Here is a 137,333-nt window from a genome sequence, read left to right on the forward strand (position 1 = left end):
GCAATGAGAAAATCTAAAGAAACTCACCACTGCGATCGTCTACCTTCACCATTGATCTGATCTCTGCGTCTGTAAGTTGCACACCCAACTCCTTAGCGATGTTCTTTATATCCGAAATCGATATCTTCCCCTGTTTTCACCACACACACTAGTTGTTACTAAATTATAAAACTAAAATTCAATGTTTAATTTGTATTAAAAGTTGCATTTTTATCAATATCAATGATGTTGAAAGCTTTTGTAAGGTCTCTCTCACAAATTTTGTCAGTCATCATGTACACAAATTCAGCAAAATCAATTGCACCACTCCCATCTATGTCCACTTTTGCTATCATTTCATTAATTTGCTGAAATGTTTACAAAAATCTTGAAATTCAATGTTTAAGAAAAAAAAATCAGGACATCAATTCTTCACATGACACGAACACGACCCTAATACACGGCACAAATATAATCAAGTTTTGGTTTTAAATTGTTTTCTTAACAAAGTTTTTATTACTACCAAAAATGAATTTATCTATCTACCTGAAGAGGTAGGTCCCAGCAGAGCCCAGTTGGACCCGCAAGACTCACCTTGAAGAGGGACGTCTGCGCAGAAACCAACTGGATCCGCAGGACCAACTATGCTCAGAGACGTGACGTCCTTACGCGCAGTACGCAAGCTGTTCCCGCAGGAAATGCCTCCCAATGGTGAAGGACTCTGCCTGTTCCCGCAGCTGCGGATACAAGCCATCAGGGAAGGCCACCCGCGCAGCAAGGCTACACGCACAAGGCACTTAGCTCTCAATCACTCAGTGTCACCCGAAGGAATGAGCAAAGGACAATCCCGCACAAAGGCGGGAGGGGGAATACTCCCGCCCAACTAAGCCAGTCCGTACGATACGGGAAGATCTTCTGTACTGTACCTGACGAGGTATGGGCAAAAGATCTGACTAAAGATACGACAGCTTATTGACAACAGTATGGCGAGCAGCATGCTCTTGTACTGTATGTCACTATTAGCCGCTGCCTACTCACCAACTCCTGTCATACCACGTGCATAGCCGGCAGTTGGTGGAAAAGGAATAGTACACAGCAGGCCTGGTCACTATCAGCCGCTGCCTACCCACCAACTACCAGCAGGGCACGTGCGTAGGCCACTGTTGGTAGAACAGGAATACTATTCAGCCGGCCACACCTCCTTGGAAACCTACCTTCGGCTATAAATACCCCAAATGGTATGACCATCTCATCTTATCATATCTTATCACATTATCATCATATATACCTGATATCTGTTCTAGCAATCTCTTAATATACATTTATATTTAAAGAGCAATCTAGTCTGATTCTCACGCCGGAGGGTGGTCACAAGAAGGAACCCCCCCTTCTCAGTGACAAGCTCACGGTGCCTGTTTTGCAGGTTATCAGAAGAACCATCTTTTCTGGGTCTAACCCCTCGTGGGAAACATCTATCTAACCCCCAGGTTACCCGTAATCTGCCCGGGGTCCGGTTAGTGTTTCTTCATTGACGCCATCCGTGCATAAAGCTAGAACTTCATTTCTTTTCAGTTTTTTCAAACTTCTGGAAAGATGCGGTAAAAATGGCACTCACAGCCGGCGGTGACGTCATCACAGCTGGAACAGTCGGCTCAAAGGAGTGAGCAACTGAACCAGCGGAAGCAGGCGCAGGCGCCTGGGTCGTCGCCTCAGGTAGGCTGACCAAGCCTACCATCATGGGCGGAGGGGTACACCCCTGCGCTCCACCCTGGAATGCGTCAACATCCACGCCTGCACAAAGAAGAAAAGTGTTAATGATATTAAGCTATGAAGTTAAAGAAAGGAAGTTTGTACTTACGGGTTTTCTTGAGCCTAAAGGTACGGACAGGCGGGGACGAACCCGATGGAGCCGGCCTCTTTGCGCCGCTCACCGTCGTCATCCGGGGCTCTCCGGAGGTGACAGTCGCAGCCTCCGGAGCGGTGGTCTTATCACCACCGGGATTCCCCGCCATCTCTTCGCTCTCGGTCTCCGAATCAGACCGAGGCACCGGATCGGCAGTGGAGGCCACCTTCTCCTTCCCCTTCACGCCGGCAGCCTTCTTCTTCCGCACCAACGGAGGACCATCTGCGGATTCCTCATCAGAACATACGATTAGAGGAATTCCAGCAGAGGTTTCAACATTGAGGGGTCGAGGGTTGAATAGCGCCTTACCTGGCCGCCTGGCGCTAAGGATCTCATGGCCTTGCGGATAGACCTCCACGAACCGATCCGCCGTTTGTTCTAGGATGGGCAACTCGTTCTCGTCTAGAGCGCGAGTACCCATCCGAGCGGGACCGTCAGCCTCCCGCGGGTACATGAGCGACTGCAAGTCGTTCCCCTCTGAAATAAACAGGAAAGAAGTTAGAAGAAATTCAAAATCAACAAAAAGAAACAGAGCATACCGTAAGGAACAGAGTTCGAACCGTATTCAAGGACGATTGGGATCTTTTGCGCATCCGCATCCTTCCACACCCGGCTCATCCCCAGCATCACCATCCCGGACTCCGCAAACCGGTAAACCGGAGATTGGACTCGGGATATCTTCGAGAACCATTCCGCCTCCTGGTAGTTGGAGGCGTGAAGGCTGGGAAGTGCTTGCCCATTCTTGAATTTAATGGCAAGGGGGATGGCGCGAGCGGAGATGTAGAAGAACTCCCGCTTCCACGAGCGTAGACTGCGCTCGGTTGCGCAAATCTTCAAACCCTTAATCCGAGTTATCAACGTATACCACCCCTGGATGCACCTCCAAGTGTAAAAGGTCATCAGGCGGTCAACATAGGGCTCAATGCCCAGAATCCGGCACACCCACTCGAAGTGCCGAATCTTGGCAATTGCCATCGGGTGCACCTCAGTCAGGTGCACACCGTGCCTCTCCAAGACACGGTACACAAACTTTGTCAATGGGAACCTAAGATTCCCATAAACAAAGAATGCAGCATATACCCCGATCTTGCCTCTGGGGGCATCGTACACCGTCTGATGGGGTTCAGGAAACTCAGGCTCGAGAGACTCGAGCATGAACTTCCTGACGACGTACTGATACAGATCGACAGGCAGAGCACACTGGCACTCGCCAGCAGTACTCTTGTCATCGGCTGTAGATTCGAGATCACGAGACGACATCTTGCAAAAGAAAGAAGAAAACGATTTCAAGAGAATGCTCGACTGAAAGATGAGTATTCGCCGGAAATCGTTCTGAAGATGAAGAGAAGAGTGAAAGTGTGAATTACAAAGAACCCTCTCCCCATTTATATACTAATCGCAATTAATGCGATGCATTTAATGCGGAAGAGAGAGAAATCGAAGGTGCATTGAAACTATGACACGTGGCAAAGAGCAAGCTGGCAACAGCTGTTGAAAGGACACATACCATTAATTTCGCGGCCACGCGCCCGAAAAATAGCGCCAACGCGCCTGAAAAGGCGTCTGGAATGACCATGTACTGTCACGTCACCATAACTTCCTACACGTCCTGACACAGTCAGAAGAAACCGTCGCACGACGTTTCAGAGGTTTGGACTGTTCTTATCCTTTCACCAACTCTTCGAATTTCAAAAAAATTCAAAAAGATTCAAAAGTAAGCGGGAAAATACCCCTTACCTTGGCAACCAAGTAACCGTAAGACGGATGCGGGTACAGTGTTAAGGCAAAACCCTTCACATACCTAGCACCCGCAAGGAATTGAAGCCAAGAATACCTTGGCAACCAAGTAACCGTAAGACGGATGCGGGTACAGTGTTAAGGCAAAACCCTTCACATACCTAGCACCCGCAGGGAATTGAAGCCAAGAATACCTCGGCAACCAAGTAACTATAAGACGGGTGCGGGTACAGTGTTAAGGCAAAACCCTTCACATACCTAGCACCCGCAGGGAATTGACGCCAGGAATACCTTGGAAGTAAAGTAACCGTAAGACGAGCACGGGTACAGTGTCAAGGCAAAACCCTTCACATACCTAGTGCTCTGCAGGGAATTGAAACCAAGAAGGATCTTCTGGGCAATGCTTGCGGAAACGGAAATAACATCCCCGCATAGCAGGAACGTCGAGAACTACATTGTTTGAAGCTCCAGGATGGAATTGGTGGTTTTAACATAATTGATCACTATGTTTAAAACTACCAAAACCTCATGGAGAATCCACACAAGTGGGACTCAACGCTCCTGACTTGCGAGGAGGTTACAGACCTACCCGCATCATACCCAAAGATCAAGTAGGAAAGTCGGGAATTTCTGCAAGTGACAAGGACTTCCGCGGGAAGAATCCCCATGGAAAACCTTAAAAAACCCTTTTCAAAACCCTTTGCTTAACTCCAAAAGTTCACCTCACTTTATTAAACACTCATGAGAAGAACATTGGACTGGGGGGACTTGAAGAGGTAGGTCCCAGCAGAGCCCAGTTGGACCCGCAAGACTCACCTTGAAGAGGGACGTCTGCGCAGAAACCAACTGGATCCGCAGGACCAACCATGCTCAGAGACGTGACGTCCTTACGCGCAGTACGCAAGCTGTTCCCGCAGGAAATGCCTCCCAATGGTGAAGGACTCTGCCTGTTCCCGCAGCTGCGGATACAAGCCATCAGGGAAGGCCACCCGCGCAGCAAGGCTACACGCACAAGGCACTTAGCTCTCAATCACTCAGTGTCACCCGAAGGAATGAGCAAAGGACAATCCCGCACAAAGGCGGGAGGGGGAATACTCCCGCCCAACTAAGCCAGTCCGTACGATACGGGAAGATCTTCTGTACTGTACCTGACGAGGTATGGGCAAAAGATCTGACTAAAGATACGACAGCTTATTGACAACAGTATGGCGAGCAGCATGCTCTTGTACTGTATGTCACTATTAGCCGCTGCCTACTCACCAACTCCTGTCATACCACGTGCATAGCCGGCAGTTGGTGGAAAAGGAATAGTACACAGCAGGCCTGGTCACTATCAGCCGCTGCCTACCCACCAACTACCAGCAGGGCACGTGCGTAGGCCACTGTTGGTAGAACAGGAATACTATTCAGCCGGCCACACCTCCTTGGAAACCTACCTTCGGCTATAAATACCCCAAATGGTATGACCATCTCATCTTATCATATCTTATCACATTATCATCATATATACCTGATATATGTTTTAGCAATCTCTTAATATACATTTATATTTAAAGAGCAATCTAGTCTGATTCTCACGCCGGAGGGTGGTCACAAGGAGGAACCCCCCCCTTCTCAGTGACAAGCTCACGGTGTCTGTTTTGCAGGTTATCAGAAGAACCATCTTTTCTGGGTCTAACCCCTCGTGGGAAACATCTATCTAATTCCCAGGTTACCCGTAATCTGCCCGGGGTCCGGTTAGTGTTTCTTCACTACCTATTCTAATAAAGTAAAATAATTGTGACACGTGTCAGTTTGTGGTTAATTCTCACAATATTTTTCCCTCCAAAACTAATATATGGCATATATAAATAATTATACACTTTCCTTTTACACTCCATTTATATTATATTTAATTAAATTATTTACTTTTCTTTAAACTCTATTTGTATTATATCTATACACTTTTATACAAATAAATATTTACATATTATACTAATGTACATTATTAGAACATATTTCAAAACATACTTGATGAAATCCAAATATCTACAACAAACCATATTTATTAAATATTGAAAAGAATATAATTTTAAATATTATCATTAACATATTATATTATGTGTATTGTTGAAGAATGAAAATTTAAAAAAAAACACTAATATGCTTATAATTTACAAAGTAATTTTTTAATAATTAAATATAAATATATGCTTAAAAGTTGTTCCAGTTTTTAAAAGTAAATCCATTTATCTATTGGTTTTTTTGTACATTGTCGTTAAATTTATAAATTAAAAATATATTTGATTGTTACGGGTTAAATGTTGATAAATAGATCGTTTAGTACAAATTAACAACATTTGGCTCAAATGTGTTACGTGTAAAAAATGGTTAATCTGAATATTTTTAAAATTTTGAGAACGCAAATAGATTTATCGTCAAACTTGTTACGGGTTCAAAGTTTTGACTTAAAAATGTAAAACAAATGAAAGTTAAAATTTTAAATGTGATTGAGTTTCGAATTTATTTTTAGTGACATTTTGGGAAACAGTCAAAATATTCGGGATTTTACACATTGAATATTTTTCACATAACTATTAAAATTTAAGAAAAATTGACAATAAGTTCTGACATGTCACCTCCAGACCTATCAATACTTCTAACTTTGATCAAATTAGAAACGTTTTTGTCAGCATTAACTTTTTCTTGAATAGTGATTATAATGTTGTATGTGAAGCATGTCGTACAAAATTATGCTCAAGTAAAACAAAACATTCACAAAATTGAACGAGTTAACCTGTTTTTTTTTTTTGTCAATTGAAAAGGCCGAGAAGTCTCTCAAAATTATCAAAATCTTTTTAATGGTGTAGCTCAAAACTATTATCATATGAGAAGTATTCTCCGAAATTGGTTCATAACCAAATTTCTTTCAATTATACATACATGATACTAAGAATAAATTTTCAATATACGGAGTATTCTTTTGTATGTTTTTGCACGTGCATTATTTTTTTTATTAAGTTCATTTATTTTTTTGAAAAAATAATTTTATGATATAAATAAAATCAATTTATGTAAAATGATACAAGCATAGATGTAATACATTTTTCTATATACATTATGTATTAATTTATTTGTAAATTATTTAAATCATCACGTGTGTTACACGGGCTCTAAAGCTAGTTGATTTATATTCAAAGTTTTTATTTTTCATTTCCAAAGTTTTTGCACACATATTTTGGTTAAAGTAAAAAATATGAACTTTGAAAATAAAGTAATGCACTTTTACGAAGACATTCTATTTTTAAAATTATATAAGATAATTGTAACATATATTAATATGAAAAAAAAAACAGACTAATTTATCTTGGATTTGTATATGAGTTAAATGGGTTGTGTTCAGGTTGACATGAATTTATTTATGTCTAAGTAAAAGTTGAAATTTTTGACACGAATGATAACATGGGTCGTGTTTGGGTTCAATAATTCAACTTACAACTCATCAACATGTCAACCTGACACGATTGACACCCTAAAAAGGCTAAAACACCTACAAATCAATGGCAGATGAATGTTACCGCTTTTGTGATTTCAAACCCGAGGGACCAGAAATGAAACAGAATCAAGAAATGGTTATATGCATAATGTCATATCCTAAGATTCCCTGGCATGATTAAATAATGTTCATACCTCATTGCATCACTCAATTCCTTATCATCAATGATGCCTAGATTAGTGAACATATAAATAATTATAGGTCATGTTATTTATACACCCATTCTAGAAACTCACACACCTTTTATACGATCGTATATACGATCGTATGGAATAAAAAAAACAAAAAAAGTACATATGCAGGCGCAGTGTACGGAGTTTGACTCCCATACGATCGTATGGAAACAAAAGAAAAACAAAAATTGAATGACTTAACCGTGCATGTTAAAACCAAATGTGATATACATGGATAAGAATTTGACGTTTCTATATGTTGGTCATATTTTGGTACTATATTTTAGACTTATGTTTTTAATGTTATGGTGTTAAGACTTGTATTATCTTTTGGGATATTTCTTTTTAATGTATTAGGGATGTTTGTTTGAAGTTTAGTTATGATGTTATTTGGTATTTTCTTTTGCTTCTTTGTATCTTATTATTTTATTTATTTATCATATCAAGAAAGCTACACCAAGAATGTTGCGTATGAATTGGTATAGTATTCATCTAGCAAATTGGGTTTATGCTACATATTTTTTCCTCTAAATATACGGGTCCCGAGCCAAACGAACAGGACAAACAACTAGTTATACATTATAAAACTTTATGTTGATATGCCGTACTGAATTTGCAAATATAATATATATGTTTGTAACAAATATATAAAACTTTTTTAAAAAGTTGCAAATCGTATAATACCCATACAATCGTATGTGTTCCAAGAGTGTGTGAATAAGCCAAAGGATGTATGAATAACCAAAGTCATCATAAATACCAAACATGTTACCTTTCAAAGTTAGAACCGAAACCTATTATTTTAGCTAAACCACATAAACCATTTATGTAATTAACTTTAAAGAAGAAGGTTAATGTAATTACTCTATGATGTAGAGTAATACATAATTACTCTACTTGTAAATATAATTACTCTACTTGATTTTCACGTTTAGCACGTTAATTTTATTTGAATTTGATCCAAACCCAACTCTAAATATAAAAAAAGTAAAGTAATAGTTATTGAAATAATTAGAAAAGGTCACATAACTATAGAAAATAAATGAATAAATAATAGAACCAATAATTTTAATCGAACTAATATGCAGATTTAAAAAAGAGAAACTAAGAGCCATTTAGTAATATTTAAATAAATTAAAGTAAATTTAAATAGTTTTTTACTATAAAGCATGTATAAATATATATATCTATCATAAATGAATGTCGAAAACCATGCCTACCCATGTCTATTTAATTTGATTTACTTCAGTAGTAGTTTGGTATGTCTTTGTTGTAAAAATATTCAGGTGTTACAAAGCTACAATGGTATGTGTTAATTTGTATAACGAGTCATGCTATATCATGCTATATTTACTCCACCTGCATCTGATTTCACAATATCAAATGACTGTTCTAAAAACATCCAGACGGTCATTTTGACCAAGAAAGTCAAACTATGAAAATTATTGGTCAGGATGGTCGTCCGCCTAATATCCAAACGGCCGTTCTAATCATAGACGGTCAAACTTTAATTTTTTTTGTTTGAACAGGCGTCTAACCTTTTTTCAAAAGGCCATTCTGACCATACCATAGATATTTTTTTTTACAAACGGCCATTCAACTTCTACCCCAAATGGCGGGTTAAAACGGTGTTGGATTAAATATCATGCGTTTACGTTGTTGTGTGTATAGCTGAGCCCTTAGCTTAGAAGTTTAAAACATCTATATGTTCTTCTCCTATATATCAGGGGCTTAGTCAGCATATGAAGAAAGAGATGAAACGTGTTTTTGACCTATTTGATGCTGATGGCAATGATATTATTAATAGTATTATGAACCCATGAATATATACATTTCAGGTACTAATAATTATGGGTCATGTTATTCATACACCTATTCTAGAAACTCACACATCCTTTATACGATCGTATAGGACCTATACGATCCAATTTGTAACATACTTCGAGGCTAACACTTACCTTTTTTGCATGAATTCTGTTAAATTTTACACAATGACATTTTAACCTTTTTTTTGCTTACACAAATAGTCCTTATACTTCGCTTTTATATCATTTCTCAGTCAGTGTCATTTCGTGATGGTAGTGACAATCGTTACAGAATCCGAAGAGAAAATCCGAAAAATAAAGTCAAAGCATTCTCATCAACACATGTTCGGTCCGTTGGTTTACTTATTTTTAACTAAAAACAAATTTAAATGATTATTTCTTTTATGTTGTAACTAAAGCTCTATTATTATTAATAATTTATTAAATTAAATATTAAGTTCAACAGTTAAAAAACTTATATAGTTAAACTAGAACTTGACTCCTCACTTTGAAGAGATTTATCATCTAACTCCTTAATACCATTAGACTGAAAACTCTTTAGTCCATCTTAATAATAAATAGGTAACAAACTTTAGCATGCATATTTGTTTTTTCATATTCAAACGTACGATTACGGTCTGAAAGAAAATGGAATCCCCTACTACCTTTCAAGAGTCGACTAAATGATAGATTCGACACCCGTTTTCATAGTAGGTTTTTCTTTGCATTGCAAAAGCTACATATAGAAATTTTAGGTTACATTTTACACCTAGAGCTAGTAGCAAAGATTATTGACTTAAAAAACCAAGAAAGCCAAGGATTACATAGTTGTCATTACTTATGACTACATTTGGATTATACATGCACACACCATATGATTCAAAGGAAAGGGTCCTAGTATCCATATGAAGTTGTCTTCATTATTCTCACGAACTCCTCCATATTTACCTCTCCATCATCTAATCAATATATATATTCATAATTAGTAAATTAAGGTAATACTACAATCTAATTTTGCTCTTTTATTCAAAAGATAACATTAAACGAGGCGATGCATGTTATATTTTATAACAAGAAACAAAACAAAACATTTATATAGAAAACGGAAATTGTCAAACGAACAGCTGAAAATAGCTTTTATAATCTCAAGCAGAGGTGTTGCTCGTTGGCTCGCTCAAAGTAATTGTCTTTTAAGAATCCCAATATTCACCAATGGGATTGGTGGTCCATTGACAAAGACAAAGTTTTTAAACACCAAGGTGTTGGGAGGTCTCTGACTTCAAGTCTCCCAGAAGACGTAAATTAGCCGTAAAAAAATCCCAACTTTAATTAGAAAAAATATCCAACACTTTCTTTTAATGTACCCACATACAAAAAAAAAAGATTATGATTAACCCGAGTTTTATCCTAGACTAGACGAATACGAACTCAAGTTTTAGCCTGTTAAAACAAGCCGAGTTAAGCTTGTTTGTTGCTCAACCCTGAGCTCACCTGACCCTGCCCGACTCGTTAATTAAGTACTCCTAGGTAAAAGCATATCCCAATACAATTTACTACCTCATAACTATAGTACCGGCCTAGCCTGGCCCGACCCGACTTGTGGGTACATGATTTGTTGATATATCCGTTTACTTAACCTGATATGGTGATACCCGACATAATTTTCTCTTTATTTCCTACCAGCCCGGTTTTTTTAAGTCTATACGGTATATAATATACCCGATTTATTTTAAGTGGCTACAATATATAATATGCCCGATAATTTACCCGAACCGGCGGGTGTACCCATTACCTGACAGGTAATTATCGGTTGATACCCGACGAGTTTTGGCAAGGGTATGGGTCTATGGGACAAACTTTTTTTGACCGTGGGTTGGGATTACAGTTTACCTAAACTAGTTCTAAACCCAGCACATTGCCATATCTAAGTATTGCTTTCAACCCGTTTTGACAAAAAATAACAAAACTTACAATCACGATCAGCTTCCTCCACCATTGATTCGATCTCTTCCTCTGTAAATCGCACACCTAACTCCTTAACCATGTTCTTCATGTCTTTAATTGATATCTTCCCTGTTTTCACCACCAAAAAATACATACATTGGCTTCAAATTCTATAAAAAAAATATAGACTCAATTTGTACAAAATGTTACATTTTTATCATGATCTAGGATGTTGAAGGCTTTCGTAAGCTCTCTTCTATTATTCCTCTCACATATTTTATCAGTCATCATGTACACAAATTCATCAAAATCAATTGCACCACTCCCATCTCGGTCTACTTCCGCTATCATTTCGTTAATTTGCTGGAACGTTTACAAAAAAATTGAAATCAAATCTTTAAGCAACAAAACAACATTGCAAATCAACAGTGGATGAATGTTACCTCCTTCGTCATTTCAAACCCGAGGGCCCTAAAATAAAACCGTGTCAAGAAATCGATTATACACATTAATATCATAAGATTTCTTGGTATCATTAAATGATATCATACTTCATACTAGAGATTGCCAAAAAAAACCGTTCCAAACCCGTTTCTAGCCCGACCCAAACCGGCAATTCGTATACCAGTTTGCACTTTGGGGACTCAAAACGGAAAAAGACCCGACCCAATTTGAAAAAAAAAACAGGTTCGTTTTGCCCCGACCCTCTTTTTAGCCCAAAGCCATTTATAACCCGGACCGAATCGATTTGATAGGTTCGATCATTTTTCCTCCTAAACTGGTTTATAACCCAAACCAGTTTTGACCAGTCGTTGACTAAACCGGTCGAGTTTATAACCAAACCGGTTTGGGCCCATTAACCGATTTGTACACCTCTACTTCATACCTCATTGCATTACTCAATTCCCTAGCATCAATGGTACCTAAATTTGTAAACAAAATAACAATTATTATTATTCACTGAAATTGCATATGTATTAATATTAATGGGTTCATGATAATAATATTACTATACCATTGCCATCAGCATCAAATAAGTCAAAAGCTTCTTTCATCTCCTGCCTAGTTTGCTGAGTAAATCCATGGTGACGTCCACTAGGGTTTTGTTTCTTTGTTTCTCCATAAAACCCCTAATAAATTAATAACACAAATTTAAACATGAAAGAAGATTCACGTGAAACCGATCAGAAACTGAAAAACTGAAGAGAAACAAAAACCAACGGTTTGGTTTGATGTTTTTGTAAAAACTTTCATGTGATAAAAAACCGAACCAAATTTATAGATTTTCATTTTTTATTTTAAAGTAATTTCTAAGAATTTAATAAATATATAATTCAAATAATTTAGACCAAGAATATAATAATTAATTAGTTATTAATAAAAAAATAGTTTAGGCGTAATTCATTATTTTGGACCAAACTGTTTAACAGCCCAAAATTTTCAAGCTCAAACAATAAACCGTAAAACTAAAACCGAATCAAACACTGAAAAAAAAAAGAAAAAAACGTGTCGTTTTCCAAAATTCAAAAACCGAAGTTTTCGTTTCTGGTTCGTTTTGGCCCAAACCCGACCCAAAGCCAAACCGTGCACACCCCTACATGAAATTCAAAACTATATTCGTTGATTTTTTTCGCTAAATCATTTCAATACCAATTTATTAAGAAAACCCCCAAATTTTATCTGGAAAATTAACACAACCGAACCGTGCACGCCCGAAAATACAGATTTTTCATGCAATTTTATACGAAATTATGAACATGAACACATACTTACCATTATAGATGAATCTTGAGGTTGAAAACAGGTTTTAGTTTCTCCGCCTTGACTTTGTTATCAAGAACAATATGGAAGATGTAGGATTAAAGTAAAGAATAATACTGGTCGTTAACTTTACATGCAGACAGGATACAAACGTCAAACATATATTATTACTACTTTTGGTAAGGTTCATTAATATTATTTATTTAAAGAAAAAAACTAAATACATAGACTGCATTTACTTGCATTATTAAAGTAAAGAAAATATGTTGTGTGGGACCAAAACCATATATATAGTGTATATATGAAAGCTGAGTCATGTTGAAAGTGGCTGGGAAGTGGGACGTGTGACTGTGAAGTTTGAAGTGTTTACTATTTAGTACTTCACTAGCAAAAAAAACCAGCCGCGTTGCGGAATTGTAGACACGCGAATTTGACTGGTATCAATTGAGCTCGTTACAACATCAACGCTAAATTCAAAAAAAATTAGTTTAGCTAAACCACATAAACCATTTATGTTTGTGAGTTGAACTGTTTGTATCGTGTGCACATATAGTTGTACATTTTATAAATAGTCAAGTTTGTGAGTGAGATGAAGTTTGCAAATTAGTATATATATAATATATCGTGTGTTAAATTATATATATTCTTAGATTAAAAATATTTTTAATGATGGGTTTAAACCTTAACTGTTTAATACGGAACACATTTAGTTAATAGCTGGTTGCTATTATTAAGCCAAAAGTCCTTCGGTAAATATGGTCTTAGATATTGTAATGTTTTGGATGTATTGTTGTAATAATATAGCTCGTTCATAAGTTAACCAGTTAATCAAGTGTTAACCAGCCGAGCTTTACGGTGGCACTTAACCAATGTAAATATGTAATCACATACGTTTTTGTGTTTTCAAAGGTTAAAAACTAAACATATATGTTTTGAGTATTGGATATTGTCGATCTCCGGTGAAGTAATGCTCTCATATGTCTTCACCCTTAGTTACTCTCTCATCGAGATTCAAGTAGAAAGTGATAAAGTGATATAGTTAAGGAGTAGGCTTTCATTTAAGCATTAACATTTAGTATTTGTCTACAAATGATTTTGCTATTTTTATTTGAAACTCAAAGATTTAGCTAAAACATCATTATAAAACTTATCAGGGGTCAAAAATTAATTCCTAAAATAACAAATGACTAAAGTTGGCATAACTCATACGGCCAAAAGTTTATTCACAAAATATGACAAAGGACTAAACTTGAAAATCAAAATAGTGTATTATACAATTGCTACAGTACCACATCATTGTCCTTTTATAGATAGTATAATTTGGGCCATCTGGAATATTATTGTTTTCGTTTATACTTTACTAGTTTATATACCCGTGTGATAAACGGGTTAAAAAAAATAAAATTTTAAACATATTTTTGAAATTTTTAAAAATTAAATTAACATGTAACCAAGTAATTTAAATATAAAGATGAAAAAAAAAGTATAAAAATTTATTACAATATATTACAATTTTCTATATACTTGTTTGTATACAATTTTTAATCTATTACAATTTGTAAAATATTAATCAAGTTTTAAGTTTGTTTTTATTTAATTACATGATTTTTTTTTGTTTCAGTTGGGTTTGCAATATAAATATTTATTTTAAATTTGACAAGTATTTTTCAAGTGGGGTTTTGAAATATGTCAAACAAATTCAAAAGATTTGTAGTTAAATTTCCAAACAAAAACGTTTTAAATGTGACCTGCAACTAACGAAGGTAGAATTTTGTTAGGCGCGGACTATTAGAAACAAATATGTTAAAAGATTGAGCCATCGTTCCATGACATTAGTTGGACTGTTATTTGCCAACAATAAATAGTTACAATTATTTTAATCAATTTCCTTTATAAGATGATGTAAATTAACCATGCATGACTGAAAACCAATTACAATAATCGCATAACATATTCTATAAAAATTTAGTTAAATTTATAATATAATGGAAATTTAGAACACACAAGTAAACGCTTTGTTAGTTACTTTAACTACAAAACTTTTTGGTTTGTTAGACATATTTCTTAACCCCACATAGCACATAATTGTCAAATTTAATATAAAAATTCATATTGCAAACCCAACGAATTCATTCATACCTTACTTTTACTCAAAATTATTATAAATGGAGAAGTATTTCATAAACTATCTCAGTTGCTACCAACTTTATCACTTAGAGCATTCTCATCTTATCCCTTAATCCTTTAAAATGTTAGTATAAATTATAGGATAGAGAAAGAACATATAGTGATTTTTTATAAATTGTGGATTGAAATTTTACCTCTATTTATTTTTTCAATATTTTTTAAATCGGTTTAAAAAGGTATTGTTTAATTGAACATGAAAGATAAATATAGTGTTTTTTGTAATAATTTAAAATAAATTTTATGAGTCATTAATATTTGCATATTACATGATAACTAACTTTTACATTTTGTAGCAAAATTTTAAAACATCAGTCCAACATCAAGCCTTTAATAACCATCCAATTGCTTATATAAAAAATAAAGTTTATAGTTGAACACGACACTGTCAATTTACCCATCATATGATAACTAAACATTCAACAAACATAAGTAAAATTTCAAAAAATTCATAATCCAAAATATTACCTAACAAAAAAATATTGTGCTGTTAAACAATACCTGCTAATAAACAACACTTTTAGTAAATCATACAAATGCCAACTTAAAAGACAACTTAAATAGATACTACAAATAATATTTATAAAACCTACTCCATCTTGCGGAACAACACCAATATATTTTCTAAGGCTTTCGAGTGTCACCTTCCGTTATCCTAACCGTCTATCCTTACCTGTTACAATAAAGTGTTTGCAATCATATCTATAAAATACCAATTATTCATTTGCCCAAATTAAGAATCAAGTCAGAAATTAAAAGAGAAAAGTTATCGTGCCAGATTGGATCAAAGAATTCTAAAGATTAAGCTAAGGAATGTTAATTTCCCTGCGTGTAATTTGACAAGAATTAGGTTTTACTTATTAAACATGAGTATGAACTCAAAACTATATGCCTAAATGATCAACAAATATGATATTACAGTTTGTGTAGAATAGAAAGCTCACCAATGCCCCTTGTTATAACAATAGCCACACTTTTGGCAGCTGGCACAACAAAAGATATCCCATCAACTCATAAGGAATGTTTCTTTCCATCAGATTACTGAACCTGAGCAAAAAAAATTACAATTGATTTGGTTAATGGTCACAGTTGTAATTTAACCAGCTTGATAAAAGAAAAGTTCACCTAAAATCAGCATTTATAAATTCAATGCTGCCACCACCACTAAATAAAAGAACATGAAAACATGCCTCGTTCATTCATTTATGTTTGTTCAGGAATACAAAGCATTAAGAAATTGGTATACCAGTTTGAAAATTTCTATCGAAACACAAAAGATTAACCCAAATCCGTAACTTTTTTCACAACCCACATCAAGAAATTCAATAAAATTATAACTAAACGATCTTTTAAATCTCACATATACGAATTTGTAGAATTTGGTGATATCTTCGACAAACTCGACTTCCGCCAGCTAGTTGTTGACATCTCCAACATCAATATCAACAACGTTTTTCTGTAACATACACAGTTGAAAAGGTAACATGTTTCTTAATTAAAAAAATCAAACTTCATTCTCATTTTTAAGTCATAATAGCACCTGCAATTAGGTTGCCTTGTTTAGTCCTTTTAATCTGATAGCTCGTGTTCAGTTAAGCAAAGTGGATTTCCAAAAGTAGTTGGAAGCTTGTCAAGGTACCTAATTATTTAATTCCATTTCAAATTTGAATATAAGAAAATTGGTATATATATGTGTAGCATACGCCTATAAACAAACCGATCTTTCAATAAACAGGTCAAAAATAATAATACAAATTGATCCATTACATGTAAATGGGTAAAAAATTACCTCTTTTAAACTTTATGAACAACAACTGATGCTTATCTTTATAAGCTTTGTCTACCTACATGTGCGGATCATTTGATTTGAAGATCCTAAAGGGTCACACTTTAGGCAGGCAAGTATAGACATTGTTGTTGCACCATCCTCTTCCCCTCAAAAATAATAATACAAAGTATGCAAAAATAAAATCATTGCATCTAAAACCATTTGAATTTTTAAGAGTCATAATTAATCAATACAAAATACAAAATAATATATATAATAAGAATTGAACCTCAACATGTACTAACCAGTTATTGATTCTTGCACCGGATCCTATGCTCCAATGGTATGCAGGCAGTCTCCAATTCAAACAAACTGCAAGAAATCATGATTTTTACACAAAACATGTCAAAATAATCACCCAATAACATGTTCAGACATTATATTTTCCAAAAACGAAAGGAGAATGTGAATTTTAGTTAACATACCATCTTTAAAAACATGTTTGTGAGATCAAATAGACGACTGATTTCAATTCTGCCCTAATTAAGAAAACCCAATCAAATAGGTCAAATTTGAAATAGATATAATTGGGGATTTCATGATAAACATACAGGTTATATCTATTGTGGATAACGGAAGAGAATGGGGATTGGATAATAACTGGCCAGCGCTGATGAAGGTTTAAAGTACTGATGTTTTCAGCGAAAGATCTAGAAGGGGTAGAATTAGGGTTTTCTTGGATGTTGCTCACTAGTGAGAAGAAAGGTTTGAATTTTGAATTTTCTGAGTAGTCCTGGATATAAATAAACCCGCCTGTTAATTGATAGAAACATCCATATTGCTTCTATGGATGACAAGCTCTTAATGGCTGACACATTGATGGGATGACAAGTGGCTTAAAAGTCCTTCTTTTATTATGCAGAGACTAGGGTACAGGTCCGCATAACACGCGAGTCGAATAGCTTGTCACTAAATATAATCAACTTAAACATCAATTTAAACAAACATAATATTTCTTTAACTATTAAAACTTGATAGATTTATATTGTCACTTAACACATCACCATACCAACCAAAAAGTAATAGATTTACGTTGTCTTAATATTAAAACTTCCAAATTACAGGAAGTTAATTTGAACATAACAAACATAATAAATTTAAACAACAAATTCAAACAACACAATACTTCTTCAAACTTTCAGACCAAAACGTTAACCATTTACATTGTCTAGATCTTAAAAGTTACAATAGTTAATGTATAACGAACAACCAAAAAACATCAACAAAACACATAAACATCTACTTTCATATTAAACCACCATCAACTTCTTCAAACATTATATCAAAAGAAACTCATTTTGTTTCATCACCTGAAAAATACAATAAAACAATTAATAGCATCCAAATTAAATATACCATGATAACATATTTAATAATGAGTAACATTTGAACATTAATAAAGTTGTTTTTATTAAAATTTTGTTTTTATTAAAACAAAATAACATACAACAACAAACAAAGTAAAATGACGACATAAATATCTTTAACTTAAACCATTAAACCAAAAAGATATATCAATAAAAACCTTTTTTGACCGTCATTTTATACCTAACAAATTTTATACTCTTCTAAAACACCTGTTTTAAACTGTTTTCAAAATAGTTACAAAATATAAAAAAATTGGAATTAGTCAACTTTAAAAAATTATGAAATTTTGTTTGATTTTTGACCAATCTTGCAACAAACTTTTAAATGATCACTGACATTAATATTTTATTAAAGTTATAAAACTTGAAAACATTTTACAATAAATGAATTTTCAAATAACTTTGGAAAGATTAAAAAATTTTATGTTGACTTTGAAAATAATTAAAGGTGAAAAAATATGATGCAAAATCAATGAAAACAAAATATAAACGTATAGGAAATAAATTATCAAATATTTTTAATATTCTTTGAAAACATTATGAAGACTTAGACTATCAAATTGTTTGGATGTTATAATTAGAAGATTTATATTATGTTTAAAAAAGTTTTAGTTAAAATGGATAAAAATATAATACGTGTTTATTATATATTATTGAGAAATTTAGTGACATTAATATTTTGTGAACACAAATTCTAAAAAAAATATTGAACATACATAACCAAATTTAAAACGGTGAATATAAAAAAAACTTATGTTTCGGGTGTGGAATCTCGTAATCAATTGAATCTACTATAAATAATAACAATAAGAAATTAATATGTGATTAATTTAATTTTTGAAATAGAAAGTGACATTAATATTTTATGAAAAGTTGTCATTTTTAATAATATTTACTAAATCACATGTGCCAAATAATATTTATAAATGATGATAAAACGGTTATTTAATTTATGATATATTAAGTATTAATTATTAGAAATTATGTCAATTTAAATATTGTGTTCTAAAATAACGTGGTTATTATTTTTGTATTAGTTAATAATTATATTCACGTAAATTAAAGTAAGATTAAATTACAATTATGGTAAGTATTTTTAGTTTGACAATCAGTTTTTTGAATATTAAAATGATAACTTATTCTAGTTAATGCCAAATCACAAAAATTAAAATCAAATCGGTTTTAGTTTTACTAATATGACTAATTAATTTAGAAATAATTACAAAAATGAAAATTAAATCGTTTAATTTGAAAACTTCAAAAAGTTATGGAAAGATTTTGAAATGAGATTAAAATTATGAAGAGTATTAAAACCTTTAAAAATTTGTTGAAAGATTGATCAATTTCCGAATTTAAAAAGAGTTTAAATATGTTAATTAAAAAGGAGTTTAAATTTTATAGTTTTAAGTTTGAATTTGGTATTCTATGTAAAGATAGAAATAATTTGAAATATCTTGATTCATGGGTACACTAATATTAATAAATTATGAAAAGTTATCATGTTTAATAATATTCACTAAATCATATGTGACGAATAATATTTATAAATGATGATAAAACGGTTATTTAATTTATGATATGTTAAGTATTGATTATTAGAAATTATGTCAATTTGAATATTGTGTTCTAAAATAACACGGTTATTATTTTAGTATTAATTAATAATTAATATTCATGTAAATTAAAGTAAGATTACATTACAATTATGGCAAGAATTTTTAGTTTGACAATTAGTTTTTTGAATATTAAAATGATAACTAATTCTAGTTAATGCCAAATCACAAATATTAAAATCAAATATGTTCTAATTTTACTAATATGACTAATTAATTTAGAAATAACTACAAATATGAAAATCAAATCGGTTACTTTGAAAACCTAAAAAAATTATGGAAAGATTTTGAAATGAGTTCAAAATTATGGAGAGTATTACAACCTTTAAAAGTTTGTTGAAAGATTGGTCAATTTCCGAATTTAAAAGAAGTTTAAATATCTTGTAATTAAAATCATGAAAACTTTATAACTTATTTATTGGGTTTTCCATATATAACGTAATTGGTTATATATAGAAAATATAATGTATATTACAATATAATAACATAATAATGTTTTAAGTCAAATATATTGAAATATAAAAATGGTAAGGTGTAAATGTTATTATTTCTGTCAAAATAAGATGTAACAACTAATTAGAAAAGCTAACGAATCAATAATAACAAAATTACTAAAACTATAATAATTATTATAAATTATAGAGATTATCATTAATAAATAGATAAATATAAGATACAAAAATAAAATTTTCTTTAATACATAGGTTCTGATTAAAATATATTAAATGGACAAAACCAACAACTATATATGATTGATTATATAAAAATCAAATAAATTACATGAATTGTGAAAAATAAATAAATACATGAATAATAACAAAAAGTATAGATCAATATTAAACAAAAAATAAGATATCTTATCAACAAATCTTCAACCGATGAAATTAGCTATATCAACTCGGGAACATAACCTGAAATGAGAAAATTAAATATTAATATTCGTTTTACAAATAATAAATTTAATCGTGGTAATGTTACATGTTATGAAAAATTTACTTAGTAATTTATGAAATTCAACTTTAATTTAAATTTGAAAATTTATAAATTTTAAATTGTATCGTTTTAGAAATAATAAATTTTAGTGATGGTAATTTTAGAAATTATGAATATTTGTTTAATCACCCATTTAAAAAGTTCAACTTAAAGTTAAAATCAACTTTAATGTTTGACCAGTCAATATAAAAATGTTTGACCAACTTAAACCGTTTGACCAGCAATTAAATAAAAAAAATAACTTTAATTTAAATTTGGAAATTTAAACTTTTTAATCAAATAGTTTTAGAAAATAATAAATTGTAATGATGGTAAGTTTAGAAGTTATGGAATATTGACCAACCATTTACAAATTTCAACTTTAACTTAAATTCGGAATTTAAAATTCGAAATTGTAATCGTTTTAGAAATAAAAAAAATTAGTCGCGGTAATGCTACATGTTATGGAATGTTAAACCACTAACTTACAATTTATTATTGGCCTTACCGGAAAAAGAATTAAAATAAATATAAAACCTAAAGAGATTATTACAAAATCATATAACATTTATTACAAAATCATATAAAATTAAAATAAATATAAAACCATATCGGGAAACATTATCGGAAAAAGATATTACCTTGCCGGAAAATCAAATAACATTGTTGACCATTAGAGTATAATATATAACCTTACCGGACAGTGGCGGATCCATAAATTTTTTTTACAGGGGTCGGAAAATTTTTTGGTCACCACTTGGTAATATATATAAAAAAGATAGTCTCGGTTTGGTTATACGGGTCGGGTCAAATTGGTATATAATTGTTTTGGCCGGGTTCAACCGTTCCGGTGGGTCTTATAAAAAAACATATAATATAATTTTAGGCTGGATAGTTATACCAATCAATATTTGTTTTAAGGTTTTAAATACAGTAATAAGTTAAAAAAAATAAATAGAAAAGGTGATAAGTGAAACTAAATAAAATGTAAACCATGAAGAACTAAAAGAATTTATAAGCTCGGATAATAAATCGAACAAACCAGATATTAAATCATAGTCACAGATTTCTTATATGTTTTCTTTTTATGTTACAAGAAAAATATAGCCTAAAAAACACTTTCAATTAAAATTAATCGAAGTCTTTTTTTTCTTAGCTTTCTAAACTGGGCCAGAAGCCCACCATATAAAATTTAAAAAGCCCAGGTACAAAAAGAATAGGGCATATGGGCACCGCAAGCAGAACTGCAGAAGTGTATCTTCTCTATTATTCAAACACCACCAACAGCAAGAAGTGGTGAACGGCTGCCGAACCGGCCGGATAAACGTTTCCTGGTCATGCTGCTACCTTCTTTCTTTCATTTTTTTCATCACCCATCGGATTTTGAAAGTCCACAGGGGTCGGTGTTAAAATTTTACGGGGTCGGTCAGAATTTTAACACTAAAAAAGCAATAATTTTTTTTTTCACAGGGGACGGCCGACCCCTGTACCATACAAGTAGGTCCGCCCCTGTTACCGTAAAACGATTAATCCCGATCTACATTACCGGAATATAGAAGATGGTGGATGGTGGAGTTAGTAAGCCGAGAGAGAGATATTAAAATGATTTTGGTGGAAAATATTAAGGTTTAAATAAGTTTTTTGGTGTTTGGTCAACATGACACAAGGCACAATATTAGAGCTCCTGAAAATGGTAATTTGGTGACTGGATTGCACATCTGGACAGCCTAGTTGATTGTCATGTGTCCACATTGTATTTCTTTAATAGTATTTAAAGATACGTAATGTTTAATGTTATAAAATAGTTTATACTTTATACGCATTGATGCACCAAGTTTAGATGCATTGTTATAACTAGTTTAAATGAAAAGGAACGACATAACATTAAATCAGTGTTTTATAATATAGCAATGCTGCTGTATTGAAATCAAAGATAATAATTTTTTTAATAAGTTTACATTTTTTCTTAAAATCAGATCAAATTAAAAACCCGGCAATTCATTTCAGTTATTTGTAATTCATATTATTTACAACCTTTTTCAAGGTTCCAATTTTAGTCACTAAAATAGTGTGTTCAAGTTCAACAAACCATTTCGTAAGTTGAGAACTGCAACAAAGTATTATACATTTGAACGTAGTGCACAAAGAAAAATCATAATTAATAGACGAAAGAAACCGAAGTGGTTGTACATCCGTTTTCTTATCACATTCAAAGCAGCAAAAACAAATAAGTCATGCAGTTCTCATGTACTCAACTTGTTATTGGTTTTATATACTAGCACACTTATAGATCACAATCACCATAAGAACTACATTGAAAAACTATATGAATACAGTAAACTGCCACAATTTTTTAAAAATATTTGCAACTGCAATCATGTTATATGTTAGATCCACCTCCAAACGTGATAGGTACTAACACATCTCGAATAGAACATACATTTGAACATGTCCCATGTCATAGCTCTTAGGAAACGTGACAGAGAACGCACAAATGTTGAAGAGATAGACCAAGAAAAATTACAAGTACAAGTAAAGGCTAACCGTAGAGTATATTGGGTTGATGCAAACACTGAATTGCGCAGTCCATATATCAATCTATTGAGGCCTAATGATCCGCGCCATCGCAATAACATAAATCCAAACACATATCATAAAAATCAAACCAATCTACATAACATCAATCTGTCATTTACCAACATATATAAAATAGATTTTACATACCATATGATAAAATATAAATAGCCTAAAATCCATATGAAGTTCTCTTCATCATCCTCATGAACTCATCTGCACTAACTTCTCCATCACCTAAACAATACAAACAATACATCAAACAAGATATAAACATGACATGCAATGCAACATCATTTACATAAATGAAAAATTAAACTATTTCAAAACCTCATATTTGGTTTTTTAAAAATAACTAAAATAGAATAAGGCATCATGCAACAAACAAAAGGAGAACGTCTCATATCTGGTTTTTGAAAAAATATTAACAACCAACTAAAAATGCAGGTTGAGTTGTCTAACTACACATGTATCCTTGTGACATTTTCACATTCAAACAACTTTCAACATTGACAAAAAGTTGCACGTAATAAGTAAACAAAAGGAAAAATATAAACAGCTAACCAAATACTCATGTAGGCTGATGCATCACCATGGTCCATAGATAGCCAAGTCTAATTAGTAACCTATAATTCTTTGATTAAAGCATATATTATATAGAGAAACTCAGAATTAAACAACATGGAAAAATAGCTGACACTTAAACGAATATATTGTGTGCACCCCAAAAAGCAGTATAAAAGCCCTATTTCAACAACCAAAAGGTAACGAAATAACAAAGAACATGAAAGGCGATTGCAAAACAATAATGAATGTACGCAAGGGAAAAACAGACCGGTGAAGAATATGATACTTTCAATTTTGAGCGAATCCACCAACGTAAGTTAGAGAGCTGGCAAAGACAAAAGTAGAAATCAACTAATGATAAGAACAAACAAAAAAAAGCAGAGATCTCGATGTTTAGTGTGACAACACGTATTCATTAACAACCTTTATGTTATTATTGTGTAGTAAGTTGGATATTTTGTATAGTTTTTGTAATTTGGATAATTAAATTACTCAAACTACATACATTACCGGAATTACAAAAACTACATACATTACATCAATTACTAACACAAAAGTTACCTAATTACTACACATTAAGTTTATACATTACATGAAACTACGTTTGTTGCTCTTTAATAGCCATATCTATAACAATATTAAAAATATAGCTAAAATAACATATTATACTAATATTTGCGGCAATTAACATTATATATTTATGTTATATTACTTTTTTGGTTGTTGTTTTTCAAGAAAAAGTATTTGATCCTGTTTCGATTTGAATAATGAGGATCATGAATTAAAGAACAACTAGATTATAATCTTTTTAATATCTGTATTTAATTTAAAGATATTTACATTATCTTTTATAAAAGAAAATTATGTGTATATTTGAAATACATAAATATAATATTAACACGTATTATCCATATATAATAAATTTTGTTAGATATGAGAGTTATGTTTCAGATTGTTTTTTTCAATAGTTTTTTCTTAACCATTATGTTTTATTTTGGTTTTGTTAAAAATAAATAATCACATTATAAAAGATTTTTGATGAACATGATGATGATGATGTGATGTTGACATGGACATTTACATATATCCCACTACTAAGATCATTTATTACATATTTATCCAACCTTCAATGTAACAACCCTAAAAATGGGGTTAAATTTTTATTATTATTATTTTATGAAAGAAAACCTATCGTTAGATAGCGAGTGTGATGTAGTGGAAGCGATCGTATGTCGATGGGTTTGGCCCGAAGAGTCGAGACAATAACTAATGAGCTTGGCCCGAATGAAGCAAACCAAAGGTAGACTTGTTTAACACGAACCTGAAAATTTCAAAAGTCATACGAACCATTTTATGATTATTTAAATCGTCCCGAGTATTCAAAATATTTAACCCAAACCGGTCACCGAATTAAACGAAATAAAAGTCGATAAACAGAGATATATGACACACTAAATATTAAATAAATTACCTAACCTTATGCTTTATATATGAAAACTGGTTCCTATCTAAAGTACATAACATAATTTGTGGAGTTTATATAAATAACAAGTGAATAATGCAATATTAGAGATGATAAAATCAGATTATCAAAATTATTAGAATCCTGGCAGCCCAATAGAAACAGTCGACCGCCCCTACCCTTCCTATCGCGAGTGATTAATATCAATTGCATGCCTCTTCACCCAAGAAATCTCTGCAACAAGATTCATATTTCATCCTTCTACTTAACCTCTCATTGTAATCAATATAATAACTCCTTTGCAAACTTCTATCAATTGTTTTCTAATTGTCCCTGCCCATCGAAGCATTTGAATCTGCAGTGGCAAGCATCCTGGCAAATTGTAATCGTTCCATTCGGTCTCTAATCTATCCTAATATAGTCCGCCTGCTAATACTATGTTATAGCAAGATAAACAGTCCTATCTGCTCTCTCTCTCTGGAACATCCAAACCAGCCAAGAAACCGGTAACCACTCGTTCCAATCTCGTTTTCTATTGTGCTCTAAGCGTGATTTCTTATTGCTTCTAGTACTTTGGTAACTAACAACAGCCGTAAGCTCGATCTCTCTGTGTTTATGCTCATGGGTTCAGTTGAAGATCCAGAAATAAAGCCACTCGTGAGACCCTAATGTGCACCAGGTACCGCAACCCGTTCTCGTTTCCGTCTGTGCAATATTCTAAGTTTTGAACCTGTGTCTAATGTTGTCTGGTACAGAAAGACAGAGAGAAAAGAATTGAAAGCTGAAAATATTGTATTGATTTTTATTGTGTATGTACAATGATAAGAAAGAACCCTATTTATAATTATTACAATGTAATAAATAAGGTAAAGACTTGGAGAAAAAGTTTGCTGGGATTGGGGAGGAAATCGTGGCCAATCTTTTAATTTTCGGAAATGATGTAACAAATCTTTGACTGATCCATTCTTTTTAACACTCCCCCTCAAGTTGAATAGTGGGATCACCAATACTCAACTTGCTCAAACAACTACTCAAAGCATTTCCGTTGACGGCCTTTGTGAGTATATCTGCAAGTTGATCTTTTGATGGAACATACGGAAGTTCGATGATTCTTTCTTCCAATTTCTCTTTGATGAAATGTCGATCTACCTCCACGTGTTTAGTCCGGTCATGTTGAACTGGGTTTTCAGAGATTTGTATTGCAGCTTTATTGTCACACATAACTTTACTGGGAACAACTTGGGGAAAGCCAATATCTTCTAACAGCTTCCTGATCCACAAAACTTCACTTAACCCTCGAGCTATACCTCTAAATTCTGCTTCTGCACTTGACAAGGCAACTACCTTCTGTTTCTTACTCCTCCATGTAACGAGGTTTCCACCAACCAAGGAGAAATACCCTGATGTTGACCTTCGGTTTCCTTTATCTCCTGCCCAGTCTGCATCGGTGTAGAGCTCAACAGTTAAATGTCCATTTGGTTTGAACAATACTCCATGGCCTGCGGTTCCCTTGAGATATCTTAATATTCTTTGAGCAGCTTCCATGTGGGCAACTTGTGGTTGATGCATGAATTGACTCACCACTCCAACAGCATAAGCTATATCAGGACGAGTGTGAGAGAGGTAAATTAACTTGCCCACAAGCCGTTGATACCTTTCTTTGTCTGCCAGTTTTCCATCGGGTTCCATGTGAAGGTTGTGGTTCACTACCATTGGAGTATCTGCTGGTTTACAGTCAACCAGTCCCGTTTCTGCTAGGAGATCAAGAACATACTTTTTTTGGCAGATGAATATCCCCTGTTTGGACCTCAAAACTTCTATCCCGAGAAAATACTTGAGATTCCCAAGGTCTTTCATTTCAAATTTTGAAAAAAGATTTGTTCTCAGTCGTGCTATTTCTTCTTCATCATCTCCGGTAATGATCATGTCGTCTACATATATGATCAGGCAAGTAACAAGACCTTTTCTTCTTTTGAGGAATAGGGTATGATCAGCATTGCTTTGGTTATACCCATACTCTTTCATGGCCAAAGTGAATTTTCCGAACCATGCCCTAGGAGACTGCTTTAGCCCATATAGGGATTTCTTCAACCGACAGACTTCCCTTTCTTTAAAGTCCCCTGAAAAACCAGGAGGTGCTTCCATGTATACTTCTTCTGTTAGGTCTCCATGAAGAAAGGCATTCGTAACATCAAACTGGTGTAAAGACCACTTCTTGTTAGCTGCTATAGAGAAAAGGACTCTGATCGTGTCCATTTTTGCAACCGGTGAGAATGTTTCATAGTAATCAATCCCATATGTCTGAGTGTACCCCTTGGCAACAAGTCGAGCTTTGTATCTTCCAATGGAACCATCTGGTTTGTATTTTATTGTATACACCCATCGACATCCAACTGTTTTCTTTCCCTCAGGAAGAATACACCTTTCTCAGGTGTTGTTTTTCAGGAGAGCACCCATCTCCATTTTCATAGCTTCTTCCCAGTTCTTATCTCCTTGAGCTTCTTTCACAGAATTAGGTATTTGTTGAGAGTATAATGAACTGGTAAATGCTTTAGCGCTGTCAGATAAGTTCCCGTTGACCATATTCGCTACAGGATACCTTGAATTTTTTGACTGTTTTTCTGGGGAGTATCGAGTTGGAGGAACCCCTCTATTAGACCTGGGAGGGAGAGTGTACCTCTCGGCTGTATCTGCTATAACTGATTCAACATTATCAACCTGTGGAGTAGGTTGCTCTTCCACTACTGATTCAGCCTGTGGATCTGGAGTTTCTGTTGTTGTAGATGGAGTTTCTGTTGGTACTTCAGGTATCACGTTGGGTGGACTCTCTTCAGTGGTACTGTGCTCCGCAGATTGTGTGGCTGTGTTTGAAGGGCTCACCGTACTGTGATGATTCTCTGTTGTTACTTCTTCAGATGAGGAAAATTGAGCTAGCCAACTCAGAGTGTCTATACACTCATTCTCCCCCTGACCACTGAGTTGGGTGTCATAGAAATATTGGGTTTCAAGAAAGTCAACGTTCATTGTGGTAAACATTTGACGAGTTTTTGGATTATAACACCGATACCCTATTTGGTCAATCCCATAGCCGACAAATACACATTTCTCAGCACATGGGCCGAGCTTGTCCCGGTTGATTTTGGGTATATGAACAAACGCGATACACCCGAAGATTTGAGGTTCGAGTGTAAGAGGATGTGGGACATTGGAACATTTAGAAAGACAATCTAAGGGGGTTTTAAACTTGAGAATTTTTGTGGGGAGCCGATTCAAAAGGTAGACAGAGGTAGCAACTGCTTCAGGCCAGAAAGATGTTGGAACCTGAGATTCAATCAGCAGGGCGCGAGTCATTTCAAGAATAATTCGGTTTTTCCGTTCGGATACACCGTTTTGTTCAGGGGTATAGGAACAAGAAGTTTGATGGATTAACCCATTGGTTTTGAAGAACTGTTTCATAGGTGTATTGACAAACTCTCCCCCATTATCAGATCGAAGGATTTGAATTTTAGTTCGGAATTGTGTTTGAATCATAGAGTAAAAAATAGCAAATTTTTCATACACTTCAGATTTGGTTTTTAAAAAATATACCCATGTCATGCGAGTGCAGTCATCCACGAATAGTAAGAAGTACCGGAAACCCTGTCCCCCCAACACAGGGGCAGGACCCCACACATCAGAATGAATTAGGGAGAAAGGAGTGTCAACTCTCGTGTTGCTAGGTTTGAATGGTTGTCGATGGCTTTTTGCATATAGACAGGTTTCACATTCTATTTTTCCATTTGAGGGAAAAAGTTTTGGAAATAAAAGATGCAAATATCCATTAGATGGATGCCCTAACCTTCTATGCCACAGCCAGGCTTCTCGTTTGTCGGTTCCATGTGCCAACATCACAGTACCCTTTTGAGCCACTTCATCCACATAGTACAATCCTTGGCGCTCAGTACCACGTCCAATAATCGCACCCGTCCTGATATCCTGTATAAGACAGAAAGTAGGATGCATTAGTACCGTGCAATTTAACTCTTTGGTAATGTGGCTAACCGAGAGTAGTTTTTGCGATAGGGACGGGACATAAAGGCAGTTTGGTAATTTCAGAGTTGGTGAAACTTCAATTGTTCCTCCCCCTTTCACCGGCATCGTTCCACCGTTGGCGGTATAAATTTGGTTTCTTCTAGGGTTTGACCTTGACCGAATATCTGACGGGTCAAACGTCATGGTATCGGTTGCACCCGAATCGAAAATCCAAGAGTCATTTCCTATATAGTTGGTTGGCATGGTTAGGAAGTTGACAAACCAGGACCCCAATTCTATGAGAGGTTAATAGGATTCGAATCAATCAAGTTGTACTACACCTGTAGTCGCGATCAATATCAGACCTACTAAGCAATCGAGAAGAGGGACTGGCTATCAACAAATCCAAGGAAAAATGGTGGCAGCGGTGGCGGCGGTTCACGGCGGTTAATGGTGGCAGCGGTGGTTTGGTCGGAATTTTGGGTTTTGGATAGGTGTTCCACGGCGGCGGCGGCGGCGTTTCGCGGCGCAACTGCGGTGGTTTGGATTTTGGATTGATTGTTGAGATTGTTGGGTTGTTTCGAGGATCATGAACTCTGCTCTGATACCATGTTGTCTGGTACAGAAAGACAGAGAGAAAAGAATTGAAAGCTGAAAATATTGTATTGATTTTTATTGTGTATGTACAATGATAAGAAAGAACCCTATTTATAATTATTACAATGTAATAAATAAGGTAAAGACTTGGAGAAAAAGTTTGCTGGGATTGGGGAGGAAATCGTGGCCAATCTTTTAATTTTCGGAAATGATGTAACAAATCTTTGACTGATCCATTCTTTTTAACATCTAACCCAACTTTTAACTCATAAGGAACCATATGAATAAGTAACACAAAACCTTAATAATGATTATGTTAAATTCTGGTTAATTAAAACCGGGAAGTAAAAAAAATAAAATCATATATATATATATATATAATGAAATAAAATAAACAGAAAACTCTGTTCTTAAAACCAAAACAAACGGGCCAAAACCGGGGCCATACTCGCAAGAACAGCTCTGAATACGTTTTTAAAACCTATGAAATGTTAAAACAACTCCTTTAATGTATTACAGCAAGTCCTAACATGCTTGATAACCAAAATTAAGTTTTGTTAAAAATATAACATAAAGGTGCTAACGGGCCCAAACCGAATCGAAGCCACTGTTTGGGTTCCCAACACCCTAACGTTAATATAAAATTTTTAGCAAGTCATTATGATATATTAGAACAGGTCCAAACATTTTTGTGATGAAAAACGAGACTTAAATGAGTATTGGTGGCCAAGGGTATTTTTGGGAGTTAACTTGAAACCAAATCAAATGCGTTACAGGACAAAGAGTTGAGAACAATATATAAACGAAGCTGATATTAACACGACCATGAACTGAAAAGTTTGCAATGTGCAGCCCTTAAAAACGAAGCCAACTTGTAGGCATTCGGTAACTCGTTTAAGTGAAAATTAATTTGAAACAAACCCGATAAATGACCGTATTAACTTCTGAAATTTTAGCATAATCTCCAGAAGTTAAACATGTTATTTGAGTCCATAAAAACATTACAATTCAGCCCCCAAATGATAATATTGAAACGGGGTGTTAAAAGTCTTCCGAACCAACGCTTTTGTATCTACTTTTAATAAGAAACAAGCCATACAACATAAATAACATTATGCCAATTCTATTTACAGCCCTGAATGTAATTCTAATGCTATAATATCTGACCCAAAACTATCTTACGGAAAACATCATTTTTAAAATCGAACTAGGACCCAAAACCGGGTCTGTTAGTGAAATTGCAGCCATGAGCATCTTTTGAAACACTTGAAATGTCAAAATAACCCATTTTTATTTATTACTAGGTTATGTACCCGTGTGAAACACGGATAAAATAAATATATTTTTTTTAAATAACATGATGTGAAATACAAAAAAAAATATGTTGAACAGATATAAAGATATAGTTTATGATAGACTAATTACACATTACACAATATGAAAATAAAGAGTTGTTGAAAATTCATAAATCTCTAAATGTTTTTTTTTGTAAACAATATTTGTAATTTTAATTATAACTTTACCCTCTATATCCTAAATTAATAGTTTCACTTTGTGTCTGCTTTTAACTCTAGATAATGCAATACATAACTGACTATAAGTTAAAACAGGTTGTCCAAAAAACAAACCAATAGTGATTGGCGTCAATTTTTATTTATCTTTATTGTGAAACAAACATAAGGTGAAAATTTCATTCTTTGAAATTTAAAATTGATATTATATCTAAAGGTATATGATTTTTTTTTAAAAATAAAAATGTGAGTTCATTTGTATTTTCACATGTAGTTTATTTTCACATTGTATAACATGATTACCGTATTGTATTTTCACATTTAGTTTATTTTCATTACATGTGTCACTTTTCTAGTTAATATTTTAAGTAGTAACACTTCAACATCGCCTTTTGGGACTAACCTATGACAAACCTTAAATTTTGAAACCATTTAAAACATTACAAAAGTAATACTTTGTTTTAACGTATAGTTTTATTTCTAACATATACCATCTGAACAATGGTAATAGTTATCATCTCTCATAAACATGGATAGTAAACGGTTGTTAGTTTCTTGAACAAACTCATTTTTTGGTGCAAGTATTACTTGTTCACTAAAGAAATCTATATTTTTTAAATCTTCAAGAATAAAAGGATATATAAAGTCAATTTATCATCTGATTAACAGTGTGCTTAAGTCTAACATTTATATTCCTAGGGTAAGAATTTGTCTTAATCACCTGAAAAACTAAAACATGTAGTCTAGTGTTTACAATTTTTGTGGATTTTTAAGATGATGAAACATACATGATGGCATGATTAAATAAATAAATAAATAAATAAATAAAAGTAACTGTAAATGAATACTTTTTTAAACCAACCCGTAGACCAAAACTCATTATAATCATAGAGTGTTTTGATCTGAACCATGTTTGATCCTTTATTCGGTTAAAGAAACCCGTTTGTTTAAATTAACACAAACACTGAGAATACATAAATAGTGAAATGATCTTTTAAAGGTTTCAATGAAAAAACTTGTAATTTAGTAAGCAATCATATATTTAATAAGTTAATGTTTATTGAAATTTTTAATTTGTATTAAGCTTGCTCTTCATCCAATAATATTATTTCTTAAACATTAATATTAATAACTAATATAATATATTTAAACCTTTATTTTTCAAATAATTATTTAATCAATGTGAAAGTTGATTACGTATAAAAGCTTAATATTAATAATTAATACAATATATTTATGTAAAACTAAATAATAAATTTATGTTTGTATTAAATTTTTTAAATCAGAAAATAATTATTAAGAAAGAGAAAATGATAGATTAAAAAGAAAAAAATGAAATCTAAAACTATTAATAAGAAAGGGATGTAGTTAATATGAGAGAGAGGAGGAAAACATTGGTAAGAAACACTCTAATGTGATGACAAGTGGTATTTAAAAACTTTTGTTTATTATATAGTATAGATGACAGGTCCTGACATGTTATATAACCAAAAGTCAGTTTTGCTAAAATTACAACACAAGGGTATTTTAGGAACAAACGAAAACAGGTTATTTCTCAAATATAGAAAATAAAAAAAATGTGTTTTTAAAACAGAATCTCATGAGTTAAAACGTCCCATATTAATCTATAAAACATTTGAGGATAAGTGGATTTCGAAAAAGGACCCGTTTGCATGATTAAACTCATTGTTTCATTAAAACTGACGAACGGGCCGACTTTTATAGACTAAAATGCTTCAAAAATATAAAATGGAAATTTTTCCATAAGTGATATGTAAAATACTTTATTATAACTTATAAACCGTTTTCATTATTTATAACGCCCTTTTTGTAAAGAAATGGCGTATATACGCGAGTTACAGTAAAACCGACTTAAACGGAACAAACGTTTTGAAACGTATAAAATTATGATTATGAAGTTTTTGATTTTTAGCAGCAAGTATGAGTCAATAAAATCACAATTTGAGTTTTACTTATTTTATAAAAACTATCCAAGTCTTTAACTCGTTTTTGCCAAAATAAACATTAAACGAAGGTACATGGACTAAAACCGTACAACCCCAAACTTTCAGACCTGCAAATAACTCATTTTTATAACATATATTTTTATGAAAAATGGGATATATCAATTAACAAAGTATTCGTTCATATACACTTTTCTTTAAAGACATATTGTTAAAACGGACAACACCGGTGATGGGCGGCATTGTTATCCTTCGTAATCTCATGACATGTTGTTCCAACCAATAATCATTAAAACTCCTGAAAACCCGAACTTTCCAAAAATGGAAACTTTATCGAAATCCGACAAATGAACCGAGGTAACTAAAACTTCCGGAAGTTGAATTATATACCTAAACACAAAACATCAATCTTATTAAATTATTTAAGTACAAACTTCCTGTAAAAGGAAACTTTACTCATCGAGAACCAAATGCGTTGGAAAAACACTTAGAATTAACTAGTAAACAATACCAATAGTGAATTTTACATTGTTCTTCGATAACTTATTGTTGTTTAATATATATACTAGGCGTACTTGGTGATTTCTAGTATAATGCAAGCGCATTGATTATCTTTCATATACATATTGCATACGGACTGAGGTGAGTTTCGTGCTGCCCTTTTTACTTAAACTTTTTGGGCTGGATACATGTTGGTTTTACTTATGGTGTGATATTTATCAAGAGGTGTTTTATTGCTAAATTTTGTCCCAACTTTTACACAACCATTAGCCCGAGGGAATGGGCCGGAGGCTTGTATGGGTAGTACTATTTGGGAGACCCCCACGCATCGTGACCCTATGTTGGGTAAACCACACTGAGATCTGCGGATCGTTGCGGCATATAACCTACGTGTTTGATTATTGCTTTTAGCAAGGTGATAATCCGGGACGGTTTAACTTCTAGTATGAGTTGGGGATACTTATGCTAGTTGCAGGTTTGATTGTGGACTTGATTGATGTGCACCATGCTTTATACTTACATATACGCAAACTTGCGCGCTTTTATGAATTAAATCTTTTATGTGTATGTGAGCTAAACTCACGAACTCACCAACTTTTTAGTTGACACTTTTTAGCATGTATTTAGGTACTAAGGGGATTAGCAATTTGGATTAGCTTTACAATGAGAATGCTTAAGGATAGAGGCCTATGCCGAACATGAACTATGAATATTAGATGCCAAGAAGATTAGTAGAACCAACCTCTGGATGGTAGCAGTGTCAGAGATGAGATAGTTGTGTAGTCACACCTTGTTATAAACACTTAGTGCAAGCGTTGTAACTTATTTTTATCAATAATATTCTGTTGGTTACACTTGGTGTAGGGGTATGGTACTAAACCCGGTTTTACGACCCTAAATTTATTATGTTTGGCTTATTTTATTATATGGACTAATACAATGTTATTGGGCTGAGGGGGTTTTGTGGAGGTAACCCTAACTGGGCTAGGCCCATTAGGGTACCATGATGGTGGCCATGAGGCTCCCTATATAAGGAGGTCTCCACCTCCTTATTAGGGGTTGGTTATTCTCAATAAGAGCCACCACCATATTTTTGTGTCTGTGAACAAGAGATCTTGGAGATTTCTTAGCGGTCACCTCCACACCCCCAAAAAGTCATTGCAGATCCCAACCAGCCGGAGAAGAAGATCAAGACGTGGTTCGTTCATCTCGAAATCCGTGGAAACATCGTCATGGATCAGGTCAGATTCATCTTGTGCTTCGACATTGGCGCCATCCGTGGGACGGCAATGAACCACGCTTTGCTTCTCGTCTCGGCCCTCCGATCTGTTCATCAATATCTCGGGTCTACGGTTTCTTCTTTCAGATATGTTCTATGGAAATCCAAAAATCTGTAGATCTAAAAAATACTTTCAGATCTGGAAATACACGGGAAGAAATACCACCGAACTTTTGGGGAAAACCCTTAGATCTGTGTTTTTTCTAAGTGAAATATACCAAATCTAGTTATGATTTTTTCAGATCTGGGTTCGTTTGAGCAACAGTCACACTTCATATTCATAGATCTATAAATCCTATTAGATCTGTTGGTTTTACATAAAACCTACCTGATGTGGATATTCAAAATCTCTATATCGTGCGCGCCACCGCGGATCAAAATCGCTCCCTGTGGATCAACTTCGGATTCCGCATGCGCGCTCCCGGCGATCACTCTACGCCACAGCGCGCCGCATGGGCGCTCCCGGCGATCACTCTACGCCACAGCGGGTCGCATGCGCGCCCCCGGCGATCACTCTACGCCACAGCGGGTCGCATGCGCGCCCCCGGCGATCACTCTACGCCACAGCGGGTCGCATGCGCGCCCCCGGCGATCACTCTACGCCACAGCGGGTCGCATGCGCGCCCCCGGCGATCACTCTACGCCACAGCGGGTCGCATGCGCGCCCCCGGCGATCACTCTACGCCACAGCGGGTCGCATGCGCGCCCCCGGCGATCACTCTACGCCACAGCGGGTCGCATGCGCGCCCCCGGCGATCACTCTACCCCACAGCGGGTCGCATGCCCGCTCCCGGCGATCACTCTACGCCACAGCGGGTCGCATGCGCGCCCCCGGCGATCACTCTACGCCACAGCGAATTGCATGCGCGCTCCCGGCGATCACTCTACGTCACAGCGGGTCGCATGCGCGCTCCCGGTGATCACTCTACGCCACAGCGGGTCGCATGCGCGCTCCCGGCGATTACTCTACGCCACAGCGGGTCGCATGCGCGCTCCCGGCGATTACTCTACGCCACAGCTCACGCATATCACATGCTCATGAAGACAGCCAAAACCTATGCTCGTGGCGCATATCACATGCTCACGCATCACGCATGCTCACGCGTATCACGTATGCTCACGCGTATCACGTATGCTCACGCGTATCACGTATGCTCACGCGTATCACGTATGCTCACGCATACCACATATGCTCACGCATCACGTATGCTCACGCATCACGTATGCTCACGCTTATCACATGCTCACGCATCTCATATGCTCACGCATCACATATGTTATTGGGCTTCACGTACGCTCATGCATATTAGATGCTCACGCATCATGCACGCTCACGCACCACATCTGCGCGTGAGAATAAAGGAGACATTGCGCAGGCCGCGCGTAAGCGACATAACAAATGAACAGTCTAATCCAAATCAGGATAAGAACAACCATGATTGTACTCATATGGCTACGCGCCATACTTAAAGGTTGGGAATCCTCATAATATCCCATATGGCTACGCGCCATACTTAAAGGTTGGGAATCCTCATAATATCCCATATGGCTACGCGCCATACTTAAAGGTTGGGAATCCTCATAATATCCCATATGGCTACGCGCCATACTTAAAGGTTGGGAATCCTCATAATATCCCATATGGCTACGCGCCAAACTTAAAGATTGGGAATCCTCATAAACCCATAGGCCACGCGCCAAGCTTAAAGGTTGGGCACACCTCATAATTTGCCCGAGGATGGGAACCATGCAATACATCCACTTTTAGTTGACATGTTTTTGCAGGTTCGGCTACGAGCCGCACAAACACCTATGACATCATTATTATTATCTGGCCATTTGTGCCTCCATTATTATTTTGAAAACAGGCCGGGATATTCATCCTGCGTGGAGGAGGCCCTTGTGGGCCAGTCATTATCATCATTTTATAGCTCGTAAGTCGCCTCGCGCGCAAGCTTTTATTATTCTTATAGCTCGTAAGACGCCACGCGCGCAAGCTTTTATTATTCTTATAGCTCGTAAGACGCCACGCGCGCAGGCTTCATTATTCTCATAGATCCGTAAGTCGCCTCGCGCGCAGGCTTCATTATTTTTACAGCTCGTAAGTCGCCTCACGCGCGCAAGCTTTATTATTCATATAGCTCGTAAGACGCCTCGCGCGCAAGCTTTTATTATTCTTATAGCTCGTAAGACGCCTCGCGCGCAAGCTTTTATTATTCTTATAGCTCGTAAGACGCCACGCGCGCAGGCTTCATTATTCTCATAGATCCGTAAGTCGCATCGCGCGCAGGCTTCATTATTTTTACAGCTCGTAAGTCGCCTCACGCGCGCAAGCTTTATTATTCATATAGCTCGTAAGACGCCTCGCGCGCAAGCTTTTATTATTCTTATAGCTCGTAAGACGCCACGCGCGCAGACTTCATTATTCTCATAGATCCATAAGTCGCCTCGCGCGCAGGCTTCATTATTTTTACAGCTCGTAAGTCGCCTCACGCGCGCAAGCTTTATTATTCTTATAGCTCGTAAGTCGCCTCGCGCGCAAGCTTTTATTATTCTCATAGCTCATAAGTCGCCTCGCGCGCAAGCTTTATTATTCTCATAGCTCGTAAGTCGCCTCGCGCGCAGGCTTTTATTATTCGGCGTGCTATATCTTATTCATGCTAGTGCACCATCATTATCATAAAAACCACAACACGTCACCATCATGAAGAAAACCTCCCAAAACTCAAAGACAATAAAGATAAGGCAGAAGAAAAGGGAAAAAACCGCCTCACGCCCTAACACACCTCATAAAGTCCAGCGCTCCACCTAAACGCTTGCGCGCCCAGGAGCAACGCTGGACTTGGGGGGGCTTGTAGGGGTATGGTACTAAACCCGGTTTTACGACCCTAAATTTATTATGTTTGGCTTATTTTATTATATGGACTAATACAATGTTATTGGGCTGAGGGGGTTTTGTGGAGGTAACCCTAACTGGGCTAGGCCCATTAGGGTACCATGATGGTGGCCATGAGGCTCCCTATATAAGGAGGTCTCCACCTCCTTATTAGGGGTTGGTTATTCTCAATAAGAGCCACCACCATATTTTTGTGTCTGTGAACAAGAGATCCTGGAGATTTCTTAGCGGTCACCTCCACACCCCCAAAAAGTCATTGCAGATCCCAACCAGCCGGAGAAGAAGATCAAGACGTGGTTCGTTCATCTCGAAATCCGTGGAAACATCGTCATGGATCAGGTCAGATTCATCTCGTGCTTCGACACTTGGTACCAATTTGTCCTTGAAACTCCCAGCCCCCTTTTGGCAGGGTGTGACATTCAAACATCAATTACATATTTTTTCTTATTAAACCATATATATTATTTTTTTACCCATTTTATTAAAAAACTTTTATTATATTACTATTTTACCCTTAAAACAATCCATCACATATTTCCCTAATTTCTCTAATTATTTTAATAATCCAGAATCATCCTCTTGATTCTCTTGTAAATCTTGGTCACGCAGGTGGAACGATGGATGGGAGGAAAACTTTTTGAAATGAAACAAATGAGGGTTGTTTAATTTGATAGTAGTTAAGAGGGTAATTAGGTAATTTTTTTATGAGCTTAGGGAAATATGTAATTTAGTTTAGATGATTGGATGAATATGAAATAAAGCATCTCAATAAGGAGATATATGTACAAATCTTAAAATTAGGTGATGGGTAATTAAATTACTGGATCGTCGGTCCTTTTGTACTTTATATTAATTTTTAAGTAGCATTCAATTATTATACGTTGTTTTATTATTTTAATCTAATTTAATTAGAACCACAAATGTTTAATAAATGAGTGGTGAAAAATGGTTCTTAAAGTTCTTCTAACTAAACGAGTTCTCAGTTCATCTCTCTCTCTTATATATATATATATAAATGAAGATCCAAAATCCTAGGTGTCACGATGTGGTCGCTCCCCCCTTTTTAGAGTCACCAGATTTGCTTGATTATTAAATGGAGACTTCTCATGCATTTGACCCGAATTCATGGGTATGGATCTTACCAAACCCAGATATTTCTTAAACGGGTTATAACATCTCATTAAATAAAAAATTATTCTCACCAAATTATTGATGTAAAAATCCTATAAAATATGATATACTAAAAATTAATATCTTATTTATTTTAAAAAAGATATATATTATTTAAATTAAAAAAACCAATTTTATAGTAAAAAATAAACGGGTCTTGGGTCTAATCAAACCATAGGTATATTATTAACTTTCATAAATATTATTTATAATTAAAAAAACCATATAGCTTGTGTCTCATCAAAAAATATAAACGGGTCTTGGGTCTCATCAAAAGCATATAGCTTTTAAAGCGGGTTATAACATCTCATGTGAAACAATTTATCATCAAACCATAAGTATATTATTAACTTTGATACAATAAAAAAATATAAATTCAAAATATAAATAAATATTAAAACAAACAATATAAAACAACCCCCGTAATACGGGGGATAAAAACTAGTATATGTATATGTATATATATATATATATATATATATATATATATGTATATATATATATATATATATATATATATATATATATATGAGAGATATCTTTAAATAAAGCACACCACTAAAATATGACACTATACCATTTAAATATAAAACTATACGGTTTTTAGAAACTACTAGATCATAGATGCAAGAGCTTAGATCTATTTTTATGTTTCTCAGAAAACTATTGTTTTTTACGTTAACCTTATATATATATATATATATATATATATATATAGGGGATGGTTCAAGAGAAAAATGATATTACTGCAATAAATGTGAGAAATAAATATGAACCACTAGTTTTATTTTAGTTTTAAAAGTTTAAAGATAAATTAAGAAAGTATAAATGCATATCTCTCTTCAATTAATATATCTATTCAATTAATATAACTAATCAAATTACTATAATTAAAAAAATTAAGAATTCATTTATTTTTATAACTTATATTTTGTCACTAAAATTTTTATCCTACACAAGTATAAATTATTCATACGTTCAAATTTCTTTATATCCAAATTTCTTCCAACTCAACATATTAATATTCATCAACACGTAGTTACATTGTGATAAATATTACAAAAAACTATTTTACATGTGTTTGCATTAAATATAAAAAAATACAACTTACACAAAAACAAATAGCCTACACTTGTTCTAAGAATAAGATCACATATAACCTACACACAAAATTCATCATCAATAAAATACACACGCACACGAAAACATATAATCTACATATGAAAAACATATAACCTACACACAAAAATTTTATCCTACACAAATACAATTTATTCATACATTAAAATTTCTTTCTATTTAAAACCAATTTCTTTCAACCCAACTTATCAATATTCATCAACACGTAGTTACATTGTGATGAATAATATAAAAAACTATCTTACACATGTTTGCATTAAAAGTGAAATATACAACCTATACAAAAACATATAATCCACACTTGTTCTAAGAATAAGAAAGCATGTAACCTACACACGAAAAACATATAACCTACACATGTGTAGGATATGTGTATATTTGTGTAGTTTATATAATTGTTGATGTCGAATTAAATATGTAAGTTGTATGTCTTTTTGTATGTTGTACGTTTTTATTGCTCAAAACAAATGTAGGTTATATAATTTTGTGTAGGTTGTATATTTATTGTTTATATTTAACAGACACATTTGTATGATATACTTTTTTTTTATTTATGACAATAGTTTTCTAGATATATCAATTGGAAAAAAAATATATTATGTTTTAACATTTATTGTTAAAAATTACGCGTTGATATATGCTAATAAATTGAGTTGAAAGAAATTATTTTTTTAATATAAAGAATTAGTATTATATGAATAAATTGTATTTTTGTTAGATAAAATGAAAAGGATGTAAATAAATTATAAAACTAAATTAGTGTGTTTATCTTTTTAATTATTATTGTTAAATTAGGTAAATATATTAATTAGAGAGAGATTTATTATGGTTATATTAGTTATATTAAGGAGAGAGTGTGTACATTTATTGTTGCATTTATATCCTTTTCATTTATCTTTAAGCTTTAAAGCCTAAAATAAAACTAGTTGCTCATATTCATTTCTATCATTTCTCGCAGAAATTTCATTTTCTCCTAAACTTAAACATATATATATATATATATATATATATATATATAGAGAGAGAGAGAGAGAGAGAGAGAGAGGAGGGGGGTAAGTTCTATATATAATGCAATGGTTAGGAGAAATTAATTTCTATTTAATGCTCATATTTTAACATATATAAAAGATGAGTTTTTCCCCAAAGTAGTGTTGGTGGGAAAAATATTTACTAAAATGGTATTGGTTTTAAAATATTTACCAAAATAGTGTTTTACTTATTTGATGGTTTCTCACTCCTAATATTATTGGTTAACTTCAATTAATTAAATAACTATTGACTTAATCATCTTAATAACTATAACTTAATAGCCAATTTGTTATTTATAATTAGAAAGTAAATCAAATTATTATTTATATTAAATTCATGATACTAAACCTGGAACAAAACTGTATTATTTTTAAAATCAATAATCTTTGTGTCGTATGATTCTTTTCACACGTTAAATCAAGATACATTAACTCATAATGTATCATATTATATAAGTAAAAAAAATCTTAGTATAGTTAATTTCTTACTTTGTAATAATATAGCAGCCTTGTATAAATATTAAAAGTCATTATCAAATATTTATTTACAACAAAATTTTAGATAAAATTCTATTATGTATTAAACACTTTGCATATTACTATATCTCTTGATAAATATTCTAACTACAATGATGTAGAATACAATTTACACATCAAATCTGATGAACCTAATTACTAGCTAGTAGTATAGTAGTGCGTGTTCATGATACGATATAAATATAACCCAAAATTTGCAAATTTATTTGACTTTTCATGGAAGCTAGTTTCAGGTTGAGCTCTTACATGTCATGTTTGGGATTAATAACAATTTAATATTTCACTTTACAAATTAAAAGAAAATGTGTTTTATGTTCAAGTAAACCTGCAGTGGTGAAATATAGCTGAAAAGAGAGATTAGAACCATGTTTTATTAAAGCTTAAATGTAGTTGTTTATGGGCATTCGTATAAATCTTATCATTTTAAAAGAATATAAATTTAATTCTAACTATTAAGTGTAATTATTTAGTAATTATAAGACATTTATATTTTTTATTTATTTCGAACTACATATGCATGATTAGAAGAATATGAACATATAATATTATTATTATATAAATAAAAAAAAATTCTTTGATGGCCAGTAAAAGTTATTAATGCTAATATTGATAAAAAAAAGTTGTATTATAAATAATTATTTTCTTATTACCTTTTTTAATTAAATAAATGAAATGGTTAGAAAGTTATAAGTTTTGTTATAAGAATAATCAAGCCAATAATTATATAATTAATTAATGTAATCCAATAAGATAAAGAGTGAGAAGTCAATAAGTAATTACTTTGATAAATATTTTAGAATTAACACCATTTTGGTAAATACTTTTTTCACCAACACTACTTTAGAAAAAAACTCTATAAGATATCATTCTATTTAATGCTCAAACAGAAAAATTAATTATTATGTGTTATTCTATAAACTTGTGAAGAAAAACGTTATAAATGCATGTATTTATTTATCGTCAAGGTCATAGTTTTGTTCCTTTACCTCACAATATATTTTACTCAAGAGTTTAAAATGGAGAAAAGTATCATTCATTTTATGATTCTTTACACGCTTTGTTTAAATGTTATGACTTGTATGGCTTCTCCTCCTGCAGCGGAGTGCAAGGCAATTGGTATTTCTGACATCTTGTTTTTCAAATGATAATGTTGTTTTATTTATTAATACTTTTTAAACTAATTTTGTTGCTAGCAGCTGATAATTATTGTGGTTATGATCTTGATAATGCACCAAAAACTTTGTGGTTCACACAGATTGGGAGAAGACTCCTTCAAACTTGTGCCGCGAAACCAAGAAATAAGCGAACTATTTTGTCGTGGTACTTTTAGTGTTTGCTGCTCCTTAGGAGAAGGATGTCCCAATTTTTAAGTATATTCTAATTAAATAATCTTAATAATATGTTTAATTTAGATATGAAATGTGGGATTACTAGCAAGGTTATCCGCACGTTGCGACGGTGTTATTTATGTTTGGTTACTAATATCATTTTTGTTTGGTGATACTTAGGTATTAGTATTATATGCTACATATAATATAAATATTTGACAGGATGATTGATTTTTTTTCTCTAAGTTTTCGTCTTCACCTTTCAATGAAAAAATTGATTTTGAGTTGACAGGTCGTAGTTGTATAATATTCATTTTTAAATTTGTTACACCAAATATTATAAAATTTAACTGTGAAATAATAATTTTTTAAGTATACCTTATCCTAAAATAAACCGAGATCATTTGGTTTTGTTTGGTTTAAACTCAACGATTCAGTCATTAACAATTCACATATGGCTAAAATTTGGCAAAATGGGACAAATGGATGGAAAAAAAACTAGCAGATACTTTGAATATTTTTCATTTCCAAAAAATGAAAATAAAATTAACGCATATAAAGTTATTTAGTGAAACCCCCGTTATTTGACAAAAAACTTTGAATCTTCTAAAAAGGAAAGTGAAAACTTACAACACTCAGCGTCATAATAAACTAGAAAAAAGAAACCCATATATGAAATCTTAATTCACATACAAAAGATAAACCAAACACCCCATCCGAACCATTACATCCTTTTGTGAAATGATACTTCGTTTCTTTAGTAAAGTGAATTGCTAATGTAAGTTTAACGGTCATGTTGCTCGAAAAATAGTTATAAATATAAATGAACGTAGCCGTTGTATGAATTCACAACTGGCTGCAGCGGTTTCGGTCCGTAACATTCGACATTCTTCAACCCCCTTAAGGGCCAACGTTCTCGATGGTCACGGCGTGAAAGTCAAAATGAATCGAAAATAAATTAGTGAAGAGGTTTTTTTGAAAGTTAATCTCCGTTTCCATATTTCTGTCATACTCACACTCGCCACCAGAGTTTGAAGCATTAATTAGATGATAGTGGCGACGGCGGTTACGCGGTTAACTAACATCTAACGGGTGTTTTGTGATATATAGGGTTCCGATGTCCAATTCTCCCTTAAATGAAAAGGAATGACATAGTATTGAAAAAATATTTTATAAAAATATAGCAATACTATATTAAAATCAAAGATTATTAACTTTTTTTAATAATAAGTTTACGTTTTTTCTTAAATTTAGATTAAATTAAAAACTCAACAATTCATTTCACTCGTTTGCAATTCATATTATTTACAACCTCTTTCACCGTTCCAATCTTAGTCACTAAAATAGTGTGTTCAAGTTCAACAGACCATTTCGTTTGTTATGTTAAGAACTGCAACAATTGTATAACACATTTGTACATATAGCATAAAGATAATCAGAATTAGCAGAAGAAAAAAACGGAAGCGCTAATAAAACTGTTTACTTATCACATTCAAAGCAACAGAAACAAATTCATTATGCAGTTCTCGTGTACTCAACTTAGTATTGGTTTTATATACTAGCACGCTAATAGATCACAATCCCCTACTGTTATTCAACTAGCCATAAGAACTACATTGAAAAAGTTATATGTTAGATCTACCTCCAAACGTGAAAAGTATTACCAGCCTCGAATAGAACATACGCTTGAACATGTCATAGCTCTTAGGAGATTAACATGAAAGAGAACACACAAACGTTGAAGATATAGACTAAGAAAAGAACGAGTTACAAGTACAAGTAAAGGCTAACCGTAGATTATATAGGCATGATGCAAACACTGAATTAGTAGTCCATAATCTATTGAGGCCTAATGATCCGCGCCATCGCAATAACATAAATCCAAACACATATCATAAAAATCAAACCAATCTACATAACATCAATCTGTCATTTACCAACATATATAAAATAGATTTTACATACCATATGATAAAATATAAATAGCCTAAAATCCATATGAAGTTCTCTTCATCATCCTCATGAACTCATCTGCACTAACTTCTCCATCACCTAAACAATACAAACAATACATCAAACAAGATATAAACATGACATGCAATGCAACATCATTTACATAAATGAAAAATTAAACTATTTCAAAACCTCAATTAAGACTATATTAAAAAGAGTAATTACACATATAGTCCCTACGGAATCTCCAAATTTTGGTTTCATCTATAGGAAACTAACATTGGGCCCATGTTATGCATAAACGTAACATAATGGTCCCAGACATAGATGACCATTAACGTTTTCCGCATAATGGGTGTGAAATGACCAAAATGCCCCTTAACATTAAAAAAATCAAAAACAAAATATGGGTCCCGCTTTACGTTTGTTCATAATAACCAAAACAAAAATCTAGACATACCGCAGAGACTATCCATGTAATTTACTCTAATTTAAAACTAACTAAATTATAGTTTTCTTTGAAAATAAAAAATATTTTTAACTAAAACTCACGATCACGGTCGGCTTCTTCAACCATCTCATTGATCTCCGCATCAGTAAAATGTTCACCTAGTTCCTTAGCAATGTTTTTGATATCAGAAGCTGATATCTTTCCCTGTGTTCATCAAAGAAACATTAGTTTCTAACTTTTGTTTAAACAGAATCACGTGTGAATAATATAAAAGGTTACATTTTTATCTTGATCAATGATCTGGAATGCTTTTGTAAGCTCTTGTTTACTGTCTCTTTCACCAATTTTAGCAGTCATCATGTACACAAATTCATCATGTAGTGGCGTTGATAGCCGAAAGACAAGGGTACATGCACCGATCAGCCGGTGTCCCGATGATTGAGTGCCATGTGCCTTATGTCCAAGACTTGATGCAAAACTACTATCGAGCCGGGGGTCTCACCGAAAGCAGCCTCTCTATCCTTATAGGGTAGAGGTAAGGCTGTCTACATCTTACCCTCCTCAGACCCTACCATAGCTTTGCTATTGGTGGGATATACTGAGTACGATGATGATGATGATGATGATGATGATCATGTACACAAATTCATCAAAATCAATTGCACCACTCCCATCTTTGTCCACATCAGCTATCATTTGATTAATTTGCTGAAAAAGAATGAAACAAAGGACATTTATTAACTACGCATATGTCTTAAATGACAACTAACTTATGATATGGTTGATTCGGGTAACATTTAGTTAAAAATGAATCAAATGAGTACAAAAAGGTTTAGCCAAAAAGGGAACAGGTCAAGTGGGTTGGAAACTTGGAATTTACCCGAAGTATGTTTCGTTTCATTCAAAGATTTAGGGTAAAGGTGGAAAGTTCAATCCGCCAGTTTATGATATGGTTCATTTGGGTGTACAAAAAAGTTTAGGTAAATAGGAACAGGCCAAACAGGTTAGAATATCCCTAAGTTAATGTTAATGCAGGTAGAGGTGTTCAAAAAAACCGGTTACGGAACCGGTTTGGCCGGTTCAACCGGAAACCGGTTTTTTAAAAACCGGTTTTTTTAAAAACCGGTTTGACCGGTTTACGTAACCGGTTTACGTATCGGTTATACGTTTTGGAGCCAAAACCGGTTTTATAACCGGTTTTTTTTATAACCGGTTTTTTTTAATAACCGGTTATTAAAAAACCGGTTAACCGGTTTTTAAAATACCCGGTTTATTACCGTTATAAAAAAAAACCGGTTAACCGGTTTTTTAATAACCGGTTAACCGGTTAAACCGGTTTTCGAACGTTACCAAACGGCTTTATAGCCGTTTTTTTTTTTTTTTTGACCGTTTTTTAGCCGTTTTTTTTTTGTTTTTTTACCATTTTACCCCCACAAACATCTATATATAGTTTAGGTTGGGTATTGGTTAGATCACACTTGATTATACAACTCCAAACGCTCTAAACGTTTATTTCATACGCGATTATACAACTCCAAACGCTCTTCTTTCGTAGTCGTTTATTTCATACTCGAGTATACCACTCTTAATTCGTAGTCGATTATCATGGCCTCCCAAAGTGCTGCTTCATCGGTCAACATGGGTGCCTCGAACACGGGAGAAACCGTCGTTCGGGTCATCCCCACGAAACGAAACCAAGATATTTGGCAACATTTCGACCTATGCGAAATGTCTAACGGAACCCAAAAAGCTAGATGCAAACATTGTTTGAAGTTTTATAACAAAGAAGCAAACTCCAGTTTAAGAGCTCATGTAGAAAAGCCCTCTTGCAAGGTCTTGAAGGACGAATCCGGAAGTAGTTCGCAGCCGGAGATGACGAATCAAGGAACGGTGTTTACGTACGACCTTGAAGCGGTACGTCAACAGTTTGGCAACTTTGTGATTCAACAATCACTTCCTTTCAACCACTTCGACAACCCTCAATTCACGGAGATGATGCAAAAGTATGTTCAACCACGCTACCAACACGTAAGTCGTTCGACCCTTAGAAGAGATTGTCTTAAAGCATGGAAAAACGCTAAATCCGAACTAATTTCATACTTTTCAAACTTACAAACTGGTGTGAACTTAACAACGGATGTGTGGTCGGTACCTAATGGTTCGCCCGACTCATACATTTGTGTGACGGCTCATTGGGTTGACCCCCGGTCGTGGCAAATGATGAAACGAACCGTTGCGTTTCAATTGTTTGATTACCCGCACACGGGTAGAAATATTTTTAAACTCTTGGATAAAGTCATTCGACAATACAAGATTGAAGATAAAATCTTTTCAATATCGTTTGATAACGCGTCCAACAATACGGCCGCGGTTGGCCATTTAAAATTAAAGTATAAACCTATCTGTGATGGAGCGTTTTTTCATAGCCGATGCATTGCACATATTATCAACTTGGCCGTGCAAGATGGGTTAAACGTGATCGAAACGCAAAGAAACAATTTTAAAAGAATGTTACGAGATGTTTTTAGCAACAATTCAACATTTTCAAGATACAAAAAATTTTGTGAAGAAGCTAACTGTCAATGGTTGGGGCCTAATTGGGATTGTCCAACAAGATGGAACTCGACTTGTGAAATGTTTGAGAAAGCCATCCAACAAAAACAATCGTTAATTGCGTTTCATCAAATTTTGTCAAATAGGGGTAAATGTGCACCGTACGATCCTAGAAACTGGTTATTGATTGAGATCGTTACGGAGGTTCTTCAAATTTTTAAATCTTGCACAACTAGTTTATCCGGGGTTTACTATCCAACAAGCCCCATTGCTTTACCAAAAATTGCTGTCATGTGCACAAAGTTGACTGAAATTCATTGTAGGGGTGCACCTTATTTTGATATGGGTGCAAAAATGAAAGAAAAATTTAGAAAATATTTTCAACAACTACCCGCTGTTTTGACCTGTGCGGCTGCGTTAAACCCTTGCATCAATGTTGGTGGTGTTGAAGCTTTAATAGAAAAAATTTGTGATGAGCTAGAGTTAAACGACGATCAAAACCCCCATTATAACCAAACTTTAAAGAATGCTTTCAACACCACCTTGGCAAACATGTATGATGTTTACCTTACAAAACACGGGTCGTCTTCCCAAATTCATGACTCGTTAAGAGCTGTTGCCCAATCCCAATCCCAAACCGACCTTGAAATGGGGATGTACTACATGATTTGGGAAGACGCCGGTAAACGTCAAAGGGTAAACACCCCAAGCAGTGAACTTGGAAGGTATGGTGGTACCAACTTTGTGAAACACATGACTCCGGATGAATTTAGAAGTCTTGATTTGCTGGCTTGGTGGAGAGGTAAGGAGGATGAGTTTCCGATCCTCGCCGCCATGGCCAAAGATTTACTAACGGTCCAAGCTTCCACGGTAGCTTCGGAGTCTGCTTTTTCTGTTTCTGGCAGGGTTATATCGATTAGGAGGACTCGACTCACTCCACCAGCTGTAGAGATGTCGATTTGCTACAAGGATTACTTGGACTCTTTAGATAGGGCACAACATCAACGCTCACTCGAGGGGGAAATGGAGTATGAGGCGGCCTTGTATGAAGACGAGGTCAATCAAGGACACACTCAACCAATGACCGATGAAGAAGCCGCGTACGACGATTACCTAAGGAATAGCTCGGGATCGGGTAGCGAAGAAAATGAGTAACAAACATCAACTTGTTAATGTAATCGTGTCTAAGCATTCTTTAATGTTTGTATTTTTGAGTTACGAATATGCGATAACGATTTAATGTTTGTATTTTTAATGTAAAAGCTATAAATGAAAGTTATTTGTTTTTAATCTTCCAAGCAAAGAATGCTAACAACGAAACCCTAAACCCTAAACCCTAAAGCAAAAAAAAAAAAAAAAAAAAAAAAAAAAAAAAAAAAAAACCGGTTAGACCGGTTATTAAAAACCGGTTGTAAAAAAAACCGGTTTAATAACCGGTTTCTAAACCGGTCCAAACCGGTTTGGCCGGTTTGAGTTTTCATTGACAAAAACCGGTTAATAACCGGTCCGGTTATTAACCGAACCGGTTTTTTTCTGGATAAAAAAAACCGGTCCGGTTAATAACCGAACCGGTTTTTTCAAAAAAACCGATTTGTGCACCTCTAAATGCAGGTAACCTAGTAGTATATAACTATGTATTCATAGATTTAGGGTAGGGGGTTGCAATTTCAGCCCATTAACTTATGAAATGGACAGTTCGGGTTACTTTTAGTTACAAACGGGTCAAATGGGTACAAAAAAGTTTAGGTAAAAAGAGTACAGGTCAAACAGGTCGGAAATTAGTGAAACATATTTCTGATGCAGGCAACATGGAGTGTAGGCTGTGCAGTTTCATTCAAAGATTTAGTGTAGATGTGGCTATTGCAACTCAACTTATGAAATGGTCAATTGGGGTTACTTTTTATTACAAATAAGTCAAATGGATATAAAAATGTTTTAGCTAGAATACAAACGAGAGAGGCGGGTTGGAAGTTACCCGAAGTATGTTTAACGCAGACAAACTGCTAAGTAGTTTTATTCAAAGATATATGTAGATGTGGCAACTTCAACCCTACTTATGAAATGGTCAATTTGGGTTACTTTTAATTACAAACTGGTCAACTTGGTTTAAAAAAGTTTAGATAAAAAGAGAACGGTTCAAACGAGTTGGAAGTAACCGGAAGTTAATGTTTAATGCAGACAATGTGATAATAGTTTTATTATAATACCATCAACCAAGGAAAAATGGGTCAAAAAGGTTAGAAATTACCTCTTCTGTCATTTCAAAACCAAGGGCCCTGAAATCAAACCAAGATAAGATATTATTGTATGCATAATCTCATACATATAATTATTGTGTGTAAAGGTGGCAATTGCAAATTTGCAATACCTTTTACATAATAATAGGTTGATTGAACTCGTACCTCATTGCAACATTCAACTCCTTGGCATCAACGGTGCCTGTATTTTAAAGATATCGAACCACTCAAGTTAAATACTTTTTAATTTGAACTGAATTAGCATATAATAATATGGATTAACAACATACCAGATCCATCAGTATCAAACAGCTCAAAAGCTTCTTTGATCTCTTGTCTTTTCTGCTGAGTTAATCCATGATGGCGTCCTCTCGGCTTCTCTCTCCTCGATTGTTCTCCATAAACCCCCTGAAAACTAGGGGTGTGAATTTCTGATACGACATGAAACAGAACACAAAACAGGACACGAACCTAACAGGAAATTCCCAGGTTTGGTATAAAAGGTTCCAGTCAGTTTTGGGTCGAACCCGTTGACCTCAATGGCCCGTGGTCCGGTTAAACCTGGCGGGTTGACCCATTTAACCAATTTTTTTTTTAAAATATATTTTATGTAATAAATTAAATTGCTTCGGTAACTTATGCTAAAACTGAAACCTAATTAACTTAGCATACAATTTTACAATTAAAATGGCATGTTTCTATAAATTTGTATTTTTTATTTTGCTTTAAAAATGCAAATTAAAGTATTCGTATGTGAAAAAAGATAAAAACTTTCGGCCGGGTCAATCCGCAAATACGCGTGTCGCGTTCAGGCTCACGAATCTGACACGTTTTGGGTTCATTTGTTCATCTCAAGTTGGACCCGCCAACCCGTGAAATCCCCGTCGACCCGTTTAAGACCCCTATAGAATCGATAAATTGTTCAAACTCCTAATCATATAAGTTTCACTTCTAACTGTTAATCAACAAACCCTAAATATTTCAAAACCCTTGTTCATCAAACCATCCCAAGATCCCCAATTTAGCATCAATTCATCTACGCTAAGCTCAGATCATTCACTTCTTCATAAACACAAGCTCCATTTATATAGTTTTAATCAACAATTAACACAAATCATGTTCGAACAAAAGTTAGGGTTTTGAATTCATTAAATCGCACAAAACAATCAAAAGTTAACATAAATTAAACATAACTGAGATACAATTGAATGTTAAATCATGATTACTCACCATTGCAATTAAATCTTGAGATCTTTAACAAACAACTTCCGTGTGGAAAAATCTGGATTGTTATTATTATTATTATTATTATTATTATTATTATGTAAAGAAAGGAAAGTACTATTATAGCTTTAGTTTGAAATATATTTATAAGGGTGTAATTACACAATAGGCCCTTCGGTTTCTTATTAATAGCTCTTGGACCGGTTAAAGCGCGTTACATGATTTATTTATTGATTAGGGATGTGAGGGCGGTCTCGGGTAAACCCATGCGGTACTCATGGTAATTAGGGAACATCGTCATGTTTTTTTTGAATTCGGTTCATGATATTGAAGATGATTGGGTGTGTGATACATACTATGTGATTGGTTGCAGCATATTTATGTAGTTTTGGATAGTTTAGAGTTGCCTCCATTTAACTGACTGGTTGAAAGATTTGGGTGATTTGAGTTTTTCGGGTTGTATACTTGTTCATGTAAAATGTGTCAATCCTAAATTTGAAACATAGTTAAGATATGTATCTCGGTTTGAAAATGGGCTAAATGAGTTATTGAGTTGAGTTCTATATATTTTTAAAGTTTTATTTTGTGATGTTAAAGGGTTCACAAGTCATTAGACTAGTAATGTGTTCTTTTTGTGGTTTTAACGCTTTGGATTGGAGCTAGTAGCGGACTTATGGACTTTTTTATTTACCAGATTCATAGTTATTGTTTTTCATGTGTCTATCTAGGAGGATATTTTACCAAGTCGGGCTATCGAAACTTAAAACTTTTTTAGGTTTTTAAGTGAAAATGTAGAGTTATGACACAAAAACGTACTTTTCTATATATAAAAAAAACATAATAAATGGGTCAATCCGCAAACTTGCTCGGTCTACCTGAGCCCGACCAGTTTAGACAAAACCAAAAGTTGTGAACATGGCCTTATTATTATCTTTTTATGAAAAAAAAAAGTATTTTTTAATGTTTAAATCCAATTACTCAACTCATTAAAGCCTATTTTTATAAACAAAACTTTTTTGCACAACCTAAATCATAATATTGTAAGGTCATTTAAAAACTAATTTGATTAAACCCAACAAAAAAAAACTCTTTTACTTGAGGCCCACAAAAAAATCGCATTCGGTCCAAAAAATTTATGGATTTTCAGAGACGGAGATCCTTGATTATCTCAGGATTCCGTGATAGGCACGTTTGGTGAAACAAAAGTCCAACAGTTGTTGCTAGCCCAGCTCGGTGAAAACAAAAACGACACTTTTCAAACTAACTAATGAAAGCCCAAACGAACAAATGGAAAACACAACGAGTAAGTTAAGACTAGAATGATGGACTCACATCCTTAATCATCCCAAGACTCCCTGATGACCCTGTGCAGTGAAAACAAAAGTCCACCAGTTGCAGCTAGTCAGTTCAATGAAAACAGAAAGACACTTTTCAAACGAACAAATGGAAGCCCACAACGAGTAAAAGAATACTAGAATGAGGGACTCACTTCCTTAATCATCCCACGAGTCCTTAATAGCCACACTAAGTGAAAAAAAGTTCACGAGTCGTTTCTAGCCCGATTAAGTGAAAACATAAGTGACACTTTTCAAAAGAACAAATGAAAGCCCAAACGATCAAATGAAAACCATAACAAGCAAAAGAACAAATGAAAGCCTAAATGAACAAATGGAAGCCACAAGCAAAATAAGACTAGAATGAGGGACTCCCCTCCTTGATCATCCCATTACTCTTTGATAGCCCCATTCAGTGAAAACAAAGTTCTACCAGCTGCTGCTAGCCCCGTTTAGTGAAGAAAGAAGCTACAACTTTCAAACGAACAAATGGAAGCACAAATGAACAAATGGAAGGTATGACGAGTAAAAGACGACTAGAATGTGGGACTCGCCTGCTTAATCATACCAAGAGTCCCTAATAGCCCCGTTTAGTGAAACAAAAGTCCATTAGTCTCAGCTAGTCCCGTTTAGTGAAAACAAAAGCGATATTTTTCAAACGAACAAATGGAAGCCCAAACGAACAAATGGAAACCACAACGAGTAAAACAAGACTAGAATGAGGGAGTCGCCTCCTTACCTTACCACGAATCCCTGATAGCCCCGTTCAGTGAAAACAAAATCCCACTAGTCGCTACTAGCCCGGTTAAGTAAAAACAGAATCAACGTTTTTCAAACTAACAAATGGAAAGTACGACGGGTTAAAGAAGACTAAAATGTAGGACTCGTCTTCTTAATCATACCATGAGTCCCAATAGCCTCGTTTAGTGAAAACAAAGTCCACCAGTCGTTGTTAGCCCCGGTCAGTGAAAATATGAGCCACACATTTTAAACGAACAAATGGAAGCCTAAACGAACAAATTGAAACCAAAACGCGTCAAACAAATCTAGAATGAAGGAGTCGCCTTTTTAATCTTCCCACAAGTCCCTGATAGCCCCGTTAAGTGAAAACAAAATCCCACCAGCCGCTACTAGCCCAGTTCAGTAAAAATAGAAGTTTTTCGAACAAATGGAATCCTAAACTAACAAATGGAAACAACAACGAGAAAAGAAGACTAGAATTGAGGGATTCGCCTCTTTATTCACCCCATGAGTCCATGATAACCCCGTTTGGTGAAAAAAAATCCCACTAGTCGTAGCTAGTCTAGTTCAGTGAAAACAAATAGCGACACTTTTCAAACGAACAAATGGAAGCCCAAACGAACATATGGGAACCACAATGAGTAAAGAAAGACTAGAATGAGGGAGTCGCCTCCTTAATCGTCCCACGAGTTCAGTGAAAACAAAAGCCCACTAGTCGCTGCTAACCTAGTTCAGTGAAAACAGAAGCGGCATTTTTCAAATGAACAAATGGAAACCATAGCAAGAAAAGAAGACTAGAATGGAGGACTCACGTTCTTGATATGGTCGACCGGATAGGAGGGCAGGGTGGTCAACAACCCCCGACCCGATCACCCCGCTAGGCCCAAAATATGTTTAAAACTTATTTATATCCTTTTATTACTTTTTTTTGTATGTATTTTTATTGTTTACATCCAATTGCTCAACTCATTTAAGCCTATTTTTATAAACAAATTTTTTTTGCATAACACAAATCATAACCAAGTAAACCCATTTAAAACTTTAGTTGTTTGAACCCAACAAAAATATCTTTTACTTAATGCCCAAAAAAATTTCGCTTTCGGCCCAAAAAACTAACAATTCTCAAAGAGGGTCATGCTTGTGGTTTTCGAGTTAAGTTTCCCATCTGTTTTATCCCAAATTTGCTATTTTCAGGGGACTTTTAGTTCTTTGTGTAAATTTGATTCATCAAGTAATTTTTTGTTCGCCCTTATTCGGTAAGAACTATAAACTGACATGCTCAAGGGACAACATGAACGTGAAAACATAAGTTCCAACTGACATGACCAAATACTTAGATGGCTTTGTTAAATAAATTTTTCAATGGAAAATCCATACCCATTTTGAAATATAATGTTTACACTTTACATCAAGATATAAGGCAAACGGATAACAAGCTGCACCGCCGGTCATTTTTGAATCGCAAAACTCAAAACTTAGTTGTTAAAACTTAATTGAAATTTGAATACTTGTTAATACAGTTTATTTGGTGGCAGAAACATGAGTAACTTTTGAGATCAAAGGGAACCTCATTTGGAGATAGCTGAGACTCATGCGAGACCATGAGAGCACGAACTAAAAAAAATCGAAAATGGCTGTTGATTAATGTCATTAAATTTCAAATAATAATCATAAACTTTCAGAAAAAAATTCTCTTAAATAAAGCAATCCTAGTTGAGAATCATTCACAACCATAACTTATACCAGAATAAAATCAATATCCTAAAAATAGCAAACCACCAATCTATATAAGACCGAAAAAAAAAATTAATATCCACCATCATAAAGTTATTTGTTAGTTCAAATGCACAAAATGTTTACCACAAGCTGCCTACATGATCCAAATGGTTACCTGCATTACAACAAGGTTCTAATCAGTATATTGAGAAAAAAAAATGCACATAACACTAATCTTCAAGCAATTTATGATCAAACCAATTCATTTTAATAAAAATCATTTTCTTCAGTACAACAGTCTATTAATGTGTTAAATATGATTAAGAAACTAAACTAATCAAACAATAATCTAATTCTTGAAATAATGCAATCTATAAATCATTTATTTATTTAACACGTGGTCGAAAACAATACCATGAGTAAACATAGATTAATCACTGCCAAACCCTTCATAACTCCTTCAGATATTTGTCGAACCATTTATTATTTCACGGTAGATATCAATTCCCACTTCAACTTCATAATTTCTTTAAAAATAACATTTTTTAGTTCTAAAAGAAAATCATACCTTGAATGTCTCCATTACCATGAGAGTTCAAGGATTCTGTATCTGCTGGCAAGTAGAGTGACCCAGAATAGCTGTCCAGTATATCTGAAATAAAATGTACATGAATTAATATACGGTGCTCGTGCCAGATAACGGGCAAAACAGACAATTTCTAAAAGGGCTCAGACAAGTTCGGTTGGTAGTTGGAATTTGGTACAGATCACATGGGTTGAAAGTAACCCGAAGTATATTTGCAATGCATACACACCCTACTAAACTGCTTTATCAAAAAACTTAGATTATTAGGGTAATTATATTAAGCACAACTTATTTACAAAGTAACAAAAAATTAAGCAAAAAGTGTATTGAGTTGACTTGGCCTGCTTCGACAACGGGATTTTATGAATCAGAACTCAGAAGTCCTAATTCATTTTTCAACACTATATTGATTAAAATAAAATATAAAATACAATAAATATTTCAGAAGTTCAAAAATGTTGGTTGGTTGGCACTAGGGGTGTGGATGGATTGGTTTTGGGTTCAAAATTTAAACCAAAAACCGAATAAATTCAATCATAAAAGTCGGTTTTTACGGGTTCAGTTCAATTATAAAGTCGTTTCGGTTCCGCTCGTTTATTTTTATTTGAAAAAGAAAAACATAAAACCAAACCGTTAGTCTTAGTTTGGGTTCAGATACTCCGGTTCTCGGTTATACTGGTCATTTCGGTTATGCGTTAGTTATTTTGGTTTTACACATATCAGAGAAAGAGATAGAACCTGAACTAATAGAGAAATCAGCTGTCAAATCTGAAAAGCTAAAGTTTCTAGGAATCTGGCTCAAAAACCCAAACGATGATGAATCAGGTTCAACAATTGGGTCATTCACGGGCTTCGCGTTCAAATATTCACCAATAAAGGATGGAACACGCGCTACCTCTGGCATTACGGGATGTCTAGCTACAACATTATTTGCAGAATTGTACATAAACGAGTGTTCATCACTCATTCCATTCATAATTCCCACATTTGCATGCTGATTCGATTGTGGGTTTTGTGACATGTTATCACATCTCGACAAACCAGACATACCGACACTAGATTGCATGCTTGGGTGTAGTGTCGGCCCGCCATTTGTGAGTTCACCTGGCATTTTGACAACTGCCGGTTGTTGCATGTTATCTATGTTCATAGCTTGTGAGTTATCCGGTGCATAGCATGAAGAGTTTTGATGCGCTGTTAAATAAATAAAAAATACGAGCAATGGAATAATTTATGAATTCACCTATTTTAGATTATATTTCCTCTTAAAGGTCCAAAGATTAAAACAGAAAATAAATAATTAACAGAAAGGAAACGCCTGAAAGGGATCCAAAGTGTGATCCTAATGCATAAAACCACCTATACCATCATACTAAAAAATACAGTTCTTAGTGAAATAATATTCTTTTTGGAATCATTGAAGACACTCTACTTCAAGATATTCTTTAATAAAATTCTTTTGATATAATAATGTTTTTGGTCAACCCGACCTGTTTCAGTACATTTTATTACATTAATTCATATTAATGACTGACGTAAAATAAAATAGAACCAAAAGGAAAAGGGATGGTTTAACCCAAATATTTTAGCCCAAAGTTGGAGTGTAAATGAGTCGAGCCCAAGCTCAACTAGGCTTGAGCTCGGCTCGTTTTGAATAACTAGAGCTTGATCTCAGCTTCGTTCGAGCTCTTTCTCTAAAGCTCAAGATTGTCTCGTAAATTGTTTTTTCAAGATCAGATTCAGCTCGTTTATGATTTATTACTTTCTAATTATTTTTATATATTTTGAGAAACTAAACGAGACTAATCTCGGCTCGAGCTCGTGTAGTGATTTAAATGAGCCAAAGCTCGGCCATGCCGTGTGAAACTAATACATAGAAGTCCAAAAGAGGTAAAGCATAAAAAGATCGAAACAAGCCCAAAAACCGATCGAGTAACTAAACAAGCACGATCTCGGCTTTTTTATCGACCCGAGCTTTAGTAGCTCGGCTCGTTTGCACCCCTAGCCCAAAGGAAAACCGAACGTAACCGAAAAAACCAAAAAATCGAACAGGAAATAACCAAACACAAGCAAAAACCGGCGGTTTGGTTTTGTGTTTTCGTAAAAAACGATATTTCCATCCAGTTTTGGTTTTGCATGTACTAAAAACCGAAAAGAAACAAACCGAACTGAATATTTTTCAATTTATATGAGTTTAATAAACATCTTTACCTGAATATTTTAGCCCAAATGTATAAGAATCAATTAATCATCAATTATTGAAAACATTTAGGACCAAATTCATTATTTTGGGCCTGTTTTTTGTCGGCCCAAGTTTTGAGTCCCAAATATTAAAACTGAACAAACAGAATTCGAACAAATATCAATAAATAAATAACCAAATTTTCGGTTTTAGCCCAAAATCTACCCGAACCGTTACAGTGTTAAATATCTTACATGAAGGAATATGAGTCCCATCGGTAATAGGAACCGAAGCTGCTCCAGTAGCGGGAGACATTTGTTTCATCAATGTTGCTTGTTTATCAAGTAATTCATTGAACCTCAATATCTGGTCCTTCAAGATCAGTCTAATGTGATACTGCTTGAAAAAAACTTGATTTTCTTCTTCAAGCTTTTGCCAAACTGAAAATAAAGTGATAGAAAAATACTAATTAAATATGAAAAAGGCACAGATGTTTCTTCTGAATTTACAAGTCGTAAAAAGATTACCGAGTTTGGTAAAAGTAGGTTCAATTTTTGCTTGTTGTTGTAGCGTAGCAACAACTTCATTTTGGTTCATATAAAGTTGAATACACCTTTCTATAAGATGTTGTACCTGTATAAAAACACTAATAAATAAGTAAATTCAATTAAACAATTATATAATAGCATTTAAATAACCTACCAGTTGTAAATCTTCAGCTGAAACCTTTTTCACCTCTTCCTTATTCATAATTCTTCAAAATCACAATCAAGTAACTTATTGCAGTAACAACAATGGGAGATTGAGGCTTAACTTTCTGAGTAATGCCTGATATAAGCAACTAACTGTAAACAACCAAATCAATATCAATAACTACAATATGTGAATCAAAAACCCTAACATCATTGATAAATCAAATACTAGAGTTTGACAATAAAAGGTTCGAAAAGAGCCGAGCCTGATCTACTTTGAGCTGACCTTAGGCTCGTTTAAGATTTTCTCAAAATATAAAAATAATTAAAAAATGTATATTAATTAATTAATTAATAATAAATGCGCTGAACTCGACCCTGAAAAGGCGACAAGCCGAGCTTTGGCTCATTTAAGGTACTGCACACGAACAACGAGCTCGAGCTGACCTTAGGCCCATCTAAGGTATTTCTCAAAATATAAAAATAATTAAATAATGTATATAAATAAATTAATAAATAATAAATGAGCCGAGGTCGAGCCTTATTAAACCACTCACGAGCAGAGCTCGAGCCCGAAAAGCCGAGCTTTAGCTCATTTAAGGTACTGCACACGAGCAGCGAGCTCAAGCCAACCTTAGGCTCGTTTAAGGTTTTTCTCAACATATAAAAATAATTAAATATGATACAAATTAACTATTAACTAATAAATAATAAACGAGCCTAACTCGAGCATTAATGCCTGATAACAGCAATTAATGAAAATAACCAAATCAACAACCATAACATGCGAATTCAAACCCCGAACATCATCGATAAATCAAATTCAATAGTTTAACGATCTATTCCAATAATAAACACACACATGCATCACAAAAATTAACCTTCTATCAGATTTAACAGCTATTAACTGCAAATAACCACAATCTTCTAACTGAAAACCCCAACATTACCAATATATCAAATTCAAGTGTTTACTATCTATTTCAACCATCTCGATAATAAACATACACATGCATCACACAAATTAAACTTCTATAACAGCCATTAACTGAAACTAACCATAATACACGAATCGACGAATCAAATTCTACAGTTTAACGATCCATTTCAACAATCGCAACAATAAACAGACACATGCAGCACAAAAAGTAAACTTCTACGAACAAACTCTAGGGTTTAACGACCGATTTCAACAATCTCAGCAACAAACAGACACATGCATCACACAATTTAACCTTCTATGAGAAATCGAACACCGATTAACTGAAAAAATAACCAAATCAATAACCAAATCGCGATAATCGAAAACCCTAACATTATCAATAAATCAAATTCCATAGTTTAACAATCTATTTCAACAATCTCAACAGTAAACAGACACATGCATCGCACAATTTAACCTTCTAACACAAATTCTAGGGTTTAATCGATTTCAACCATTTCAACAACAAACAGACACATGCATTACACAATTTAACCTTCTATGAGAAATCGAACATCAATTAACTGAATCTAAATAAATCAATAACCAGATTACGCGAATCGGAAACCCTAGCATTATCGATAAATCAAATTCAATAGTTTTACGATCTCAACAATAAACAGACACATGCAGTCACACAAATTGAGCTTCTACGGCAAATATTAGGGTTTAACGATCGATTTCAACAACAAACAGACACATGCATCACACAAATCAAATTAAAAACGAATCGAATAAGAACGAATAGAATTACAGTTTGCATGCAATCGATATGAAATGCGAATCAGTTATAAATTACACAATCAGATTATTACCTCGTCGCGATGAACGCGAAGAATGATTTGGTTGAATTTGATCTCTACAGCTTTTGTGCTAATATTAATATTATTGAAAACAGGGTTTTAAGTTTGGGTTTTGATTCTCTGCGTGTATCTGTGATTTTATTTTACAAAACTCCTCCCTCCCTTGTTTATTAATTTCTTTTACGGCTTTCGTCGGATTATTATTTTTATTATTCCGTTCTCGTTTTGGTGACAGTTCAAATTAAAACAAGTCGATCGGTTTAAAATTTGTTACAGTTTAGTTTATTATTTGGTTTTGGTGGTTTACCTTGGAATCGGACATTTTGTCTTTCTTATTCATATTTCCGTTTAATGTTTATAATGGCGGGTTTCTATTTACCAGAATATCTTTCCGGAAGCTTCTTTTTAGAATTGATTGCTAATATACGACTTCGTCACATTGGGCTCATTAACCATATTTATCATTTTTTTAACTTATTTTTTTTAATAGAAACTATAGGTTTTTGTTATAGTATATTTTGTAACTCGAAATAATTGTGTATATCTATATTTTTAATTTTTAAATGAAAAGTTTATAATTGTTTTGGGCCTGAATTGGTGATGAGCAAGGTTAATCCAGTTTCCAATAATAATACTGTTGTCCATTTTTCGGGCCTGATCCACTTAAATATGGAAAACTATTAATAGCCTTCATATACCAAGGCCCAAGCAATAACTGATATAATTCCAGTCATTTTTGGAATTATAATATTTGATTGCATGTTTGAATTCATTTTTGGAAAATAATATTTGATTACTTGTAGATCTATATTAAAAACTTCTAATCAAGTTTTTTTTTAATAAATATTACTGTATAAGAAAATCTATTATTGTAGATGTTTTAAAAGGTTTAAAACCTGTTCTAAGTATGTCATATAACTACATTTCTTTTATTTTGATTACCTGTCTCTATGTTGTATTTGAATTCTTTTGTACAATAATAGAAAACTGATAATTGAAAAAGGGAAAAGGTTATAATCTTTAGAGACGGTAAAACCACATAAACAGTTACAAAGTAATATTATCAAAACCAAGTTTACAACATTTATCCCACTCTAAATGATGGGTGTTGAATCTACTATTATAATAAACAAAAACCTATTTGTGCCACTTGGCATCTAATTTTACCATGGTTATGCCACTTGGCAAGTTTGATCTCAATCATTAAAACTTTTATTCCTTATTTAAAAAAAGAATAATTAAAATTGTTAAATGGTAATTGAACCTTTCTATAAATATGATTCCCGTATTATTATGAGTTAATTAATAATTAATTAGTAATAAATATCAATAATAAATGTATGTTGTTGTAAATTGTAATTTTTAAATTTTAAGACTTAAAAAATGAGAGTATCTCCATGGACATGAGAGAGTACATATTATTCTTCTATGTATAAGAAAATGAAATACTCGGTTTACTTATTATTATCTTATTATTATCATTGTTATTATTATTTAAATAACAAAATAAAAGAACTTTAGCTTAAAGAATAAGTACTCGGTTTTTATCATTTCAACAATTATGTATTCTTTATAAGTAATCCTTAATATAATAAATAAAAATGTGGTGGTGTCAGCATCTAATTAGACCATCTTATGCCACTTGACACATTTTAAAGTTATAAAAAAAAACTATATTAATCCCATCCCATATTATGGAAGAAATTAATAAGGAAACCAACTATTAGGTGGCCATTGGGTATACTATAACCCCTCTTAACTCCATATAAACACCACATCACTTATTTTTCTCTCTTTCACTCCATCTCACCCAAAGTAAATGGTTTAATCCTTTTAACTCCATCTCACTCCTATTAATTGTTAATTTAATATATCTTCTTTTCCTTTTAACCCGTTAAAAGCATATAATCCATGACCCCTTTTTAACAAATTTAACACAAGTAGAGAGTAGTTTAATCCATTTTTAAAGTGCCATGTAATTTTATTTTATGTTGGGGTTAGAGTATACCCAATGACCTTATAAAATGCATTTGTCATTAAACTTGTCATTAGCCCTTTCATGATGTATTGTGTATGGTTGCTTAGTTTTAAAAATATTTCATGGTATCCGGACTATAAACGTTGTACAATTTGATATCCTATATCCGTTGTTAAGAACACAAAGATAAAACGGATGACATAAAATACATGTAGAGACAAATACGGTTAAGCTACTAATAAACTATAAATGTTATACATATAAATATTTTGAGATTTAGGAATATAAAGCTATATATACACACACACATGTATGTATGTGTACACACACCATGTCGTTTAATATGTAATTTATTATACTGTAAACTGCATATTTATATAAACAATTTAACATATTAATTGTGTTTTACATTGTGTCATCATTAAAATTTATTTATTCTAACCCGTGTTACACACGGGATCCTAACCTAGTCCAACAAATAAAATAAACCAACTTAACACACTAAAAATAGTATGAGCGAAAGTAAGGTTTGTGTCCTCAGGGATACAGATTAACTAAAATATACCAAAAATATTTCAAGGCCCATACACGATTCTTTTAAAAGGGGGGTTTTGATTTAAACTTGAATTGATGAAAACAAAATATTATAAAAATGTGAATTCAGATATATAAAAACTAATTCCAACACTAAGGCAATTACTTGATTTAATTTTAGCTTATGATCATTAACAATTATGGTGCAATGATTGTATGTTTAAACGGTTTGTATCAATACTAGATGTCACGCAGTTCGGAGATCCACTCTATCTAATGTCTAACCACACGGCGTTCGGTATGCTTAATTATATTGTTTAATTCTATAATGATTTTGGGTTCATAGACAAACACAAAATATTATTTGTTCCTTTTACCAAAACTTAAAAACTGATTAGGGTTTTAAATATTGATGAACTTTATTAGAAAAATTAATAAGGTGGTCAATTTTATTAACAATCTAATATATACCGGAATAGAACCGGATTAAAGATCAAGAATCACACAAACAAACCAATTAAACAAACGAATCACATAACTGTTTCACATGAGTTTCGAATTAAAATCAAAATATCATAGTGTTGAAACTAAATTAATTTAGCCGGACATGGAGGCTAAATCAATCAATCCAAATCTGAAACAAAACATAAAAATTAAAAGCTCACAAAACAAAAGCCAAATATTGTTCTCGTTTCCTTTGTTGCCTCGTCCCAAATTCACCAAAAGTTAGAGATCTTCCAATAATTGTTAGACTACTCTTTTTAAGCTTCATCCAACGTCTTATCTTTTATGTAACCCATTTAAAATTCAAGTACTCCTTATCCCTATGTCTTGTTTTTAAAAGCTCACAAATATAACTTTTAAATACGGCTCTTAATTTCAACAATTCATGGAATGCGGTCCAACGATAATCGATTTTTAATAATTCCTTCCACCGTCCATCGTCATCTCTTCTAACCGCTCCGCACCTACAATAAACAAAACAATTCAAAGTAGATTCCATTCCACCCAAACAAATGTTTCACAAAATAATATGACATATCTATGATAAATGCATTATATATGGCGAAAATGAGTGTTTATAGTATTATAAAACGTGCCAAATAATGCAATTAACAAATCTCCCCAAACTTAAACCTTTCCTTGTCCTCAAGGAAGTCAAGAATATAAATCAGTAATTAAAAAATGTTGGGAATTATTATTATTTTTTTTAGATATATTATTTTAGCCCATTTTAGTACCGGAAAGAATTGTAATGAGAATCATAACTAGCACGTTATATTTCTTTTATTTGAAACCGGGAAGTACCGACACATGTTATATGATTCTTAATATTATGTGTCCCTGAAAAAGTCTGATGCAGTTGGATCAGAATCGGAAAATTCAGTCTTAAAAACATATAGGTTAATTTTTAAAGCTTAGAAAAACGCAAAAACCGCGATCACCGATATTGTTTTCCACTTAAACCCATGCCTTAATCTTTACCGGGTCAAATATGATCCGACATTAACATTACTCAGTGGTTTACACAATTAAGATCCGCTTATTTTCAGCTTTTACCAGACCAGACCACCCCAAGTTGACTTAAACCTCAAAATTAGCAAATTTAAAACTTTTGTTTCTTTATTTTTTTTAATGAACAGTTAAGACGATTAAGGGTATTGTTTATCCACCTAAGCTTAAGTATCAAAGTCTACCAAGCAGCCATTAGATATGATTAAGGTTCAATTAATTAATAGCTAGTGTTCCCCACAACATGACATACCCCCGTTATCAAGCAATACATCGAACCATTACCATAGGTGAGTATGCAAAATTTCATCTGTAGGGCTTACATGTGGCGTGTCCCTTGTGGTCTGTTTCTTAATGGTAATGAGACGCGAGCAAGGGGATCCCACATGGCTAACAGCGTAGATGATCAAGTCTGTAATGTATTTGTACTTTGTACTTTTGTGATCATGTTTAAAGACTTATATGGCAGAAAACTGCTGGTTTGCTCTTTTTTAGCTTTATTTAAATATTCACAACCCCACTTAGGAATTGTGAATACCCAGATGAATAATCGGCATAGAGACCCATAGTCTCCGGACTCAGGGCATCCCATCAATACAAGATTTAAGGTTATAAAACCATACGCCAATGATGTGTAAACACTAAAGCTAAGCAGTTTAAGATTTATATCACAGGCTACACGGTATAATCTAACGTTAAACATACCCAAGCATCATATGATAACGTATTCAAATTTTAAAACTTTATAATATTTTCACTTTTCATACCAAGAATTGAGGCTTGAGTATGGCCTGACCTTTCATTACTTATTTTCCACGAACAAAACGCTTTACCCACAAGAGATTTCCGACCCATTTTATTAAACCGCCCTTTCATTTTCAAGGCTGAGCCTACCGACACATCCCAAGTTAAGTGTGTTTTCTTTTATTTATCTCATATTAGTAATTTGAAAAACCAATTTCCGATAAATATCATCATCTCCCATTTTAACGCAAAAAACTATATTCAATGAACATTTAACAACATTTTTCATTTTTTTTTTCCAAATATGGTACTAATGCGAATTATATACAACTTTAAATGCAATGCATGAAACGAAAACACCTTTTTAATCTCCCCAAGCTTGAAATTCGGCTTCGTCCTCGAGGCTTGAAGTGAAGCGTGAAACGTAACTACCGAGGTGGAAGGAGCCGTCTGGCTTGAAGATTCATACGAACGAATAGCTGGTGGTGGCGATACACTTCTAACCAATCTTTTGTCTCTACCCATGCTTCAACAACCAACATAACCAAGTCTATGTGATCCAGTGCCATGTTATAAAATAAAGAACTCTTTTGTGAACATGGTTTGCCTCCCAAACTGATTATTAAAGCCTTGAAATTTTGTAAGAACAATTTTAAATCCTAGAACTGATGATCAAAACCTTGAAGCTTGTTTGGAATTTAGACAGTGATGGAGGTGTGGATTCAGGTTTAAGGCTATCGGAAACGGAGGTGTAGGCAGTTAATTTGAAGGCCAACGATGTGGTGGTGGTAAATCGGTGACGAGGGTAACGCGTTGGCGGAGAGTGAGCGGTGGTTGTGGGGATGAAATCCGGCGAAGATGATGGTCGGTAGCGGCGGCGAGGAAGTACACCAGCAGTGGAGAAGGTAAGCGGAGTTAACAGTGGCCGGTGTGGTAGTGGTCGGCATGCTGGTAATCGGAGACGGAACTGGTGAGGCTCATCGGTGGTGGTGGTATGTTGAAGGTAGGCTGTGGCTAGACTTATGTTTGGGATAAACAAGGTGTGATGAAGACCTGAAGACCTGGGTGTTTGGGTTTTCAAAAACAAAACAATTTTTTTTTCTCAGAACCCTTACCCGACAGGGTAGATTTTGACACGCCCGGGCCAATGGTATAAATGATTTATTAAATATTTAACACGCCCGAGTCACTTTTGTAGAGAATTTTAAAACGGCCGGGTCAACGTTCTGACCAAAACTACTTTCACACCACCAGGTTGAAAACTTTTTTTTTTATAATTTTCTTTTACTAAAATAAAACAAAAAAAATACGACGAAACCACGGGTTGCCTCCCGCGAAGCGCCTTTCTTTAGTGTCTTTGGCTAGACTTATTCTTTTTCAAAATTTTCTTTAATCAGGTGCCACCATAAACGGAAGTAGTCTTTGGCCAATATTCGGTAACTTTAGTTTTCGTGCTTTTGGCCTTTGTTTCTTCCATTTATCAATTTCCGTCAATTCCTCCCCAAGCTTGAATATTTCATTATGTTCCTTTGATGCAACCTCTTTTATACTTTTGTTTAAAATTAAGACTGAAACATCATTGTTAGACAACTCAAAACCTTTATCAATTAGTGGTTCAATGACATCTATAAAATTCAAAGATGAGACATCACTCGGGTAACGTATAGCATCATCTATATTAAAATTTATAACATCCCCGTCAAATTCCATTGAAAGAGTGCCATTATAAACGTCGATTTTAGTTCTTGAAGTTTTTAAAAATGGTCTCCCAAGTAAAATCGAACTGGAATTTGGTGTGTCATCATCTTCCATGTCTAACACATAAAAATCAGCTGGAAATATTAATTCATTCACTTGAACCAACACATCCTCTAATACACCTTTTGGGTATACTACGGATCGATTGGCCAATTGAATGGTCACCCCGGTCCTCTTTAACGGTCCCACATTAAGTGTTTTAAAAATTGAGTATGGTAGGACGTTAATAGAGGCTCCAAGGTCCAGCATAGCACGAGGCAGAGTAATGTTCCCCAATTTACAAGGGACGGTGAAAACACCCGGATCCTTGCCCTTTGGGGGTAATCTCTTTTGTAATACTGCTGAAATATTTTCACTTACCTTGACCGTTTCAGTACCTTTGAGCTTTTTCTTTGATGTGCATAGTTGTTTTAAGAACTTTACATACCGTGGAACTTGTTTAACGGCATCAAGGAGTGGAATGTTTACCTCTACCTTTCGGAACGTCTTCATGATTTCTTGTTCTTCCCGTTCTTTCCTTGTGCCTCGAAGTCTTTCAGTAAATGGAGGTGGAAGATAAAATTTTGCTTCACCTTTAACCGGCTTTGATGCTTCATCCTTTTTATTAACCTTCTCTTCTATAACAACTTCTTTCTCACCACTTTTCAATTCTTCCTCCCCACTTTTCAAAGTAATGGCACAAACATTGTGTTTTGGGTTTTTCTCGGTTTGTGGGGGTAGTTTACCTTGAGATTCTATCTTGCTCACTGAACTAGCAAGCTGAGCCATTTGTTGTTCCAAGTTTTTGATGCTCACTTCGGTCTTCTGTTGGAATGTGTGAGTGCTAGTGGCTAGGCTTTTAACAATGTCTTCCAAAGACATTCCTGAGCTACTCGCTTGTTGTTGTGCGGGTGTTTGTTGTTGAGGTTGGAAGTTATGTTGTTGAATAGGCATTTGGAATGGAGGCTGTGAGTGATATGGTGGAGGTCTTTGCAAGTAGCTCATATTAGAAGTATTTCCCCAATTCTGATTACCTCGAGGCTGCTCATATTGTCTTGAATTTTGTCCCGAGTAACCTCCCATTGCTTGTGCTTGTTCAACATCTTCTTGTAGTGTGGGGCACATATCAGTAGGATGCCCAAATTGTGGACATATACCACAAGCTCGGGTTTGTGGTTCGACACCCTTAGTTTTTAGTTGCATGACGACTTTGGTTAGTTCAGCAAGTTGAGTTTCAATGCGAGGGGTGTTCACTTCATTTACTCCTCGTGGTGTGTCATCATACCACCCATCTTCTTGTGCCCAATGCTTTGTATCTTCCGCTATAGAGGTGATCAAGGCCCGAATTTGAGTTGGTGTTTTATCAAGTAGAGCTCCTCCACTAGAAGCATTTATTAAACGCCTCTCCATCGGTGCCAATCCTTCACAAAAGTACTGAAGGAGTTGATGCTCAGATATGCCATGTTGGGGACACCGTGCACATAATTTCTTGAACCTTTCCCAATACATATGTAAAGCTTCCCTTTTTGCTTGTTTGACAGCGATAATTTCTTTACGTAGAAGGGATGCTTTAACTTCTGGAAAGTACTTGTCTAGGAAAAGCCTTGCAAGACCATTCCAAGTAATTACCGACCCCGGTGGTAGGTAATAGAGCCACTCTCTTGCTGAGTCTTGGAGAGCAAAGGGGAATGCCCTTAGCTTGATTTGGTCTTCAGTAATGTTGTGTGGCTTCATGCCGGAACACACAACATGGAACTCCTTAAGGAACTTGGGAGGGTCTTCATTTTCTAAACCTCAGAAGGAGGGTAATAAGTGAATGAGACCGGATTTTAGCTCGAAGTTCTCCATAGCAGGGTAGTTAATGCAAAGTGGTTGTTGGGTGACATCATGGGTTCCCCACTGTCTAAGTGTTTGTTCAGCTGCCATGGTGGTGGTTTCAGTAGGTGAGTTAGGTTCTTGGGTAGGTGATTGTGGTGGAGTTATTTGTGGTGATACGGTTTCGGGTTCACTTGACAAGGGAGTGTCTTGCCTAGTGTTGATGACAGGAGATGAGGATGTAGAGTTTGAGGAGCTTTCTGACTTCTTTTGGAGTTTTGCTTGCTTCCTTAATTTCTTTGTTGTTTTCTCTATCTCCGGGTCAATCTCAAGCGGTGTACCTGAACGAAAAGATCTAGATGTACCTGAAGGAAAAAATCTTAGCATAAAACGGTTAAAATCGCCGTATCCCTGGCAACGGCGCCAATTTGATGGGTGTCGAATCCAACAAATAAAATAAACCAACTTAACATACTAAAAATAGTATGAGCGAAAGTAAGGTTCGTGTCCTCAGGGATACAGATTAACTAAATTATACCAAAAATATTTCAAGGTCCATACACGTTTCTTTTAAAAGGGGGGTTTTGATTTAAACTTGAATTGATGAAAACAAAATATTATAAAAATGTGAATTCAGATATATAAAAACTAATTCCAACACTAAGGCAATTACTTGATTTAATTCTAGCTTATGTTCATTAACAATTATGGTGCAATGATTGTATGTTTAAACGGTTTGTATCAATACTAGATGTCACGCCGTTCGGAGATCCACTCTATCTAATGTCTAACCACACACCGTTCGGTATGCTTAATTATATTGTTTAATTCTATAATGATTTTGGGTTCATAGACAAACACAAAATATTATTTGTTCCTTTTACAAAAACTTAAAAACTGATTAGGGTTTTAAATATTGATGAACTTTATTAGAAAAATTAATAAGGTGATCAAGTTTATTAACAATCTAATATATACCGGAATAGAACCGGATTAAAGATCAAGAATCACACAAACAAACCAATTAAACAAACGAATCACATAACTGTTTCACATGAGTTTCGAATTAAAATAAAAATACCATAGTGTTGAAACTAAATTAATTTAGCCGGACATGGAGGCTAAATCAATCAATCCAAATCTGAAACAAAACATAAAAATTAAAAGCTCACAAAACAAAAGCCAAATATTGTTCTTGTCTCCTTTGTTGCCTCGTCCCAAATTCACCAAAAGTTAGAGATCTTCCAATAATTGTTAGACTCCTCTTTTTAAGCTTCATCCAACGTCTTATCTTTTATGTAACCCATTTAAAATTCAAGTACTCCTTATCCCTATGTCTTGTTTTTAAAAGCTCACAAATATAACTTTTAAATACGGCTCTTAATTTCAACAATTCATGGAATGCGGTCCAACGATAATCGATTTTTAATAATTCCTTCCACCGTCCATCGTCATCTCTTCTAACCGCTTCGCACCTACAATAAACAAAACAATCCAAAGTAGATTCCATTCCACCCAAACAAATGTTTCACAAAATAATATGACATATCTATGATAAATGCATTATATATGCAGAAAATGAGTGTTTATAGTATTATAAAACGTGCCAAATAATGCAACTAACACTAAAGAAAACAACTTTGACCTATTTGAGAAAATAAGCTCATTCCCGACCTTGTTGGCCTTCCGCATCATCCAACATGCAATTAAAATCAGTGTGTGCGCTAATCTCTTTTATGTGGTCCTTGTTTGCAAAGTCTTAGGGTCCGTTTGGTTTGCAGGATTATTTTGAAAGTAATTGAAATTTGGTGGAATTAAATTTAATTTTAACCAAAAACAGAATTGGGATTGGTTGGTAAATTCATAAATGGAATTAGATGAATTAGTGGATGAATATAAAGATATACAATATTTTTGGTAATTGAATAACATTCAATTGAAAAGTAGAATTTCCATTAACGTTCAATTCAAGTTTTAGATATCATTTGCAAAGAATTTCATATATATTTAAACTAGTAGTGACGACCAGATTTTGGGTGTCAACGAGTAGTTTACAAAACTGGTCGCAACGATTATTTTAGGCTAAGAAAATTTCAAGGACGGGCATTTTGCAGCCCTAAACTTGTCGGGATGAGTATTTTGAGGTACTAAACTTGTCATGTCCATCTCCATCCGCTAACCAAAGAGGTTCACCTATAATTATAATGGTAACTAAGAATTTCAACCAAATTGCCAAGTACCATGAATGAAGTTACTATTATTCAAAGTCCATGAATGGATCAACCCGAAAACTTTCCTGAAGGATCCCCAATCCAAGTCCATTTATCGCCTAGAAGTGGCTAGATCCGTAAACTTAGTTTGACGAGCCAATAATAAACATTCAGTGAGCCCATGTAGTTCTTCACTCGGGGATGTAAATGTCTAGAAATAAGATTAGTATTATTCAGTTATCACATTGATTGTCATGAAAAAGGTTCATATCTTACATTCTTACCACATAAAACTCATAAACCATTTAATTTCTTTATAAATCTTTAGAATTAGTGGATAAGTTTTTGTTACTTTATAAAATCATTAAAAGGTATTATAAATGAATCAGTAATGCCATAACTTAAACTAGCCTTTGATTGTGCAACAAATCCTCGATCAAATATGCTAAAATCACATCTAGCCACCTCAACTTGAGATGAAAACCGCAAAGTCAAAGTCAATTGTCACAAAAGGTTAATTCCCAAAACGTATTGACTTCTACTTCTCATTTTCCTCATGAAGATACAAACCATTTAAGATTTGCTCCATGCTTGTCTTGATCCATTGTCACTAAATGTTTACATAAAATGTAATGAAAAGTAAAAAAGTTGTGATGCAGCGGTAAAACGATAACGGAGATCGGATCACGTTGATTCAGTGAATTCCCGTGATGATCTTCCAAGACCCCAAATCCCACCCAAAGGTCAGGGAAAATGAAGAGAAAAATAATTATTATAAAATTGAAGTCTAACTTTTCATATTACATTCTTAGCATATAAAAATAAACGAAATGGATCCAAAAAAGGTTATGGGCCAAACACAAACCCAAAAAGAAAAACATAAAAACTGACGAAAAAACAATAAAAGGCCCCAAAACTTTATTTAGAAGACGTTTTTGGGCTTTGGACAAGGGTCAAACCGTCGTAAGTTGTTTGCCACAATACGCTTCTCGTCTCAAGCTTCGATTTGACTGGTAATGGGCTTGAAACAGAGCTTCGTGGGCCAAGTTATGCTCATTTTCGTGCAGCTCCTTTTGAAGCGCGATTTTAGGCCTCCAGAAACATAATGGCCCGGTCTTCTACACTTGGGCCCACATCAAGTTGACTACTTTATGCTCAAGTAAAACTATATAGAAAAGTTGACTACTTTATGCTCAAGTAAAACTATGTATAAATCTTGAGATGCTCAAGTAAAACTATGTAGAAAAGTTGACTACTTTATGCCCAAGTAAAACTATGTATAAATCTTGAGATGCTCTTAACTGTCACAGTGGTCTTTTTACATTGCCTTTTGTAATACAAAAGTAAAAAAAAATATATATATAGATGGTCAGAGGAAAAGTAATTTAAACATCAAAACTAGAAAAAAGAAAGAAAAAAAAAGTCAAAATTGAAATAAAAAAGACTATTTGGCAATTAGTCAAATCTACAGATTGGCCACCACTGGATTTGTGTTTTGTTTTGTTTTGAAACATTTTCTTCTTCAACGGATTTTCTCTTGCTTCCATTAGATTGTTGTTCCGATTCAACTTCTTCGGGGATTTCTAATGTGTTTTGTTGTTCTTGGTGTTCTTGATCTTGTTTATGTTGTTCTTGATTATTTTCTTGATGTTGTGGTTGTTGTTGTTGTTCATGAGTATCTTTGATTTTTGTTTTCATTATATGCGGTTTCAACTTGCTTACATCCGATAATCTAACCGGCTTTAAGAAAAATTCCTCTGCACCTTCTTCTAAGCATCTGTTATATATCAAAATGATATCATGTCAAATCACAAAATATTAAGGTTTGGTTGAAAATAAAAACATAAACATATATAGGATTGATAAATGACGAGATTAAGGTTTTTACCTACTAATCCTTGAAGGAACATTCTCTGATGACATTATGACGACTGGTATGTCCTTTAGAGATGAAGATTTCTATTGAATAAAAATAAAACTTATATGAGATGAAATCACAAGTTACACAAGCCAATTATTAATTCAAAAGTTCTCTGTCTATGATTCTAATATCAAGTTGTTAATTTGTTTATCTTATCTAATAAGGTAAAAACTTTACAACAAGAACTTGTAATAAGTTCATAACGGTGTTATGTATAGCAAAAACAATTTTTAATATGCGTCTCTTCTATTATATCAACTGCTTGTTATTAATATTTTTCCTAGTTTTATATAATCTAAATAATATCAAAACCATGGACTTAGTTTTGCATATGGATATATATTAGCACATATTAATCTAAATCTTAAATTGACTTATATATGTCTTAAACAAATTAGGTGATGCTTCTACTAGGCTACATCTTTCTATTCATGGATTATAACCTTCTAGGCAATGGGTTATATGTGATCTTTTCAAACAAAAATTTCTTTAAAAAATAAAAATACATTTTTATTTAATTTTATTCTACTTTTCAGTTTAAATCCTAAACGCTAAGGCTACAACCAAACCTCAATCAAATCAGTTCATATTAAATAATTATAGAAAAATAAAAATATAAAATAAAAGAATGATACCTTAACTTTCTTGAGCAAATCATAGCCTGTCATTCCAGGCATACAATAGTCTGTAATTATCAGGTTCACTTCAACTTCCTGCAAAAACAGTTAGAAAAATGATTTAACAATCATTCAAAAAGAAATATAATATGCATAAAAATCCATTTCATCTAAACTACAAACCTGACTATTATTTGGTGACACACATGGTTGGTTTGAGTTAACTTCATCATCATCATGAAATCCCAGAAACTCTAAAGCCTTACTTCCAGAATCAACTGTTGTAACTGTAAACCATATGAACATTAAGTCACAAAAACTCACTCATATTATTTTTTAAAAAAATCAACCAAAGGGTTATTAATTAATCACCTTGATAAGATGAGGTTTTGAGCAATCTTTCAATCAGTTTCCTGTCAATGATGCTATCATCAACAGCAAGAACATGGAACTGTGAATCTGCTGCAACACCCATGTGATCAAGATTCAAGATTTTAATGAAGATTTAAGATGTGAAACAAGTTTTCTAAAAAAAGATAGAATTTATTTGGAGGGGTTTGGTTGGATGATGGGAAAATGGGAAAAGATGAAGTTTTTATTTATATGAAAGAAAGAGGCAGCAAAATCTACAACCCACAAAGCAAGATCTGACCAGATTTCATCCAAAGATCTTCCCACCTCTTAATATTTTTGGATTATAAGGCAAGCAAGGGGCAAAGTTTTGTAAGGGTGCAAATGGCAAATTTTAAATCAAATAAAATCAAATAAAGAAAACAACCAAAATCTTGGATGTTTATATTATAATCAAAAGATTCTTTCAGACTTTGGTTCCATCTAACTATTCATATTTCAAAGTTATTGTGGTTTGGTAAATGAATAAATTACAATCAATTTCATTTAACTTAACATATGTAAATAGACATTAAAAAGGTTGATCATTTATCTAATGTACTCAAGTTGATTGTGTTACCTTTTACTTTTTATTAGTTTTGACTTTTTTTTATTTTTAATTTTTAAAAAAAAGCTCAACTATTATAGCTTTTGATAGAGTATTGGAACTGAAAGATATTCGAATCATCTTAGACGATAGCCAACGTTTACATAAAGAGCGTTTGCATAAAGATGTAACATAATATATTGTTGATTAAATTGTAGATTTAAAAGTGTTTTTCTTGTGTATCAACACTAATATCTTTTCATAATTACACCAAATTCTATAAATAAAATAAAAAAGAAAATAAAGGTGACATTTTTCTTTTTTAATCAACCTTTTCTTAACAAAGTTTCTAGTGCAACTAGTTACTAAAATGAGTACTTAATTTTATAATTATAGATTTAAAAGTAAGTCTTTTGTATACTTTAAGTGTGTGTTTAAAGCTGAATACTAACATAAGTTACATAATATGTGTTGTGAAATTATGTTTATTATCTTAAAATAAAATTAGCATTTAGTCAATGAGATAGATGGGAGGAGAGAGGCCCACATAAACATTATGTACCTTTACTTTTTGTTATGGGGTTTAATTTTTTAAATCTGTCCAGTTTTATATTTATATAATTGGGGCAATTTTATAGAATAGTAACTAAGTTTTAAAAGTGTTCAAATTAGGTCACTCAACTTTAAAAAGTGTTCCAATTAGGTCACTCAACTATCATATAATTAACGTTTTTTAATTTTTTAAAATATAGCTACCTATATTGCAAAATCCGACCCCCACATCTTATCATCCATTTCTTTCTTAACAAACAAAAAAATCGGTGAGACTCAATTTGAAAATTTAGTGACCCGATTTGAGAAAAATATGCATGAGTGACTTAACTGGAACACTTTTGAAAGTTGGTTACTATTCTATGAGATATTCCCTACATAATTCTAACTCAACAAACAAACAAGCAATTTCAGTTATTTTTAAATACATATATTACTTTAAAACTTTAGAAAACAAATTATAAAAGGTGTTTGGTTCAATAAAATAAAATTACTCAAATTTAGCATAACTGAAATCTGAATTTGTTTGGTTACGTATTTGATTCACATATTAATTGGAATTAAAACAATAAATTCAAAGAAAGGGTATGTTTGGTTGAAAGGAATGGAATGAAGAAGGAATGGAATGGACAAAGGAATGAAATAGATCATTACCATTCCTTTGTCTTGTTTGGTTAATATATGAAAATGAAATGAATAATTACGTTATGTTGTTTGGTATCCGAAAAAAATTTTATGAATGAAATATAAATAATTAAAATATTCCTATCTCAAAATATATAAATTTTTTTTTTAAAAAAAAACCCTGAAATGACGACGGTGGTGGTAGCTCAGGAGATGAAAATGGTGGTGGCGGTGGCGACGGTGGTGGTGGTGGCGGTCAGGCGGGGGGGGGGGGGGGGGTCAAGCGATGGTAGCATTAGTAGTGATGGCGGTGGTAGGGTGGTGATGACGGTGGTGGTGGCTAGGCAGTGATAGTGGTGGTGGCGGTTATGGTCGGGTGGCGACGGTGACAATGTTTGTTGTGGTTATGGCGACAATGGTGGCGGTGGTAGCTTGGGTGGTAAGGTGGTGGTGGTGTAGGTGGTGATGGCGATGGTGGCGGTCAGGTGGTGGTGGCGGCGGAGGTGGTGGTGGTGACAGTGGCGGTGGCGGTCAGATGATGGTGGTGGCTATGGTAGTGGTGGTGGTGGTGGTGGTGGCGGTCAGGCGGCGGGTGTGGTGGTGGTCAAGCGATGGTAGAATTTGTAGTGATGGCGGTGGTAGGGTGGTGATGATGGTGGTGGTGGCCAGGCACTGATAGTTGTGGTGGCGGTTATGGTCGGGTGGCGACAGTGACAATGGTTGTTGTGGTTATGGCGACGATGGTGGCGGTGGTAGCTTGGGTGGTAAGGTGTGGTGGTGTAGGTGGTGATGGCGACGGTGGCGGTCAGGTGGTGGTGGCGGCGGAGGTGGTGGTGGTGACGGTGGCGGTGGTGGTCAGATGATGGTGGTGGCTATGGTAGTGGTGGTGGTGGTGGCGGCGGTGGTTGTTGTTAGATGATGGTGTTGTTGAGAAAGTAGGTTGAAGGAGGAATGAAATGAAAAAAAATAAGGGGGGTTGGAAGGAATGGTTTTGATGAAATGGGATTCCATGTGTAATGGATGATTCCATTCCATTGTGCAACCAAACACCTCTTATTTCATTCCCACGTAATGAATCATTCCATTCCGCCTATCATTACTGCATAACAAACGCTACCTAACACTTTCTGTTGGACAATAAACTTTCATTTCTTGTAACATATAACACATTTACATGTGTCTGAATCACTCTCATATGATGATATGAACGATTCATATCATATGGGTTGGATCATCACACTTTATTCTTCGAGCAGAAGGATAATCTATTGCTAGGGTGATCATGGGTGTCTAGTGCCTTTATTTTAAAAGGATTATTGGATTTAAATAATCCCACCTTTAATGGGTTGGTCAATAGTAATCCCACATCCAGTATTTTCCGCTGGCAGTCCCACATTTTCAAGGTTTTTTGTTTTATGATTCCCCGTTAAAAACAATTAACGGGGTTAAGTTTTTGCTGATGTGGCTAGTGACTGACTTTTTCATTATCCTACATAGGTTTTCCCTCCCCCCTCCCTCCGATTACTTAGTGACCTGCTGACTAAATCCTTCACCAAATCGGTTTGATACGAGTTGATAATATAACGAACTCGTCATAAAGGAATTGGTAATACACTATCTAGAAGAATTAATAATCCAATTAAACCCATTCCCATTCTCACCTTCCTTCAGGCTTGGCGATCAAAACCCTAGGATCAATTGATGTATAAGAATCTGCACTTATGAATCCCAGTAGCGTTTCGAGCCGGCTTCAATTCGTTTAAATCAACCATTTATTGGGCAGGATATCAGGTAATCAATCTATGTAGCATGGTCGTCTTGATCTGTTCTACCTTAACCCTAACATTAATTAAACTATCAACCAACGTATGGACCAATTGCTGATTTAGGGTTCTTGAACAATTTGGGTAAAAGCCATGTAGGAAAATAAAAATATAGGTAAAAGCCATGTAGGATAATGAAAAAGCCAAGTCACTAGCCACATCAGTAAAAACTTAACCCCGTTAATTATTTTTAACGGGGGATTATAAAACAAAAAACCTTTAAAAGGTGGGACTGCCATTGAGAAATACCGGAGGTGGGATTATTATTGGCCAACCCATTAAAGGTGGGATTATTTAAATCCAATAATCCATTTTACAAAAATAAATACAAATTTTAAATAGCTGTGTATTTTAGGGGGGAAAAAAAACATTTGTATCCTTAATTTGAGATTTACCCATATGAAGAAAGAAGATTAGTTGGGCATAGGGATTCAAAGTGGTGGGAGCCACAAAAATCCTGAGAAGATATACAGGTGATGTAAGTTGTGAAATCATGTGCACTTACCATATCTTGGGCAGGTGGGGGTGGGGTGGTGGCCACCCTTTTGATTCCTTCAAAAAGATTTGCTTCCCATGGTCATGCCCATCTATGTATGTACATGCACCCATCATCCATCATCATCAACATCATATCCTCTTTGTTTCTACATCTACTTACATGCATGTATGCATGTGTGTTAATATGTTAGGTTATTGATAAGATAAGAAAATGAACACAAAGATGACACCTCAAATTATATAATTATATTTTCAATTTATGTCAATTGACATTGAAACTTTTTAATTCTCATCGTATTTTGACGGGTTAGATGAGAGTATTTTAGGATTATTTTAAAACTTTCTTCTTAACACCTAAAATTTCACCTTCGTTACAACTAACTTATTTTAGTATCTCAAGAAGTAATTTTTATTTAAAGAGAACAAAAATAATAATATTTTTTACGATGTTTTTGAAGTTTTATTTATCTTATAGGTGGTTACTTTTTTTTTATATATATATAACTTAGTTTTAACTTGTAAACGAAAACTAACTTTAATATGATTAACAAAGTATAAAACTATTCCTAAATTGTAATTAATCTTAGCATTAAAATTGGTGAGTTTAAATGTATAATGTATGAGCTGATTTGATACTAGTTAATATTTTTATTACAAAATATTATTTTATAATTTTTATTATTAAAATAATATTAATTGTGTGAAATGATTTGATTCAAAGATTAGATAAAATAAAATGCTGTATAAAAGGACTCGTAGTCAAAATAACGAGTTAAATGGGCTACCTTCTATGTATGCATATTTACTTGCCTATCATATATTAGAACAAGTGTTACGATGGGTGCGAGGTTTCCTTGTCACCTGATTCAATTTTAACACTTAAAAAACATAACACTTTTTCAAGGGCCTAAGCTTTTGCACTCACTCGTCAAGCCAATAACGCTTAAGAGGGCTAAATATGGTAGGGCTCATTCTCATTTTATCAAATCATTTATTCATACTAATTGTTTTTTAAATTGGTCAATTAATATCTCACTATCTGAAGAGGTATGTCCCAGCAGAGCCCAGTTGGACTCGCAAGACTCACCTCGAAGAGGGACGTCTGCGCAGTTGGACACGCAAGACTCACCAAAGAGGGACGTCTGCGCAAAGACCAACTGGATCCGCAGGACCCACCATGCTCAGAGAGATGACGTCCTTACGCGCAGTATGCAAGCTGTTCCCGCAGGAAAAGCCTCCCAATGGTGACGTACTCCGCCTGTTCCCGCAGCTACGGATACTAGCCATCAGGGAAGGCTACCCGCACAGCAAGGCTACACGCACAAGGCACTAACTCTCAAATAATTCAGTAATGTCACCTGAAGAAGGAATGAGCAAGCCGGGAATACTCCCGCCCAAATGAGTCAGTCCGTACGCTACTGGAGGATCTTTTGTACTATACCTGCCAAGGTATGGACAAAAGATCTGACCAAAGCTGCGACAGCTCACTGACAAACAGTACGACAAGCAACACGATCTAGTACTTAATGTCACTATCAGCCGCTGCCTACTCACCAACCCCTGTCGTGGCACGTACATAGCCTGCAGTTGGTGGAAAAGGAATAGTATACAGCCGGCCTGGTCACTATCAGCCGCTGCCTACCCACCAACCACCAGCATGGCACGTGCGTAGCCCACAGTTGGTAGAAAAGGAATATTATACAGCTGGCTGTACCTGCTTGGAAACCTACATTCGGCTATAAATACTCCAACACCTTGGAACGGTATCATTATCTTATATCTTCATATATTATCTGATATCTGCTCTAGTCATTTATCTTAATATACACTTATATTCAAGAGCAATCTAGTCTGATTCTCACGCCGGAGGGTGGTCACAAGGAGGTACCCCCTCTTCTCAGTGACGAGCTCACGGTGTCTGTTTTGCAGGTCATCAGAAAACTAGTAAATGTGTGAGATATTTGGATTCAAATTTTTTTATTGCCAATTGTTTTGACTTTATGTCATCGAAAACTTTAGCATTATTTGGATATAACAATTACGATCTCATAATTATTACTAAACATATTTCATGGCTCAAATTCAATCCTACTTTTGTTAAATTTACTTTCTACCTTGAAAAGTTTAAAAGTTGTTTTTAATACAGTTTCTTTTATTCGGTTAATAATTTATAAACAATAGAATAGATGATTTTGATTCGCTTTGTTTATATGGAAAACTCGATATTAATTGTGTTTTATGTGTTAATATGTTAAGCTACTTGTGGATTGTGATAAATTATAATGCTCGTGATAATTCGATAAATGCTTTATGACGTGCTTGTGGTTTCTATTTAAAATTGATTTTGTGTTGATTTGCTACTATAAATTGATACGGTCTATGTTGATAACTTGCTAATGTTGATAATTAGTCGAGGTCGTTTAATCAGGGAAACATAACCGATGTCTTGGCTAATTTCTGATTTTTCAATTCTGAATATAAATAAAACTTAGACTATGTGTAGTGGTTTAACTTAAAAGTGAAAAATGTCTGGCTAAATCACTGTCATGTAGGCATGGGAGTTCTCGCTAACTTTCATTTAAAAAGGTGTAATTAGTTTAATTGAAAACACAACAATTACTTAATCTTTTACTTTTATAAAAATGTGAGTGGGATTGTGTGATTGGTTGGGAAATAGATTAGCCCTACACTGTAACATCCCACATCGGTTGGGAAGAAAACTAAGCCTTCTTTATAAGGAGTTGGATACATTCCCCATCATAACGCGTTTTGGGCGCTTAATGGTAGTCAATGAGAGGAGAATTCCACCGTTAAGCGTGCTCAAGTGAGAGTAGTATGAGGATGGGTGACCACCTGGGCAACCAAAAGCAAATTCGTGAGGCGATGGTGGTACGTCCCGACCAAAGCGGACAATATTATTGTACCGTGGTAGCAAAGCTCAGTTGAGCTGTTAACTGACAGGCACCCAAGGGGGCTTCCTCTTGTTTGGCGCCCATGTTTAACAATTGGTGAAATGATATGACATAATAGTCGTAGATGAGGTGACTGGGGCGCTACCCGATCAGTCTTATTATTAACTTTTAATTAAGTTAGCATAATTTGTAGTTTATACTATAAACGTCGCCATCATAAATAAAATTATTTTGGTCTAAGGCGGTTGACCCTTAGTGGAATTGTGATGGGTCAATGACCATAATTTTGTTATTTATTACATATCGATTGTTTTATTTGCATAAATAACAATGGTTGACCTATCAACTATTCAAATATAAAAAAAAGTAATTAATTTAAATATTAAGATTAAATATTAGAAACCATAGTTAAGACGTGGAGGTATCAGTAACTTCCATGTCACATGTGTAACACTTGTAATCTATAAAACGTTTTAAAACTTTATAAACAGAAATAAAGAAACATCACCGTTACATGTATATCGTTATACTCAATATGTTCTTTTGTACATTCAAAATCATGACACTATATAGAAATGTGCGTTTAAAATTCTTTTGGTATTCAATTTGATCCAAAGACTCGATTCAACCATATAGCTAAGTGAGTAAACATTTAAATACACGATCACAAGCCTCACAAGTTGTTGCACCATAAGAAGTGGTTTGGTGTACCATATGCCCACCGGCCACCGGAATATGGTACGTCCAGTTTGAACGTAACACTGTCTCTTTTGGGTGCATGGCTACTATGTTCGTCAATTAGATCTCTTTGGGAGGTTCGCCAATTAGATCCTATGCCCTAATGAATTTAATCTTTCATCTTATCATTCATGTAATTATAATCAATTTGATCTAATACTCCTTTGATATTCTATTTCAAATTCATGGTCACATAGCTTGTGGTTTCAATCATCTTAATTAATTCTTAATGGCTACACACCCATGGTCTTCTTTTAATCTTTACATTCAAACAAATTGTGGCTTAACCAACTTTGAATCGACACATTCACCGATTTAAATACATCACACTTGCAGGTTCCCACCATAATAAATGATGGAAATTAGGGAAATCTTCTTTTTCTTTGAAGGACGGCAAAATATTGAGAATAAAACCAAGCCGACAATAAATAGTGAGTAGCAAGTAGCTAGAAACTCAAAGCCAAACAGACCTAAGAGTTTGTAAAAGAAATTAATCAACATTAATATTACATCAATGTGACCAAGCTAGAAACTGATATTTTGTTAAAGGCTAAACTACACCAAAATCCACATCATCTGCATATTGCGAGATCTGAATTCTCAACCTTCAAATGAAGGAAACACCTATTACACGCTCGGATACCATTGACCACAGGTAAGTTGATTAGAGATTGCTTATTTGATCTACTTTTCACCCACATGAAACTAGCGGCTTTAATTTCTTTGATTATCTTGTGAATAGTTAGACCTTTGTTGTTAAGATCGTGTTAAGAGCCCTCTAAGTATATTAACACACAATTCTACAATTGACTTCAAACATTTTCTTTTTTATCTTTGCTCCTAGGAATTTCTAATAATAGTTTCTCAGATCGATCTATAAAAAAATAACAACATTATTAAACCTTAATAATTAGATGATACAATTTTTTTTCTTGGTTTTGTCTTAATAAATCTGAATATTCAATGTACAAAACTAAAACAAATAGCAAATGTATTGAAAACTATGAAGGCATAATTTAAAAAGATATTTAGTTTGATCCTCTAGTAATTTCTGTCATGTGTATATATTTAGTTAAGATATATAATATGGTTATAAAGGCAAAATTTAAAAAGATATTTAGTTTGATACACTGAACCTCCACCCAACGGGCAGCTGTAAATGATTTAAGATCTGTTTAGGGAATATTGAACTAAACAATACTTCTTTTTGATTCTTAATTGTTAGGAGATTTATTTATAAATTATTAATAATATAATGTTTCAGCAACTCACACAATTGTTTAATTTATATAAGAATAAAAAAAATTCAGACTATTTTTTAAATGATTATTATATAAATTGTTTTCATATTTACCCCTATTTAGGTTAACTTGTAATGATTAACTTAAATAAATAATACTATAATATTTTTTAACGAACATGGTAGAATATATAAATGAACTGGCTAAAGTGAAAGCTGAAATAAAAAATTACATCATCAGAAGCGGGTTTTTAAGCCACTTACCTTGCTAAAGTTCACTTTACGTTTCGCCATCGGAACGAATAATTAACAACTAAATCAAAGATTTCACCGCTTCTTATATGGGGGTTGAATGATTGTTCGTCATAAGACCCACCATGTAGTGAAACAAATTGTCTTGATCAAAGCCGTCTTCAATGGAAGCCAAGAGCAATCCAGAAAGTTGAGAATCATCCTCGATCAAATAAGCGGTCACAATATAGTGCACATCTAGCCCGTCAACGAGCAACCTAATTGTGATTTTAGGGTAATTGGGGATTAACATGTAGATCAAGTTAATTGTAATACTAATCTATATAAGTCGGGTGTGGGGTGCACATTTATTTGAATTTATTATAATTTATAATTCATACTCGATTCTTGCTCTCAGTCTGAGTTTTATCTGATCAAAACATTTAAGAGCCACAAATAGTTTTGATCTGAAAGTTCTTTCACGACTATCAGATTTAAAAAAACACCCGTTTTTCTACAAAATTTCCAACACAACCTCCAAATTTTCATATCAACCAAGCAACCCCCCTAAAGATGGTCAATAGACTCCACATGATCTAAACAAAGAGGACATAAGGAATATCAAGACATGCTAAGATTATATCACATGCGATCTACTAACACAAGGCAAACAAATATATTAACCTTTTTGGGCACAAACTCATTCCATCTCGTTTCCATATCATTAATGGGAAGAGACACACGATCAATAACCAACCAGAGGCCTTAACTAAGAAACCATCATGATCTTCCAAGTTCCAAAGCCGAGAATCAAACTCGTTAGAGAAAGAATAATCCATAATCAGCCTTAACAAATCAACGAGTTGGGAAGCCCGGCATCCCCTCCCCTCGGCGACTACTTCCAATCCGAAAGTCAACATGAGAAATGTCTAAATTCTTTGGGTGCACAAATACTTCACTCACCATTCTAACTTTTTCCTGTCGTTATAACTTTTGTCAAACCCCTATTTGACTGTTTTTAAAAAAAATTATGAAAATAATCACTACATATTCACTTGAAGTGAAAAAATTTCACTCAACTTATGTTATCACATCTCAACTTTATGTACGTAACAAATTGAAATTTTAGCCAATTTATATATCATTTTTATCCCACAACACTTCATTGACCTATAGCTACACACTAACCATAGTGCTCTAGCTATTAGAGAACATGGGAGACTTTTTAACAAACAAATTGAATAATACTTTTATATATGTGTGTGTGGTGAATCAAAAGGAAAAAGAGTTGACATTTTACTATAGAAGTGAAAAGTCAACCATTATTTTAGTTACTAATCCCCGCACTAAACATAGTTCTAAGAAATCAGATTCATGCTCAATTAGAATATGTTACACATCACTAGTTTATACTATTATTCTTTCGTTATTCCATCTTTTTTTACAATTAACAAATATATTTTTTTTATATAGTTTTTGTTCATGCTAAACGTCAAAGTTATATGTCAAAGTTATTTTCATAAGAGTATCATCTAATGAGAAGAGATTAATAATTATTCTGAATTTATAATAGTATTCAAGATGCTATGTTATTACTACCTCATAAATCACTTTAAGTTCATTATCTAACGAGTTAACGTTTTCAAGTCTTAAGAAACCGGCTGGAAGACTAGTACTCATAGCTTTTTTATACTGCGGTTGAATTATAAAAACCTTCCTCGATTAGAAAATTCCTAACCGGAAGAAAAACAAAATTATATACTAACATACGGTATTTTTAATCACTCTACCCATTTCGACTTGAAATTAGAATTACACGAAGAGAGCCATAAAAAAGAAGCTGAAACAATCGAATACCTAAAAGAGTGTTTTTTAATCAATCTTCGCGCCAAAAATCACGTTGTGTCGATTGTTCCAAATAAACCACCAAGCAATTAAGAAAATCATCTCAATTAGATCTTTTTTTCCTTCTATCCATGTATACAAATCCAACTATTTGCACAATTTTTCGGACCCAAATTAAACGGATAACCCACCTTCAAACAACGACCAATCAAATTCCATATCCTTAATAAAAAAGAACACCCGGTCACCCACCAAAGACATGATCCATATTCTCCACCAAACTCACACAACTATCCAAACTAGCGTAAATGTTAAATTTAGGTACAAGGCAATTCAAAAACACCCGCCAACAGTGGCGGACCCAGGATTTTTTGCCAATGGGGTCCCATATTTTCGGTGTTCAAATTTTTCGGGTTGGTCGTTGTTCAGGTCGGGTCGAGGCGAAGAACATAATAAAAAACAATATCATAATAAAACTTTCTTTTCAATCATCACTACCTGAACGGGTCAAAATGGGTCGGGTTGACACATAAACACTTTGTTTTCCGTTTCTTAAACATTTTTGAGATAGAACCTAGATCCACCCTTTCATAAACATGTGTTGAAAACCATTAACTTAAACTAGTGAAAAATAAAACTGATATTTTAAAGTGTTTGAATGTTTCTAAAGAAAACCATGCATAAAGTTGAAAACAATGATATGTATTTTAGAGGTGTTTGAATGTTTCCAAAGTTATCATTGCAACATTAGCAATCAAATGATTGATTAACACTAAAAATTAACACAAAAAACCAAAAACTGAGCCTTGTAATACTTGAACCCATGACCTTTCAAAGATAAAACAATGGACTTTCCACCAGACCACATCAACATTAATAGTATGAATTCCAAGTATTAAATCTTATGGGGTCCTCAAAAAATTTAATATACCGCTTCTAATAAATTTTTAAAAAACATTGGTGTCCCGGGACCCCGATCCACACTATGTGGGTCCGCCCCTGCCCGCCAACTTAAAATATTAATCACTTTGGGCACAAATTTGTTCCATTTTATGAGTTTAACCATGTAGATTTGGGTTTGCTTTATTAGCATATTACTTGGGATCTAAGCTTATGTATATGTATGCACGTATATATATGCATGTTTGGATACCATGTTATATGAATAAATATGAAATTATTTAAAAGTCAGCCATTAGACCATGTGTAGTGGGAGAGTTATAGGTAAAGTTATGACCTATAACTCTCCCTTACCCCGCCCCCCTCAAAGTTATGAGATAAAGTTATAGGTTCAAAGTTATGTACATAACGCGCATAGAAGGCAAAAAAAAAATAACAAAATAATAAAGTTATGGCTTTATAACTACACTCTATTTTTATATAAAATCATAACTCTGACTGGGCGTCACGTGTCGTATAATACCTGGGGATGAGGCTTTATGACTACACATGGTCTTAGTTTAACTCCTTAATACTCCACTATGTTATCGAATCAAATCCGTTAGCAAAAGAAATATATATATATATATATATATATATAATATTATAATAATAAATCATTTCGTACGGTAAAGTCGTATTCAATAGAAAATGCAACCCATTTTGAAGCATTCGATGTCAAAAATGTATATTAAAATTAAAAATTAATATCCATAACAACTTTTCGAATAAAGTTATATTATTTTTAATGTAAGAAATTAGTTGGATGCATTAACCCTCCACGTATGTTTAATAAAATTATAAAACACGTTTAATATTTTAAGATATTAGATTAAACAAATCAAATTGTTTTTGTTAAATATTTATTGGATCAAAGAAGACAGATCAACTTAAGAATCCGAGTTAAAGAAGTTACATAATCAAGGATGGAGCCTTTGGACCTGTAATCTTGCCGAGCAAACAAGTATAAAGCATTTTTGTGTTTGTTCATTTAATTTTAATTTAACTAACTTCATAAGTTTGTAAAATGAAGAAATTTTCATATGCATGTTCATTTGTTAAGAATATAAGGGTGTTCTTATTCATTTATGTCTTTTATTAACATTGTAAATGAACGGTTCACGAAATTAAAATAAACACAAACGAACATAAACATACATTATCGTACCAAATAAACGTGAACTTGAATATCTAAACAGAAAGTCTAAATATAATTATCAATGCATCCTCCATTTAAAAAGGGGATTTGGATTTTAATATTCCGAATTTTGGCCTGTTGGCCAATATTAATCTCAACTTAAGAAATTCTCTAGGTTAATCTCAACTTTTACCCTATTTTCGTTCATCGAGCCTTTACCTAACGAAGACTAACCCGGTTAGTTTTAGAGCAAAAAATATCATTTCTCCAATGTTGAGAGACAAACAAAAACGTAATTAAACTTCAAAACCCAACGCCTCCACAGCCATTGTTTTCTGCCGCCGCCACCGCTATCACTACCGCCATTGCCGCCACCATCGTCCCGCCACCGTTGCCACCACCACCAATATATATTAATCAATAATAATAATATAAATTTTCATACTCTTCTTTCATAAACCTATAAATCTGCATAGTGGTGGTGGCGGAACAGTGGTGTCGGCGGTGGTGGCGGCAGAGACGGCGGTTGGTTTGAAGTTTAATTACCTTTTTCATTTGTCCCCCCAAACTTTGAGACATGACAATTTTTGCCTTAAAACTAACCGGGCAGTCTCCGTTAGGAAAAGATACGGTTAAGGCCAATAGAGTGAAAGTTGGGATTAACCTAGGAAATTTCTTAAGTTAAGATTAGTATCAGCCAATATGCTAAAATTCGGATTATTAAAATCCAATTTAAAGTAAACAAAAAGGTTTTTGCTCGTTTTAACCTATATTGTTTGAATGGGCTGAACCACCTTTTGGCTTTAGCTTATTAAAGATTTAGAAAGATAAAGATTGGTCATGCCTATTTTACATATACATATGGATCTGAAGATAAAAAAGAAAAATTAAATCATATGTTAAACATGTGATACAGTTAATTACCCGACGGTTTCAACTTCTAAGTTCTAACCCGTTAGCCAACCTAGTGAGGTTTTTATAACCGTAAACCCTAAACCAAATCTATAAATCTCAATCCGACTAAAGCAACAACTTTTAAGGGTTTAACATGACCCTAAAAGCAATAGGTTTAGCAATTGAAGAGAAATGAGGTAAATTAAAAATAAAAAGAAAAAACAACTTCTAAACTATATTCATCTTTTGTTATAAAAAAAACCTCAACCATGTGAGACTTATTATATTTTAGTACTAAACAAAGATTACATTTTGGTGTCACTTTTTAATTTTGGAAGAAACAATACATTACAATTAAATTAATTAAATAGTAGCTGGATGCATTGAATCCTACATCTACAACTAGTTTTAAGACATATTATAAACCTTTAAGATCTTCTTAGGGAATATGTGATTAAATAACTGGATATGTTTTCATTTAATAAATGGAAGATAAGAGTTTGAGCTTTTCTATATTATTATGCTATTTTTTAAGGTACATGTGTTTTATTAAATAACATGCATCCATCTTAAATTTAAACTATATTACATGCTAAAATATAACTTTAATCAATTCTAGATAATCTAAGTTTATAATGATTTCAAATATAAAGTTTTAAAGATACTATATAGGTATATCATCATCATAAACTATCTAACAGCATTATACATGGATATCACAAATATAACGTCATGTATACTATAAAATATATTTAGTTTCGACACAAAGTATACAAGTTTGTTACTACTAAAAAGCCATCTTATCCCAAACTTGTTAAATATTTTGTAATTACTCCATACCCAACTCCGTCCCCGAATACTCGGCTCGACCCCAACCTAAAGCGTGGTGGTTTTTCGTTTTCCTAAATTTTATGCCCCATACCAAGGGATTTGATGTTTGACAAGAAGGCTTCTTTCTTGTTTTGGGGGTATAAAACAACATGATTCTTGGTTGGCATGCTTTATTTGCAAGGGACACAATGGGGTAAAGATGTTCCTGTTTTTGAGTTGTCCAATCCTTGTATCATATGCACATCATGTGGGGATTACATCTCATACAAGCATATCAATTTATTAACAAATATTATATGTTGTATACTTGGTACTTCATCATTTTATTTTTACTACTTTTGATTCCATAATCTTTTTACTTATTAAAAATTAATTTCTACATCATCCAATAATAATAATAATAATAAGATTCACCTAGAGTTTTTTTTTTCGGTTTTAGAAAATAGCCCCCTTAATTAACTAAAAAAACCTTATTGCTACATTGAATATAAATTTTAGAGTCCTTTTCAAATGTCGCTGATGTATTAAATTTAACTTAAGTTTAACATAATCTACTGCTTAGTCCCTAATTTGAAATCTTGAATGCTTTTATAATAGTGGGCCTAAATGGCTAATATCACTTGGTTTAAGAGTAGTGATTAAAATCTCTTCAGGCCCAAGGTGATAACTTTAAATTGGTCCATAAATACCCTATCACTTTTACCAGTAAATCCCTTGAAGCCCAATATGTTCATTAACCCAAAAATATAACTTTTGAGAGGACATTTGTTAACTAACTACGTTTACAATAGATCCCGTGGCGGATCTACACATAAGAATGGGTTCAGCAATTGCTATCTTTCATAAAAAAGTTTTTTTATTTTCAAATTTCCCGATCGCCTCATAAAATTTTGGTTAGACCTCTCGATTGTCTCTCATGAAAAAAAAAATCTTAGGAGCGTCACAATGTTAGGCAGATTATTTCTATATTTAACTCATATTGTTATTTTCACACACTTAAAAGTTAAAACAATTACACCATTGAACCATTGTTTCTAAGAATGGTATAATTGTTTGTCTAAAACAGAAAGAATCGAAGCTCGAAACTTGCTAACACTATCCCTCTTTCTAAGAATAGAAAGTCATGGAAGCTTAAACATGCTTTGAATATAAAACATTATCTTCTTGAAAAAAGTTAAGTGAATACCATACTCACATATCCTTTCCTACACTTTATAATTGCATAATTACTAGTTAAATAACATGAATTTAAGTTTTAAATTAATGGAAGTAATTGGTTATCTTTGACCTAAGAGGCTAGCAAAACTCATATTCAAGACTTTCTATTTAGTGATTTCATGATTTCATCCCAAAAATATAATACTATATATATTCTATAAAATCAAGACTTTCTATTTAGGGATTCAACCCGCAAATCACGAAAAAGATACACCTCCAGATCACAATTCAATTTCAACCCTGAATACGTAAATATAATACTAAAAAATAACAACCAAAGAGCCTTGAACAATTCTATTATCTTTATGCATAAATAAATACTTTATAGAAGACGTAAATATAATACCAATACCAAAAGAAAATTATAGCAAAACCAGTTCTTCATTTCTCACATCCTACTACACAAATTAATTAATTCAGGATTATCTCCTAATTGAATTTTAAAAGTTTATTTGTTTTATCGTTTATTTTTTGTGTTTCTCTCTAAAAATTAATATGTTAGCCTTTTTAAGTTGATTATTATTATTAACTATAAACTTTTTAAGTTTTGTCAAGAACCTTTGAGGCTTCTAGAAGCGTTTGGTTAATAAGAAAATCAACCTATGTACAAGACATAAGGAAGGTTTTAACATTGATTATAACCAAAATATCGTTTTAGTAATAATTAGTATTACAAATTTTGATTTTGAAAACGATCTATGTAACAAAAGAAGTCATATATGAAACATTCATATAACTAACATCAACATGCGCGATCGACTGGCCGGTATAGTTCACTCTAGACAATAATAATATTCTAAGTAACATTTTTGCTTCAAATATAGCTATATATTGAAATAAACTATTACAACTTATTTTATGCCTGAATCATTTAGAGTTGATATGATGAATACCAAACGACACAACCCATTACACATGTAGGCCTACAGTTTACACTCGTACATCATTAACCACTCGTTCTTGATCTCTGAAGTAAATAAATTTGTTTCGAACCTCCATCATTCGGGTTGATGTTTATTTTTTCTCTTGTCGTCTTTCTAATAATCTAATGAATGTACCATTCTTGTGGCCACAACTCACAAGTTACTCCATGCCACAATGTTTTGGAAGCTTCTCCCATCACCCAAAACCATAAATAATAGAATGTCGATTGGACATTTTTGGGCCTAGAGCCCACAACTCAATAACTTAGTTTTGTCACAATGTGAATCTAATAAGATGACCACGGAACGCGAATGAGTTTTTTTTAGTGGGATCCATTTTTTTTATTGTACATAATTTTTAGAAGCAAAATTTAAATTTTCAGGTCGGTCATCATTCGGGTATGGTTAAGATGAAAAACACAATAAACTTTTTCAAACAGAAAATACAACCCCTAAACCCTTGTTTTGATGGAAAATTGGAAACTAGAACCGCGAGAACACTAATAACTTATTAGTAAATAAGTATGTGTAAGTAGCTTCACAATAGTGTATATACTTCATAAAAGCAATATATAATAATAATATTAAATAGCATCATATGAGCAGGGCCGTCTCCAAGAATTTAAATACCTTGACCGAGCCAAAATAAAAAGGCTCGTAGGTCTTAATGAAAATTATTTATTCGCTAATATAGATGGATAAAACTTTTATCAACCGATTTATTATAAGCAGAAATCTTTTTAAGCTTGTAATTATCTCATAAATCATTGCAAATAAACCTTATTTTTAACACCAAAAAACATATATATATATATGTAATATGTATAAAAAAGTTTGTGCCTTCGAAACTTATGTGCCCCAGCCGATGATGCAGCTCGCACACCCTCCGAGCCTCCTCTGCATATGAGTAAACTGAAAGAAATTATCTTATAATATATCTTTCTATATAATAAAAGAAGATCTTTGTGCCACGTGTCGTAACCAGGTTCTTTTGCTTACGTGTCCACACCAGGTTGAATTTACTATCGTGTCAAGCAAAGCAAAGAAGCTATCCATCCACTTGTTCAAGCTTCCTCTGAAAGTTTCTATCCTAAAGGAGGCGGGTTTATCAAGGCTATTCTCTTTCTTCAACTTGAACGTATTCAAATTTCAAACTGCCAGAAACCATTCATGAAACCCTAATATTCTCCACTACTAGAAGCATCCACGTTTTGATCAGATTATCTCTCTGAAATTAATACTTCAAATCCGCCATTGTTTGAGTCGATATGCCATCATCAACAGTTTAAATTCGATTGTTTTGACCGGCTACCACCACTACTGGAACATCACCGGCAAAGAAATGGCGAATTGGAGTGCTGACGATATGGAGAGCTCGTAGGAGGTAAACCTAACCCTAATTTTGCAACCAAATTTGATACATCTTCATCTTATTTGCGACTCGCATGTCCTTTTTGTTGCCAGTTGTATTGGAGATTATGCTGTGTATGTTAGGGTTTCAATTTAGCTTCAATCAAACGAAATCTATTGATGCATCTGAACCCATTGGTGATGAGAGCCTGGTTGAATGGGTATGCTTAAAATAAATTCATTGGTTTTCATCATCATATACTTTTAGACCCAACCTCCTCTGAATCAAGCACTTGAAGACCAAGATTTTGATGAATTGGCATATCCAAGGCTGGGAAAGAACTACGTTACAGGTAGAATTCATGCTTCAATACTTGTTTCTAACTCATTTTTGTTGTATAAACTACATTTACTTTGTTATATTAAAATAATTGTTGTTACTAATGAGTCTTTGTTCCTTGTTTATAATATTAGTTCAATTTTAGTCTTTACAAAATTTTTGGAAAAACTTTTTATCCACTCAAGTGATTTAGTATAACCACTGTAGTAGCGAACCATTTATTGGAGTTTAATTTTATTCCTATCAATTTTGTTAGGTAATATGATCTTTATGAATCACTTATTATTATTACTCAGTAAAATCATCACAAATGTGAAATGCAATTTTATGATGTAGATTTGGTACACAAGTATACAAGTGCAAGATTTGGTGAAGGTAACATGTTGAATGATGAAGAGTCAAAGTTACTTACGGGTAGTTAAAATTTAAATTTAACCACATCAGGATTTAATTACCATCATTATATAAGTATAATTCTTTTCAAGAATAATGTATGTTTTGTATATTCTGTATTCATACAAGTAAATAAATAATATTTGCAAAGCTTTTGAATGGGAAGTGTCAACAATCTTTGTTTATGGTGTCCAAGATTGGATTAATTATCAACTTGCGATAGATGAACGGAAAAAACATGTATGTTCCGTGTGAAGCCATAACAGTCCCAAAGGTACATCTTCATAATCATCTTTATGGTTGGTTGACCGTTAACTTTTTGGATTTTACTTATGCTTATGTGGTAAGAAAACATATTGACCTAGGTTTGACTAATGTCATTGCAGGCTGGTCATTTTGTGTTTCTAGACAATGCAAAACAGATTTCAGTCGGTTATGTTATAACTTATACACTTGTAGCAGATTTCTTTCATCAGATCCTAATAGTTATCCTTTATCGAAAGTTGTTATTTCAATTTAGTATCATTTGTTTAGATTATGTACATAAATTGATCCGAGTAAATTAGTTAAAAGTTGTCACAATTTGTATTTTAAATGATGTCTTGGTTAAGTGGATCTCAATCTTTAATTAAGTAGATAATAATATAGCTTATACTATTGTATAAACTTTTGGAATAACATGTATGCTTTGCCAACCAAACATGCACTTTATGAGTTAATGATGTATACATCTTTTATTGTTGTCTTTTTTTGTATAAGTTTTTCCTAAGTGTATTGAATAGATTTCAATTATACAGATTTCAATTATACATCAGATCTTAATGATGAGTTTCCACTCGCAAAGGTCCTTATACATTCTTTTTAGAGTGAAAGGATAATATTATGCATATGGTATATGCTGCAAATTAATGTAGATTCACCATAAATGTTTCATTTGTTTGTCATTTATATACCAAACATTAATTGACTTTTGAACCTTGAGTATTATGGTTGCTGTTCGGTATTGATATCGCGTGGGTATGGAACATGGTTAAAAGACTACGGTCATGGTGCATTTAAGTTTGTTAGGCCTAATTAACAATCATGGTTTGGATAAATGAGATGGGTTATGGGTTATGAAAGTAGTAAACTGATATGGGCATGGGACATGGGTTGTGGCTATGAAAGTAGTAAACTGATATGGGCTTGGTCGTTTGTATTCGGGCCAAGAAACATAATTCAGTTTTTATTTTGACCAAGACTTGTATGGAATAAACTTATTAAGTTATTTTATATTTTGAATTTGGTATTTTACTTTGTAAGTTGACTTTTAAATATGATACATTATTATAAACTTTTCTTAATTACGTAACTATTTATACGCAACCTCGTCAATGACAATCACTATTAAGAGTTGGGTTGTTTTATAAAAAACATTTTTTACAAAATGACAATTATAAAAAAACCAGTTTTTTACATAATCATTCAAGTTGCATGTAAGTTTGATTTTTCAAGTTTCATAAATTGTATTTATTAATATGTTTTAAGAAATTATTTTTTTAACCCGTGTAACACACGGGTATATAGACTAGTACTATATATGTCACAAGAATAACATAAAACAAACAATTATTGCTTCACCAACATATATCAATAATACAGTAATACTCATAACAAAATTACAATTAATTAAAAAAAGTGAGCAGAGAAGATACACCGGTCTTTAAAAGTAGAAAGAATAAAGAGGACATTTCTTGAATTTTTCAGTGCATTTAATGTATAAAAGATAGTTTGGCACTTCCGCGTCTGAATGGGATGTGTTCCGTGCATGTTTGAGTTTATTAAAAAAAAAACCTAGTTTCATATATTTTAAAAATAAAACAAAATTGACGGATGATACGAGACTTGAACATATGAACTCCTTATTAGCAAACATAAGGACTTATCAGAGCAGCCTAATAAAGATTAACACAATTTGACTAGAGTACTAGCACATGTTGTTAAAGATTGTATTCCTTAATTAAGAGGTTAGGGATTCTATGATTTTATTAATGATTTGTGTCGATTTGTGTGTGTTCGAGTTATGGTTAAAACCTAAATGTGCATGTGTGCGGTTACAATGTGAGATTGTGTATTCGACTTAGTACCGAATGTAAAAGGTTGTATGCATGATGCATCTAACGATGACCGGACATCAATAGACGCTTGATTTTTAATTTCTATGATGTGCTTACGTACGGTGGTTTATCAAACCTGGTTTGAACCTATAGTACTACAATATGTAATAATATAATATATAACCATGGAACCCTTAAAATAATTTATTTTTTGCTTTCTAAAACAACCAATTAAATACAACTTTAAGTTGTTTCTCCAATTTTCTTTTTTTGGAACAACTTTTAATAAAACAAAATTAGCAAAAGCTAGGAAAGAAAAACAAAACAAGTACATTACAGGAAGAGAGTTTTTAAGCTACTCGATCCAACTAATAATGTTTTTTACGATTTTGATGCACCATATTTTTTAATTTTTTTCATTTTTAACACTTATATCAGTTTTTTATGTCTTTAATATCAAGTTATTGTACCACCATTTTTACATAAAGCAACAAACATAAGGCTTTAGATATAGTTACGTATATACTATCACTAACCACCAAGATACAATTGTTGCAAAGATAACAGCCAATTAACTATTTGTATATGCATCTTAAACTCTTAATGTTAGTAAACTTATGAACTCGTTCCTTGATCGTTAAGATGTGTTTATTATTTTAACGTTTTGAATTATATTTTTTATTCCGAATTTTAAACCCTCCTAATTGATTTATGGCAAGATATATCCAACCATTACTCTTTACCACTTTGAGTACAAGTACTCGCACACTTCTTTCCACAATTGGTATATCCCATGCCATTAAAGGAATAAACACGCATCAACTTAAAAGAGAGTAATCATTATCAGACACTTGCAACCAAAATTAGTTCCAAGTTATCATCGTCTGGTAAATCAGTTGATGGGACATGTTCCAAACTACATAGTACATAATATCTAACCTAACTAAAGATGATAAAAATCCAAACCTTATACAAACTCGATCTTATGATCTTGCTCAATACTGGAAGTTAGAACTAAATGTTGAAGTCATATATGCCTAATTTCGTACTTAATTGAGATGCATTTGTCGATGAATAACTTCCTCCTAAAATTGCTTAGTAGAACTTAAAATACTAGATTTGTTTTTCAATTTGACTATTTATAATAATTTAATTGTTTATGTAAACCTTTACGAAAACACTGTGCTTTTAAAAATATAATATTTTGTGTTATGTAAGTAATTAACACAAAATATAATTTATAATTTAATTGTTTATGTAAACCTATACAAAAAACATTGTACTTTTAAAACTAATTTATTTTGTGTTACGTAAGTAACTAACACAAAATATAATAACGGGTTAAAATGTAGACTTATTATATCTATTTTTGAAAGTTAAAATGTTATAATCATGATTTTTGTAACATACGGTTATTAAACTATTCAAGCTCATTTGATCAAAGGTGGTGTAGTCTAGAAATATAATGTGATCATTTTATCACAATACGTCCAAAATACAAAACATTCGGGCTTATTTGATTAAAGGACAAGGTGTCTTATAAAGAGTAAAATGATGTACTATAGATTATACGTTTTCTTCAAGTGTTTGACAGTTCTAGTCTCATGGTAGACATGATTCTAGATTTCAGAGTAGGTTTATATGATGCGTGAGTTAGCCATTCTAAAAAATATAAAAACTTGAACAAACTTATAAAAAATATTGTAGTTCTCCGAAAAGCGAAACCAGTACGAGTCGATTTGTATTAAAAGTAATATTATAAAGAAAAAAAATACTAAAGTACTTAATTACATATCTAAAATAAAGTAATATACCATAAGGTTAGTCATTGTGGGAAGGTAAGAGTCAGCGTTCTGTTGAGGTGGTTGCCTAACGCCGGAGATATCAGGCCGCGACATTAAAGGCCCAACGCTATGGGTGGCCGTTAACACGTTAACGAGCGTCGAGCATAAAAAAGGTGGGGGTCCACCGCATTTCAGCGAATCATATTTTTCATGTTAATTTTTTCTTATGTTTTTTAATATTTAGTTAAACCACAGTGCATTTGTTAAAGAGTGATTTGATTAACGCTTATTGCCTACGTGATATTGACGTGACGCTTTAGCTAACTCAACCATAACACATAACGTAATCATTGATTGCTTGATTAGATCAAACCGACATTTTAACTTTTAAAGACACACTATATCACACGTTTCATGGACACAAGCACAACACATGTTACTAGAACATCACATTTATATAATTTCATGACAATAACATTTGCGATTAGTCACCTCTTGAGAGTTCTTGGTGCCGTGTGTGGTCATCCTTTAAACTAGGTTCATGTCATATAAATAAAGCCATAGGATAGTGGGGGTTAAAATTGACAACACGTGATGGTTATCATCATATGATACGATGAGTCCAACGATGGGACTTGTGTATGTGCACATTTGGCATTAAGTCCTTAATTATAGTTGACATCGACCTGAACCATATCACATAAAATGAACACTCCCCTTGGGGTTAAACACACAACTCATTTCACAAGAACCTCTGGTCCAATGACACTGATGTGATAGTTAAGGCATGTCAAACATGTAGTGTCAAAATCAGTATGAACGTTTGATATAATGTCTTAGGACGGCTCACCCGGATATTAAGAGTAGTTCCAAACGCTGTTAAAAAGAAGCAATAACTTTGTAATCAAGTATGTTGAACGAGAGCACTAACATCAAGGTTGGCCCATAGAAGGGGCGAGGTTGGTGACTGCCGAGAGTCTTACGTATATGTTGTTGATAATTTTATCTAACTATCTATACAATTGACTACCATGAAATATGACGTGTCATTCTCAGGTTGTCCCCCAATTCTCTAGAGCCAACAGATTGCTTGATTTTTAAATGGAGGCTTTTTATGCATTTGACCCGAAAATCGCGGGTATGGGTCTTACCAAACCCAGATAGTCTTTAAATGGGTTATAACATCTAATTTATTTGTGAAACTCTTTCATAATCAAACAATAATTTTCGCGGGTCATGGGTTTCCCCAAACCCGGATTACCCTTAAACGGGTTATAACATCTCATTTATTTGTGAAATAACCCCTTAATCATCAAAGAATAATTTTCACGGGTTATGAGTCTTATCAAACCCTAATAGCTCTCAAATGGGTTACAAAATCTTATTTATTGGTAAATACTTTCATCCTCAAACATTAATTTAATTTATTTTCTTTACATGCTCTCCGTTGTTGGTATATCATCTCTATCGCCGGTTAACTTCTGATACTACCCGTCATCGTCAACTACATTAACGTCCCATTTTTCATTAGACAAATATATGTGTTCATGTTTGTTCATTTAAAAAAATCAACATGTTCGTGTTCGTGTATTTTTGTTCGTTAAAATTCTAAAAAACCAACACATCTCAATTGAACTTACCCAAACGCAAAAAAACATAATAACAAACTAATATATATGTATTAAATTAAAACAAACTACGTTAATATATAAAATAAATCATCATAAAATAGCAAAACGATTAAAAACAAAAACTTAAATAAACTCCCGTAACACAAGAGGATAAAACTAGTTTTGAAATAAAAGCTTACTTAGGTGTTATTATTTGCAATGGAAAGAAAGTTGGTCTATAAAACTCACTAATTCGTTTCAATTTAAACTCGCACTGAGAGTTACTACACATGCATTACACGCCTATGTTGGTGTAAACTAATCGTGAATTACATTGATGATGATGACCCTCTATTTTGACTTATTTTAAACCGACTGTGCGTTTATTTTGACTCACATATATTCCACGTGTCTTTCCAATTCGGTGCAAAATAGTCCTTTATAGAGGCGCACCGTAACAGAACACCAATCCCGCTAAAGTGCGCCGCTAGGGTTGTTATTATTCTGTTACAAACAATCACACCATGCTTACTTCCAACAACAAGCTATTTTTCTCATCAACCACCATTGCTCTAATTCTAATCACATACGTCTTGTTGTTGTTGTTGTTAAATGTTCGATTTCCGTCAAATAATAATCACTCCGGTGATGGTGATAATAACGTGGAGCATATTCCGATCAACGGAGGTGCGGTTGGACCGGAGAGCTTCGATTTCAATCCGGTCGATGGTTCGGGGCAGTTCACGGGCGTTTCGGACGGTCGGATTGTTAAGTTGATTGAGAGTGAAGGTCGGTGGAGTGATTTTGCTGTTACGTCGTCGTACAGGTGAGTGAATTCATATTATTTGTTGATTCGAATTGTGGTTGTATATTGTGATTTGTTACTTGGAGTGTGTGTTTTCTTGTTTTTAACGGATTGCTAGTGTTCAATTGTTCGTTCATCTGAGTCTGAAATGCTCAAGATCAGCTCGTTTTGATTTACAAGCGCATGAGCTTTCTCTGTAAAGCTCAAGCTTGACTTATGAGTTGTCTTTTCAAGCTTGAGCTTGGCTAGGGCACAGAACGTTCACTATTTGTTACTTACTTGTATATATGTTAACTAAAGCTCCGCGTGCAATGTAAAATCAGTATAGGTAAGTTTAAAAGAGTTAAAACTTAAAAATACTCTAGATTTGTTAAGGCCCAATGAGATCGATCGTCCTATTTTACCTTACACAAGTGTAAAATAGTTGAGCTCAGGCTCGACTATGCTCGTGCTCTTCAAGCTTGAGCTTGGTTTGGACTCAAATCATTTATTATTTGTTAATTAGTTTATATATATTTTTAGTTATTTTTATATATTTTGAAAAAAGAATCTTAACGAGGCTAAGCTTGGCTTGATATCACGTGTAGTGCCGTAAACGAGCCAAATGTCACTCGTCCCCGGCTGTGCAATGTGAAATTAGTAGATGAATGGACATGAACAAACTTTCTTTCTTTTAACTGAATGAATGTTTGAATGCACGTCCGGTTCATTTATTTACACATGTCCGTCTACATGTTTACTCAAAAGACTTAAATTTTAAATGCTTTTTAAATCATCAATCCAAATCTTACTAGTGACATTTAGATTTTAGTTTGGAAATTGTTGTATACTTTTAGCTTCTCTCTCTCTCTCTCTCTCTTTGTTTGTTTAATTTGTTTGTGTTTGTTATGTTCATTTAGTACGTTTAGAGTATTATTGAACGAACATTACGAATATGAACATGTTCACATAATGAGCATACATGAACATGAAAGTCTGTTAGTTTAAGTGTTTCGTGTTAATTTATTTGTTTGATTAGACCTAAAACATGGAAAGTACAAACATATAAATTTATGTTCGTTCAAATCATTTACATATGCAAACATCTCTGATTGTTGGTAGCTTTAAGCTGGTTTAATTTATTTGATTTGATCTGATATTTTATACAACACAAGGATAAAGTGCAACCCTAATCGACCTACATTCAATATGTGAATCAGAATTGATTTATACCAACCAAACGTACCATTAGTCAAACAATATGTTCTTTCATTAAATCAAACATAACTTTTTCAATAAAGTGATAAATGCATTGAAATACATGATATCTAAATATACATTTATTTCTAATGATAGGGAGTCATGTGGTGGGCCAGAGATGGAGGATAAATGTGGACGTCCATTGGGCCTAAAGTTTGACAAAAACAGGGGTGTTTTGTACATTGCAGATGCATATTTTGGGCTACTTGCATTGGGCCCAAATGGTGGGCTAGCCACTTCACTAGTATCACAAGTTCAAGGCCTTCCATTATTATTCACCAACGCTCTAGATATTGATTACACCAATGGATTCATCTATTTTACAGATAACAGTCAGCTTTACACCCGCAGGTATGTTTATTTGTGTGTTAACTCGCTACAAGATAGTCGGGTTTGTAATATTTAAGACTTACAAACAGTAGATAACTCTCCCGCGTTTATATAGGTTTACTCTAAACGGTTGCAGGTTGAATCTACAAGCACATAGCTAATTAATAAGCTGTGTACGGGTAAACCTGAAGGGTTCACATATTGATCTGCTTAACCTGTTTAATTTTATACATTTTTTTAAGATATTTGGCCATTTAAAGTGAAATGGAACATTAGGTTATTCTATTTGCACCAACATTTTTACTAATGTATCAAGTGTTGGAACTTTGATTTATATACACACACAAATAATATAAAATGTTTTATTAAAAAAACGAATATGGCTTTGCATGTGCTTATGTTTATCCACATTTCGATTTAAGTTTTTTAAGAAACAGAGTGGTATAAATTATAAAATTTGTTGGTTGGTATATTTGATACGGCTAAGTTTTTTTTAAAATTTATATAGGAGCGTAGATAAAAAACACGTCTCAAGGCCATATTCATTAAAAAAAACTCTTTGTATTAAAGGCTGTAAACGAAAATCAAACTTATATATTAACTAAAGTCTGGTCACTTAATGTTGATGTAAATTATATTATTACTGCATTAATATGCACACAAAAATAAATAAATAAAACAAAATCCCGATTAAATGGGTCGTGTTCTTCTAAATATGGGAAAATTGATTCATATTGTGGTCGAGTGTATGCGTCAGATTCAATTTTCCGATTCGTGTCGGATCTACCCTTCAACTCTTGGGATTGATCTATTTAAAAGTATAATAATATGTTTAAATTTCAAGAAGTGCAATATTTTCTTTCTTACTCCTTGCTGGGATCACTTGCTTGTCGTACTAACTGGTGATAAAACAGGACGTTTACTAAAATACAATCTTGAAACCAAAGAGGTGACCGTTGTACTCCATAACCTCATGTTCCCAAATGGTGTGGCATTAAGTAAAGATGGTAATTTTTTTCTCGTGGTAGAGACAACAAATTGTAGAGTTTTGGGACTTTGGCTTAAAACACCAAAAGCCGGGACACTAGAAGTATTTACCGATCTTCCAGGGTACCCAGACAATATAAAAATAACCGAGAATGGTGAATTTTGGGTGGGAATGTATTCAAGAAAGAAAGAAGCTTTAAGATGGATTCACTCAGTTCCTTGTATTGCAAATATCTTGGGTAAGCTTCCATTTTTTATTGTTAGATTGAGTTCATACATTGTTGGCAAACTAGGGGGTGAAGGATTGGCAGCAAAGTTGGGGCTAGATGGTGACATATTGACAATCTTGGAGGATGTAAATGGTAAAACATGGAAATATGCTAGTGAAGTGATTGAGAGAGATGGGTATTTGTGGATTGGTTCTGTGGAAAACCCTTTTGCAGTCAAAATGAAAATACAATAATAAAGGAACAAAGAAAGAACATACAAATCACTACATAAATGTTATATGTAGAAATAGAATAAAATGCAAGTTTCATTTGTTTTCCAATTGAAATCACACATTTTTATTGTTATTATTTGTTATATAAACGTATTATACTATACTTGTTTAATGAGAAAAAGGGTTGTGTCGGGATTAAAATCTTCTCAGTTCTATGTAATTAAGTTGCAGAATCGGTTTAGTTCGAACACTCGTTTAACAATCCCAAATTCCGAATCGACTATGCAAATGTGTTTTGATTGCGTCATGCTATAATATATCCCAACAGGTTGTGGTATCTTCCCATTGATAAGAACATTTAATCTGAAATTGCTATATTTTATCTCTATATTTTGGGTCCTTGCACCAAAACAAGGTTAATATACCTGTTTAATAAGTATGACTTGATTTTAGACTCACATTCATTGCACTTTAGACCTGTGTAATATTTAAGTCTTTATGAAACGTTAATTATTTAACTACAAGAACTTTATAAGTGACATGATAATAACATTGTTAAAAATAATAATGAAAAGTTAATACACCCAAAATGAGACTCACTTATAAAGCCTTATATTATAACTCAAGATCAAGAGCTTGCTTCATTATTTCACCAAATAAACATATACTTAGGGATTAGCCACGAACCCGGCCAGTGGTCACCAAACTCAACGAGAGCATCAAATCTCATTATTTAAGCTCAATGTACGAATTTAGGTCTAACCTACTTGATTGAGGCTCTTGTCTCTTAGACAGGCAGTCATGGGTGCAAATCCAGGCATGGGACTATAGTAACATATTAGTTTGGAGTACGTAGTGTAGGAGTGGGGGGTATGGTAGATTGCCGCTAAAAAGTAGTCTTAGAAACTTAAATTTACTAATCATTTAATTAAGAGTCAACAAGTGAGTTCAAGAACATACATCGAAGGGAGTTTGTGAGCTACTAACCAGTAACAACTCAACACTTAATTAGTTGACTCTTATTTAATTATCTTGGATTTATCAATTTGGCCCACTGGTGGGTACAATTTGAAAGGCGGGTCAGTGGGCCCTAGAAGATGACCAAACGAAAAAACTTTAACGGCCAACCGCCGGCATAAATGAGTTCAAGAGCGCTTGTTTGATAATTATTTGATGTTTAATATCATTTACTTTTTCTATTAGCTAAGTTAATATAGTCATTAAAGAATATTATTATAAACTTTTTTTTAATTTAATTATTTATCTAAATTTCGGAGGACAAGAGCTCCTCCAACCCCATTTTATTTCCCGAGCTCTTCCGCTCTCCACAAATATACTCTTAAGACGTGGGTTGCTTCCCGACTCAGCTTCCGATTACCACCTCCCAAAGGCCATGAGGAAGTGTATAGAGTGGTGCTAATTGTCACCTTCACTCTCAATATCCCCCTTCCATGAGCATAAGGACCTTACTTAGACCATGCGGTATGGATAAGGGAAGGCCATTGGGGATGTTGACATTGGCGAAGGATAGTGGGGCCAGGGTGACCTGGCCCCTCCGTTTTTTGCGTAGTGGTGTAAATTTACTCGTTTTCGTCTGACATTTTTTATACGTAGTGTAAATTTACCCGTTTTCAACCGAAAATTTGATCCTGGCCTCCTACGTTCACGGTTTTTTTAATGCGTATTTTCGTCCGGCCCCCTCGACATCTTCAGCAATGGATGTTGATGTGGTTCCAATGAGACCATTGGAACACCACGCCCCCTCTCCCTTGGTCATGTTGATCATTAGCCCACTCTCCCAAACATAATTTTTGTTTTTTTTCCTTTTTCCTTTTCATTTATATTGAATTTATATAGGTTTTTAAATAATATAAATAAATGTATTAATGGAGAATGATGTATAACATAGGTTGAGCAATGAGGTTGAATAATGGAGGAAAAGCTGAGGCATTGCTCACGTGACGAATAATGGAAAATAAAAGGAATGACCCACAACGGATGGCCTTAGGGTTGAGGTGTCATCTTTTACTATCACGTTTCCATCGTTCCCTATCTCCCTCCATATTAATGTCACATCTAGTTAAAATCAAGCCAAAACGAAAACAAACTAGTTTGATTCGACTCTTCTTGTTTTTAGTTATATGTCACAATTCAAGATTAGAAAGAAAAAAAAACACACACACATACACATTTATACTTTGATTCAAGTTAAGCAGATTGCTACATTTTATTATACCCACCATGATATTTGTTAAAGACGACTAAGCGGATTGCTACATTTACACTCCTAAATATATTGTTTTAAACCCACTTTATAGCCATCTCTATCTCTACTTGTTATAAAGAATCCCTACTTGTTAGTTTATTTAACATTGTAATTTATTCCACTATTAAAAAAATGACAAACCACTCGGATGATATATTCCCGTGGAGCAATTGCCATACACAAGTTTTTGGTTAGCATCTCTATTGCAAAGTGTGCATCGCATGTGGCATGCACACCTTTTTTATATTTTAATCTGCAATAGCCACATGCCAAAGTGAGTCATAGTATTTTAAAGGCTATATTTATATAAAGAAACTATGGTGTAATATAGTAAACTTCAACTCATAGCAAATTATATATCTTTATTTCAAATGATAGAGACTGCTTCTAGAAAATCACAGTCCCAAAATGTTTTGTAAACAAATCTTTCTAACATCTAACTACAGATTCTATATAATAAGTTGAAGGACATAGTATTTATATAAATATCACAAATTTCAAATGATTACAAATATAAAATGGTTGTAAACAAGCAATAAGCAACGCTGCAACTCCCTATTAGAATGCAAAACCGATTATGCTGAAAATAAAGCTTTGGGTTCTAAAGGGGCGGAAATTTACTATGCACAACCTATATAATATCAGTATATTATTGTAAAATGGTTATAAATGAACAAGATGATGACGCTGGACATGATGGCAAGCAAGAAGATGAAGACATGAAGATAACCGAAAGATAGAGCTAGATATGATGCAATAAAAAAGCTTACAAAAGAGAAAACGATGCACCGGAGTTAACACATGTGAATATGAGACACTAAGAATGTGAGATATAAAAAGATATTACACTTTGATGAAAACAAATTTATAAAGAAGTTATGAGGCACCATGCTAAACACAAGCATAAAATTCCACACGATAAAAATTAAGAACATACACGAATTAAGAACACCAATCTTCTATTACTAACATAGGGTTCGCCCCACTCCAATGTTTACATGCATGTGACCGTATATATAGACCAATTAAGAGGGATTCAAATATTGTTTTCAACTGATGAACAGACATAAACTTTTACAAGTTTTACTTAACTACATCTTGACCGCTAGACTCTTAGATAATATGATTTCGACATCAAACTAACTATATATTTAAATTACACAATTGATTCTAAACTTTACAACAAACTTGATCACACAATTAAGGCTAACACACCATAGTAATAAAATTAGTCTAGAATTTTCCCTTAATTTGTTAAAGCACCTAGATCTCTTCCTACCCTTTACTCGTATTCTCATAGAACATAACCAAAACATATATTCTCATAAAGAACAGGCAAAATAATAATTAGAATTTTCTTTTAATGGGCTAGCAAGTAATGGTTTATTAAATGTGAATAAAACGAATACAGTCCTCTCAACTAATTAACTGACGTCCACAAATTAGCTGATAATATTTATGCATTAAACTAACAAATTATTCTGTCATTAATTGATATATATATATGTCACTTTTAAAATTTTTAATCTTATCAACAGAGTTTAATAATGCAAGTGGATATGCTTATATAGGTGAACCATATATAAATACACCAACTTATCATCCTCCCTTCTAAACAACAAGCAACAAGAGTCATTCCTAAACTAACATAAATAGAAATAAAAGATTGTAAACATGCTAGCACTATCTCCTCCATTGTTTTCAACCACCTATGGATGGCCCTTGGAGGATAATCTCATTGCCAACAATCTTCCATATGATTGCAATGAAGCAAACTCATATGGTCCACTTCCTGATATTCAAATACATGATCAAATCAAAGCATACATATGTACCAGGATATTCCAATTCTTCTGGTGGAGCTGCAAATAGTGGAAGCGGAGACAATATGACGGTGGAAAGAAAGATCAATCACAACGCAAGTGAAAGAGTTCGCCGTAAGAAGGTTAACGAGTTGTATGCGTTTCTTCGCTCATTGCTACCCGTTTCAAGTGATCAAAAGGTACTTATCCCCATTATATTTTCTAATACCTTCTTTACTTGAATACACCATAAAGCTATGACTTGTAATTTAATTTGTCATCCAATACTATACTTTGAGCATTAGTATATGATCCAATTAATATGACTTGTAATTTAATTTGTCATCCAATACTATACTTTGAGCATTAGTTAATTATGATCCAATTAATATGAATTTGGAACTACACAATTGTGAATATTATTCCCTTTTGAATTTTGTAAATTAGTTGTATAACAGAAAAAAAGATATGCTATGTTTTCCCCTAATCATGCTAGTATTTTGTTTTTCTTTTCGTGATGGAACAAAAGTCATAAATAATTACATTTTGCAACAGAAAAAAATAAGCATTCCTGGGACGGTATCGCGTGCACTGAAATACATACCCGAACTACAAAAAGAAGTGGAGACACTAAAACGCAAAAAAGAAAAATTATCGTCGTATTCAACATCAACAACTGATACAAGGCAAGAACATCTTGGCATCAAGAAACGAAGTGTGAAAGTTTCAGTAAACATTTTAGGTGACAAAGAAGTTGTCGTTCAACTGATTTCGTCAACGGATTGTATGAGCAAGAACAAGAAGATTCACTTATTGTCTAACGTTTTGGAGTACTTAGAGCAGGATGAAGATGGACTTGTTTTGAAAAACGCTACGAGCTTTAAAGGTTTAGGAGAAGGGACATTATTAAGCACTTTGCATCTTCAGGTACATATTTTAAATATTGATAATAATTTAGACAAGCAAACTTCATATAGTATATATGTATTGACATTTTGTGAAAATAATTATGGTACTTTATTGTGTTTATAGGTGCGAGTGGATCACAAAATAGAGGCCGAAATGTTGAACGAGAAGCTCCACGCTTTCTATCAATGATTATATGAACTTAGAGCTGTTATTGACACACTATAGATATAATGTCAAGTAATCAGCAGGCATATCTCAGTCTACCATCCTTAGCAGTCGGAATCATGGCGGCAAAAGTTGTACATATATTCTGGTATCCATGGGTAATTAAGATCCCTGGAAATTGCCAGAATTTTTTGTTGTAACGTGATCTTCATATAATATACATGCTATTAGTGCTATTGCTCAATGTACATATATATATGAAATGTTTTTTTCTCTTTTTTTTCACACTACAAAAAAAATGCCATACAGTGACACAGAAAAAGTGTCATTAAAAATTGAAAAAGTGCCCCTAAAGACCGTTATGTGCAGCACACAAAAAAATGACACTAGAAGCGGTGACGCTAAAGCCTTTTAGTGACACTTTACTAATCTGCCGCACAAAGTTTTTGGGTTTTTAGTGACACTTTTTTTCTTGCCACAATATAACAAAAGACTTTTGTGGCACAATTTTTATGCCTTTAAAAAGTAATGTTAATTACATATCCATATCAGTTTTAGTGACACTTATTGTTTGCCACAATCTAAAAAACCTTTTGTGACCCGTATTTTGTGTCACTAAAAGGTGTTTCTATTAAACAATCTAAAAACCTTTTGTGACAAAAAATTTTGTGCCTTTGTCGGTGTCTCACATAATTTTGCTACAAAAATCACATGATTTACAATATAAAATAAGAGTTCGATAAAACTATAAATGCATAAATCATATTATTATAACTTCAATAACAAATTAAATCTAAAACATATCCCAAATGTTAGAAAACAATTGTGTAACTAACATATTCCAAGTTCTAAATGTTTACACAATGAGTCTAAACGTTCGTTTGGGTGAAAATTTCAGTTTTACAAAACTTAGCTCCAAAGTCTCTTATGATATCTACCCTGCCATCATTAACCATATAAACAAGCGTTATTATTCATTAGAAAAAAAAATATAAAAGTTAATTTACTTATGAAAGTCATTATTCTTGATTCAAAAGTAAAATATATATACAAAAAATGGCCTGAACACCTAACAGTAGACAAAAAACCAACATATAATATGCAACCATTTATAATTAGCCTGAACACCTAACAATGAAACAAAAAACCAACATATTACCTTAATTGCAATGTCAACAAAAATTTAAAGATCAATTGTTTAAATATCTTTCTTGCCCTGCAAAATGGAAAGTTTTGGATGAATCAGTTTCATACCAATATTACAACATAGACACATCTATTTAGTATTACAAAATAGTTAAAAAGTAACATTTAAAAGTAATTACCATAAAGGGTAGGACAAGTTGTGACACACAAAGAAAAAAGAATAAAAGGGAATTCAATAGAAGGCCTGAATCCTATTGGCCTCATGTGTGATGAATATGACTACTAGTATAAATTGTTACTACTTAATGGCAACATTTAATTTTCAGTGCATTTATCATGGACTAAGGACAAGATAATATTCATTTTGCTCATTGAGTCTAGAAGCATATTTTTGACGACCAACAAAATATGTATGCTCAATAACTTGAAGAGTCAAAACTAAAAGGCTAAAAAATAGAAAAAATTAACACACACCTCAATATGGTGTAAGTCAGTTGTTGAAAAGGTTTGTGTTTGTTTAAGATTTCTCAAAATTTGTACCCTGAGAAGATTGTTGTACTTAGAATAGGTTACCTGTTAAGAATAGTGTTCAACAAAATCAGAATGGACAATCAAAATTTATGCCTCGTGCAGCTCATATATATAATCAAAATAGGACATTCGACAAGAAATGGCAAATAGAAATTAGCTTATCACAGATGAACACGCACTTGCCAATCATTCTTTGAGCAAATTTTCACTTCTAGATAACAGATACAGAAGATAATTTAAAATTAAGAAAGATGTTGCATACATAGGTTGCAATATTGCTGGATTAAGAACATAAGAGACAAAACTATCATTCACATGTTTGATTGCTATACCTTCTAAGCAATTAAGCGGGTCAAGTTTCCATCAAAAACACGACAACTTTTAGAGGTTGCAGACTCAAGAAGCGGTTGCAGAATAAAGGATCTTGAAAGTTTATTATGTTGCAGAAATACGAGTAGATAACCCATCCCCAAGTTGCTCATACAATCACGCTACTTTGACCCAAATCACAATAAAACAAAGCAATCTAAGTTCATGTTTTCACCAAAGCCAGTCACAAACTTTCAAAAAGAATTCACAAGTATGCATGTTCTCCACAATACAAGGCTAGTTATCTTCACATTAATCCATCAAAACAATAATAAACACATATATAGTAATACATAAAAGAAATGATACATTTATAGCTCGCATACGAGTTTCTTAAAAATAATTAAACAAAAATGGTAAACAGAACGAACTTTGCAACATATGACACCGCAGCGGCCACCACATCGATAAAGTTATTATGGTTTTATGACATGAATGATAAAACAAGTCACATTTAATAGGAAGCGGACATCCTAAAAGATGTATGTATCTGTGTATAAAAAGGAGGTTCAATTAAGTAAAAACAGAACCAATAGATGAAATTAGTAGTGACAAAAGGGCAATACCTGTTTCGTTCCACGGTAAAACAATCGATTAAGAAGGCTAATTCAGTTGAAGAGGTAGAAACCGCCGACGACTACCAGACGTCGTGCGCTTTTAGGGCTTCAAACATATGTTGGACCCTTCCATTTAAATGTTTATTATAATCTTGTATTAGGCGTTTGCATTTAAATTCTATTATAATAATGTATTTTGGTCAACCCGTCTATCCAAGTATTTGCTAAGATACAAATTTCAAATGTTCATTAATTTATCATTTATTAATATTAATTAATTATTATTGATCAATGATGTACCAAGATTTAAATTTCAAACAACAATTATAATGTTTATTTTTATGGAATAGGCATTATTTAATTATATTAATTAGGTAGCGTTTGGTATGTAAAATTGGAGAATAGAATGAAATGACCCATTGTGAGGGAATGGAGAAAAGTGTGTTTGGTTGATCAAAGGAATAGAATGACTCATTATCTAGTCCATTACATTCCCTCTAAAAATACCCCAATTTCATTCCCTCCATACCCCCATGTTTTTTTTCATTTCATTCACTCCTTCACCCTACATCACCTCCACCACCCTCCCACCACCACCTACCACCACCACAACCACCTACCATCACCACCACCTGCCACAAACCACCACCATCGCCGTCCACCTCCGCCACCACCCACCTCCACCAACCATCGCCATCAGTGCCAGCCACCCAGCACCGCCAGCCGCCCACCGTCACCGTCACCGTTGTCCACCACCGCTGCCACTGCCACCAACCACCACCATCGCCATCAGTGCCAACCACCCGCCGCTAGAGGTGCACAAATCGGTTTTTTTGAAAAAACCGGTTCGGTTATTAACCGGACCGGTTTTTTTTATCCAGAAAAAAACCGGTTCGGTTAATAACCGGACCGGTTATTAACCGGTTTTTATCAATGAAAACTCAAACCGGCCAAACCGGTTTGGACCGGTTTGGAAACCGGTTAGAACCGGTTATTAAACCGGTTTTTTTATAACCGGTTTTTAATAACCGGTCTAACCGGTTAACCGGTTTTTTTTTTTTTTTTTTTTTTTTTTTTTTTTTTTTTTTTTTGCTTTAGGGTTTAGGGTTTAGGGTTTCGTTGTTAGCATTCTTTGCTTGGAAGATTAAAAACACATAACTTTCATTTATAGCTTTTACATTAAAAATACAAACATTAAATCGTTATCGCATATTCGTAACTCAAAAATACAAACATTAAAGAATGCTTAGACACGATTACATTAACAAGTTGATGTTTGTTACTCATTTTCTTCGCTACCCGATCCCGAGCTATTCCTTAGGTAATCGTCGTACGCGGCTTCTTCATCGGTCATTGGTTGAGTGTGTCCTTGATTGACCTCGTCTTCATACAAGGCCGCCTCATACTCCATTTCCCCCTCGAGTGAGCGTTGATGTTGTGCCCTATCTAAAGAGTCCAAGTAATCCTTGTAGCAAATCGACATCTCTACAGCTGGTGGAGTGAGTCGAGTCCTCCTAATCGATATAACCCTGCCAGAAACAGAAAAAGCAGACTCCGAAGCTACCGTGGAAGCTTGGACCGTTAGTAAATCTTTGGCCATGGCGGCGAGGATCGGAAACTCATCCTCCTTACCTCTCCACCAAGCCAGCAAATCAAGACTTCTAAATTCATCCGGAGTCATGTGTTTCACAAAGTTGGTACCACCATACCTTCCAAGTTCACTGCTTGGGGTGTTTACCCTTTGACGTTTACCGGCGTCTTCCCAAATCATGTAGTACATCCCCATTTCAAGGTCGGTTTGGGATTGGGATTGGGCAACAGCTCTTAACGAGTCATGAATTTGGGAAGACGACCCGTGTTTTGTAAGGTAAACATCATACATGTTTGCCAAGGTGGTGTTGAAAGCATTCTTTAAAGTTTGGTTATAATGGGGGTTTTGATCGTCGTTTAACTCTAGCTCATCACAAATTTTTTCTATTAAAGCTTCAACACCACCAACATTGATGCAAGGGTTTAACGCAGCCGCACAGGTCAAAACAGCGGGTAGTTGTTGAAAATATTTTCTAAATTTTTCTTTCATTTTTGCACCCATATCAAAATAAGGTGCACCCCTACAATGAATTTCAGTCAACTTTGTGCACATGACAGCAATTTTTGGTAAAGCAATGGGGCTTGTTGGATAGTAAACCCCGGATAAACTAGTTGTGCAAGATTTAAAAATTTGAAGAACCTCCGTAACGATCTCAATCAATAACCAGTTTCTAGGATCGTACGGTGCACATTTACCCCTATTTGACAAAATTTGATGAAACGCAATTAACGATTGTTTTTGTTGGATGGCTTTCTCAAACATTTCACAAGTCGAGTTCCATCTTGTTGGACAATCCCAATTAGGCCCCAACCATTGACAGTTAGCTTCTTCACAAAATTTTTTGTATCTTGAAAATGTTGAATTGTTGCTAAAAACATCTCGTAACATTCTTTTAAAATTGTTTCTTTGCGTTTCGATCACGTTTAACCCATCTTGCACGGCCAAGTTGATAATATGTGCAATGCATCGGCTATGAAAAAACGCTCCATCACAGATAGGTTTATACTTTAATTTTAAATGGCCAACCGCGGCCGTATTGTTGGACGCGTTATCAAACGATATTGAAAAGATTTTATCTTCAATCTTGTATTGTCGAATGACTTTATCCAAGAGTTTAAAAATATTTCTACCCGTGTGCGGGTAATCAAACAATTGAAACGCAACGGTTCGTTTCATCATTTGCCACGACCGGGGGTCAACCCAATGAGCCGTCACACAAATGTATGAGTCGGGCGAACCATTAGGTACCGACCACACATCCGTTGTTAAGTTCACACCAGTTTGTAAGTTTGAAAAGTATGAAATTAGTTCGGATTTAGCGTTTTTCCATGCTTTAAGACAATCTCTTCTAAGGGTCGAACGACTTACGTGTTGGTAGCGTGGTTGAACATACTTTTGCATCATCTCCGTGAATTGAGGGTTGTCGAAGTGGTTGAAAGGAAGTGATTGTTGAATCACAAAGTTGCCAAACTGTTGACGTACCGCTTCAAGGTCGTACGTAAACACCGTTCCTTGATTCGTCATCTCCGGCTGCGAACTACTTCCGGATTCGTCCTTCAAGACCTTGCAAGAGGGCTTTTCTACATGAGCTCTTAAACTGGAGTTTGCTTCTTTGTTATAAAACTTCAAACAATGTTTGCATCTAGCTTTTTGGGTTCCGTTAGACATTTCGCATAGGTCGAAATGTTGCCAAATATCTTGGTTTCGTTTCGTGGGGATGACCCGAACGACGGTTTCTCCCGTGTTCGAGGCACCCATGTTGACCGATGAAGCAGCACTTTGGGAGGCCATGATAATCGACTACGAATTAAGAGTGGTATACTCGAGTATGAAATAAACGACTACGAAAGAAGAGCGTTTGGAGTTGTATAATCGCGTATGAAATAAACGTTTAGAGCGTTTGGAGTTGTATAATCAAGTGTGATCTAACCAATACCCAACCTAAACTATATATAGATGTTTGTGGGGGTAAAATGGTAAAAAAACAAAAAAAAAACGGCTAAAAAACGGTCAAAAAAAAAAAAAAAACGGCTATAAAGCCGTTTGGTAACGTTCGAAAACCGGTTTAACCGGTTAACCGGTTATTAAAAAACCGGTTAACCGGTTTTTTTTATAACGGTAATAAACCGGTTATTTTAAAAACCGGTTAACCGGTTTTTTAATAACCGGTTATTTAAAAAAACCGGTTTTTTTTATAACCGGTTATAAAACCGGTTTTGGCTCCAAAACGTATAACCGATACGTAAACCGGTTACGTAAACCGGTCAAACCGGTTTTTAAAAAAACCGGTTTTTAAAAAACCGGTTTCCGGTTGAACCGGCCAAACCGGTTCCGTAACCGGTTTTTTTGAACACCTCTACCCGCCGCCCACTACCACCTCCACTGTTACCGCCACTACCCACCCCACTACCACCACCCTCCTCTAACCACCATTATCTTGTTGCCCACTACCACCCGCCACCGCCAACCATCTTCACCGCCCTCCAATGCACGACGCCACCTACCTCCCACCACCACCACTCACTACCATTTTAGTTTTATTTTTTTTTCTTTTTTCCAACCTACCAAACAATGCAAAGTAATGATTCATTTCATTCCCATATGGTAACCAAACATTTCATTGGAATGGTAATAACCCATTCCATTTCCACGTTCATTCCATTCCGTCGTTCATTCCATTACCTCATACCAAACAGACCCTTAAGGTCTAATATTGTGAATGATGGGTAAAAGGATATCACTTGAGTTATTAGCCCCGACATTGGCTTAAATATGATTAAATAAGTAACATCCTGAAATTTTCAAAATAATATTAATTATATTATTTAATAATAGCGGGAAAGTTTACTCGGGTTATCGGGAAATAAATAAATAGAGTAGGAGTTGGTATGGGTCGGGCTAGTGTTGGGTAATGGATATGGGTTATGGACTTGGGCTATGAAGGAAAGAGGGAAGGACCATGGGCTTAAGCCTATGATCCATAATTATATAAACCTTAAATCACCAATTATCTTTCATTTCTCATACTTCATACACCACCCAAAACACACACTTAGTTCTCTCTCATTCCACTCTTTCTCTCTCTAGCCGAAACCAAGAAGAAGAAGAAGAAGGATCGATTTCCGACCCGAGGTAATGATAGTATGTTATTGTAGAGATACAAACCCGTTAGATTTAGTCACGAAACGATGAGCCGACACCGTTAGACCGTTTAAGTCATGAGATCCGGATGGAATCGGGTATAAACCGAACCTAAGATGAGCTTAGGGGTCACCCTAGCTCAGATCTGGATCGAACGGGACAAAAAACGGTGAAAATGGTGGTGAAACAAGCGAGATCTCGCTTTTCCGGCGAGATCTCGTTATTCTGACAATGGCGGAGCTGGAAAGGCGGCGCCGGAGATTCTGGTACGAGGTTCAGATATTGTCAGGGAATGTTCTGACCTAACCCTAGTTCGCTAACGGGAAGTTAACGAACTAGAGGTGTTTCGCTAAGAGGTTCGCTAAACAAAACCTAACGAATTAGACTTACTCCGTGTTCAATTCGTTAAGGGAAGAAGATAACGTATTACCTTTAATTCGTTATAGCCATTCGTTAAAGAAGATAACGAACTAAAGGGTACAATTCGTTAAAGAAGGGCCATTCGTCAAGGGTCCCATTCGTTATAGGGTTCAGTTCGCTATAAGGGTCAATTCGTATTAAAGTAACGAATTAGCCAGAGATAGAAGTAACGAATGAGATCCAAATCGTTAAAGGACTGTAACGAACTAGAAGGTTAACCTAATGACAGAAATGGTCCCTGGGCTTGGAAAGAATGAGATAATTACGTATTAACCCTTGGACTTTGATAAATTTATGAAAGATGCCTTTAAAAGGTTAACAAGTAAAGATTAACTAATCGGGTAATGATTTAATGAAGTAAAATCGGCTTAGACACGTAAGACTAATTAAGTAGCAATGAGAATGGCTAGAGTAGTATTTGATATTTAATTATTAAACAGTTAGACGCGCACAGCTCGAGAAGGAATAACCAGTAGCAGAAGAAGCAACCAAGTTCAGGTGAGTTTCTAACTCCATTTTCTTGTTATGTTTTCAGGGCTGTGTGCATACTCGATGTGAAGTGTGAATACACTTACCTTAAGTGGTAAGTGTATGCTAAAGATGTTATACGAGGTAGCTATTATATAATGTTTGTCGGTACGTGAACGATCTTCGGATATTGCACGTATCGCCAAGGATAGTGAGTGCCAAGTGGTTTTTAGTGTGTATGAATGCTATGATGTGACTTGCTTATTATGTAAATGATATGAAGCGTGTTGTAGACAAGTAGAGGTAGAGTGTGTTAGAAGTGGCAAGAGTCTAGTAAGAGTGTTAGTGGCATGACGATAGTACGTGGTAGGGTAAGCCTATACGTGACTACGTTATTAAAGTGGCAAAGTGGCATAATGTTATACGTTATTAAAGTGGCAAAGTGGTAGGTGTAAATAAGAGGCTAAGTGGTAAGGTGAGCAGGTTAGATAGTGGACTACGTGTCTTCGGATACGTATATGCTGTATGTAGTGGTTGTATGACAAGTTGCTTGATTAACTAGAACTCACTCAGTGTAGCTGACTTTTAGTATGCACGCAGGTGATCAGGCCAAAGAACTAGCATGAGGATGGCACATGGCATGGATTGAACGGCTGGCATCTGAAGATGAAAGAAAATATGTTTTAAATATAATGTTTTGTGTTATGGTATCAAAGAAAGATTTAATGTTTTGTAATGAATTATTTAAGTTGACGTTTCCGCGAAAGTTTTAATTAACTCCGATTGTAAGAACTGTGTTTATGAGTAAATCCGACGCTAAAGTAGGGCTACCGGGTAATAGGCCTTAATCGTGTGCTTTGAAAAAACTATGGTAAACTAGTTACATACATGACAAAATAAGGTTAGTTATGGTCGTTAGTGTTCCAACATAGCCAATGACAATCAACTTTGGATATTAATGATCATCAATATTGATCAATTAGGATTATTAATAATGATGAGACTTAAATGAAGGTTAAAAATGGTTGTATTGATAATAATTCTTGATAAACATACTTAATGTATGTCAAATAATGGCCAACCATACTATTCATGGTTAAAAATAATGTTTAAAATAAGTGTGTAAGACTATTAAGACATTAAGTGTATCATTGTCACTTAGTATGACATCTTAAGGCTCATTATGTCACTTATATTACATCATAGAGCACGTGATGTTAAATCATTGTAAATGCCGGCCATACTTGGTAAATCATGAGTCATGGTCAAACATAATCAAGTTCAGGTAATGTTCAACAGTAGGTATCGTGGTAACCCATGATGATTCATATACTCACTAAAGACCCATTATGGCTCATAGAAGCCTATCCGAGACACTTATAGCATAGTAAGACACCAAGGTCAAACATAGTCGATGGTCAAGCAAAGTTGATTTTGTCAATTACGATGGTAAGAGTGAATGTTGGTTAAATATAGTAACTCTTGCGAACATTCGTGTATATGAGCACTATTGGGTTTCTTCCTTTTTTTGGATTGTAGGGTGGGGACCGCTTAACGATATACCTTGGTAACCCAATTTTTATTTTTATTATTTTTATATGTATTCTTAATGTTTAAACATAATTACATAATTCATTTAAAATTTTCCACAACTTAAATAATAACCCAATAAGCGTATTTGAAAATTTAATTATATAAACTCAACAAGAAAACCGTTTAAACTTAACGTCCAAATTTGTTCTCGCATTCAACCAAAAAAATGTAACGACTCTCGGGGACGACTCTGTATATGAGTAGGGATGCAAATGAGTCGAGCTGCTCACGAGTTATTCGAAATCAGACCAATAAAAAAACTTGAAACGAGTTGATCCATATCGAGCCTTAGACAATCACAAACATGAAATAAAGCTTGTTAAGTCATCGAGCTTGAGCACAAGCGTTGTATGCGAGTAAATTTAGACTAATCGAGGCTTGCGTTATTATAAAATTTTAACCCTTTAGAACTTCTATGTATTAATTTCAAAGTATCCGAACAAGCTCGAATTGCACTTTGTCTCCTTAAAGGTACTGCACACGAATCTTGGTCTTGTTTAAAGTTTTTCTCAAAATATATACAAATTAAAAAAAATGGATATAAATTAGTTCATAAACAATAATTGAGACAAGTCGGAATTGAACTCGAACCTGAAAAAAACAACTCACGAGCTAATATCTAACTTTGGAAAAAAGATCTTGAAACGAACTCAAGCTCGACTCGATTTATTTAGACCCTAAATGAGCCATTTATTAGTTGATATTTATCATATCAATATAATTTGATGCGTAATCAATATGCATACATAACTTGTATTATTTTTGGTTTTGTTTTATATTTATATAGTTAATAATTTATATATTTGTAATATTTAAAATAAGAGTTCTATTGTATGTATATAAGTTTTCTAAATTAATTTTATATGATTTTATGTATTTAATCAATTATTCGTTTTCCCTCTCAAATTAATTGATATCCCTCCAGATTCATTAATTTACCCTCTTATCCCCAAATTCCCTTTATGCTAATTCACACATATCCTTCCCACAATTCCCTGTTCAAGTCAAAATAAATCCAAATTCTTGGTTCCAAAATAAAAGACTACAACATTTTCTAGAATACCAGCCTCAGTGATTGTTGATTGAAATCGGAGCCAGAGCCAAAGCCAAGCCCAGTCCCAAATGCCAGAATACAAAGTGAGACTTGATTTCGTTTTCACACATTCAATTTTTTGGTTCCTTATCGCCAGTTCCTTTGATTATGGTGTTAACGTTGCACATCTAGTTCATCTTTTTAGATTTGAATGAATAATGATCTTATTTTGTATTTTTGTTGGGCTTTATTTACATATAACCAGGTATGCCTAGCTGCAGTGGACATGCACTCTGGTCTCTATTATATATATTTTTTAATTCATTGGTTGGTCCCTCAGTTGTAAACATTAAAGTTGTGTTTTCCAGTACCTTGGAAAATACAGGTTCTTTAAAATGGGTAAGTGTTGCTAAAACCGGCTAATAGGTTGTTAGTTGTTTTGCTCGAGTTTGGCTCGTTTCGACCTCTTTTTTAAAGCTCAAGCTCGGATCGTAAGTTATGTTTTTTCAAACTTGGGATCGGCTCGTTTATTATTCATTAATCAATTTATATACATTTTTAATTACTTTTATATATTTTTGAAAAACCTTAACGAGCCTAAGCTCGGCTCAAGCTCGTGTAGTACCTTAAACGAGCTAAATCTTGGCTCGAGTTCGGTTGAGCAATGTAAAATTAATACATAAAAGTCCAAAAGAAGACAAAACTTATATATACATAACGCTCGAGCTTGGGCTCGATAACTAAACGAGCTTTATTTGAGGCTCGAACTCGAAAACGCTTAGCTCGTTTCAAGCTTTTTATTAATCTGAGTTCGAAAGCTCGCAAGCGGCACGACTTGTTTGCACCCATATTAATATGAGTTTTTGATTGGTTTCTCATGATGGTTTTGATTTGTTGGTTTATAATCTTTTTGATTACCATGGTGCTAGACTTACAACTTTTAAATCTAGGCATATTTGTTTACGGTTTCTTGATTACCATGGTGCTCGGTTTTGGTGGTTTTAATTTGTGGGTTGCGTTAGCCATATTTTTTAATAGTTGAGATTTGGTTTAATTTGGTGCTCGATTTTTTTAGATCTCGATTCGATGTAATTTAGCTGTTCAAAAAATATTGGTAATTTTTAATTAGAACTATTCAAAGTCATAATAGTCCATCACAATTAAAATTGACGATCAAAATAAAAGCATACATTAGATATAGAAAAACACATAAAAAATATGGCATTCAAGCTAAATAACATAAAAAATTTACAATGTTGTTTAAAATGTATCTCTAGCAAATATCACACTCATAACTTGACTTTAAAAGCCTAACATTATATGATAAAAATGCTAAATGCCACTGTAAATGTTCTCAAGAAACTATAGCATACGCAAGATGTCGTCAAATACATAAATTTTAGTGACAAAAATACTAAATGACACTAGAAGTGCATTCCAAACAATTATGACATACATAAAGTGCCATTAAAACCTAAATTTTATTGGCACAAATGCTAAATGCTATTAAAAGTACAGTCAAGCAAATGTGGCATACAAAAAGTGTCATTAAAACCTAATATAATGGCACAAAAACTAAATGTTATTAAAAATGTGTGTCACTATATGACATTTTTTTTGTAGTGTCAATTTTAACAATCTTGAGTTGTTTATATCAATCATGTTCCCGACTGTTTAGTACCGAGTTGTTTAAATCGACTAGGTTAACGAAACACGAACCCTAGAACCACCATCCCATAGCCGTCTCTCTTCCGGTCTCTTCATGTTGTTGCCTACCAAGAAGAACCAAGGCCGAAAGGATCGACCATTGGTCTTTTGTGTGTGCCGATTGCATCCCAAGGCCTAGAACCAAATGTGATTTTCGATAGTAGTGGATTCACGAGGATTAGACTAGCACCGGATTAAGTTATCACAGGGTGTGAATTCTTCAATAGTCATACTCATAAACAAGTCAAGATAACCTATTGTTGCGAAATCGGACTTCTTTGTGTTTTATAATTGGACAACTGCATGCTAAAAGCTAATGGGACGATCACTGACGGATAAAGCAACACATTACAATCGAAAATATTCTCTCATTGAAATTACATACTCATTAATATTTGATTAAAATTCAAGGCAATAAACTATAGAAGTTCACACTCTTCTTTTGCAACCATTAACAGTAGAAACATATATAAGCATTGTCAACTATTTGTGCAACTATGCTTTAAAGCAGTTGTGCTATTAAGCGTTGAACCGACCCGTTTTTGCTTCCCTACTGAACATTTCTAGATTCGTTTCACTTATTTGGATCCTTTGGCGAATGGCGACCGTACTTCTTTGGTACTCTTACTCGTTTCTTTTCCTATATTTCTCAAATGCATGGTCAAACTCCCTTGATTGATATTTCCATAATTTTTTATTTTTAATTCATGAAATAACTCACATTAATATAATTATATTACTTTTAATTATAAGAAGATCGAGCAGGGGTCTTACCGGAAGCAACATCTCTATTCCTAGAAGTTAGAGATAAAGTTGTCTATATCTTAATCTCCTCAGACCCTACCATAGTTTTGTTATTAGTGAGATATACTGAGTATGATGATGATGACGACTTTTAATTATAACATTTAAGATCGGAATCAGAAGTCTTGTTAATTAAAGAACAAGACAACAATGGAAAAATATCAATATTTTATAAAAAGACAAAGCTAGTAAAGAAGTTAATGCCCATCCAAGACTTAATCACCAAGTTAATTAAGATCGAGCCAAAATCAAAACAAAGAAGTTTGACACAATTCAAAATTAGGATAATAAAACACATCTCTACTTTGATTTGAGTTAAGCAGGTTGCTACTAATGTACGCTACTAACTATATATTATATTGTTTAAAACCGAGTCTAAAACCCAAAAAAAGTATAAGAGAATCAGGTTTATAAATATATACATAATTAAGAATCTCTACTTGTTAGTTTAATAACTCACATAAGTCATAACTACATAACTTAGTTTACTTAATATCTTATTTTATTCCCTATTTAAAAAATTGACAAACCTACCACTACCGCTCGGAGGATGTATTCGTGTGAAGCTCGTGCTATACACAGGTTTCTGGTTGGACTTCTATTCCAAGTGTACACTGTGTGTGGTGTGTACAACTTTTTTTTATTTAATCTACAATAGCCACATGCCAAAGTGAGTCATTGTATTTTTAAAGCTATACACATATACAAGTTCTCGTGTAAACAAAACAAGGGTTTATTAAATGTTGTTTCTCATTGTTTATTTGTGGATAAAACAATTCAATTCTTTCAACTAAATGACGTGCACAAATTAGTTGATAATATTTATGCATTAAACTATATAAATTATTCATCTTTCTGTCATTAATAAATATATTTCACTTTTAAAATTTTTAAACTTATCAAGTGGGATAGATGCATGTACCATTTATATATAAATGCTTATCATCCTCCATTTCTTCAAAACCACCAGCAACATTAATTAAGAATCATTTCTAAAGTAACATAGAAATTAAAGATTGAAAAGATGCTAGCACTATCTCCTCCATTGTTTTCAAACACCTTTGGATGGCCCTTGGAGGATAATCTCATTGCCAACAATCTTCCATATGACTACAATGAAGCAAACTCATATAGTTCACTTCTTGATATTCAAATACAAGATCCAATCAAGCATACATCTGTACCGGATTCTTCCAATTCTTCCGGTGGTGGTGCAAATAGTGGTAGTGGAGAAAATATGACGGTGGAAAGAAAGCTAAATCACAACACGAGTGAAAGAGTTCGCCGTAAGAAGGTTAACGAGTTGTATGCATTTCTTCGCTCTTTGCTACCCATTTCAAGTGATCAAAAGGTACTTGTTTGTCTCTATTGTGTGATAAAAATTTAATTAGATCTTTACTTGAATACTTCATAAAACTATGACTTTCAGTTTAATCCATCATCCAATACTACATTGTGATCAAGCCAAATTAATTTCAACCGACTAGTGATATTTTAATTAAGATCTGATTAATATTAATATAGTATTTTGTTTTACTTTTTGTGATGGAACTAAATTCATACATAATTTAATTTTGTAACAGAAAAAAATAGGCATTCCTGGTACAGTATCGCGTGCACTAAAATACATACCCGAACTACAAAAGGAAGTGGAGATACTAAAACGTAAAAAAGAAGATTTGTCGTCGTATTCAACATCAACTGCTAATACAAGGCAAGAACGTCTTGACGTCAAGAAACAAAGTGCAAAAGTTTCAATGAACATTTTAGGTGACAAAGAAGTTGTCATTCAACTTATTTCATCAACCGATCGTAAGAGCAAGAATAACAAAATTCACTTACTGTCTAAGGTTTTGGAGTACTTAGAGCAGGAAGAAGATGCACTTGTTTTGGAAAATGCAACGAGCTTTAAATGTTTAAGAGAAGGGATGTTATTAAGCACTTTGCATCTTAAGGTACATATATATAATCTTCTGTCTCAAAATTTACATATAATTTCGATCTGAATGTTTTACACTTTTACTCAATGTTTTAAAAACCGGTATTTTACTTGTACCGGATTGTGCTAAAAAATGGTACAACCGACTGAACCGGGTTATACCGGGAGGTTCAACCGGTTGAATATTTTACCTTATAATTTTCTATAAATGTAACTTCAATCCAAAGATAACCCAAAACTAAATGATTCCATAACAAAAAATAATCCAAAAGTTAATCCATATTAAAAAAATAATGCAAAAGCACTTTTTTTAAAAAAATAGTCTTAAAGTTTACACGTTTAAATGTTAATGTTGTGTTAAAAGTAATTTTGAAAAAATATGGGCCGCAAAAATCAAAAATTTCTTGGACTTAAAACCGGTTTGCCGGTAAAAACCGGTATTTGAGACAAAAACCGCCGGTACAATGTTCAAGCAAACCGGTGGGAAATACCGGACTCAAAATACCGGTATGTTGTGCGAAATCCGGTTTAACCGGTTCAACCGGCCGGTTTGAACCGGTTTTTAAAACACTGCTTTTACTTAATACATTCTTGAAAAATCGATGATGATTTAATATGACAAGCAAACATCATAGAGTATATTTGGATTAACATTCTATGGAAATAAAGATATTACTTTATTGTGTTTATAGGTTCAAATGGATCACACAATAGAGGCACATAAGTTGAACAAGAAGCTCAACGCTTTCGATCAATGATTAGATGAACGTAGAGCTGTTATTATCACGCCATAGATATAATGTCAAGTAATCAGCAGACATTTCAGGCTAACATCCCCAGCAGTATGAATCATGGCTGTAAAATCTGTCCATTTGTACATATATTCAGGTTATCCTTGGGTAACGATCGCAGGAAATTGGCTAGAATTTAACTATTGTTACGTGGTCTTCATCGATACATGCCATTAGTACTTCTGCTCAATGTACACATGATTTTTTTTATTGATCTTGTGGTGTTTAGATGTATTTGTTCTTGATTCAGATTCTTTAGTTACAACTTACCATTGTGACCGGTGATTTATTAGTTGAGAAGTTCGTCTGTTGCTCTTATCTATTTTGAGAAACCTTACTTGTACCAACTAACATCACAAGCTTAGGAAGCTGTTGTATTTTGGGTTTGGGTTTCTTATCAGAAATGAATCACACTAATATCTCATATAATATTTCCCAGTACGTTTCCTTTAAGCCCTACAACGCCCATGAATCAACCAAGAAACTTTATACGCATAAAATTACATGAATGGAAGGGTATGGTTTACGGGTTTAGGCCAAAAGTTATAAGAGGTTTTGCTCTAGATTAATGAATCTTGACACCTTTGAGCTTCTAATTACGTTTTAAAGCCCATCAAAGATTCAAATATGTAGCTCTGTGATGAAAACGCCAAGAACTTCAAGAACCAAGAATGCCAATGAAAGCCCTTATATCCTCTCTCTCACTTCCTCTAAAAAAAATTATATTCAATGTGTTTTTAAACTCAAGTTGCATCCTATAAGTGTTTTAATAGAAAAGATGGTCATTCAAAAGTGTCCGAACAAAACCTAAGTCATTGTGGTGCGAGCTAGGTTGTGTAATTCCTGCCAAACACATGTCAAATGTTGCAGAAGCATTTGGCCGAGAATACAACCCATATAGGTTTTTAGCTATATGACACTTATGGTAAAACCATGCGAGTACGTAGATTGTGGTTTTTGCGAAAATGCTTTACAACTTGTCATATGACATGTATGTAATTCCATACGTGTGTAGAAATATGTCTATACATGTGTAGATTCTATACATCAATAGATTTTGTATATATATTAGAATGTTAATTAGAGACGAATATACATTTCTTATAAATCATTTTCTTGTTTTTTTTATTAATAAGTTAATGATTTGTATTATTTTGTTTTGTTTTTACTAAATAAGTTAGTTATTTGTTTTGTCTTATGCGTATAAACTCCTAATACATGTGTGTGTATGTATTTATATTGTATAACGATATATGTCCACCACCATTGGATTCGGTTTTAACAGTCGTTGCGGACTTTAAAACAACAAGTCGACAGTTTAGAAAATCTAAAACGACCGTTGACCGAGTTTTGAGTAGCTAACATGACACTAACTATAAAAATACATTGGTTCAATGTCTTTTTTGGGAACTCATGGACGCCTCTATGCCAATTCATGTTGTTAATTTTGAGATAGAATTTTTCTTAAGATTCCTTTGCATATCTTCCTCTTATAGCTTTTGTAGAGGGAGATTTTTAATTAAAATTTTTATATTTGAGAAAAAGCACAATAACTCAATATAGTGATCTCATAGTTGAATTTAAAAAACTTAAAACGGTAATAAACGACATCCACTTCCAATAAACAAATGCCAACTCTAAAATAACAACATATCTAGAAGGAAAGTGATGGGCACTCTCCATGGATGAGGGTAACATGTGTATATCACATGCCATTCTAAACTTTCATAGAAGGCATCCAAGTTATGAACATAAACTTGCTCCAAACTTGTGCATGGCAGTCGCTCCACGTGAACCTATCATCCTACACAAATGCCATTAGTTATATATATAACTAAGTATTAGAATATTATAGTTGATCATTTTTGTAAAAGGGTATGGTATTAAAAGGTTGGATGTTAGTTTTAGTGTTATTGATAATTAATTGCCCCGTATTATTTGTAGGTATATTGATTCTTATTAATCTGAAATATCGTCTTTTGGTCGTCATCTAGGGGTGTTATTCGGGTTTGTTTTTCGGGTTTCGGGTTTTTCGGGTCGGGTTATTCGGGTTTCAAAGTTTTAAATCTTGACCCAAAACCCAACCTGAATCCCTCACGGGTTTTTCGGGTTCGGGTAATTCGGGCTCGGGTTTTTTCGGGTTGGGTTAATCGGGTTTCGCGTATTCTAGAAAAAAAAACACAAAACCAAAAAAATTTTAAAAACTACAATGCTAAATTTAAAACAACATATTCTTCTTTGCTTATAACACAAATAATCCAATAATAAACTAACATAACTTGATAAACAATTCAAAAGAAGAACTAACTCGAATCATAACCGTATTCAATCGTGGAGTGATTTGGTTGTTCGATTACGGTTATTATTAGTAATAAACGGAAAACATAAATTAATAATAAGCAATCCATCCATAATAGTTGGAATGACAACAGTCGATTAGTGTCAGATTCTGATAAATTTGGTGGCTAAGACTTAGCCTATTATATATAAAAATATATTTAATCAACCCCGAGAACCAATCCGAATTACTTCGGTTCGGGTTTGTATTTTCTCGGGTTCGGGTTCTTCGAGTCGGGTTAGTTCGGGTCCGGGTACGGGTTTTTACGGGTCGGGTTTCGGGTAAAAGTGACAGCCCTATCGTCATCGGTCATAACTAACGAATTGACTGCTAACAGTTCTAACTTTTAACGTATTTGTTCCCAATGATTCGCGACTAACTGAATCCTAAAGCCGTTAGTTAGTTGCAGATCGCCGGAAAAAACGTCTTTGCCTAGAAAAGTCATATTTTTTTTTTCGGAAACTCAAAATTTTCGTCCCAAACTTTTTTGTAACTTTGTCTCGAACCTCTAGGAACCTTTTTCTAGTAGAAACCTCAATTATTGAGGTCGCTAGAACCCTACAACCATCGTCGGAATTGGTTGGTGGTGCTCAATTAGTGGTGGTTGGTTGGTGGCGAGTCAATTGGTGGTGGTGGCGGTGTTCAAGTGGTGTTTTTCGAGAGAAAATACGACTTTTCCGCCTAAAAACGTTTTTCCGGCGATGACCAAATGATGATAATCGGAATTAATAGAAACTAATTTACCTTTTTTATATTAGATTAGAGAGTGAATGAATTGTCATTAAAAAAACTTAGACCATTCTAATTCTATTTATACCTTTATCATATTATTTACCTGTTATTTATTGTCCCATATTGTTATCTTTTTAGTGTTATTGATAATGAATTATTATAAATTTTATTTTATTTTATTTTGTATAGTTGTTATATTAGTTGAACAAGGTTAGGATCATATGTATTACATGATGTATTACACGAGTTGAATAAATGACATATTATATACTACAAAAATAATTATTTTAAAAAAGAAAAACCCGATATATATTGCACAAATTAAATAAATCCCTATATTACACGAAATGAATAAATATAATGCAATCAACTAACACATACAATCGTCAAGATATACATGTATTTGAAAAATGATATGAACTTTCAAATAACAATTATAAATTATATTAAGTTAAGTTAATTTTTAAAACATTTCATTTTATAAAAATACTTCTCATCGAAAAATGATCATTTTCTAGCTATCTCTGGAGATATGATCGAACCCATGTAATAGTAGTCAAGTGGTATTATGTTTATCTCATACTAATGTGATAGTGAGCTCAAATCCTTGCAAGGTTGGTTAGTTAAATTTGAAGCCACAACCTCATAGTTGTGAGAGAGACGTCATACCACTAGACCAATATGTTATGGGTTTATCTTGATAGCTATTAAAAGAAATTATTAGATGTCATAGTAGTCTAGTGGTATGATTTTTGTCTCATACACATGTGGTTGTGAGCTTAAATCCTTGCAAAGTCAAGATTAGATGAATTTGAAGCCACAACCTCACAGCTGTGAGAGATACGTCATACCACTACGGCACTACTGATAAGTTATGGGTTTATCTTTATAGACAATAAAAGAAATTATTAGATATGTTATAATTTTTAATTTATAGTTTAAGAAACTTCTTATGAAACAAAAGCTTCTAGTTTTAGTTGTAAAACAAATGCATCAACTGACACATTTAATTAATTCCAAGATGATGGATCTATAACTCAATTTAATAATGCAAGAGGATCCATATGATACTTGTAAAGAGTATAAATACCCCAACCAATAATCACCCCTCATCAAAATTTATCCAAATAACCATTCCATAAGAAATAAAGAAAAGATGCTAGCATTATCCCCTCCTTTGTTCTACACAACCTATGGGTGGCCTTTAGAGAATCTCACTCCCCAAAATCTTCAACAGGATTGCAATAATATTACTACAAATTTTGAAGCTAATTCATATAATCCCCTTCTAGATTTTTATACATATAATCAAATTCAGCATGATTTTGCACCAGAAAATTCTATTTCTGTTTCTTCTGAAGGAACTACAAATGAAAATGCTGGTGAACCTATGAAGATGGTCAAAAAGCTAAATCATAACGCTAGCAAAAGAGATCGTCGTAAGAAGGTTAACGAATTGTACTTGTTTCTCCGCTCACTTTTGCCAATGTCAACTGACCAAAAGGTAGTTATATAAACATCTTGTGTACTTGTATGTTTGCCTAGTTCATGTAAATAAGTGATACACTTATAATGAAACATGCTAAATAAGTGCAAACTAATGATGTGACAGAAAAAAGTTAGTATTCCACAAACAGTATCGCGCGCACTCAAATACATACCGGAACTACAAAAGGAAGTCGAGGCATTAATACGCAAAAAAGAAAAGCTTTCATCTTATTCATCAACAACTAGTAACATAAGCCACGGTTATCTCAGCATCAAGAAACAAAGCAACAGAAGTGGTATAGTTAATAGAAAATCATCAGTAATTTCTTCGGTGAGAGTTTTATATGAGAAAGAAGCTGTGATACAGCTTATTTCCTCTACAGAACATTTGAGCAAGAACAATAAGGATGCTGGTTTCTTGTCTAAGATTGTGGAATACTTCGAGCACGAAGAAGATGTTGTTTTACTAAATGCAACGACCATCAAAGGTTCTGGAGAAGGGATGACCATAAGCACTCTTCATTTTCAGGTACATATGCACTAACTCTACTGCATTCTGTTCATTATGAATATTCTTTTCACCAAATTTAATATAATCTACTGACTGCTAGAAAACTGGGGATTTGCGACTGCATTTTATGACCGAAACCTATAGGTGGCGGTCAATCAGCAGAGAAGCCGGAAGTTGGAGATGAGTGCAAGTGTTTGACAGCCAACTTGAAGTTGCCATTGCTTAGGTGGCGGTCAACCATTCTAATTCTTCTTCTTATTCTTAGTGCAGTAGCAAGGTTATCATCCTGCTTCAGTGCAACTATAACTGACCACTCAACCGCCACGCCAACGCTCCACATATCCTATCCCGCCTTATCCTCCTCCTCCTCCTCATTTTCTTTTCACATTTAAAAAGGAATCATCATCAACTAAAATTTTGAAGAAAATAGTTTGCCCGTCAGGTGTTTGACAAAACGCCTCAATGAAATAATATTTGTTTTTGGTGTTTTGAGGAGGGGAGGGCAACGGGTGGTTGCTCTCCTCCTTCCTCTTTGGTTCGGGTGTTCATTCCTCAAACTCAACTCGAGTTTTGTTTTATTATTATTTTTCTTGGTGTGGTACTTGGCTACCAGGGTGTTTTGTGGGTCGGGGGTGGTATGACCGGGGCTATTGAGGAGGTTGTTTGGCCGTGTCCGTTTAGAGGCTTCCACTGTTGCCCGGATGGATTACCGGGGTCCAAGGGGGTTCGATTGGCCGCACATATTAAGCGGCTTCATTTGTCATCGGATGACAAGAAAGAGACCTTACGGGAGGCGATCTCGACAAATTTGGATTTGTTTATTTCGGTTGGTGAGGCTTTAAAGGTCTCGCGTAGGTGGATGTGTGGAGCGTGTATGGAGTCACATGCTCTCCGTCGGGGGTGCCATCATGATGACGGGTCGGTCTGGTACAAGTGTGTCACGGGAGATGTGGAGGAATATATAGTGGGGATTGCGAAGCCACATGTTGGGAGGGAAGTTGTCGCGGTGGGAAGGGTGGAGGTAGATGTAGCTCTCCTTGAGCGTGTCTTCACTCTTCCTATTACGACTGTTAAAAACATTCCTCATAGTTGTCGTATGGCTTTTTCCCAAGCCTTAGTGGGTGCTCTGGGTAAGGTGGCGGCTATGCCAGAGTCTGTTGAGGCGTGGGTGAAACTGTTGTTGTTACCACGTTGCACCTTACGAGTTTTCAGACCTTCTAATCGTCAGCAACGCAGGTCTGGCAATAGAAAGTCTGAGCAATGCCGAATTATTCAACGGTCGCTATCCGCTTGGGGTGACCGTGACGGTTTCTTTGAGCTCCTTATATCGCTTTTTAACCAACCCCTAGGAGATGCCCCGGGTGGTGATGCGTTTGTACCCGAGTCTGACAACGCCGGGTTGGGCGCCAATGTTAAACAATGTTTGCGAAAAGTTGCGGACGGGCATTTCACTGCTGCGGTCAAGGTATTATGCTCTTCAGGGGTTGCACCTTTCGGTAAGGATACTTTGAACGCTTTGTTGTCTAAGCATCCCATCATGGCACCTCCGATTATGCCTGCTTTCTTGCTTTCTGAGTCTCCCCTTGTCGTGGACGTTGATAGTGTGCTTGGGTGCATTAAGTCTTTCCCTAAAGGGACTTCGTGTGGGCGGGACGGTTTGCGAGCCCAACACATTTTAGATGCGTTGTGCGGAGAGGGGTCTCCGATTGCGGATGGTTTGCTCAAGGCTATCTCTGCGGTGGTTAATTTATTTTTGGGGGGAAGGTGTCCTAAGGTGTTGGCAGAGTTTGTTGCGTCTGCCCCACTTACGCCGTTGCTTAAACCGGACAATGGGATTAGACCTATTGCCGTTGGGGCCATTTGGAGGCGGTTGGTCTCTAAGGTGGCTATGAGGGGTGTCGGGAAGGAGATGGTTAAATACCTTGGTGACTTTCAATTTGGGGTGGGAGTCCCCAGTGGGGCAGAGGCCGTGCTTCATAGCGCGAACAGGTTTCTAAATCAGTTTCATTCGGATGGGTCATTGGCTATGCTTACTGTTGATTTCTCCAATGCCTTCAACTTAGTTGATAGGACGACCCTTCTACATGAGGTTCGGAGTCGATGTCCTTCCATTTCTCTTTGGGTGGATTTTTTATATGGGCAGTCGGCTAGGTTATATGTGGGTGATACTTTCATTAAATCCACCACTGGCGTTCAACAGGGGGACCCTCTTGGGCCTCTCCTTTTTGCCTTAGCTTTGCACCCACTTGTTCACCAAATCAGAGATCGGTGCAAGCTTCTCTTTCATGCTTGGTACTTGGATGATGGCACGATTATCGGGGATACTAGAGATGTAGCCAAAGCATTAGATATTATCAGGTCTGAGGGGCCTCGTTTGGGTCTTGAATTAAACGTTAAGAAAACAGAGTTATTTTGGCCAACATGCAATGGGGTGAAGGCACAGGAGGGGTTGTTCCCTTGCGGGATTGGAAGGCCGGTGCTTGGCGTGAAACTCCTTGGTGGTGCTGTAAGCCAGGATGCGGGGTTTATCAGCAGTTTGGCTATGAAAAGGGCATCTAGCGCTGTGGAACTGATGAGCTGTCTCCCAAGACTTCGGGATCCTCAATGCGAGCTTCTTTTGCTTCGCTCATGTATGGGAGTCGCCAAGCTTTTGTTCGGTTTGAGAACATGCCAACCTATGTATGTGGGGGAAGCTGTTTCTATATTTGACAATGGTCTTCGGAGGGCGATTGAGGACATCGTGGTTTGTGGAGGTCCGTTCTTTGGGGATCTCCAATGGAGGTTGGCATCACTTCCGATCCGTTATGGGGGGTTGGGTCTCTGTTCGGCCGAGGATGTATCTACATATGCTTTTGTGGCTTCGAGAGCACAGTCGTGGTGTTTGCAAGACCATATTCTTCGGGGTTGTGATATTTATGGGTTGGACTCTGATTATGGGTGTGCGATGGATCGTTTACGTATTTCACTTCCAGATTTTGATCTTAGCGGGTTCTCTAATAAGGACACCGCCCCCCCTAAAGCCCAACATGTTGTGGCGAGTGCCTTATTTAGTGGAATCGTCAAGAGTTTAGAAGTGAAGTTTGATCTATCCCCTCGCCAAAAGGCGGTGTTTGAATGCCTTCGGGCTCCTCGGGCTCAGGATTTTCTAACGGCCATCCCCATTGAAGGATTAGGCCAACGTATGTCGAGTTTGGAGTATCGGGCTATCCTTAAGTACCGGTTAATGATCCCTATGTTCCCGACGGATGAACCTTGCCCAATTTGTCGTAAGGTCTGTTTGGATTCTTTTGGTGACCATGCGGTGCATTGCAAAGAATTGCCTGGCTTTAAATACAGACATGATCTGGTTAGGGATGTTCTGTGTGATGTTCTTAAACGGGCAGGGATTTCTGCTAAAAAGGAGGCCCCTGTTAACTTTCTCACGGATCCTATTGAAGGGAGGTCTACTTTACGACCAGCTGATATTCTTGTGTTCGGGTGGGCAGGGGGGAAACACGCCTGTGTGGATCTTACAGGAGTGTCTCCTCTTGTTGGGCTCAGGGACCGTGGGTTTGTTGTGGGTCAGGCTGCGTTGAAGGCTGAATCGGGCAAAGTTGTTAAACACGAGAAAGCTTGTTTAGATAATCAACATGTCTTTCTACCATTTGCCTTTGATACATTTGGTTTTCTGGCTCCAGAGGCTGTGAAATTTTTGAGTAGGGTTCAGCGCGTCGTACACGGAACCTCTTCAGCTTCTAGGTCCCAAAGCTTCGTTTTTAGCAGGATTGGCTTTGCTGTTCAAAAGGGGGTTGCGGCGCAGCTTGTTGCCCGTTTGCCTGCCACTTTATTGTAATCGTTTTATAGTAAATTATATAAAACCGAAAAAGGACGCAAATTTGGCGTATTTCTTGCGGCTGAAACCACAACGGGTAAATTGTTAAAATAGTAACCGGGTGCATCAAAACAATCGTATAAACACCTTTTCAATTCGGTCACAAAACTGGCGTAAAATAAAAATGGAGTAATAAAATCAAAAATTTAAAGTAGTAGTTTTACGTGTTAATTGCAGGACTTACTATTGAATTAAGTAGTTGTGTCCAGTGGCAAAAACCAGAACCTTTCAATGAATGAATCATCGCATGCTTTCAAGTTTCAATAATATTGTATTATACTTAATAATTAATGGTATTAATAATAATACTTCATTGTGTTCAACAGGCTCAAGGTAACAAGAAAATAGAGACTGAGAGGTTAAAGGAGAAGCTCCACTTTTTCCACCAGCTATCAGACTAAATAGCACTTAACCATCACCTTGACTTTAAAACCTGTCCATTTGTAAATACAAGCTAGTATTTAGTGTGGAATGATAGTAGGAGTTTCTAAATATACTAATATTCATCATCATTCCTTTCTAATTTACATTCGTATTTTAAATTACTTGCAACTTTTATATTTCATAGAAACATCCAAACGATTTACAATGAAGTGGCAGGTAAGCGGGCAACAAGCTGCGCCGCAACCCCCTTTTGGATAGCAAACCCAATCCGACTAAAAACAAAGTTTTGATTCTTATGGGCTGATACGTTACTATACACAACTTTCTGAACCCTATTCAAAAGGTCCACGGCATCCGGAGCTAAGAAACCAAAAGTGTCAAAGGCGAAGGGGATAAACACGTGTTGATTCTCCAAACAAGCTCTCTCATGTTTAGCAACTTTGCCCGATGCCACCTTCAATGCTGCCTGGCTTGCTACAAATCCAGTGTCCCTAATCCCAACAAGAGTGGACACTCCTGTGAGGTCGATACAAGCGTGTTTCCCCCTATCCACCCAAAAACAAGTATATCGGCCGGTCGTAATGTAGATCTTCCTTCTTGAGGATCCGTAAGAACGTTTACGGGGGCTTCCTTTTTAGAAAGTTTACGGGGGCTTCCTTTTTAGCCGAAATTCCGGCTCGTTTAAGAACATCGCATAGAACATCCCTCACCAAATCATGCCTGTACTTAAACCCAGGCAACTCTTTGCAGTGAACCGCAAGCTCGCCAAAAGAATCCAAACAAACCTTACGGCAAACCGGGCATGGCTCATCTACCGGAAACAAAGGGATCACTAAACCGATACTTCAGGATGGCCCGGTACTCCAAAGCCGACATATGTTGGCCCAATCCTTCAATAGAGAGAACACTTAAGAAATCTTGAGCCCGAGGAGCCCGAAGACACTCAAACACCGCTTTCTGACGAGGGGATAAATCAAACTTCATTTCCAAACTCTTGATGATTCCACTATAAATGGCACTCGCCAAAGCATGTTGGGCTTTAGGAGGGGCGGTGTCTTTATTAGAGAAACCGCTAATGTCAAAATCGGGAAGTGAAATGTGCAACCGATCTATCGCACTCCCATAATCGGAGTCAAAACCCATCAATACCACAACCTCGAAGAATGTGGTCTTGTAATTCCCAAGATTGCGCCCTCGAGGCCACAAACGCATAAGTAGAAACGTCTGAAGCTGAACATAAACCCAAACCTCCAAAATGAGTCGGAAGTGATGCCAACCTCCATTGAAAATCTCCAAATAATGGACCACCACAAACCACGATGTCCTCAATCGCCCCCCGAATGCCATTGTCAAACACAGAAACCGCTTCCCCTACATACACAGGTTGGCATGTTCTGAGACCAAACAACAACATTCCAACTCCCCTAAAAGAGCTTTGACACTTCAAACGACTATTAAGTTGTAATGGATAAAACTCAGTTTGGTTTCTTTAAAGACACATATGATAATAGTAAGCTACTCTTGAAGAGTACCAAAATTGATAATTAACACGAAAGTTGGATGTCTCATGTCTAGCTAGATCTACAAGTAATGTTTTTTTTTTTTTTTTTGTCACCCATTGTCATCTTGGTATCAAACGAAAAGAAGATTCTATATTGCAAACACCTCATTAATGACCAAAAAGCTTATGAAACGCAAAAAAAAATTTCATCGATCGAAGAACTACTTGTGTATCCAAATATTTTAAGTGAATGGTACTGAAGTCCTGCTAATTAGGGGGTGTGCACGGTTCGGTTCGGTTATAATTAGCATTAACCCAACCGAACCAATTGGTTATTGGTTCGGTTGGGTTAATTTCGGTTAATAACCTATATCAAACTTGGCTAAAATTTTCTTACAAATACATGAAATAAATGCTTAAATACATGAAATGAAGGTATAAATATATGAAATTGAGATATTAGTACATGAAATGGAGATATAAATACATAAAAATGATAGTATTAAACCATTAATATGTATACATGAAAAAGAGAAAAAAGGTGTAACACCAATTTAATTTAGTGACTTGCGATATCAAATGACGAAACCCGTTATATATTAATGGACACGTTAATAATACAGACCGATGAGGAAACCGGACACGAAATGAGAGCTTCGGGATGCGCGTTTAGCTTTAACGAGATAAAACTTCTAGAATATGTATTAGGCTATAAATAGAATCACTTGTAGTCTTTTATATGTGTGTTGTATGATGTAAATCACCACCCAATGGGAGCTCACCTTGGGTAGGTCGGTTCGTTCTTAATATATGAAATCTTTGAACTGATAACGAGATCGTTCATATCTTGTCTTTATTTTTATATTTATGTTCGGTCGTTTGATTTACCGCACACCGTCTCGACACGTTTATCACGTGCAAAATCTGTTCGAGTGGTCGTTTTGGGACCTAAAAAGGCTTGAAAATATGAAAAAAAATGAAGAGTTTGGTTCGGTTAATTCGGTTTTTTCGGTACGATTTCGGCGGTTTTCGATTCGGTTTCGGTTAACGATTCGGTTATTGCTCACCTCTACTGCTAATTTCATATTGTGGTAATTAGATGTGGCAATATGAATGGGTTGGGTTGGATTTGGATGATAAGTTAGAATGGGTTTGGGTCATGATGGATTTTTAAAATGAGGGTTAGTTAAGGTATGGGTCAAGATGGGTAAAGTTAACTCATCTTTACCCAAGTAATGTTAAAATACGAAGGGTTTCAAAAACTCCTTAAAAAAATAATAACTCAAAATATGAAAAATGCAAAATGTAAATTAACTAAAATGTTTCCCCCGTTGTCCTCGTTCATTAAAAAAAGATTTTGTGTTGGTTCAAGTTCGATTTTTTCGGAGTTTTTTTTTCGGTTCGTTTTGATTTTTTTTTCATTTCGGCCGGTTTCGGTATCTGTTCGGGTTCAAGGATTTCGGTTTCAATTTCTCGTTTCTATTCGGTTTCATGAGTTTTGTTTGAAATAAAATTAAATGGAGCTTGTTTTAGTCAATTATAACCCATAAACAAACTAATTCTAACCTATAAACAAAAGTCACTAGCATTTCTCAGCCCATCTTGACCTTGTTACAAATTTTTTTTGATTTATTTGGACTCATTTCAATTTAAAAAATTGTCCATATTGATTCAAAAACTCATTTGGGTTTGTTTTGCAACCCCTAGTCGTAATAATACGAGTCTAGTTCTTGTACAAAGCGAACTTAGAAAGCTTAAGTTAAATCAAGGTGCTTATGTGAAGGTCTTGCATAATTTCTTCATTAATAAGAGAAAGCTATGACAAGGATTCATCGTAAACAAGCGCTTAAGTAGGAGACGTGGTGGATATGCCATATGCTAATAAATGAACTAATTTGGAAGTCTCATGTATCTAATGGTGTGTGCAAGACCTAATATAGGCTATGTTGTTAGTCAGGCCCGTCTCCAAAAATGCTAAAAGAAATTTTGGCCTCGTGCGAGACAAATTTTTGGGCCTCCTCCTTATAATATAAACTCATCAATTATATATAAAAAAACAACAATACGAATACAACTGTTATAAAATAAAACTAAACGACTCATCTACTCAAGAAATTAAAAAAAGACTCCTATTAGACAAACTCACAAACACAAAATACTTTCGAGACTCAAATGGGTAAAAAATAAAATTCAAAGTGATCAACGAACTGTGAACTGTCAACAATCAATATCAATAAAACCACTTTTGTGTCAAACATAAAAAAAAACAATTTTGCAAGAACATAGTTAATACCTTCCGATTGCTATTTAGCCTATTTGCATGTATAAAATATTAAAATTAGGTCAACTCATCAACTAACATAAAGTAATAAAAATTATATTTACATACCTCGATTCCCGATTTTCAAACCCTAATCTCCAGTCGCTTGATATATTTATGATTGTTTAGTTTTCGCATAGGTTTTTATTGGGCTATGCATATCAAACATGGTTTATATTGGGATCTGTATATAGAGTTTTTATTGGGCTTTGCATATCAAACAGGATAGGATATAATATAAAACCTTTGGGCCCTCTGGAAATTTGCACGGCCCAAAAACCGGGCCTGTTGTTAGTGTGGTGAGCAGGTTTCTTGCTAAACAGAGAAATTGCATTGGAAGCTGTGAAAT

The 137,333-nt window shown here is 34.3% G+C and overlaps 8 protein-coding genes and 1 pseudogene across 9 annotated transcripts; 4 read left to right on the top strand and 5 right to left on the bottom strand.

Annotated features, from left to right (window-relative positions):
- Window positions 1-11,243: 11,243 nt before the first annotated feature.
- Window positions 11,244-13,009, bottom strand: LOC143608388 (caltractin-like). Its single transcript, XM_077083436.1, has 5 exons — window positions 12,850-13,009; window positions 12,092-12,206; window positions 11,963-11,999; window positions 11,520-11,547; window positions 11,244-11,439 (listed from the first exon to the last, which is right to left on the bottom strand). Exons 1-5 carry the CDS (start codon window positions 12,850-12,852, stop codon window positions 11,266-11,268), a joined length of 357 nt encoding a protein of 118 aa, XP_076939551.1. The 5' UTR covers window positions 12,853-13,009; the 3' UTR covers window positions 11,244-11,265.
- A 32,228-nt stretch (window positions 13,010-45,237) lies between these two features.
- Window positions 45,238-51,882, bottom strand: LOC143608384 (caltractin-like). Its single transcript, XM_077083431.1, has 8 exons — window positions 51,791-51,882; window positions 50,851-50,968; window positions 50,726-50,762; window positions 50,572-50,599; window positions 46,402-46,478; window positions 46,050-46,125; window positions 45,872-45,974; window positions 45,238-45,418 (listed from the first exon to the last, which is right to left on the bottom strand). Exons 1-8 carry the CDS (start codon window positions 51,791-51,793, stop codon window positions 45,354-45,356), a joined length of 507 nt encoding a protein of 168 aa, XP_076939546.1. The 5' UTR covers window positions 51,794-51,882; the 3' UTR covers window positions 45,238-45,353.
- A 3,808-nt stretch (window positions 51,883-55,690) lies between these two features.
- Window positions 55,691-59,145, bottom strand: LOC143608414 (uncharacterized). The gene is made up of 6 exons (XM_077083461.1): window positions 59,046-59,145; window positions 58,871-58,976; window positions 58,598-58,783; window positions 56,900-57,355; window positions 56,144-56,227; window positions 55,691-55,729 (listed from the first exon to the last, which is right to left on the bottom strand). The coding sequence occupies exons 1-6, from the start codon at window positions 59,091-59,093 to the stop codon at window positions 55,716-55,718; spliced, it is 894 nt and encodes a 297-aa protein (XP_076939576.1). The 5' UTR covers window positions 59,094-59,145; the 3' UTR covers window positions 55,691-55,715.
- A 7,832-nt stretch (window positions 59,146-66,977) lies between these two features.
- LOC143608441 (uncharacterized) lies at window positions 66,978-69,059 on the bottom strand. The gene has a single exon (XM_077083481.1). It carries the CDS (start codon window positions 69,057-69,059, stop codon window positions 66,978-66,980), a length of 2,082 nt encoding a protein of 693 aa, XP_076939596.1.
- A 3,559-nt stretch (window positions 69,060-72,618) lies between these two features.
- LOC143608369 (two-component response regulator ORR9-like) lies at window positions 72,619-74,444 on the bottom strand. The gene is made up of 5 exons (XM_077083419.1): window positions 74,261-74,444; window positions 74,072-74,175; window positions 73,907-73,984; window positions 73,239-73,309; window positions 72,619-73,127 (listed from the first exon to the last, which is right to left on the bottom strand). The coding sequence occupies exons 1-5, from the start codon at window positions 74,361-74,363 to the stop codon at window positions 72,806-72,808; spliced, it is 678 nt and encodes a 225-aa protein (XP_076939534.1). The 5' UTR covers window positions 74,364-74,444; the 3' UTR covers window positions 72,619-72,805.
- Window positions 74,445-99,240: 24,796 nt separating this feature from the next.
- Window positions 99,241-102,770, top strand: LOC143608407 (protein STRICTOSIDINE SYNTHASE-LIKE 10-like). The gene is made up of 3 exons (XM_077083456.1): window positions 99,241-99,630; window positions 100,945-101,198; window positions 102,054-102,770. Exons 1-3 carry the CDS (start codon window positions 99,329-99,331, stop codon window positions 102,626-102,628), a joined length of 1,131 nt encoding a protein of 376 aa, XP_076939571.1. The 5' UTR covers window positions 99,241-99,328; the 3' UTR covers window positions 102,629-102,770.
- Window positions 102,771-106,524: 3,754 nt separating this feature from the next.
- LOC143608397 (transcription factor ORG2-like) lies at window positions 106,525-107,904 on the top strand (annotated as a pseudogene). The gene is made up of 3 exons (XR_013149247.1): window positions 106,525-106,875; window positions 107,231-107,602; window positions 107,708-107,904. The product of XR_013149247.1 is annotated as a transcription factor ORG2-like (transcript).
- A 14,169-nt stretch (window positions 107,905-122,073) lies between these two features.
- LOC143608398 (transcription factor ORG3-like) lies at window positions 122,074-123,821 on the top strand. Its single transcript, XM_077083445.1, has 3 exons — window positions 122,074-122,460; window positions 122,693-123,064; window positions 123,741-123,821. The coding sequence occupies exons 1-3, from the start codon at window positions 122,134-122,136 to the stop codon at window positions 123,804-123,806; spliced, it is 765 nt and encodes a 254-aa protein (XP_076939560.1). The 5' UTR covers window positions 122,074-122,133; the 3' UTR covers window positions 123,807-123,821.
- Window positions 123,822-127,884: 4,063 nt separating this feature from the next.
- On the top strand, window positions 127,885-133,180 carry LOC143608396 (transcription factor ORG2-like). Its single transcript, XM_077083444.1, has 3 exons — window positions 127,885-128,413; window positions 128,522-128,926; window positions 133,106-133,180. Exons 1-3 carry the CDS (start codon window positions 128,066-128,068, stop codon window positions 133,178-133,180), a joined length of 828 nt encoding a protein of 275 aa, XP_076939559.1. The 5' UTR covers window positions 127,885-128,065.
- Window positions 133,181-137,333: the final 4,153 nt, after the last annotated feature.

This window comes from Bidens hawaiensis, unplaced genomic scaffold, assembly GCF_021521415.1.
Source record: "Bidens hawaiensis isolate Kalapana, Puna unplaced genomic scaffold, B.hawaiensis_p1.1 tig00419365_1, whole genome shotgun sequence".
Taxonomy (NCBI): Eukaryota; Viridiplantae; Streptophyta; class Magnoliopsida; order Asterales; family Asteraceae; genus Bidens; species Bidens hawaiensis.

What these genes read in the sequence shown, in the direction of transcription:
- LOC143608369 (XM_077083419.1), bottom strand. Translation starts at nt 74,363, where the DNA reads ATGGGTGTTGCAGCAGATTCACAGTTCCATGTTCTTGCTGTTGATGAT. An exon ending in CAAAACCTCATCTTATCAAG is followed by an intron (nt 74,176 to 74,260) that starts GTGATTAATTAA and finishes TATGGTTTACAG; the next exon opens with TTACAACAGTTGATTCTGGA. An exon ending in TGTCACCAAATAATAGTCAG is followed by an intron (nt 73,985 to 74,071) that starts GTTTGTAGTTTA and finishes CTGTTTTTGCAG; the next exon opens with GAAGTTGAAGTGAACCTGAT.
- LOC143608414 (XM_077083461.1), bottom strand. Translation starts at nt 59,093, where the DNA reads ATGAATAAGGAAGAGGTGAAAAAGGTTTCAGCTGAAGATTTACAACTG. An exon ending in CAGCTGAAGATTTACAACTG is followed by an intron (nt 58,977 to 59,045) that starts GTAGGTTATTTA and finishes GTTTTTATACAG; the next exon opens with GTACAACATCTTATAGAAAG. An exon ending in ACCTACTTTTACCAAACTCG is followed by an intron (nt 58,784 to 58,870) that starts GTAATCTTTTTA and finishes CTTTATTTTCAG; the next exon opens with TTTGGCAAAAGCTTGAAGAA.
- LOC143608398 (XM_077083445.1), top strand. Translation starts at nt 122,134, where the DNA reads ATGCTAGCACTATCTCCTCCATTGTTTTCAAACACCTTTGGATGGCCC. An exon ending in CCATTTCAAGTGATCAAAAG is followed by an intron (nt 122,461 to 122,692) that starts GTACTTGTTTGT and finishes ATTTTGTAACAG; the next exon opens with AAAAAAATAGGCATTCCTGG. An exon ending in TAAGCACTTTGCATCTTAAG is followed by an intron (nt 123,065 to 123,740) that starts GTACATATATAT and finishes TTGTGTTTATAG; the next exon opens with GTTCAAATGGATCACACAAT.
- LOC143608388 (XM_077083436.1), bottom strand. An exon ending in ATTTGATGCTGATGGCAATG is followed by an intron (nt 12,000 to 12,091) that starts GTATAGTAATAT and finishes TTACAAATTTAG; the next exon opens with GTACCATTGATGCTAGGGAA. An exon ending in GAATTGAGTAATGCAATGAG is followed by an intron (nt 11,548 to 11,962) that starts GTATGAAGTAGA and finishes GTTTTATTTTAG; the next exon opens with GGCCCTCGGGTTTGAAATGA.
- LOC143608396 (XM_077083444.1), top strand. Translation starts at nt 128,066, where the DNA reads ATGCTAGCATTATCCCCTCCTTTGTTCTACACAACCTATGGGTGGCCT. An exon ending in CAATGTCAACTGACCAAAAG is followed by an intron (nt 128,414 to 128,521) that starts GTAGTTATATAA and finishes ATGATGTGACAG; the next exon opens with AAAAAAGTTAGTATTCCACA. An exon ending in TAAGCACTCTTCATTTTCAG is followed by an intron (nt 128,927 to 133,105) that starts GTACATATGCAC and finishes TGTGTTCAACAG; the next exon opens with GCTCAAGGTAACAAGAAAAT.
- LOC143608441 (XM_077083481.1), bottom strand. Translation starts at nt 69,059, where the DNA reads ATGAAGCCACACAACATTACTGAAGACCAAATCAAGCTAAGGGCATTC.
- LOC143608407 (XM_077083456.1), top strand. Translation starts at nt 99,329, where the DNA reads ATGCTTACTTCCAACAACAAGCTATTTTTCTCATCAACCACCATTGCT. An exon ending in GCTGTTACGTCGTCGTACAG is followed by an intron (nt 99,631 to 100,944) that starts GTGAGTGAATTC and finishes TTCTAATGATAG; the next exon opens with GGAGTCATGTGGTGGGCCAG. An exon ending in CAGTCAGCTTTACACCCGCA is followed by an intron (nt 101,199 to 102,053) that starts GGTATGTTTATT and finishes TTACTCCTTGCT; the next exon opens with GGGATCACTTGCTTGTCGTA.
- LOC143608384 (XM_077083431.1), bottom strand. An exon ending in GATGAATTTGTGTACATGAT is followed by an intron (nt 46,126 to 46,401) that starts CATCATCATCAT and finishes TGTGTACATGAT; the next exon opens with GACTGCTAAAATTGGTGAAA. An exon ending in TCATTGATCAAGATAAAAAT is followed by an intron (nt 45,975 to 46,049) that starts GTAACCTTTTAT and finishes TGATGAACACAG; the next exon opens with GGAAAGATATCAGCTTCTGA.